The 120,950-nt window shown below is 44.1% G+C and overlaps 2 protein-coding genes across 7 annotated transcripts; one reads left to right on the forward strand and one right to left on the reverse strand.

Annotated features, from left to right (window-relative positions):
* Positions 1–39,440: 39,440 nt before the first annotated feature.
* PHAF1 (phagosome assembly factor 1) lies at positions 39,441–89,962 on the forward strand. Of its 6 annotated transcripts, none has more exons than XM_044987126.1 (17): positions 39,441–39,479; positions 41,044–41,175; positions 47,318–47,400; positions 52,197–52,280; positions 58,816–58,859; positions 61,692–61,771; positions 67,528–67,622; positions 71,547–71,644; positions 74,142–74,254; positions 77,919–78,052; positions 79,620–79,703; positions 80,481–80,563; positions 81,877–81,920; positions 83,869–83,912; positions 85,449–85,507; positions 87,274–87,346; positions 87,874–89,962. In XM_044987126.1, exons 2-17 carry the CDS (start codon positions 41,112–41,114, stop codon positions 87,961–87,963), a joined length of 1,272 nt encoding a protein of 423 aa, XP_044843061.1. In that variant the 5' UTR covers positions 39,441–39,479; positions 41,044–41,111; the 3' UTR covers positions 87,964–89,962. The 6 variants fall into 6 exon arrangements, 5 of the variants coding, with proteins under 5 accessions (XP_044843061.1, XP_044843066.1, XP_044843060.1 ...); XM_044987131.1 differs by having other exon boundaries at positions 39,463–39,479; positions 41,090–41,175; XM_044987125.1 differs by lacking the exon at positions 39,441–39,479 and adding an exon at positions 39,761–40,222.
* A 10,521-nt stretch (positions 89,963–100,483) lies between these two features.
* On the reverse strand, positions 100,484–119,378 carry B3GNT9 (UDP-GlcNAc:betaGal beta-1,3-N-acetylglucosaminyltransferase 9). The gene is made up of 2 exons (XM_044986951.1): positions 118,904–119,378; positions 100,484–103,900 (listed from the first exon to the last, which is right to left on the reverse strand). The coding sequence occupies exon 2, from the start codon at positions 103,830–103,832 to the stop codon at positions 102,555–102,557; it is 1,278 nt and encodes a 425-aa protein (XP_044842886.1). The 5' UTR covers positions 103,833–103,900; positions 118,904–119,378; the 3' UTR covers positions 100,484–102,554.
* Positions 119,379–120,950: the final 1,572 nt, after the last annotated feature.

Consider the following 120,950-nt stretch of genomic DNA (forward strand, 5'->3'; position numbering starts at 1 on the left):
GCAAATAACATTTAATAAGCAATTTCCCCCCTTAATTCAACCTTAAGGTTTAGATTCTTAAAGTCACCTGTGTAACTTGGGCAGTCAGGTTCCAGTGGAAATGAATGGGTATTACCTAGCCAAATCTCTACAGCGCCTTTGGAGAAACTGCCCATCTGATAGGGCCACTGGGAGAAAAAGGGCCCTATCCCTTGTGCAGTCATTCGCACCTCCAGCACGTCGAGGTAAACCAGAGCGGCAGCATTTTGCAGAGGAGTGAATGGCTGCACAAAGGATAAAGCCGTGGAGACTCAATCCCAGGATCTCTCAGCAGATCTCAACACATACATGACCTGATTGTGAGTCTACAGCAACGGAAGTCAAAGGTCAGATTCTGGTTCTCCTGGGTGGGTGTGGGAGAAGGGAAGGCACCGTGACCCTTCTCTCCTGGTGCTGTTGCACAGTGGGCCTCTAGAATCCCCTTCCCCCTACTTACACTCCCTGAGCACAGGGGGAGGATGGTGGGGTCCTGCCACCCCACTTCTGCACTGGCTGGCAGATCAGGACTGGAGGTGCAGGGAAGGGGGTATGCTCTGTTATGGAGTGTGATAGACTCAGGCCAGTTGGGTACAGCAGAATAGCAGAAGGCAGATATACTGGTCACTGGATTAACAGTTTTCTGTTCTCTGACTGACCAGAGCAGGGGCTGTGCCAGGCTAATGAGAACACCTGACTCTAATTAACCTGTAAAGAGTCAGGTGAGGCCATTCAGTTAATATGACCACCTGACTCTAATTAAGGCCCTGCTGATACTATACAAAGGGCTCACTCCAGTCAGGCAGGGGAGTCAGGGAGCCAGAGGAGAGGAAGTGCAGCTGAAGGGCTGGTTACTGAAGACACCCTCAAACCATCGTTAAAGGAGCCCTAAGGTAAGGGTGAAGAAGGGAGAAGCAGGAGAGCTGTGGGGAAGTGGCCCAGGGAAATGTAGCAACTCTGGCAGTGAAAGGTTGGCTGCCAACCACTGCTACCATTAGGGTCCGTGGGCTGGAACCCGGAGTAGAAGGCGGGCCCGGGTTCCCCCCAACCCACCACTACAGGAACAGCTCCTGGAAGGGGAAGTCAGGTCCCTGCCAGGACAGGAGGCTGAACAGAGACTGTGGGAGTTCTCTCACCAACCTCCTTGCAGCCTATGATGAAAAGGGCTCGGTAGACTGTAACCCTGGCCCTAGAGAGAGAAGGGCTCCGTGGAGGGTCACAGTGAGCCACTGAGGCAGCATAAACCGCCTAGAAGCGCAGGACCCATGGGAGCAAGGTCAGAGCTCTGCCACGGGAGCGTAGTGGTGGCTACTCCTACATGTGCTCACCCAGAGGTGTTCTGCCTGCATGTGGTCTCTACCATGCCTCCAGCCCCAGCACTGGAGCAGCATCCCCTCCCCACACACTCCTCCAGCAGCAGTGGCTTGAGAAGCCACACTCTGGCGCTGCGTTTGCCACTGTGCTCTTGGCTGGCTCTCCTTCAGTCAGTCCAGTCCCTCTTGAGCTGTAAATGGTTGAGCCCGAGTGGCTGAGGCTGTTTGTTGCTAGATGAGCTCATTGGTTGTGATGTCACGTCCTTTGCTTGGCCTCTCATTCAGAAAGTTTCATTCCCTGCCACATAACTCCATAAATTACTGTAGGGGCGAGGTTCTCAGGGGAGGCCTGAGAAAAGCACAGCGAGGAAGGAGGGTTTTACAGAGCAGTGTTTGCTGACGAAGGCTACGCAGATACCCCTGTTTGCATGTGACTGGCTGACTTCTTAATGGGCCACTATCCACCTACAAATCACACTTCCTCCCACAAGGAGCATTCCAGATGACTGTAAATGGAAGAGATTTGCTGGGAAGAGTATTCTCTTTTTTTCCCCCAATGTGTTTCATGCCTTTGAGAGCATGTTAGTCAGTTACATTGTTTCCCCCATATAATTAGTCAGTTTCCCTTGTTGTTTGTGCTGTTTTAGTCATTTATTTATTTTTATTTTTGCAGACACGCATAGGTGCTGGAACTCGGGCGGGGGAGGGGAGTGCTGCCGCACCCCCTGGCTTGACGTGGTTTCCATCATATGCAGGGTTTACAGTTTGATTCAATGGCACTAGGCACCTGTGGAACCTGTGTCCACTAGGGCATGCCAGCCCTTAGAGCCCCCTGCTGAGCTCATGGGGCACTGCAGGCACTCACTGCCTCGGTTTCCCTTCTCTCCGGGCTCTCCACAGAACTCCACACAGGCCAAACGGATGTAAGACAAAAATTTCCCCTGCTGGGGTTCTACTTTATTAAATCCAAAATAATCTTGAACTACAGTCTCTTCCCAGGCCTGCACAGTCCTCCTCCCGGGGCCTGCGGTTCTCAATCCTGGGGCCATCTCTCCTGTGCGTCTCTCTTCGTGAGCACCCCATGTAACTGAGCCCTGATGGCCTTTTATCAGGCCCAGGTACTTGTTATCCGACTAACTGCCTAGATGGGCTTCTTAAATCATCTCAGGTAGCCTGGGCCCAGATTCCCCTTAAAGGGGCCAGCAATCCCGTGACACATGGAAAAGAGTCACATGATTGTAAAACTGTCCGGAGGAGTCTGGGGCTGGTGCAGAACCTGAAACCACCTACAATGCCTTTATATAATCGTCTAGATTTCACATGGGTGGTGTCATTTTAACCCCGCCGGAAACTCATCAGTGCCCATGATGCTGTCATCAGGGAACTGGCGAATTTTCTAGGTTACCTCGGGGGCACTGCAGCTGGATGGGGACTTCCCTTTTCCCCAAGCCAGACCCCACTCTTTACCCCCACCTGCATTAGAGCTCCCAGAGTTGCTTCCCTCAGTAGCACTGGAGTGATAACAATGGTGGGAGGTTTTTTTTTGCTAAAATCCCCTAGTTAGACCAGGCCTTAGATTCCAGGAGTAGACAAATATTATGTTGACTTACATTGATAATGTTTCATCTTTTCCATGCAGGACAATGAGAGACCTTGTTCTGTTATATTTTCCTGGCGGAGTCTGTGACCAAATGCACCACTTTAGTCACACCGTGCGACGCTGGCAGGCCAGACGCCTGCTCTTGCACAGGCTGCAGGCATTAGCTAAGACCTGACAAACTCATAGCTGTATGTTAGTTTTGCTCAAAATAGGTTTGGTCTTATAAGAATGTATTTCGCATTTAGACTCTGTGAAATGCTTGTAAATTGCTGCATGCATTTATCACATTTGTGATGTCGGTATTCCAGGCTATAAGAAAATATGCAAGTTTTGCTTTATAACTTTGAAAATATTTGCTCTGAACTTGAGAACCCAGGTGTGGGAACCGGCCTCGCCAGCCATCCAGGAGGAGCGGTGGGCCATTATAAGACAAAAAGCTTTGTTAACTGCCCCATCCATCCATGGAATGGTACTTGCAAAAGGCCTCGTCTCATCACTTTGAATGCTGGAAGAGGGAAATAAAAACAGTTGATGTGAAGATTTTCCATCTCTTCGCTGTTTGAACTCTCTCAGGGCCAGAGACACTAAACTGAAGCCAGAGATCCATAGGGGGTCCCTCCTGGGTCGCCCTGAAAGACGCTTTGAATTGACAGATCGCTACAACTCCGTCGCTCTTCGGATTTAGACTGTAACTCGTTCGTGCATATGTTTGCTTGCGTTAACCTGTCAATAACTGGCTCATTTCTCTTTCCTAGTCAATAAACCTTTAGATATTTTATTACAGGATTGGCTACAGATGTTGTCTTTAGTATGCGATCTCGGGTACCCGTTGATTGGGGGTAAGCGCCTGGTCTCTTGGGACTGGAAGCAATCTGAATATTGTGTGATTTTTGGTGTAAGTGACCATTTATCACAAAGTTTGTCTGGGCATTATTGACTAGAGAGGCCAAGGGGACGGTCTGTGACTCCATGGTAAGACTGGTACCGTGATCCAGGAGTTCATATCTGTTACTGGTTTAGTGACATCTAATTATAGAACATACCACCAGTTTGAGGTGTCTGCCCTGTTTTTGACAGTCTGCCCTGATGTAGGCACTCACAGTCATGAGCCACTCCTGACGGGGTGACACACCCTGCACGCTGTTGTAATAATCTTTGTGCAAAATATGCCTTGTAAGGTATCATTTGAAAAACTAACAACTCACTGGTCAAAAATATCATAGTGAAATGTGTGTAGCAACCTTATGATCAAAGGTATAAAAAAAAACCCTGTATGATGTTAAAGGCACATGTTCAAACTCACGTTGCCCTAATTAGGTCAAGCAGGCCTGTCTTAAGCAAAGGGATGGGTGTTTGCCTCAATTTGCATATAAGCTGTAAACAGAGCCCTTAGACAGCAAGAGGGAAAAGAAAGGATGATTTAGTTGGGTTTGGTCCTGCTTTGAGCCAGGGGGTTGGACTTAATGACCTCCTGAGGTCCCTTCCAACCCCGATATTCTATGAAAGAAAAAGAAAAGCTGCATTTCAGCATGAACAGGTGAAAAGAATTAACATGGCTTCCTCCTTCCACCAGACTCCATGTCTCCTTGCTCTCAGCTGGAAAGAACTGTAACGAGGAGGTCTCAGGAAAATACTTTTCAGAGGGTGACTGAACTATAAAAGTGAGGGGTACCCCCACCCTGGTATCTCTCCTGATCCATCTCTCTTGCGCCAAAGAAGACAAAAGAATCCAGCTTTTTTACTTTGGGAGGGATCCTGACTTGCAGATTGGTCAGTAATGCTGTTGGGAGCACGTGGTAAGAACCTTACCTTGAACCAAGCCTCATTTGTAAAGTTTTAGTCTAAGGAAGTGTTTTATTTTTATTTCTCTTATAACCATTTCTAACTTGAATGCCTATGCTTGCACTCGCTTAAAATCCCAGCTTATTGTGTTAAATAAACTTGTTTTATTTTTAATCAAAATTAATCCAGTGTTGTGGTTAAACTGAGCTGCGTGGTAACTGTTTAAAAGAGTTGTTGTATGTTGTTCTCTTACAAGGACAATAGAACTAAAACATTCAGAGTGTCCAGAAGAAGGCTGGACAATGCAGAACACACATTTGGGTGGGGGGGGAGGAATTCGGGACTGGGAGTGTTGGGATCACCCTGCAAATAGTAACCACGGCTGCTGAAAGCCAGTGTGTAGCTGGGTGTTTGCTCACAGAGCTGCTGGACCAGGGCTGTGGCTATAACACAGACGCTCTGGGTGTGATCTGCATGCTGACAGGCTGTTTGTGAGTGGCCCATCGGGGAGCTACAGCAGAAAGCACTGTCAGGCACCCCAGGTTGCAGGGCACGGGTGACACAGACCCTCGCTGGCCTAGATTGCACCCTGGAATGTCACAGAGTTAAAGATGCACATGCCGGATTTGGAGTTCCCCCGCGTTTCCCTCATTTTCATGCTGGAATGTCTCTGCAGGAAACTCACTATAGAGGAAATTGACCCTCGTGCAGAGGACCAGCATAAAGTCTATGCACCTGGTGAATCTCACTTAAATTTTCAGAATAAGGGGACCTGACTGGGACTTGCAGTAATCAGTGCCTATGCCTTGTACTCTGACCCTCTGCATTGGAGTGAATTTGTGCATCGACCTGCTGATAAGGGAAAACACCTCAGTAGCTACAGAAGAGAGTAAAGAGCTGCGTGTTGGTTTGCTAGAAGGAACATTTCACTATATCAATAACAAATCTCTCAGTGGGTTTGTACTGAGTAATCCAGAAAGCTGAATTAGTTTCACAGTGTGTCAGACCCGCTGTCTGGGTGTGAGCCGTTCCAAGGTCTAGTCTATTTAAGGCAGCTAGAAGTGGAGATCGAGTTTTGTACCCTCACTTCCCCTTTAACGTGCACCGAGCGGATCGTATCTGAGCCCACAGGCCGTATGTATTATTTCTAAAGTAAACTTTCTTTAAAATAAAGAGAAACTTTACATCTGTTTCTAATGAAACCTACAAATTTAGATCTAACTCTGCATGACTCATAGCTTTAAGTATATCTAGAGGGGCCAAGTTCTGTGAAATGGATATAATTGTAATGGCCGTGAGTGGAAAAGCATTACAGAGGAAATCAGCATAGCAGCAAGCATTTTAGAGGAACTGCTGTTTTGTGGTTAAAAGCCACGCCCACCGCTATTTTATTACTTTTATGATTTTACTTCTTAGAAATTTTTCTTCTTCGATTCCAGTCCTCGTGTTTGGCCCCCAGCCACAACGTCCAAGCTTCCGCCCAGGGTGAGATGGTGGAGCTAAAGAGTTTCATAGGCAGATGTTGACGCTACTGCTCCAGAGCAGTCGGATTCTGTTCTCCTGAGCCCGTTGCCGGGCGGGAGGATGGATTCCATTTCAGTCGGAAACAGATTGACAGGGCAGTTGCTGAGCAGAACCGCTCATGTTCCTCTGCTGCCTTTTTGATTCCTCTTCGGCGCTCAATTTAATCGTCCTTTAATACGATCACAGATTTCTGTTTCTAAGGGCAAAAGACGTAAAAATGTCTCTGAATGAGACTTAGAAGCCTCTTGTCTGCCCTTCTGACGGGTATTAAGTGCCCTGTGGCTCTGTACTTCTAGTGGAGAGCAGAAGGTTGGGCTTGTGCTGTGGGCACTGGGCTTGGGCTCCTGAGATTGGGATTCAGTTCCAAACGGCGGGAGCCTGCCCAAGGCGCTGAGCAGAATGGGGATAATGAGCCTTCTTTTGCCTGTCTGGGCTACTTAAAATGTAAGCACGGGGCGTCTCTTACTGTGTATCTGGAGAGTACCTGCACATTGGAGCCCTGCTCTGAGCTGGGGGCCTGTGGGGGGTGGTATAAAGCGAATGATAGTATTATATGGCAGTAAGCATGGTATAAAAACCTCGCTGGGTGGACGAGTAGCTCAGTAAAGAAACGGCCACCTAGGGCATCGCCTCCATGTTCTGCCCTGGCCAGGGTTGGTCAAGTTCAGAGCATATTTGGGGAAATTCTACAGCCCGGGATTATTTGCAATTGAATCATTTAATTGTCTGGCTAACGCTGCCCCCCACCCCCGGCCAACACGTTTGCCCCCTTATTCCTCCTCCTCTGAGCTGACGTTCGTACCTACAATGCATGTGGCCTGCTGCAGATGATTAAATGCCTTGGCCTTGTTAGCGGGCTTTGGGAATGTTGCTTGTTGAAAACCTAGCATTATTGACATGCATGTTGCTGATTTACATTTGCTCCCGGCTGTTTTGACGTTGCTGGAGCCATCGGCCTGTGGGAACGTCTGAAGTCTTTTTATTGTCATTTTCAGTTCCATGGAATGCAGATGTTCACTTGCTTTGGAAGCGCTTCTAAATCTGACCCGTGTAAAAGGCTTTCTTAGGAGGAGATGGGAGAGGGGAACCCAGCTGTCAAGCAAGCTTCCTATTTAAACAAATAGGAAGCTCCCTTGGGGATCTTTGGCTTTATTTCATTAAATCTCCTGAGGCCAGGTTCTGATCTAAGTGATCAGGGGCGGCTCTAGGCATTTTGCCGCCCCCAGCACGGCAGGCAGGCTGCCTTCGGCGGCTTGCCTGCGGAGGGTCCGAAGCCGCGGGACCGAAAGCGACCGGCAGAGCGCCCCCCGCGACTTGCCGCCCCAAGCACGCGCTTGGAGTGCTGGGGCCTGGAGCCGCCCCTGTAAGTGATAAACCAGAGGCAACTCCGCTGGGTTGTTCTAGATGTGCGTAAGTGCAGGATCTAGCCCCATGGGGGGTTAAAAAGGCCCATCATCTTGCTAGCCTGGGACTCAGCACACTTGTCATGAGGTTCTGTCTGAATTTATTTATTTCCTGTTGTGCCCATAATGGAATGGGCCCTTTCCTGGTAGAAAAGAAGCCATGAAACCTACCTGGAAGAGTTCCTGCTGCAGTTGACTGGAACTCAGGCTCACCCTCGCTCTTGGTGCTGTTCCTCGTGTTTGGGGGACCAGCTCCCCCCCACTCGCTTCTCTCCCAGCCTCTCTGACGCATAACAGTCTAGTCTCCAGCTTGTCTCACTCATGTTCAGCGCCAGGCAAGGGCCAGGCATGTACTCAGCTGCTTAGGTGCCACTCTCAATTAAACGAGTCTTAATCCAGTGACGTTAATAACGTCGCTGTGGATTTACACTCTTGTCTCCAAGGCCCTGATTCAGCAAAGCGCTTGAGCGTGGGCTCAAGTCTGTCCATATTCAACAAAGAAATCAAGCTTGTGCTTTCCTTCCCTGATGCTTAAGCGCATACTTTGGTGCTTTCTTGAGTTGGAGCCTGAGAGTTGAATTTAGCCCAAGATCTTTTCCATCTGTGCTTGGAGCAGTCCAAACGTCACCTCAACCCAGTGATTGAATTTTCAGTATGAAGGGCCTGACCCTGCAAAAGCAGAGTGCCTTCGACACCAGTTGAAGTCAGTGGGCGCTGCGGGTACTCTGTACCACCCAGGATTGGGCCACCAGGGTGGTTCTCTCAGGCATGCTATTCGTGGGAAGTGTGGGCTCAGATCTGGAGTATTACGAGCGGTAAAACAGCAGTGAGCCTCTGTGAATTGTAGGGGAGTTGTTCATCACTTCCTCTTCTTCACCCTTTTTGGAGCCAATGGCCATATTTAACATAGACCAGCCACCTGAAGGCTCAGGACAAGCTGGAAACTGCTGGAGTCCTGAGGATCAATTTATTGGTTGGGTAACAGGCCTTTTGACACAAAGCTAGGACGGCTGCAGATTAGCGGGGCGGTTTAACGTACTCAGGCCCAAGATTGCCGGGATTGTGGGATTGAAAGAATGAATTTGTCCTGAATCAGACTTGATTCCTTCCCCAGCAAAGCAGCGTTACTTGTAGGATGTGACTGAACATAGGTCTCAGCAGCCACAGCTTAGAGGTGTTGTCATGGGTAACACAGATCCAAAATGACACACCTCCCAGGAGAAGAAACCATGGATGAGTAAGGGGGGAGCTAGTCCTTTAATGTCCATTGCACTGTATGGAATCCCACTTTTGAGAATCTGCAGGCCCAGTGTCAATAACTACCAGTGGGAGAGCACTTGTGTGGGAGCAGATGAGGCTGTGGGGCAAAAGGAAATATGGAGCTATAACAGAACGCTCAGAAGCCATCAAGGGCTAGTGCACAGAGCACTGGACTGGGAGTCAGTGGGCCTGGGCTCTAGCCCTGTTTAAGGCCAGGCATGCAGAGGATTCTTCTCCCCCATCCCTACAGAGAAGGTCAGCATACGGGCTATGGCTGCTTGGCAACATGTGGCCTTTGGGTCCCTAGTGTTTTTCCGTCCATATCTTCCCAGCTGCCCCTGTTGTAAGGAGGATCTGCTCCCTTGTCCTCATGCGCACTGACAGCCACGCCCCCCGGCAGGTTCTACACGGTTTTACTCTTTGAAAAAGCTAATGTGGGTGCAGGAAAGGGGCTATTCAAATTCTGGATGGCAGGGAGCGAGATCACAGAGAGCAGGAAATATTCATCAGAAGAGGCAGCGCTGGTCTACATCAGATAACGTCAAAGAGATCCTTCCCACATGCACATGAGCACCAGTGTGCATACGCATAGACACACCATCCATGCAGAGCCACCCAGGCATACCCAAATTCTGTGCAACCCTCCCCCCATGCATATCCAAACACAAACATTGCATCCCCCGTCCTCCCTCCCACACACACCTCTGGACCCACCTGAGTGCACGCGCACACCACATCCTAAAGCTTTACAAGGTCTCTCCCATTTTCTCTTATGTGACAACTGGCCCCAGCTGAGTTCTGGCTCCAGCTCGGTGAAGTGTGGCTTTCTCATTAGGAAAGGAGCAAAGGCTCTTTCATTACAAAACCAAAAAGCAACCACTTTCTTTTGAAAAATTAAAACCTCAGTAAGTGGCAGAGTTGTCAAGGCAAATTGCTGGGTAGCAGCTAGTTACCCCCCACCCCCAACCTCCCAGGGATGCTCCCTCAGCAAATTCTGCCCACGTTAAGCTTGGCTGAGAATGGAGACTGTTCCTGGCAGATTGAAAACATCCAAGTGGTCTTCACCCTCAGCTCACAGGGAGGGAAGGGAGAAGCAGAGCTAGTCAAAAATGCAGCCATGGTGGCTCCTCTAGGAGTAACAGAGCTTCTTGGGCCAGCCAACATCAGCCTCAGCTCCTTCCAAGCAACACTTTCCCCACTGAAGCAGAGATGTGACTGCCCTTAAATTCATTGCCTCCAGTATAAGTGATATGGCTACAAAAGCGCCATCACTCTAGTGGCAGCGAGGTTCAGCCCACTGTACCAGCCCTTAGGAGACCTGGGCTCGACTCCAGCTGCACCACTGGCCTGGTGTATGACTAAGGCCAGGTCACGTTACCTTGCTGTGCCTCTGTTCCCGCTCGTGTCTATTAAATTGTAAGCTCCTTAGGGGCAGGGGCTGCATCCTGAATCTGGCACAAAGGGCCCCTTTGTCTCAGCTGAGGCCATAAAGGGCTCCTGTAGTGCAAAGAATAATAGTAAGTAAAGATCTGCTCTTCAGTCTGGTTCTAACCAAGGCCTGAATAATGCATGAGGCTGTTTCATGGCGTAATCCAAGCTCTGCCACCGGCTGCTGCACATTTCCAAAGTCCCACCTGGACACTTATTTATCAGGGGGCTTGTCTCATTGCTCCATGTAGGGTTGCTGACTTTCTAATCGCACAAACCCACTCCTTTCCCGAGGCCCTGCCAACCCCACTCCATCTCCCCTCCTTCCATCACTTGCTACCCCCCACCCTCACTCACTTTCACTGGGCTGGGGCAGGGGGTTCAGGTGCACAAGGGGGCAAGGGCTCCGGGCTGGGGCTGGGGCTGAGGGATTTGGGGTGCAGGAGGGGGCTCAGCACTGGGACCGAGGGGTTTGGAGTGCAGGAGGGAGTGTTGTGTGCCGGCTCCAGGAGTGAGGGAGGGGGCTCCGACCTGGGGCAGGGGGTTGGGGTGCAGGGCGCAGGCTCTGGAAGGGGGCTGGGGTGCAGGAGGGGGCTCTGGGCAGGGGCTGGGCTGCAGCAGGGGGCTCCAGACAGGGGGTTGGGGTGTGGGGTGCAGGTTCTGGGAGGAGGCTGGGGAGCAGGAAGGGGCTCAGGGCTGGGGCAGGGGGTTGGGGTGCAGAAGGGGGTTTGGGGTGTGGGCTCTGGGAGGGAGTTTGGGTTCGGGAGGGGGCTCAGGGCTGGAGCAAGGGGTTGAGGGGGCAGGAGCGGGTGAGGGCTCTGGCCGGGCAGCGCTTACCTCCAGCGGCTCCCGGAAGTGGCTGGCGGAGGAGCCAGGGGGCTCTGCGTGCTGCCCATGCCCACAGCCGCCACCCCCACAGCTCTCATTGGCTGTGTTTCCCAGCCAATTGGAGCAGCAGAGCTGGCGCTTGGGGCGTGGGCAGCATGCAGTGCTCCTGTGGCTACCCCTCCCCCTAAGAGCCAGATATGGCAGCTGCTTCAGGGGGCTGCACAGAACCAGGGCAGGCAGGGTGCCTGCCTTAGCCCTGCTGTGCTGCTCACCGGAGCTGCCAGGGTCCCTTTTCGACTGGGCATCCTGGTAAAAAAAACCAGACGCCTGGCAACCCTATCTCCAAACATTGCGTCACATGAATCCCCTTTTCCCATTGCTACATCTTAGTCTGAGGAATAACTTGTGTTGGTGTTCAGCAGGTGGTGCTCTTCCCTCAGAGTCAGCACTGAACTGATGTTCTCTCCTCGGCTGTCTCTCCAGTGATGAGTATTTATAGAGCAGCCTTGGCCTCGAGCGCATGGCACGTGACCAGCATATAAAGTGGCAGGACCTTCCTGAGCAAGGAAGAACAAGCTGCAAAAACCTCAGTCCTGCCAGCTCAAAGAGCCCCTGGCACTTTTTTGTAAGTGAGACTCTCTGCTTACATTTTTAAAGAAGGTAAGTTTCTACCCCTCACGGTTGTGGACAAAAGCTTGCAAATGTGACTTGTGTGTAACCTAAAGGCTCAGGAATGAGAAGGCAACGAAAAAAAATCCACAAATCCCTGCAATTAACAATCCCAACTCAAAATGTGTTTGGATGGCAAACGCTTAGCAGTGCTGAACGGAGATCATCCCAGATCGACCATCCTGCTCTAGAGAGACCAGGTGGGTTGTCTCTAATATCCTGGGACCAACTTGGCTACAACAACACTGCATACTTCCTGCTCCCGTCAGCTTGCCTGGATGCAGTAACATCACCTCCTAGTGTTCAAAAATCATGAATCAGGCTCAAAAAATCATGATATTTTGTTTAGTAACACATTTCGGAGTCTTTTCCTTTGGCTTCTAGTTTCTGAGGCTTTAGGTTACACACAGGTCATCTTTGCAAGTGTTTGTCCACATTTACAGAAGAAGGTTGAGGGGGGATATGATCGCTCTCTATAAATATATCAGAGGGATAAATACCAGCGAGGGAGAGGAATTATTTAAGCTCAGTATCAATGTGGACACAAGAACAAATGGTCATCAGGAAGTTTAGGCTTTGGCTACACTTGCATTTCAAAGCGCTGCCGCGGCAGCGCTTTGAAGCACTAAGTGTAATCAAAGCGCCAGCGCTGGGAGAAAACTCTCCCAGCGCTGTCCGTACTCCACTTCCCTGTGGGGAATAACGGACAGCGCTGGGAGCGCGGCTCCCAGCGCTGGGGCTTTGACTACACTGGCGCTTTGTAGCGCCGCAATTTGCAGCGCTGCAGAGGGTGTGTTTTCACACCCTGCTGCAGCGCTGCAAATTTGTAAGTGTAGCCAAGCCCTTAGACTTGAAATTAGACGAAGGTTTCTAACCATTAGAGGAGTGAAGTTCTGGAACAGCCTTCCAAGGGGAGTAGTGGGGGCAAAAGACATATCTGGCTTCAAGACTAAGCTTGATAAGTTTATGGAGGGGATGGTATGATGGGATAGCCTAATTTTGGCAATTAATTTATCTTTGACTATTAGCGGTAAATATGCCCAATGGCCTGTGATGGGATGTTAGATGAGATCTGAGTTACTACAGAGAATTCTTTCCTGGATGCTGGCTGGTGAGTCTTGTCCACATGCTCAGGGTTTAGCTGATCACCATATTTGGGGTCGGGAAGGAATTTTCCTCCAGGGCAGATTGGCAGAAGCCCTGGGGGTTTCACCTTCCTCTGCAGCGTGGGGCACGGGTCAATTGCTGGAGGATTCTCTGCACCTGGAAGTCTTTAAACCACGATTTGAGGACTTCAATAGCTCAGACAAAGGTTAGGGGTTTGTTACAGGAGTGGGTGGGCAAGATTCTGTGGCCTGCATTGTGCAGGAGGTCAAACTGGACGATCATACTGGTCTCTTCTGACCTTAAAGTCTATGATTCTATGAATTACGACTGCTAGAAGCTGAGGTTCTCACATAATTACCTGAGTACAGGAACTGGGGCTTTAAGGGGAAAAAACCCACCAAATATCAGGAGCCTCCCACCAAAATGACAAGTGTTGGCAACGCTGTGGCTGGAGGCAGAGGGAGGAAGGGGAAAATGGAGCATGCTTCCTGTTAAGTTGGTGACATCCCTCTTCCAAAACAAGCCTAATCTGACAGCACTACCAAATAAAAGCCTGGGGCAGATCCTCACCCAGTGTGTATTGGTATAGCGCCATTCGAATCAGTGGAGCTCCGTCAATTTCTGCCAGCTGACGATCTGACCCATGATTTTCTCTCCAGGCATTGGGACAAAGTAACTAGCATGCGCCTTGTGTGTGAGAAAGAGGCCCACTAGCAAGAGGCTGCTGTGACCGTGCTGCAGCCAGTGCACAGTGTATCAAGTTCAAGAATTAATCAGGTTTTGCCGCAAGGTGGCTCCCGACATTTAAAGTCTTTCCCCGTTTTCTTCCATCTGGGGTTTTCACGGAGACCCTGGAGAGCAACAAGTTCCTTTGGGTATTGAGTCTCCCTCCCCTCGGTGTGTTTCTGCAGTTGGGGGCATGAAGGTCCCGGTTTTCCCACTAGCTCTAAACGTGGGACCTTGTAAAACCTTTGCAGGGGAATCAAATATGGAAGAGGGCCAGGTTCTCAGCTGCTGTAAACCGTCACTGCTCCATTGCAGCCAGTAGGAGGCGCTGTTCAGTACGTTCAGAAAATCAGGCCTCTGAGAGGTGTCCAAAATGACTAATTGGTTTTGGAGATCTTGGTCTAAGCTCCCAGGGCAGGAAGTTCCCTGCCCCGTGTGTGTCATTCCCAGTGGGGGTGAATGCTATCCAATCAGAATGCTCCCAGCACTTGCACTGGGGTAGCATTTTATACCTACCTCGCGCGAGAGGGGACATCACGACACGTTGGCCTAGATGCTGAGTCACACCTGAGCTGCACTTGGCACAGTAGGGTAGGGGAGAGGCAGTTTCACACCCCCTGAACGTGGGCCATTAGCCATCAGGCCAGTCTAGGGTGTGAAACAGACGAGCCCGCAAGGATCTAAACAAGAATTCTAAAGATGTGGTGGTGTGTTTTTTTTAAAGCCCCATGATCCGATTTTCCTCTTGCGTGCGCCTTGCCCAGTCATTTACACCAGTGCAAAGTGGGAGCATGCTGCTGCCATTCTCCAGCCCCTCTGCGTAGCTAGAAAGGATGAGAGAAGGTGGAGAAGCAGGAAAGAATCTGGCCCCGAGACTACTTCTGAAAGTCTGAACCTCACTTATTTAAGGAGTGAGAGCAATGGGCTAAAGACAGACATTACCATAATCCAACTGAGCTCAGCTGCCCAGTTCCAGTGTCTCTCCCCCTGATATTACCCAGCTGTTTGAGGAACGAGGAAAGAAAATTCTCATTTTCTAAGATAAAAAAATCCTAAATTGAAACTACTGAGTTTGCCTCCATCTGGGATAGTGGCCGGAGCTTCTAATCTCATTCAGCTGAACTCAGTTTTGGTGCCAGAAGAGAAACCAATTTCACTGGGGAGAATGGGAAAATATGTAACTGAACCAAAGCTGAAACTGCAGGAGGATCTGAGACAGCAAATCCTTTGATGTGGAAAGAGTTTATGGAGTGAGACTTTTCATACAATGCAACTGAAGACAAGCACATACTCAGCGCTATCTCTAAAGCATATTGCAGGGTTAACCAACCCGTCCTCAACAGCCCAGGGAGCTATTGCTGGTAAGTGACACGATTAGCAGATGCGGATAGTTTAGGTGACGTGTCATAAGGTGAATTAGTGTCAGAGACGGGCTCGGACTCCAGAATTCCTGGCGCCCAGTCACACATTCAAACCACTCCCCACCTCAGTGTGATCTAGGAAATGTCCGCTGATTAGAGTGCTTGCACCTCAGACAGCATTTACATCACTTCCATAGCTCTAGGCATCTGTGAAAAGCAGGACCCAAGGAACCACGTGGACGACATCAGGAACAGAAGTAATCCAGTCACATCTCCCACTGACAACTCCATCATAGCTGTGAGGAATCCGAAGAGCCACTGGAGGTCCACATAGCCCCGGCGTTCAGCACTTGGCTCCTCCAAGAAGCAATTCTCCAGGAGCGCGTGGGCAGCCAGTGGAACAGCTGTGAGCTTGCTTAAATCACCAGCTGGAAAAGATATTGCTTTGTTAATAGGCATTTTGGTTGGTGACAGCCAGAGGAAGCCAAAGGCAAGCACGGCAGGCTTGGCATTGAGTGCTGGAGCAGAACCAGAGCTGAACCAGGACTTCCTCCGTCTATTGGTCTGGATGGTGTGAGGCAGAACTCGGTGAGTCTGACAGCAGATGCAGACGTGAGTTGTCATCAGCAGGCGTCCCTCTGGTCGTAGTTTTTCCCTGCAGTAACTAATTTTCCAATCACCCCCAGCTGTGCCTTAACTGGTGCAAATGATTGGGGAGGGACTCACTCTCCCTTTCTCATGCTCCCCTACTCCTCTCTAGGTATGTGTCCTCCTGATGGGTCCTCATCTTGCCAGGGGGCTGAGGAGCTCTCTGCCATGCCAAGGCTCGCTCTGAGGAGTCCCAGCATGGGAGCTCCTTGTGCACCAAACTCCATAGTTTCAGCTGCAGGACATGATGTAGGGCAGCTGCTGGGGCTGCAGCTGGTGCCTGTCGGTCACTCAGTGAGAGATTTCAGTTCCTCTGACTGCCACCATTAGAAGAACTGGGCTGGGCCACCTATTGAATGCAACATGGCTGGAGTTCCCAGATGAAGCCAGTGGCAAAACAAAGAATTGGGACACCTGTCCAGCTGTGCAAGGTGAGTCACGACTGGGGGGGTCATATCTCACAGACAGCCTGACCAACCTCAGCCTTTACAGCAAGATTTAAGGCTATGAATCTGGATGCTAGAACTGCTATCGGTGTCCCCAAACCAATGCCTTTGACACACCTGCAGAGTTCTCAAAAGAGCCCAGCATGCTGGGGGATATGTGGGATGCTGAGTTCTTGAAAACATGGTCCATACAGGGCCTGACTGAGGGCCGAGTTCTTGAAAACCTGGTGGCCAAGATCTTTTGAGCGCCTGGCCTCATGTGAGTAGCCACAAATGCTCTGAGAGGCACTGTTTGTACAGCGCCTAGCACAATGGCATCCTGGGCTCTGGCAATACTAAGGAATAAAAATAATAACCGAGATCTCTGAGCTATGGGCAGCAATGAGAAGTTCCTCACTAATACTTCTTCCAAGAGAAACTGCTGCTACTGGAAGGTAACTTGCAGCATGTTGCCTCATTAGTAATAACCGGGTGGGTGGTTTTTTCTCTTCTACCAACTCTTCTCTCTTTTCCGACAGGCCTTTGTTGGAATGGAATGGGAGATAAGAGCTCGGGGAGCCTTGTTGTATACCGTGGTGCTGGCCTCCTCTGCTGTATGGAATGGGAAGGCTCAGGGAGGCAGAGTGGTTTGGTGTGGGAGGTGGTGGTTTGGGGAGATGGGTTTCGACAGGCTACTCGCTGTCTCGTGTTTGTGTATATGGTAAACACTGGCCCAGGTGCCTGGAGTTGTTCGGGGCAGGTGCTTTATATACTGGCTGAGGCGAGCACACAGGCAGGAGCCCAGCTGCTTCCCTGAATGACTCTCCTAAACCCGATGTTCTGGGCATGCCCCTTCGTTGGCCCACGGCAATTTTTATTTCAATCCATCTAGACTCTAATGTCCAAGGTACATTTCTGTTGATAGTGGGCTAACCTGTAATCCCAAATCTACCTCCTCCCTTCCCCCGGTGCCCCAGAAAATGCCCCTCCCGCCCCACAAGACAAAGCACTGAACATCTCCGTTCACCCACTCATCTTCATCCAGAATCTAGCCGCCCTGAAGCTACGACTGGATTTTGTGCAGGGCTTAGAGACAAAAGTGCTGGGTGGCTTAGCTGCGTCCGTCTCTCGAAACACGGCACGGACAGATGAGCAGCGCCAGCACTGACGTTTCCTAATGTGGGGCCAGAAAACTGAATGGCAGCGACTGCGGCCAAAACCATGGAGGGAACCTTTATTGTGTTACGTGGGGCCAGACGTGCAGCCCTGACTGAACAGCTCAGTCGCTGAACAGGCGCCCTTGTGTTACAGCAGTTTTACTGCTGGAAGCAGCAGCAGCCTCCTTTCCTTATGTGCCCCTTTAGTTACTGTTGAAATAACAGCCCAGCGCGGTGGGTCACATCTGGGCCCATGTTATGGCCCCTCTGTGGTGTTCTGGTGGCACAAAGAGACCAGGAGCCTGCCTTAAACAGACAGCTGATGTGTGTGGGAATTCCCAGCCGGCATGGCGAGCCCACCTACCTTCCTCCTCCTGGTGACCAGGGCATGAGCCGAGCATGCTGCACTAGCAGTCCTCAGCCTTTAACTTACACTGGGGAGTGGGGTACATAAGAACGGCCAGACTAGCTCAGACCAAAGGTCCATCCAGCCCAGTATCCTGTCCACCGACAGTGGCCAACGCCAGGTGCCCTAGAGGGAGTGAACCTAACAGGTTAATGATCAAGTGATCTCTCTCCCGCCGTCCATCACCACCCTCTGACAAACAGAGGCTAGGGACACCATTCCTTACCCATCCTGGCTAATAGCCATTAATGGACTTAACCTCCATGAATTTATCTAGTTCTCTTTTAAACCCTGTTATAGTCCTAGCCTTCACAACCTCCTCAGGCAAGGAGTTCCACAGGTTGACTGTGTGCTGCGTGAAGAAGAATTTCCTTTAATTTGTTTTAAACCTGCTGCCCATTAATTTCATGTGTGGCCCCTAGTTCATGTATTATGGGAACAAGTAAATAACTTTTCTTTATTCACCACTCATGATTTTCTATACCTCTATCATATCCCGCTTAGTCTCCTCTTTTCCAAGCTGAAAAGTCCTCGCCTCTTTAATCTCTCCTCATATGGGACCCATTCCAAACCCCTAATCATTTTAGTTGCCCTTCTCTGAACCTTTTCTAAGGGTACGTCTACACTACGGGATTATTCCGAATTTACATAAACCGGTTTAACAAAACAGATTGTATAAAGTCGAGTGTGCGCGGCCACACTAAACACATTAAATCGGTGGTGTGCGTCCACGGTCCGAGGCTAGCATCGATTTCTGGAGCATTGCACTGTGGGTAGCTACTCCATAGCTATTCCATAGTTCCCGCAGCCTCCCCCGCCCCTTTGAATTTCCGGGTTGAGATCCCAGTGCCTGATGCGGCAAAAATCATTGTCACGGGTGGTTCTGGGTAAATGTCGTCAGTCACTCCTTCCGCTGGGAAAGCAACGGCAGACAAGCATTTCATGCCTTTTTTCCCTGGATTGCCCTGGAAGATGAGCTGTATTCTATTCTATTCACAGGGGGTGCTCCTGCAACAACCCCACCTGTTGATTCCGTTCTTCCCTCAGCCTTCCTGGGCTACCGTAGCATTGTCCCCCCACTTGTGTGATGAAGTAATAAAGAATGCAGGAATAAGACACAGTGACTTGTTAGTGAGATATGAGTGGAAGGCAGCCTCCAGCTGCTATGATAGTCCAGACAGGACAGTAAGGAGTGTGTAGGAGAGGAGCACAGCATCCCTCTGCTAGTTCAGGGGCAATTGAATCTTTTCTTTACACATGAAGGGTGGGGGCTGATGGAGCTCAGCCCCCTGTTGCTATGATGACGATGGTTATCAGCCATACTGTACCATCTACCAGGAAAAATTAGGACCAGGCGCCCTTCATTGACCTAACAGATGCTAGTCAGCATGGTTACCAATCCTTTTGCACTGCCCCATGTGCCAATAGGCTGATGATGAGGACGGATACCAGTCGTATTGTACCATCAGCCATCCGTAGCGTGGGGGGAGCAAGGATGTTGGTGTTGAGTGCTGCACCATCGCGTCTATCTGCAGCATTCAGTAAAGATAGGGTGACATGTAAAAGAGTCAAGAGAGGATTGTTTTCCCTTTCACTTCTGGGGGTTGGTGTGGGGGGGGGGTGCGTAAATTGCCTAGCTATGCCCTGACCCACCGCGGGCACTGTTTTTGACCCTAGAAGCATTTGGAGCTCAGCCAAGAATGCAAATGCTTTTCAGAGACTGCAGGAACTGTGGGATAGCTTGAGTCCTCCAGTCCATGAGCGTCCATTTGATTCTTTGGCTTTCCGTTACGCTTGTCACGCAGCAGTGCGCTGAGTCCCTGCTATGGCGTCTGTCTGGAGATATTTAAAAAATGATTTTGAATTTCGTCTTCTGTAACGGAGCGCTGATAGAACAGATTTGCCTGCCCTTACAGCGATCACGTCCGCATCGTCCATGCGGGAGCTCTTTCTTTATTTTGATTTTTAACTGCATCACCACCCGTGCTGATCGGAGCTCCACGCTGGGCAAACAGGAAATATTCAAAAGTTCGCGGGGCTTTTCCTGTCTACCTGGCCACTGCATCCGAGTTCAGATTGCTGTCCAGAGCGGTCAGTGGTGCACTGTGGGATACCGCCCGGAGGCCAATACCGTCGATCTGCGGCCACACTAACCCCAATCCGATATGGTAATACCGATATTAGCGCTACTCCTCTCGTTAGGGAGGAGTACAGAAACTGGTTTAAAGAGCCCTTTATACCGATATAAAGGGCCTCTTAGTGTGGACGGGTGTGGCGTTAAATCGGTTTTACGCTCCTAAAACCGGTTTAAACGCGTAGTGTAGACCAGGCTTAACACCATCTTTTTTGAGATGAGCCCACCACAGCTGTATTCAAGTCACCCCCTCCTGCACTCTGGTCCTACACTGAATGGAGGAGCTGGGCCAGACCCAAGGAGCAGGCTGGTATTTTTAAAGCACTGTTTGCTTTAGCCATCCATGCACCCCCTAAGTTCTACAATTCTGACTTTACTCCAGGTTATGCAGGGAGGAGGTGGCCAATGGGAGCACTGCTTTTATCTTTAAAACTCAAGCGGGTGGCTGCAAGTGCATAGAAGCGGTGTCCTCTTGTTTGGCTGGCAGTCGGTTCCCACACTGCAAGCCACCTACCTCCATCCATCTGCCTGGCTTGCAGAATGAGGTCTGGGGAGTGCAGAGGCAGCAAATGTTGGCATGAGACTGGCTTGTCCGCGTGCTCCAGTTTGGACCCACAAACAGCCAACTGGCAAGAAGCTAGTCTAAAATTGGACTCGGCTGGCGTTTGGCAGCTGGCTGGCAGAGCATGACCTTTCTTCTGCACAGGCAGGTGACCTAAGGCCGCTCAGGTCTAAGATTTATACAAATCCAGGCTACATCCTGAATGAATTGTGGACCAACCCAAGGCAGCTTTGTGTGTGTGAAGCTGAAGGAAGGTTCAGTGAATGGGCAATACTCTGGATGAGAGTCGCCCAGTACTGAGACAGCTTCTGCAGTGGGGGGAGAGTGACTGGGAAGGGACCCATGGAGAGACCAGCCCCAAAGGAACCCAGACGTAGCGGTGAATATCTTTTGCCAAAGACGGCACTATAGCAGTGATGATGAAGACGCCCTCGGTAAGACTGTCCCCAGTGGCTGCTTTTACCACTTGAGTCAAATCTCTGCCATGACCCTCGTTCCCAGTCAAGCAGCAGGTCTTGGGCATCTCTCGTCACTTCCTAAGCTTCTCCCGTGGCAGTGTGCGCTACGTCTACAGGTGCAGAGCCACTGAAAGCAATCAGCCAGGGAGCCAACCACGGCTTACTCAGCATCAGCGTGTGAAGCCCGGGATGGAAGGGTGGCTTATTTGCTGCTGAGATTCCAGAGGGAGGTAGGGACTATTCAGTGAGAGGAATATCACTCTCAACAATATGATGGGCGGAGCAGCAGCACAATTCACCGAGTCCCTTGCAGAGTAGCGAAGCATGTGACAACAGCCAAGCAGCGCTCTCCGTTCACCAGCTCTGGCACAAGGGCCCTTCTTCCTAGCGGCAGAAGGCTGTTTCCACGCTTGTCTCCAGTCACCTTCTCTTTCGTGTACGTAACCACTCTCAAGACCAGCCTTGACTCCAGGGCTGCCCGGGGGGGGGGGGGGGGAAGTGGGGCAATTTGCCCTGGGCCCTGCAGGGGCCCCCACGAGAATATAGTTTTCTATAGTATTGTAACTTTTTCTTATGGAAGGGGCCCCCGAAATTGCTTTGCCTCAGGCCCCCTGAATCCTCTGGGCGGCCCTGCTTGACTCACTGCTTAACATCCATTGCAGAACTCTTCAAGGGAGAGCAATGGAAGCCACAGCTCCTTAGGCTAGAGGAACAGAAGAACTTGAGTGAAATGTGGGTGCTATTCTGTCCAAGCAATGCCTGCCTGCCTGCCTGGCTCCCTGTCGTTCGGTTGCAGAAACAGCAGTGCTCTAATTACAGATGTCTCATCTGTTGATTTCCGTGTATTGTTGAAATACAAAGGGCAGGAAGACAGGTTCTGTTCTACATCCCTTGCTAAGGGGTGCATGCCATCTTGGTGAGTCATCTCCCATTACTAACACCTGGCTTGGAGGCAGATGGCTGAGTTCCTTGTACTCGGTTGTGTCCTAATCTTACACCAGGGTGATGGGATGGATCACTTGATGATTCCCTGTTCTGTTCATTCCCTCTGGGGCACCTGGCATTGGCCACTGTCGGCAGACAGGATACTGGGCTAGATGGACCTTTGGTCTCACCCAGTATGGCCGTTCTTATGTTCTAGAATCAGAATCACCATTATGTTAACAACATACATGCTGTCAGAGGCTCTTGTCTGAAAGAGACCTCGCTCTTTACGACAGAGGTTAGACTCTATGTTAATCTTCATGCCTGGATGGACATCAAGTTGACACTCCTAATCTCATAATAGGGGCACACTTCAAAATCTATTAGAACGCTGCCCAGAAATCATCTGGCCATCTGGCAGCAGCTGAGTGGGGTTGTCCCTTCTCTATTGTAATTCAACAACTCCCAATGTCAGAACGTCCTGTGGAGCGGGGCCCACAATGAAAGCTTTGTCTCAGGAGAGCGGGGATGTGCAGGCATCCCAGGAATGTGGAATAGGAATCACCTCAATGTGGACTAGGGGAAGTGAGAGCCACAGCATGCAAACACGTTGTGCAAGGCCAAGCTATACCACCTGCCAGAGCCAGATGCCAGGCGAGGGGTGGTCCTATTGATGTCGGAGCAAGAAACCAGTTCTGATGCCTCTTTCCTTAACAGGGGAGAGAATGGCATAGGTTACCTGGGAAGTGTGAGTGGTGAATTATACTAAACTGCAGCTGATGGCTGTAAACTACACTCCTGGTAGAGCACAAACCAGCAGAAAGAGACTCTGTCCCTGTTTATATTTAACTTTTTTAGAACAGCTGGGGTGAGGAAAGAACCTTGTTCACTGAAAAGTCACCCCTTCCCCTTACCCATGTGAAAAGAACCAAGGGAAGGTCACTGACACAGGTCTTTCTCCTTTACTATTAGCAAATGAATTGACTGCAAAAGATACAGTGCTCTCTGGCTGCTCCGTGCCGTGTGCACCTCGTTTATATGTGCCGACTCCACTGCATGGGAGAGACGCTTAGGAGCCTGAGAAATCAAATAAAAAACCCTTTGAAAAGCCATGGAGGAGGCAATGGCACCTGCTGTCTAGGGCCAGATTTTCAAAAGGGTTCAGTGCTAGAGAGGGCTGAAAATTTTCTGTCCAAAAAATTTTTAACTGGAAAATGGGGTTTTAAGTTAATTGAAGTTTTCCCCTCTCCTCCCCCCCACCACCAAAAATCCATTCTTGGCAACATTCTTCAGTAACCAAAACCCAAATGTTCTTGGGTTGGGGAGGGAAAATGAAAATCGTCAGAACTTCAAAAATAATTAAGTATTTTCATCAAAATCTTTCCCAAGGAAATTTTTTTCCCATCTGACTTGACAGCTTTAATCGTGACAGACACTTTTCTTCTGAGGGGCCCGGCTCCTCTTTGGGCACCAGAATACGGCCAGATGTGTCCACAGAGCTGTGCACAGTGGGTGCTGATGTCTGGCCGCAGATGTCACAATGGGAGCTGCTTGACGCTGAGCATTCCTGAAAATGTGACCATTTGATTTGGTGCTGAATGGAAGCTGAGCTCTTTCGGAAATTCAGCCTAGCCCCACGATGCCCAACACATGTTCAGTGCTTCACAAACATGGTCCCTGCCCCAAAGACCTGGCACGCCACAGGACGAGCGGACATCACGTGAGAACACAAAGCTGAAGAGGAAGGTAGGTGATGTGAGCGCCATGTGCGTGACTGTGACTTTAGCTGAATGTTCAGGGTATCGTGAAAACCTGTTCAGTTAAGAAACCGGTGTTGATTGGTGATTCTGTGGGTAGATGGGGTGTGAAGAGAGTGGTGTGAAGGGGATGAGGACATGAGGTAGAGGACATGAGGCAGGGAATATGGTGGACACAGCCTGACACCCAACCTCTCTCCCAGCCTCAGTGCAGCATGCCAAAACGGCCTGCTCGCCCTCGTGCTCTGCTCTGTGTGAGACACGCCAGAACCTCTTGCTCGTGCGTAGGAGTGACACACTGAGGTCCAGAAACAAAGTAAAATCCATTTCCGCCCCCCCCCAGCAACCTGCCAGATGCCAGCAAGCTGCGTTGCCATAGTGTCTGCATCGATACGCTGCTTTCTGATGGTTCTGGTGGGCCACCCCCAGTTGCGGCTGCCCCTTGGGCACTGGGCAGCTGGCACTGCCCAATCTCCACACTGCACGCTGACTGCTCGCCGTTTACCCCTCCCCTTGAGTTACTGCTCTTTGCAGAAGCATGCTGGACTGGCTGGCCCAGCAGAGCCGCAGAGGTGGTTACCCTCTTCTTCCTCTGCAAGAAATGGTCCCCCATCCTCCAGTCCCACTTGTGAGTAACGTGCCCCCAAAATCAGGCTGACTCCTGGGAGCAGCGTCCCAAATGTTGCTGACACTCAGCGAGTTGGCTTTAGTCATGAAGGGGCAGTTGGTCAGGGAGTGGAATCTGCATGCATCTAGTTACAACACAGCCTGCTTACTTCACTTGGTTCCTGCTCAGAGGAGAGGCTGCTTTCCTAGCTATATGCTGTGAACTCTCTGGGGCAGGGAGCTCATCGTTTATCTGCCTGTATATAACTAGGCAGGCTTCCGGCTTTGCAGAAATAGAAAAGAGACGCTATGTCCGCACTGATTCACAACACCCTACTGGTCTAGCCAGAGTTACTAATGCACTGCGAAGTGGAGGCTCGAGGGACCTGGATGGGAATCACTACAGTGCAATCAGCAGCTTCTGCACTCCAGGGACACTGCCGCTTCTTAACGGTGCATTGTGCCGCACTGGGCAGCAGTCAGGAATCTATTTTCAGCAGGTAGCATTCGGTATTGCCAACCCATGTGTTTAAAAATCAGGACTCGGGTCTTCCAAAATCATGCTGTTGCTCTGACAACTCCAGTTTGGGAGTGTCACGTAGGGGTGGATGTTAGGGCTGTGATTTCTAAAACTCATTAACAAGGTATTTAATTAGCACTATGCAAAAGCAGAGAGACTTGTGCGTATGCCTTATGACACAGTGTAAGGGATCTATGGAACAGCTAGGCCTTGGGTGATTAATAACCAATGATTCCTTCTCGGCCTCAAAAAGAGTTAGAAAAACCATCCACCTCTTTTTATCCCAGAATAGGATCCACCTATAAAGACAATAAGAAAATGGTCCACATCATGTGAGATACAGTGTCTAAGGACCCACAAATCAGCCAAGGTTGGCCGTTCCTCTCCCCAAGAATAGAACCTAAAATGGCTAACTGAGAGTATTTCCTTTTGGACCAGTCTAGTCAAAGAGAAGTAACCATATTCCACAAAATGCCTTAAAGATAAGTGCACCCTCAGGAAGTGTGATAAATATAGACTCAGGGCTGGTCTACACTATGGGGGGAAATCAATCTAAGATACGCAACTTCAGCTACGTGAATAACGTAGCTGATTCACGTAGCTGAAGTCGAAGTATCTTAGATCGAATTACCTACCGTCCTCACGGCGCGGGATCAACGTCCGCGGCTCCCCATGTCGACTCCGCTACCGCCGTTCGGGTTGGTGGAGTTCCGGAGTCAACAGGAGCTCATTCAGGGATCGATATATCGCATCTAGATGAGACGCGATATATCGATCCCCGAGAAATCGATTGCTACCCGCCGATACGGCGGGTAGTGAAGACGTAGCCTCATAGACTTTAAGGTCAGAAGGGACCATTATGATCATCTAGGTTCTAAAGAATTGGGAATTGTTGATCATAAGGGAATGTAATAAGAAATCTTGGTAATTTGGTTTGTTCTTTGATATAACTACTGAGCTTCATCTCCAGTTTGTGATAATTGCTTGCAAGACTATATGGTCTGTGTAGTACACAATTGGCTTTGTCTACATTTGAGTGGTGAACAGTTGAATGTGGTTCTGGATGAATTAATAAACTGTTAGTTGGTTAAAAATAAACCAGTGTCCTGATTTGAAAAATACTGTCAAGTTCAAAGTTGACCTGAAAAGAATTCAATGTTAAATGAGTAAGCTAATTCTCCCTGGACTCCATAAAAAGAGGTTATCCTATTGGATTCTATTATATTGGCACGCTTTGTTTGATTTCAGCTTTAAAAATGAACTGGCACCCTGGAAGATTCATACCCTGGCACCTTTTCACACTTACAGCTGTCTATAATTATAGAATCACACACTTTTTTTTTTCAACAGGACCCCTGGCTGAGTCAGTGCGCAGGGTGCCAAATTTGGGATGGGTACCAAATTCGGGATGCCGAAAGCAATTATAAATAAGGAGTGAAATACAGATACGAAAGCAAAAACCTAAAGGGAGGGGGGACAAATGAAAAGTGCAGTGATCATCCACAGGGAATTGATAAAAGTGAGTGACCTTCTCCCCCCACAATGGCCATTGTACTCGCTCAGTGTAATGATGGTTACTTAATAAGTAACTGGGAATTAGAATCAAGCTTCTTACAAGAACCTTCTTCCTACAAACAGTTAACACCAGCCAGACATATACGGCATTCGTTCAGATGTAAGGTCAAGTCTATCAATGTGATTACAAAATGGCCCTCTCTCTCTTTAGGATTTTTCCTACTGTGGACTCAAAGCAGCACCCCGCAGCGCTTTCTGGAATCAACAGCCCATCCCTTAGACAAGGAGAACAACGTGTGTTTCTTGTCCAGGCTTTCAGCAGCATGTGCACAGAAACACCACTGCAGAGGCATATGTGGACCTGCTAGAAAAGTGTCGCTGCACGAGATGGCATAGCATGCCGCTGGGAGACAGCGGAGCTACTCAGACATGAAAAGGTCTTAGCGGCTGGGCTGTACAGCTCGGGATGATACTCACACATTCTGCAACTCCACATCAAGGGTGTGTTTGCTGGAGCCATCCTCTGCAGGGAACCTCATCGCAGTCAGACTAATTCACGGATTTCTATTCTTTTGCTACCAAAGCTGCGCAGTTGACTCAAGAAGTCATAACCAGTCCATTTCCAATCAGAGGTTAGATGCTTTAAGTGCTTGCTGTTTCTTGTTTGGAAGAAGCTAGTGTCAGCCCACTGAGCCTGTTCCAGTGGAATCTCACAGAGTCGGCTGAGAAGAGGAATAAACTAGGAGAAAGAATACTCATGGTCTGGTAAACCACAAACATTTCTGCCCTGGAACATCTGTGGTGTGTCTAAACTAACAGGAATGTAAAAGCTAGTTAACTGGCAATCACCACCACCAACCCTTAAAGTAAACTCCACTTGGGTTCTTGAAAAATAAGGCACCCAAAATCACTAATCACTTGGCCTGGATGGTCACATGGACCTATGTAACTTAGACATCTGATGTGTAACTCTGTAATTACTTGTATGAGTTAACTCAACAGGTATTGCCAGCCTGTGTTCTGATTCGCTTGAGTACCATACCACAGCTCAGAATGAATTATCACAGACAATCAACTCCTATTATTAGGAAGGGAGGTGCTAATATTTCTTTTGATCCAATAAACACCTTCCACAGGGGTGACAGGAAAAAAAAGTAGCATCTTAGTCACTTCTGTCACTCTTCTAGTTTTCAATAAAAAAGTGAGACATGAATAATAAGTGGAACAATGTTCAGCAGACTTCAAGGAAAGGCTCATTTCCCAGTGGCTCACTCCAGACTGTGTATATTCAGAGCTACTCTGCTTTGACAGCTCTGCAACCTAAGGGCAGGCATTTTAAAATACACTTATTAGAACAAAGCCATTTTCTCAGCCTATGATGTCCAGTTCTGGCATTTAGTGTTGATCTGCTGTGCCTCTTATTTTGCTAACTGACTCCTGCTTTCTCACCCAGGTGGCTGTAACATCACTGACAAATGGGGAAGCAAACGAAACCCTCTTTTGGGGATCTTTCAAATTATAAAGAGTCCACCTGGTTTGAAAAAGTACTTAAGGGGCAGCTTTGGTCAGCAAAGGGACTGCGTAAAAACATCACTGCCTCTGAGTACACAGGCAGCATTATTGATGTTTATCTCATTGCTGGCAGGCAGCACACATACCATGAAAAACTGGGTCGGCACCAGTGATCTTATTAGACTCAGCGAGAGCGGGGTGCAGTGGGGAATGAGTCTAGGGGTAATGGTGTCCTCACAAAATCTCCTCATTCTCCTTCCTGATCCACAGCTAATACCTGTGCATCACTTCCTGAAGTGGAACCAACTGGGAAAGCTGTTCACAGCTATAACTGCTAATTTGATGGGGTCACAGTTGGAGGAGAAGATGGCCTCTTATGGCTTGAAGATCATTTCACTAGGGACCCAACGGGAGTTGGCCTCAGTGAACCCACCCCCTGTTAGAACCTCTCAGGAGGGACTTAATACTGAGATGGATTCCATTAATATGGCCTCTGAAACTCTGATTAAAGAAATGTTTTCCTAGGAGGAAATGAGAACTACTAGAGAACCATGGAGAATCTAAGGATGGTCAGACCCTTCCCCCACCCCCAGTGCCCTCTTCCCACACACAGAGGTAGAGGTCTTTGCATCTGGGATACTTCCCCGACTGTAGTGATAAATCCACACACAAGATGTAAAACCTGTGTGTGGGCTAAAGACAGGTGAGTCTATGGGCCCAGCAAGCCAGGTCTCAAACAGTAAAACTGGACGTCAGTACACTTTCAGAAAATACCGTGGGTCACACCCAGCCATGCCCAGGAAGATATTTGGCCCAGGATTCATAACAGTATGCATACAGTACCAAACCTGCTTCATTGCACCATCTTGTGGAACCTACAGGTATCTAACAGGAGGTGGACTAGAAGAGACATGGGGGCAGACAGGGCGTAGGGGATCTGATTTCCTCCATCATGTTGTTTATATATTGCTAAATATAAACACCTCTCTGAAACCTGGGTCTTCTGCTTCCACAAGAAAACGACAGGCCTAGTGCTTATCCCAGATGACCACTCAAACCCAAAAGCCAGGAAAAGGTGCTTTTAGGTACAACCATTCTATTCAAGAGCACATGCATATTCTGTTGGAGCATGATGATATTTACATAATTTGCTGGCACTGTAAGGCATGTTTTGCCATTTCGGAGTTTGTAACCATCCCATACAGTAGACTAAGTGGGAACAGTGTAGAACATTGCTCCAATATCCTGAACATAAGAACAATGCTACTTAAATTCTGTAAACAAGTGTATGCCCAAGGAGTATAAACAGATTTGAAGTGGGATGTTCTCTTTCTAATCACCATGGAATATGGTGAGCATCAACTCAGATTGGAGACAGAACCAGATTACTGGATACACAGTTGGATTATAAAGCACCTGTTAGTCCACTGAGACAGACTAGATTGATTGTGGGGAGATTATCTGTCTGCTCAGAATACAACAACAAGCTCGTCAGATGTGATTTATAGACCCTTTGTGGCAATAAAGCAGGTTGAAAAATGTAGCAGAAGCATCAGAAATGTGTGTCTTACAAACAAGCAATAAGACTTCCATGTATTGGCATGTAGTCTCTTTCATCGTTAACCCACGGCAAAACTAGGGATGGGATTTTTCAAAAGCGCTCAGCATTGGTCTCACGCTGCAGCCACTGAAATCAACAGTAAAACTCTCGTTGTCTTCAGTGCCAGTGGAGTTAGACCAACATTGAGCACTTTTGAAAATCCCACCCTGCGTGGACAGACACGTTCTTTTGTATCCAGCAGACAGATGCCCCAGAATAAAGTTATCTGCGGACACAAGAGCAATCAAGACCCTGATCCTACTGCCATCGTACTCCAATGGGAGTTCAGCCTGAATAAGGAATGCGGGATTAGACCCTAAAATAAACATGGAAAACTTTATTTGCAAAAGGAGCACAAGCTGCCAACCCAGGGAAACGCTGTGCCAAAGCCTCAGGAGACAGACTGTGAAATGTTTGAGAAGCTTCCCCAGAGGAAAATGTTCCCATCAGGTCCTTTTAAAAAATACTGGGTGGAGTCCTTTTAGCGTGCTACAGCAATGTGTCTCCCTCACCCACCCACTTGTGCTCCTGGCACATCAGAGGGAGATCAGTAAAGAGACCGCAAAAACAAACTCAACACTGAAGTAGAACAAGAATTCATTTCACAGCCAGTAAATCCCTGAGTGGGTGGTCTCACTCGGTGTGGTGACCACAGACCATGGATCTTAAATGGTCTTGCTCTCCCTTCTCCACCTCTTCTCTTTGCCAAGCGGCTGCTCTTAGAGACTTGTCTGTATTGGGTTCTCAGTCCTCAGGCTCTGGTGCCTGCTCTGTCTCTTAACATGTAATTCAGGAGACTGGAAGAAATTACGGTTGCTGCATTCTACAGAGGCTCTGTCTCAATACATGCCAATTATGAACTCAGTTCGGATAATGTTGCTAGCACCATCTGTTCCCAGAGAGGGGAAAGCAGCTTCATGACCTGCTCCCTAATCTCTGCGTGTCTGGTGTAAATCAGAGCCGAATGTGGCCAGAACGCTGCGGATGCTCTGACCGTTATAACGAAGAAAAATAACATGCTAAGGAAGAGCAAATTATCAGTGTCTGAAAGTGTGTGTTCTCTAGGGATTATATTTGTAAAATAAATGGGAGAAAGAGTGCTGTCAGCTAAATCCACATGTTATGTATACCCCCAGAACTAGAAAGCCAAATTCATTGCTGGATTAAGATAGAGCACCTCTACTGAAGGTTTTATTTTATTTTTTAATGAATAATATCCTCTGAAATCTCATCCTGTGTGACATAGCATCAGGGGCAGTAAATTACTGGTTCAATGGCAAGCATCTAAAATGGTGAAAAGACCAAATACATTATTCTGTTGCTGTATGGGACTGATACCTGCATATTAATGCTGACTTCGGGAAGCTACAGGGTGCAGGGGTCTAGAAAGCACAATTTAACTCCTTAGTCACTACACACATGAAAACACCAAAAGGGCACATTACCCCATCTAAGGCTAGCACTAATTCACACCCACAGCATATTTGGCGAATGCCACTCGTGCTCTCTAACCCATCAACACCAATAAGTATGTACAGCCTTGCTGGCTGGCATTGGCACCAAAGAGAAATTCTATTAAACCATTCCAAAAACCTCTCAGTAACAGACCACTGCAAGCAACAAATTCAACTTTCAATTAACTAAAGTTATCTGTAGATCAGCATTGTGGTATGCCTGGCAGTAACAGCCTTGAGTGGGTTACTATGCACCGTAGTTTGCCTTGGAAGAAAAGAGGGACATCATTGGTGCAGCCTCTGCTTTCTCAAATCACATTGCTTAAGTGATGACCCTGGTTTAATACTCTTCTCTTCCTGAGTCATTCGTCATCTCTTTTCAATAACTCCGCCTGCATTTGCTCAGTTTTTGCTTCATTCTTTCCTCTAAGACTTTGTTCCACAGCCTTCTGTTTGCACTGAATTTTTCCCAGATGAATTGTCAGTAGATTTCCCTGTTTACTCTATTTGCTTCCTGACAACATTTATTTAAGGCACAAGTGTTATATTCTACATGTTGGGATGGGGTGTAAAACCCCACACTGGAGAGGGAGGGGTTAAGAAGCTGCTCTGAGCCCAGGTAGCTCCGCCCTGCCACACCTGCAACTTGCCCAGCCTCTGGAGAGGAGCTTAAAAGGGAGCAGGTTGTAGCTTACTTGTGGACTGCCTGAGGAGCACTGTGGGAAGTCTATCTGCCAGAGCGCCTGACTATTGATGGTCTATCTGACCTGCTGAGGGAAAAGGACTCTGGACTTTTGCAAGATCAGAGACCTAGTCCTTGATTTGTTTTGTTTACACATCCTTGTTTTTCCCTCTTGCATGAGGAGGCTGGTAGGCAGTGATCCAGGGAGGCAGCCACATAGCACTCGAGGGTTCAGGACTCAGCTGCTTACCTCTGGATCCTGGATTGGAACCTGATGGACAGGGTGGGCCTGGATTCTTGTGCCCAGCCTCTGTTGGGGCTAGAAACAAAGAGCCTATCCCTGATACTAGTGACCAAGGACTAGGAAGACCTCCTATCCTGGGGAGTCCTGGCGCTGCGATTTTAGCTAGGCGAGTCCTGGAGCCCCTTTCTGGACAGTGGGACTAGTCTTGGTTGGACTCCTCATGTACCGTGGAAGGGGTGGACACACGTTGTGGCCCAACCATAGGTGGTGCCTGTGAGGAGCAGACCCCTTCACAAACCTGTATACAAGTATCTTAATGCAGTTGCACCACAGGGTGAATGCGATATCTTGGAATACTGCAATGGAAATGCACAGTAATATTGTATCGGGGGTAGCCGTGTTAGTCTGTATCCAGACCTTGGGAGGCAGGCCAGTCCTTGTTTACAGACAGCCCCCCCACATACACACACACCTGAAGCAAATACTCACCAGCAACTACACACCACACCACAGAAACACTAACCCAGGAACCAGTCCCTGTAACAAACCTCATTGCCTACTCTGTCCCCATATCTACTCTAGCGACACCATCAGAGGACCCAACCACATCAACACACCATCAAGGCCTCATTCACCTGCACATCCACTTATGTGATATATGCGATCATGTGCCAGCAATGCCCCTCTGCCATGTACATTGGCCAAACCGGACAGTCTCTACGCAAAAGAATAAATGGACACAAATCGGACATCAGGAATCATAACATTCGAAAACCAGTAGGAGAACACTTCAATCTCCCTGGACATTCTATAACAGATTTAAAAGTAGCCATACTTGAACAAAAAAACTTCAGAAACAGACTTCAAAGAGAAACTGCAGAATTAAAATTCATTTGCAAATTTAACACCATTAATTTGGGCTTGAATAAGGACTGGGAGTGGCTGGCTCACTACAAAAGCAGTTTTGCCTCTCCTGGCATTGACACCTCCTCATCTATTATTGGGAGTGAACCACATCCACCCTGATCGAATTGGCCCTGTCAACACTGGTTCTCCACTTGTGAGGTAACTCCCTCCTCTTCATGTGTCATTATATAATGCCTGCATCTGTAACTTTCACTCCATGCATTTGAAGAAGTGGGTTTTTAACCCATGAAAGCTTATGCCCAAATAAATCTGTTTGTGTTTAAAGTGCCACCAGACTCCTTATAGTGAAGCTGTTAAAAGTCTTGGCCTGGCCCGGCATCACAAAATAATGAAATGGCTTAGCAAATAGCATGCCCAGCTGACATGACAAGCAGGAAGTAATTGTAACATCAGCTGGCAGTTATGCAAATATACCCGATCTAATTATCCTCCCGGTATTGTATGTAGTCTAATGGTGAGATGATATCTAAATATATATATATATATATACTCTCTAAAATTTTACCCCATCACTGTCAAAAGAGGCCTGTAACCTCAGTCTTATTAGACTCATCACTGCTCCTAAATTCCCAGATCATGTCAGTGACCTGTTTTTTATCTTCTGCTAGCAAAGTAATGACACCTTCTTGTCTCAGATGTGGCGCTCGGATGCCTTTGATATTTCTACACTTGAGAATTGTAATAGTCTCCAAATGGGATCAAGTGTGATGTGCTGAGGCTATCCTGTCGTACCGGTGCTGTATTTGCGACACTGCATTTGGTTTGTTTTAGTTCTGAATCTTGGGGTTGTAATAATTTGTGTTAATTTTCCTTTGTTTTATTCCGGCTAGATGTGGGAGTGGTAATGTGTGGGGGAGTATTCAGGGACTACCAAAGACAAAGGGTAAAATAGACATAGTCTAGTGGCTGGGCACTACCTCAATATACATACTGAAAGGACAGATACAGGATCTGTGCCTCAGCCCCAAGGGGTTCCACTCTTCCTTAACGGAAAGTCATGTGGCCCCAGTGCCTCTGAGACTGAGCTCTAGGCTTCAGCATTCCTGTTTCACAGCGTGAGCTCCACCCAGTGAGTCCAACTGAGAGAGACTCCTGGTCAGAGACTTTTTGCTCTCTTCAGAGATCAGTGAACCTCAGCAAATATTTGCAGTGGTACCAGGCAGCCTAAGGTTTATAGTTATGGAACACAGCACCCGGAAGTCCTTATGTTAGCATAGAGAAGCAAAGGTGAAGACATAGTGGATACTGGACAAGCCAGAGCTCCCTTGAGCCTGCTGCTGAAAGAAACATCTTGGTTTCCTCTCTGTCTTTGTCCCTTTGTCTGTCAGTCCCAGGTGAGCTTTCTGGGTTTGTCTATGCTGCAATAAAAGACTCAGGGCACAGCCATGGCTGGCCCGGGTCAGCTGTCTCCATCTCGTGGAGCTTGTGCTGTGGGGCTATGAAAATGTAGTGTAGACATTCTGGCTCAGGCTGGAGCCCAGGCTCTGAGACCCACGATGGGGGAGAGTCTGAGTCCAGGCTCCAGCCTGAGCCCAAACATCTACACTGCAATTTTTATAGCCCTGTAGCCTGAGCCCTGGAAGCCGGAGTCAGCTGACCTGGGCTCTGAGAATCACTACAGTGGGTATTTTATTGCAGTGTAGACCTACCCTGAGACTCTCCAAAGGCCAGCTCTTATCCTACCCTCTTGTCACCCCTTGGGCCATTGTCTTCCTCCTGCAGACCCATGCTGATTTCATATGTCCTACCTGATGGGGTGGTTCCCATTGTCTCTCTGGATCCTCCATTGATATGGGTCAGTTTCAGACAGACCTTTACAGACAGATTCATACCACCCGAGGCAGTTATATGACATGAACACCTCATGTCTCCTGCTCTGCCCCAAGGAACTTTTAAACCCTTTACACACTGCATAGCAATGCAAAGCACAGAGGGAAACTGAGGCATGCACAGGCATTTAAAAAAATACCAAAATTACCACATTTGTTACCACATGAACTCAAGCTATCATAAATATTCCACCCTGAAGGAAATTTCAAAATTTGGTTTTGTCCTGAACAGGAATGAAAAGTCGAAAACGCAGAATTCTTCATGTAAAGAAATATTTTGAAATATTTTGTTTTGACAATATCATGTTGACACTGATACAAAACATCAAAATGAAATATTTTCATAATGTCTCATAGACAATTTTGCTGAGATATATTCCTGTGAAACACTTTGATTTCAGTGAATCAGTGTTTTGTGACAGAAAAATGTTCAGTGGGAAAATTTTGCCCAGCACTAATAAATATATCTTGAAATGCCCAGTGAAAATGGTCTTACCAGAGAGAGCAAACAATCCCACCCTGTCATGCCAGGAAGGAAGTTGGATGTGAAGGAGTATAGCTAACAAGGCACAGTGGGAGGCAGGAGTTCTTCAGGCTCTATACCAGGGGTCGGCAACCTTTCAGAAGTGCTGTGCCGAGTCTTCATTTATTCACTCTAATTTAAGATTCCGCGTGCCAGTGATACATTTTCATGTTTTTAGAAGGTCTCTTTCTATAAGTCTATAATATATAACTAAACTATTGTTGTATGTAAAGTAAATGTTTTTAAAATGTTTAAGAAGCTTCATTTAAAATTAAATTAAAATGCAGAGCCCCCTGGACCAGTGGCCAGGACTCAGGCAGTGTGAGTGCCACTGAAAATCAGCTCGTATGCCGCCCTTGGCACGCGTGCCATAGGTTGCCTACCCTTGCTCTGTACTGAGAGAAGCAAAGGGATATGCCAACTTTATCTGCATTGCCAATAAAGAGTATCAGCCTGTATTCCTTTGGACTTCCATAGCAAGAGAGCTTTGCAGTGACAAAGGAAGTTGCCTCAGTCTCACCTGACCTGCCACGAGCAGCGGCAGGAGATGCAGACTCCACCAGGATAAAAATTATCAGTCTGAACTTTATATATTTGTCAACTATGGGCCTATTCTGACTTCCACTGATATCACTGGCAAGATTCTTTCCTAGTGTAGCTCCAGTAACTTTACAGAACACCTGTGGTTAATTTCTCTCACACGCTTTCTCTTGTACATTAAAGTGTGCATCTTTTTTTAATAATAAATAAAGTTTAACTGTGGTTTATTTTGGCACAATCCATCCAGCGAGATGTAAATCTTGCCTATGTCAAGAATTGGAAAGAGCAAGAGGTGTAGGCGTGTACGGATATACACTCATGCACCATTTGTCTTGCAGAGATTTTTATTTAAAGATATGAAGTTCTGAGAATTGTGTTTGTGTGTATCCAAAGAGCCAGGTGGGTTAGCTGGAACCAAAGAGGCAGGTGCAGTGCAGATGCTAGCATGAAGAAAAGACAGAGACCTTTTAATTCATGCCAGTTCTTGAACATAAACAATGTTTGTTTGCTATAGCCAAGTCTACACTCTCTGCTGGAGGTCTTTTTGTATAACATTTAGGCAAAGTTATTTTAATTTTCCATTCCACAATTGGTCACCATCTAATCTTTTTTCAGTAGATCTTTGCTTATGAATTACAGCATTATTATTTTATAGGCAATATCTGTTCCTTATTTGGTTGGTTCAGTAAGTCCCTTTCAAATGTTTTGATCCTTGTGTGGCCATTGGTGAAAGAGTGTCAAACTATTATATTTAATTTAATGATTTGTTGTCTAGACTATGGTTTCATCAGCAGAATCTGTTTTAGGAGTAACTTTGATACAGCGGTAGGAGGAAGAGGAATTTCATCATGCCTACTGTTCCTTAAAGGAATAAAAGAATGGAGCATTTGTGTTCTACAAACCCTTTAATGCAAAAGCTTCTCAAAGTGCTTTACAAAGTGATGAGGTTTTGGTGGTAGTGTAGAACTGTGGAAGCAAATGCCACAGCTATTATGGGCTCAATATTAATAACTTCCAGCCTTGGGTATTAATACATGTTTTATCAAGAAACTCTTGGCTAAGACACTGGGGTTATCACTTTACTCTATTTCAAAATATGTGATGAGCTCTTTAACTTCTTCTTAGCCCCAGGGAGTATGGTTTCATGTCTCATCTGAAGGACACCACCCGCCCCGATGCACTAAGCCCTGTTACGGCACTGAGTAATACCACTATCTACAAGGGGTAGATTTTCAAAGAAATGCGCATAGATAGAATACGTGCCAGGACATCTTCCCCTACCCATTTCCCTCTCTCAAGAGGATAGTACTCAAAGCAATATAATGTATAAACTTACTGAACCTGAATTGCCCATTTAAATCTGTTTTGTTCCTCTAGCCCCTTGCCACCTTGTCTTCCTCTCCCCTTATGCATGCTGCCTGGTTCCTTTCTTTCCTCCTAACCGTGGACATGCGGCCTGGCTTCCTTCTCCCCTTAGACTTCTTCTCCCACTAGCAACTCCTACCCTGCGGACTACACTGTCCCTGGGAGTCTCGTGTTTCCCCTCCTCCTCCTGTATTAATAACCCCTAGCTCTACCCACTTCCAACTGCTTTTTTCTTGCAGCGATGAACCTGATATGTGTAGTATTGCTAGAAACAAGGAAAAGTCAGTATCACATGATCTGCCAGCTAGGTGGACATCCCACAAAAGCTCCATGGACCACTGGTAGTCAGCTGATCACAATTGAAATGTCAGCTGCTTTTAACACTGTTTAGCAAAGTTCTGATTTTAGACTAAAACTCTGAAAGGTAAATTCTTGGAACAGCCCAAGGATTTAATTCATACAATATCTACACTTTATTTCAAAGGAGCCAGTTAGGTTTTTTTTAAACTGCTGCTATTTAGCACCTGCTAGGAAAAAATCTGGAGCTCAGCTCCTCCCACTTTAAGTACTGCTGGAAGAATTAAAATAAAAACCTTTCTCCAAAAGCATGTCTTTACTACCCTATACGCATGTCAAAGAACATTTTAAAGGTCCTGCCTCAGGGCATCTGAAATTCTGGTCAACGTGAGGTCAGCAAGCACAACATTCTTCCAGGGTATTTTTTCCTGAGAAGCTGTATAAAAATTAAGTTCTTGAAATGGTGAGATGCATGTTACTTTATGGAACGGTTTATGATGTCACAAAATCATGCAAATTAAGAGATGGACAAGACCTACAGTATTAGGTTAATTAGTCCATCTCCCTGTTAGTGCAGGATTAGTCCCTGGAGTCCATTTGATTTTTATAAATACATTCTATAGCGCAGATACAGACGTAGACGAGGCCATAGAACTGTTTTGTTTTCACCTTGCACCGACTGAGAGGATAGAATGAAACCTTGTTTATTTGGTTTTGGTCCTTCTAGATTTTGCTGTTTCAGAAAGAGCTTGTGAAGGTTGGAGATCAATCTGCTAGTGAGGTTTGACCCCTGAAGTACAGAGAATAGTATCATGATACTCTCCTTTCCATAGGGCATCTATCAGCACACAGCCTGCAACCCTTCTCCATTGCCTCGGTCTAGGATGACCAGATGGCCCGATTTTATAGGGATAGTCCCAATTTTTGGGTCTTTTTCTTATATAGGCTCCTCTTACCCCCCATCCCCTGTCCTGATTTTTCACATTTGCCCTCTGGTCACCCTAAAGGCTATTTGTGCATGTTAAAGAGAATTGATAATGAGGGTCCTCAGAAGATATCCATCCTCCCTCCTCCAATTTAGGAGGAATTTGGGACACTAGGATTCTTCTCAACCAGCTACATCAAAATACAACTGAACTTTCCCTGCCTATGCTAGGATTTTACAATTTGTTGGCTCTCTCATCATAAAAAATACCCTTTTCCTAAACCCAGTCATAGTTGCATAGGGTTTAACTAAATGCATAACCTTAAGCCAATCTAGCGTTCATCCACCTTAGGGAAAAAAGGTGTGTTCTTACCTCATATTAGCTAACACAAGATAACTAACACAACTTGGACTGGAGCTTGGGCTCTGAACTCCCCCAAGCTTCGGAGAACAAGTTACAACATCTACTCACCACTATCTTTAGCACACTAACCTTAGGCTGGGAGGCTCATTCCTGGACGCACTGTAGCGATCCCCTAAGGAACAGTAACATTAGAACAGGCCTGGCTAAAGATGATCCCATAAGCAACTCTAATTATTAAATCTTCTGCTTCCCTGAAGCTGGATCATTGCTTGCTGGGGCTCACTGCCTCCACCCCCCTCTTCTGTTAAAATAAAGGGCAGCCTCAGCAAGCTGCTCTGTTTGGAAGAACAACTGGGGTGCCAAAATCACAAGTCTCCTGCTATTTTTTTGTTTTTTCTTAAAGTCCCAGCTGCTGCACAGCAGAAAGCGCAGGAGACTCTCAGCATTTTAAAATGATGTATGTTTCTAGCCCTTCTGGATGGCGAAGAAAGCTTGAAAATGTGACCCGAGTGCACCCCAAAGTCCCAGAAACCAGAAGGCAAACAGATAAATTGCCTGATTTTTAAACCAATCTTAGGATTTTGGGGGGCAGAACCCTGATTTTTGAACACTGTGGAGCTGACAATGCTAACATGAGATGCTGTCCCCAATCCCCTACCATAGACATCCTTGGTCCAACCATCCCCCTAGAGGGGACATGGTTTCCCCCTCCCACCCGCTGGGCTTGGAGGGGGTCAGGCCCCCTTTCTCTGTTATCCCCACAACACCTTGTTTCCCCTTGTCCCTGCCTCTTTTGCCCCACCTGCCTCCCCTGATCCCAGCCTTGCCGTCCCCTTCCCCTGGTTTTGGGGCCCCGCCCCTAGGCTAGGTGAGTTGGCCAAGGCTGCAGGGCGCGTCTGTGGCACAGTCGGGACTCGAACCCAGCACTCCCCAGCTCCAGGAGAGGGGGTCTAACCCCGGCCTCGCGCCTCTCGCACGCGCGCGCACGCCCGCGGCCCCGCCCGCGTCATCCCCAGCCCCGGCCCCGCCCACCGGGGCGGTCTCGCCTGACGGCCGTTGCAAAGGACTTTTTCAGCAGCCGCAAGTGAGGTGAGTCGCGGGGGGAGGAGGTGTTAATGCCCCGGCGGCGGCGCCCGTCACCCCCGCGCACACAGCTGGGGGGGGCCCGGCCCCCCTTTTCCCGGAGCGGGATGAGCGCGGCGGCCGGGAGCTGCTCCTCGCTGCGGGCGGGGGGCGCAGGCCCTGCGGGAGTGAGGGGCCCCTGAGCCGCTGCCCCGGGGGAGGGGGGCGCTTGGCCCCGGTGTGAGGCGAGAGGGGGTGGGGGAGGCTGGCGTGGAGTGGGGGGGGTCTCGGGGGGGGTGACTGGGGGTCTGGCCGACGTTTCTGTGACGGTAGCGCCAAAGGCCATAAGCCGGCTGGGCAGGCGCCAGACATGTAGTAAAGACAGTCCCAGCCCCAAAGCGCTGACCGTGTGGAAAGGTGGGGGGGTCACGGCCCTGTTTTCGGGGGGCCCCATGAAGAACTGCGGGAAGACCGTTCTCCAATGGCAAGGGCCCATCAGGGGAGTGGAGGGTGCCAGGAAGGACTCTGGGGATGGGGCACACAGAAGGATCAGCAGGGTAGCCTTAAAACTGGGGTCTCGCATCTGTGGGAGCCCCGTGGTTCGGCTACGATTCAGGGACCCAACTTGGATTTCTTCTCATCCTTGCAGCAAAACCAGAAGGAATGAGACAGCCCAGCTTTTCCCATCTGTTTTCCAGCAGCTTTTATCTGTGAATTTCTTATGAACGTCATTGTAGTATCTGTTATTTAATAGCTATATAGTGTCATAGGTATGTGAGGCACTCTAGTGAAATAAAAATACTACCCATACAGTTCTACCACCCTTAGATTGAAAGCTTTTGGGATGTCCACACTACAGCGCCACTGTGCCTCTGAATAGCTGCAGCGTCGATGCTTCCTGCGTCTACACTGAAATGTAGCTCCCACTGATATAACTCGCCCAGTACCCTGACTTAATAACTCCACTTCCTTGGGAGGCGTAATGATTAAGTCGATGTAGTTAGGTTGATACAGCATCTTTGTAGACACTGTGTTGCTTACATCAAGTGTTGCTGCCTTTCAGAAACCATCCCAAAATGCCCAACACTGGCAGTTAAATTGGTGCAAGTGCTCTGGGTGAAGACATGTGCCACTGATGAGCATAGTGTGGATGTATAAAACGGATTCAATTACTGCAGTGGCTCTATGTTGATGTAACCTAGGTCAACTTAATTTTTTAGTGTAGACTTGCTCTGAGAGGCAATAACTAGATAGACAGAATAGGTCCATCAACCTAGCTGTGTCTACATGGGAGGTTAGGTTGACCTAACTGTGTTGCTGGGGGCACAATTTTTCATAGCCCTGAGTGATGTAGCTAAGTCAACCTAAGTTATAGGTGTAGACCAGGCCTTAGCTAGACTTGCATGGGGTCAGGTGACAACAAACAAGGGAGGGAATGGAATAAAATCCCAAAGAGGAGACAAAGCCCGACATGAGCAGTGATTTCTCCATCAGAGTTTGGAGGAGGGAGGGGAATAATTGCATGTTGTTTTGGGTGGTTCCCTGAGAGTCAGATGAGGATTGTAAATTAGGTGATTTTGTCATGCTCCAGCACAGGTCCAGCTGCAGTAACGTTGTGATCTGCTGTGTGACTACAGGGCCGATACTCTGGCAGAGCCAATGCTAGATCTGGAAGTGGTTCCCGAGCGATCTCTTGGGAATGAACAATGGGAATTCACCTTGGGTAAGTCCTGTGCTTGGCACTTGCCTCGTCATCACATTTTTCCATGCTGTGTTAATAAGAAGTAACGACGGCCAGAGGTTTCCGTAATGCTTCTAGCATTATTCTGAATTACTGAAAATGAAATTCCTCAAGACTTTTTTTTTTGGGGTCTCTTTTGTTTTTGGCAGTTATTTTAAAAAGGCAAAGTAATGCTAACTTTTATATAATACTGAGAATATTAATGTACATATGTAAGAATACTTCATGGTTGTTTTTAAGGATGCTCTTAGACTGACTCATGTTTTATTTATCATCTGCATGTCCTTCTATTCATACTTCCTCCAAAGCCTCTTGTTGCTGTTTTGGACCAGTCATTTTGAGTAACACCCAGAGGAGATGACCTAGATGTACTGATCATAGTCTGGGTAATATCAATCAAGTGACATCAGCCTGCTCAAAAACTTACTAATACTTTGAGACTTTATAGAGTCGTTTTTGTACAAGGATCGCTAAACACTTTACAAATACTATTTAAATGTCACAACATCCTCATTGCGGTAACTGAATTGTCGCATTTCCATTTTACCAATGAGGAAACAGAGTTTAAATAACTTGCCCAAGGTCACGTAATAAACCTTTCTCCTTCCAGTGGTTCTGTACAGTCTTCCGTAGACCACATTTCTTTGGTAGATTCCTCTTCCCTTCCCCCCCCGCAGTGTATCAGAGAGAACCCTTACAACCAATCCAAAGTTAGTTGATGGTGTTCAGAACTAATTCGAGGCACTTAAGTGTAGCAGTAGATTTTTATATGTTGTGGGTCCTCCTACAAATGATTGACTCTTCAAACCTATATTTTAGTAATAAGCGATCAGCATTTAAACATTACTATAGTTTTTCCTAATTGTAAGCAGTTATGAGGTTATTCTACAATTGTGTCTGTGTGTTAGGAGTTTCTGCACCATACTGCTTTGCCTATAATATCCCAACGTTGCTATTGATGGTTCTGAACCACTGGGGTAACAATGGTGGGAGTACTGGTATAGAGAGAGCTGCAGATAGGAGCCAGCATTTTCGGCACCATTTTTAATCTAAGCAATGCAGAAGCTGTTGTTTCAGACATGAACTGATAAGCGGAAAAGGTTTTGGTTTCGGGTCTATATTAGGCAATTGTCTTTTTGGTAAGCAGCTCTTAAATGAGTATGTTATGATTATGGTAGCAGCAGTGCAGTTAAGCCTGTTCAAAGCCACACTTGCCTCTCAATACACTGTCTTTCTGAATTGTTCTTGAAAGCTGATATTTTCCATGCTTGTTCTCAGTTCAAAGAGTGAAGTTCTTTTTTATAAAGTTTCATAAAATTCTGCTTGACCATTTGAAGTCACTAGTATATGGGGTGAGGGGAAGAAAAGATGTAGACTATATATATATTTTGCTCTTCTAAGTCAAAAGCTAATTCATTTTGGCTCTGATCCTGCAAAGACTTATGCATATGTTTAATTTTATGAGTTGTGAATAGACCTGCATTGCATAAAATGTGTGTAATTCTTTGCAGGATGTGAGCCTTGAAAAGCTCAAAGATTTGGTGTATACTTAGCTTTCAGTTTGCAAGGCTTGAATTCCTAAATCTGAAAACTAGCAGCTTGTGCAATATTTCACTGTTTACTATTTTTATTGTACAACTAATTTGATTAACGCAATATTGGTTTATCCAAATAATCACTGAAATAAATGGAGGAGTATTTATGCATTTACACACACAGTTCAGGATGGTTACAGTGGTTTCCAACCTTTTTACGCCCAAGATCACTTCTTGAATTTAAGGGCAACCCAGGATCTACCCCATCCCTTCCCCGAGGCCCTGTCCTGCTCACTTTCCCCAACCCTCACTCACTTTCACCAGGCTGGGATAGGGGTTGGAGTTCGGGATGGGGTGTGGGCTCTGGGCTGGGGCTGAGGGGTTCCCAGTGTGAGAGGGGGCTCTGGGCTGAGCCTGGGGCAGGCAGTTGGGGTGTAGAAGAGGGTGCAAGCTCTGGGAGGGAGTTTGGGTGCAGGAGGGCACTCCGGGCTGGGGCAGGTGCTTGGGGTGCAGGAGTGGGTGAGTATGGGATGCTAGCTCTGGGAGGGGGCTCAGGGTCGGTGTGCAGTCTGTCACTGGGCAGCACGTACCTTGGGTGACTCCTGGTCAGTGACGCAGCGAGACTAAGGCAGGCTCCCTGGCTACACCAGCCCCATGCCACTCCCGGAAGGGGCCAATGCCCCCCAGCGGCCCTTGGGGATGTTTGAGGGGCACGTGGCTCTGCATGCTGCCCCTGCCTGCAAGCACCACCCCCATAGCTCTCATTGGCCAGAGCTCCCCATTCCCGTCCAATGGGAGCTGTGGGGGTGGTGCTTGCAGGCAGTAGAAGCGTGTGGAGAGAGACCCCTGCCACCCTGTCCCTGGGTCTGCGCTCACCGCTTCCAGGAGTGGCGTGGGGCCAGGGCAGGCAAGGAGACTGCCTTAGCGGCTGCCCTGCTGTGCCACTGGAGATCGCAACCGACTGGGAGATCCTCTAGGGTTGATCGCGGTCAACTGGTTGGTGACCACTGATGTATTGTATACCTGATAATACAGAAATAAACTTGTGCATTTATTTCAGTGTGCAATGATTTGACTCTTATCACAAAGTAAATACATGGCTGTCATCTTCAGATTAGTTATGTGCTACGTATTCTGACTAAGACGCCCCTTGTTGGAGTTCAGACATCAGTGCTCTTGCTATACTAATAACATGTTGGTATAGCTAGCTCCTTGCTGGTTCAGCCCTGCATAAGTTAACTGATCTTTTTGTGTTTGTATTATCTGAAGTTCAATAAAAGCTACTTCAAAATAGTTATCAGACTGCACAGGTTTATTGTGGTGTGTGGGCACTCATTGTTTTTCTTTCCTTTATAAAAACAAACAAGCAGAAGAAAATAAAATGCCTTTCAACCTCCCTCACCAAAAAATGCAAACAAACCTGCTAATGCCACCTTAAAGTTGAGATGACATAGACACGCACACGCAAGAGGAAATTCATCGGTACAGTGCCTAATGTAAACATAGCTCTGCCATATGAGTGTGTAATACATAATTAGTGTGGCCAGGTAGATTAGAGTAGGGGACTGACTGGCAGTCAAGACACTTAAGCTCTGTCTACTTTAGGGATATCGTGTCAAATTTCCTACTGTTGCTAAAAATTGTTTCAGTTCCACCAGTTGTAGCAATGTTGGGACCCCTGCTGTAAATGGATTGCTGACTGCTCCTGATATTTTGAGCACCACGTTGTCTATACCTGTTCTGGACAAAATTAGATTACGGGGTTCTTGAAATGCTGATGACTTGGGCTCTGAACATTAAACCACTAGTGGAGATGATTAGTGTGAGACCTCAACACAATTTTCCTGGTGTACACAAGACCTTGGATTCTGTTCCTGGGTGTACTGCATATAATAAATATCATATTGTGATCAGCTTTCTATTTGATATACTTAAAATAATTCACTTACATTTCTCTTGCTTCTTTCCCTTCTTAGTTTCACTCATATATTTTTCTATCAGTCATGGTGCATCTTTTCCTGCACTCACCTCAGTGTCTGTTTTCTCTTGTTGTCATCTTTGCTTTCCCTCCCCGCGCCTCACCTCCCCACACACACAGAGATGGGGCCAGATGCTTAATAGCCAGAGGGGGCCCACTATCCATGGGCAATGTGTTGTGAGAAGTCAGCCTTGCTGTCCCAGCTGCTGGAATAGGAAAGGCTGCTGGGATATTGGGGTGCTGACACTGGACTGTCTACTGGCTTGTAGGTGTTTCGGGGGTGGAGGTATTTGGTTAATCTGGCCCTCCCTTGGCTTTCTTGTCTGCTGCAAGAGAGGGGAAGGTACTCTGTCTATTCCCCACCTTTGTTTAGGTCCTCCTACAAACTATTCCTGGTGTACATACCACTACTGCTGCTTGTAGCTTTGCCATGATCCAGTGGATGTTGATACAGTATTAACATTGAAATGTACAAAACAATATATCGCTTCCTCACCCCACTCTTACTCACCTCCTTTGCTCCTGTTTGCTCTTAATGAGGATTTAGAAGTTCTTCCCACTCTACCCCCCATATAACTTACTAATTTTTTGTGCATTAAGTGTTGGAAGAGCTTATTTGTTCCCTGCAAGGACTGATTATGCGGCTTCTTTAGCACACCCAGCCTCTGATGATCATAGGAGAGAGCATGAGGTTTGGAGTTCAATCTGAGTATCCCACACAGCAGCTGAGAGCATTGCCACTGTGGGTCAGCTTGTCTGTTCTTATTTAAAATAATTTAAAAGTGAGATAGAGAAAGAAATACTATCTCCTGGGAGTACAGTCTGCCATTTATGAAGAAATTTGTTCTTCTCACTGATGTGTACTCCAGGGAACAACTTTGCAGCAAAATTTATATCCAGTATTTATGTTTGATCAGTCATCTTCAAATTTACCTATTCTGGAAAATCTTGCACCCATAATTCTCCATCAGTGAAAGCAGCAGTGGGGAGAGGACTGAGACAAAGGGTTTGACAACACAGTGGTAAAAATGTCTGCATCACATCTCTGCTACAGCTTCCACTATTGCTATGGTGGAACTGTCCTGGCAACAAATTACAGTAGAACCTCAGAGTTACGAACTCCAGAGTTACAAACTGACCAGTCAGCTGCACACCTCATTTGGAACTGCAAGTACGCAATCAGGAGCAGCAGAGACAAAAAAAAGGGGGAGGAGGGAATGCATTAAAGTACTGTGTTAAATATAAACTACTAAAAAAAATAAAGGGAAAGCTTTTAAAAAAAAAAAAAGGTTTGACTATGTAAGGAAACCGTTTCTGTGCTTGTTTCGTTTAAATTAAGATGATTAAAAACACCATTTTTCTTCTGCATAGTGGAGTTTCAAAGCTCTATTAAATTACTGTTCAGTTGTAAACTTTTGAAAGAACAGCCATAATGTTTTGTTCAGAGTTGCAAACATTTCGGAGTTATGAACAACCTCCATTCCCGAGGTATTCATAATTCTGAGGTTCTACTGTAGATATAGTTTTTCTAATATAGATATATCTAATGTAGATATAGTTTTTCTAATATAGACAAGGTCTCATCTCTTGTTTTAGGGGTTGATGTTACATAGCTGATTCTATACCAAGAATAGTGCCTTACTTAAATTTAAGGTGTAATTTATATCCGTCAATTAAAAATTTTACATTTAGAGTATAAGATATAATCTGACCAAAATAACATATACCATGGTATGTTTTCTGGAATGGGGACACTTTGCTTTATTTAAAATTAAAAAATTAGAAATAAGAAAATAATTTAGAAAGAGGCAAGAAGCTAAAATAATTAGCAAATCAGAACTATAAAAGCTAAATTGACATGTAGCAATCAACTACATTTCTGTATGAGTTTATAAGCTTTTTTTAGCTGCCGAATTGTGATGTTGGAACCAGAAATATATGTACAACTTCTTTACACATGATCACATGTCATTAAAAGATACAACAAAAGTTTTGATCACTTTGCTGAAGAGGAGCTGACACTACACTATTCTCTATGTAGTATTGGCTATGTAACATCAAACGTGAAAACAAGAGATTATCTACTTTAAAGTCTATAATGAGCTTTGTTAGAAACTGAATTGCAGCAGGATCTTGCCGTTAAACCACATACTTACCTTAGCTTGCATACCTTACTTGATTCTGCAAAAAGAGTTTATTTTAGAAATAATGGTGTGTAATGGGCTTTTGATCAGGCCCTTAGACACATTATTGGAGAATTAAATCCACCAATAAAGGTGATTCAAATAGAAAACTGCTGTATACATGTAAGAAAAACGTGGACTCTTTCTGCATAAACTTTGGCTTGTTATTTTGCCTTTGTTGGAGATAATCAGTCTGTATTTTTTGAGTAGAAGAACTTTATTGTTTGGTGGATAAGCACAGACCTTTTTGTTCCAGAAACACTGCTGAGGTCACAAGTGAAGTAGGCTTTTGTTATTGTTTGCAAATCCTTATGTTGCAACTTACTACTTTTAGGTGATGAGCCAATTTTACCTCACCTTTAACCTATTGGCCAAATTTATTATCTGTGTGGACAAATTCGAGAAATATGACTTGTGTTTATTTACAGGAATGCCATTGGCTCAAGCAGTAGCAATTCTTCAGAAACACTGTCGTATTATCAAAAACGTCCAGGTTCTGTACAGTGAGCAGGTGAGTAGAGAATGACCAGGCCAGGTTGTTAAAGTAATAATTTTGTGATAACTAAGCAATAAGATATGAAGGTGTGTCAATGTTGTGTAATGCTACATGCTGTGTATAGTTCAGCCACATGTTGTGGCCGTTGTCTAATATCACTCATCTTGAAGTGTGTGACTTTTAAAAGTGGCTAGTTAAATATTATTGTGTGTGTTTTTTGAATAACTCTGAGGAGGATAATCAAAATATTTTATCAGCTGCTAGGATTAGTTGTTATGGCATGATATTGCTATAGCTTGGAATTTTCAGGCACCAATAATTCATTCTTTGGTGAATGCTACTTTTTTATGTTGACATGTTTTAGTAGGATGGGGAGCTCTGGAAAATAGTGTGGTGAGAAAGGGGAGTTTATTGCTAAGGTTGCCAAACTGAGTAGTGCTGACTCTCTTGATGTAAAAGGATTTAAACAAGTAACGGCTGTTTTGAAACTGAGTTTAGTTTTTATAGTATAGGAAAGGACTTCTGCAGCTCTGCTCTTTAAATAGCTGGGCAGTGATCTTCCAATCTTTTCGCATTGTTTCTGTCAAGTGTTGTAATATTTTGTAATGGTGAAATGCTTCTCACTTTCTCAAGTCCTGTCTGATGCAGTGATGATGAGCCCATTGGAAATGCTACTCCTGCTCTTCTGTGCATCAGCAGTTCTGCTTGCAAAAGCAGATGCAGTAATTGAAAACACCTAGATGTCTTAATCATGCTTTTGCATGATTTAAACATTATCCAGTGTTACATTAGTTCCTGTGCTTTTGATGTCCCTCCTGCATTGCAGGCTGTAGTGTACTGGAGGCAAAATCTATTAACTAGGTGTAATAAAATACATTTTTGAACTTCTCTAGTTTTTGGGGGAGTAAGAGGAAGGGAGGTGGGGATACCGAATACTGTGAAAATATACATGAGTTGCCTGTTCTCAGCTACAATAAGCTTGTATTGTGTCCTGTTATTTTTAGGAAGCGGTAGATTAGAAGATTTTTTCACATTGTCCTTAACTAAATCTATTACAATTTGAATTTGTATCAACAATCTAAAGACTGAGCAAGAGATCCTCTGACATAGGAGTACAAAAATAATCAAGGGAGAATCCTGACTCTTTGGTTTACTGCCAGATACATATCTCATTAATTAAATGAGTTTTATCCTTTTTTTCTTTCCAGGTAATATAGATTTATGGCTTTCATAATGGCTACATATTTACTTTGCAAATTAGAAATGTAGCCCATTACAAATAATACACTAGACCATCTGTCTGACAATGGTTAGTAACAGCATTAGTTTGTGTCCCACATTTTCTCAACCCCTGTCAGTACAGTGCACTGCAGAATATCTTCTGGATTTATTTAGAAGAATAATGTAATCCTTGTTTCATTCTATGATGTGGTGTAATAGAAGGGTTAATATCCCAGCGCTAGAAAGCATAGCATACTATTCGTTGAGCTTTGTGCTTTTAGAAAGATCATGCTGAGACTGACCAGAGATCTTTCCTCAAAGACCTTCGTTCATCTTCACTCCTCAAATGATCATAAATATAGAAATGTCTTTATGGGATCATGTTTCCTGAGGAAAAATGTTTGATAGGTACAGTACCAAAAATAAAAGTATTTTGAGCATTGGGAGTGGTTCTAAACACGTGTTTAGATTATAACCATTCCATGCTAAGCATTTATATTAATTAAGCCCCAGCCCTGCATGTGGGCCCAACCTTGTTCTGGGGCAGATCCTCATTGATTTCAGTGGGGCTTCATGTGTGCAGGGATCTGCTGGTGTGGTCACTTGGTTTCAGGGCCTTAACGAAGTGTCTCTTATGTTGTCTGGTCAAAAAGAGTTATGTTCAGATACCCGAATTTAAACATTGAGAATAACTCCTCTTCCCCATGATGTTTTTTAAAACATGTTTAAACAATAGAACATAACAGCTTAAAATATTTGAGCATCTAGACTACTATCCTGAAACTCCAAGAGTGTGTGTTAATTCTTTACAAATGTATCTAAAAAGACTTCTCAAATTCAGCCAGCTCTGTTCATATTAAGGGTCTGATCTTAACAAACATGGGAAGCCTGAAATGCAGCAGGAAAGCTTTATGAACTTGTCTCTAACTGTAAATTGAGGGAAAAGCTTAATTCTGGGGTTTTATTGCTGGTGAATTTTGATCTATGGATATTTAATACCTTTATTTCTAAACTGTCAATGGGAGCTGGGCACCTAACTCCCATTTGTGCCTTTATAAATCTCCCCCTCCATCTTATACCGTCAGAATATAGTAATACCTTCCATTTCCCATAGACTTACGTGGAGTGGTATTGTATAGAAATCCCCTCCTTTTGGGAAGGGTTAATCCCAACCACCTCCTGGGATTTTTTGTCATATTTGAAGTTTCACTTTGAATACTAAAAATCCCATTAATTTAACTTGTCCCCCCCCAATTTTTCTTTCTTTCTGGCCATAAAATCTGTCATAAGGGAAGATGACCTGCAGACTGTGGTAATTACCAAGCCTTCTCTCAGATCTTTGTTTTCCCTCGTTAATAATGTTTTCAACTTTCACACTAAGCCTGAATTAAATTTATAAACATCCTGCCTAGAACCTTAGAACTCAATTTGCTTAATCTCCTGGATAATGAGCTACTAAAATCAGTGGAATGCAGAGCCCATCACGTACATTCGGAAAAGTTATGTAGTATGTCTTCGGCATAACACAATGGATGTTCTTAACTATGTGTGTAAGCGCTCTGAATTAATTTTCTAAGACATCAGAAAAGCTCTAATACTAGCACTGATAGTCTTTTCTCTTGATATGACATGCTTAAGTACCTCCTAATTCTAGACAACATTGCATATTTGCATGTTTACTTTCTCCCAGCTACCTTATTGCTTGGGTAGAACTTAACTGGTTTTCTGTAAGGATGGATGAGATACTTAGTATAGAGTGGTTATAATCTAAACACGAATGTGTTTAGCACCATTCCCAATGCTCAGAATATCTTTATCTTTGGTACTGTACCTATCAAACATTTTTCCTCAGGAAATATGATACTATAAAGACATTTCTATATTTATGATTATTTGAGGAGTGAAGAGCAAGAATGCTTGCTGTTGGAGTTTCTGATGGCATTCCTGAGTCTCTCTCTCTCCCCCTCCCGTGATAAAGTATTTTCCATTTCCCCTTCTCATAGTTAAAGGGGCATTGTCAGTTGATTAAAGGCCCCAAAATGTACTCTCCATAAAGGAAAACAAATCCTATGCGGCATTTCTGGAGAGAGTACTTTTGTATATTGTTATAGTAGCAGCTAAAACAAATCATAGGGAAAACATACAGTACATACAATATTTCAAACCACCTTTGGTCTAACTACAAAACAATCATGGAATAAACCGCATTTATTTTGCACCTTTGACTTCCTTTTATTTAAAAAGTGGATTAGACAGGAGCCTGGATTAAATAGGCAAAGGGATTTAAAATCACATTGTTCTGAGGTCCAGGATTCGGTCTATTCAATTGTGGACCTATGGCAGTTTTCAGATTAGTTTACAAGATATCAATCAGGGATAGCAATGAAAGTATGCCACTGAAAAACTTCAGGGATAAAGCATCTATCCTTGGTTGTTCATGAGAAACCTGGCTTTAAAACTATGAAATTCTGATGTATAGTACACCTTATTTATATTTTACAAAAACAGTTCTAATTTCTCTCACCTGGAGGCCTGTACAGTTGATTTACTTTAATTATTGAATCTGACTAAAAATCATAAATACGCTGTGACTATAGCTCTCCCTTCTGCTGCCATGACTGTCTGTTCATGTTAGGTCAACTTCTCCCATTTGAGTTCCTCCAGAGAGGTAGGATTCACAGCAAGACTTACGGTGCTGGGCATTATCTTAGGTTGTGAATTCTAGTGTTGTTGGCTGCCTTTGCCTACCTACCAACCTTCTCCCCCTGCAGGGAAAAGTTGGAAAGGTGGCTTTCATTGTGTGTGTGTGTGTGTGTGTGTGTGTGTGTGCGTGCGCGCGCATGCATGTGCGGGAATGGGGGGTATGTGGTCAGACTGGCTGTGCTACAGGCAATTTATTGAGTATGCCTGGACTATGTTGGCAGTAGATAACTGCTATCACAGTATACCACTGAAAATTGAGACAGCCTTAGAGTCTGATCCAAAACTCATTGAACCCAGTCAAATATCTGTTCACGTCACTGGGCTTTTATTTAGGCTCCTAGTTATTATGACTCACAGTAACTAAGGAAATGTAAATTTGCAGCAGTAGTGTCTGAAATATTCCATTTAGAGCCTTACCCAGACTGGTTATGATATTCTTTGATATTTGACGTGCATACCACTTTCTTAAGTATAATATGTAAAATCATTGCTGAGGAGAGGCTCTTCAGTCTTCATAAGATGGGCCCACCAGTGCTGAGTGCAACAAACTCTCCTACATGACGTGTTCCAATTTTTCACTCTAAGCCCAAAATGTCAGTTTCAATTGCCCTTTTTCCATCTGTAAAAGCAGCAAGAAAGCTATATTCCTACTTGGTTGTGAGTTCATGCAAGGTGTGAACTTATCAACAACACTTCTGTTTCGTTAAATAGGAAAACTGAAGGGGGTTGGCTACATGTACTTTGGTTTAGGCGTATACATAGAACAAAACAATTGGTTGCCATGCCAATTGAATTGACCATTTGGGGAAAATATTTTTCTTTGCTTTTTATATATGTGGCAACAATCAGCTTTCCATCTAAATGATTCTACTGTTTTTGTTTTACAGTCTCCTCTTAGCCATGACCTCATCCTTAACCTGACTCAGGACGGAATCAAACTGCTGTTTGATGCTTTCAATCAGAGACTTAAGGTACCAAAAAAGTAACTAAAATAGATTCTAACTTAGTCTTACAATTACTTAAGTTAACACATCCTTTTATTTTTTTTACATAGTGTTTATATGCCAACTTTAACACACTCTTGCAGTACAAGACTATCGCTGTGTTTCAATGGTCAAACTGTTTGTAAATACAGAATATCTTAATATTTTGAAATATATTGGGCATTTTCAAGAGTGATCCAAATGTGACCTCTCTTCCCTACTTTGTTCCAAATTGGGTCATATGCTAAAAATGGCTGAGATCAGATCCTGCATTTTTGCAGTCGGGGTGGATTTGTGGTGGTGGTGGGTTTTTTCCATTTGCCCGTTTATTCTTTGCTTCCATTTTATCCATATAAACACTTTTTTTTATCCCCTAATTCTTGCTTTCAGCTGAACTAAATTCATGGTATACTCATGTAGCCACTAGTGCACCTGAAGTCATGTGGCATCTCAGAAGACCAAATTCAAATAAACAGATACTCCTCCATGGAGTTTAGCTTACACTGAATTGGCATTTGTACCAAAGACTGAGATCATCATTCTGACAGTGCTCCCAGCAGTATCTGTTAAGTGATGCTGTGCTCAAAGAGGTGCATCTCCCACGAATGCTTTGCAGTTTCATCACATTTACTAGAAGACAGGCTGGTTACATCTACCGTACTCATAGAATTTAGGAGAAACAGAGAAAATGCTGCTATTGAGGTGACATGGTTCAGCCAAGCAAATGGACAAGTACAGGTGTGCGACTGTAGAGATGTGATTAGGTTATTACAAAATAAAAAGGCTTTCTCAATTAAAACACCGTAGCTGTGTATTTGTTGTGGGGTACTGAGCCTTTCACTGAGTCACCAGTTCAAGTTCTAGTCCAAATTCTGACCAACAATAAGTGTTGGCCGTTCAGTAGTCTTTCTGAAACAACTTTGTGACACCCTACCACATCCTGTTTCTAGTGGACAGGGTGTGGACAGAAAACCCCTACCCATTTGGCACAAATTGACATGCTACTTGGCATCACCTGTACAAAAGAGAAGTACTGTGTGAACACGATTAATGATCTACAGTGTCAACTCTGACAGTGGTTCCTCCAGGAGAGGGTGCCTCACATCCCCCTTCCAGCCACGATTAAGGGTGATGTATGGCGGGGGTTCTCAACCTTTTTCTTTCTAAGGACCCCCCAACATGCTATAAAAACTCCATGGCCCACCTGTGCCGCAATAACTGTTTTTCTCCATATAAAAGCCAGGGCGGCGATAGGGAGTAGCAAGCTTGGGGCACCACGCCACAGGGGCCCCCATGAAGCTACATTGCTCAGGCTTCAGCTTCAACCCCGGGTGGCGGGGCTCAGGGACCTGGACTTCAGCCCCATGCCCTGGGCCCCAGCAAGTCTAATGCTGGCCCTGCTTGGAGGCCCCCCTGAAACCTGCCCGGGGCCCCCGGACCCCTGGTTGAGAACTGCTGCTCTATGGAACCTTGTTTTTTCTACCCATGGCTGTACCTGCTCTGTCTGTAGAGAACTGTGCTCTCCCAGCTTTCAATTTAGACTTCCCATGAGCACAAAAATCTCTGTAAAGCCACTACAGAGGGCTATGGGGAGGAAGTTAATCAACTGAAATACAAGATATTCTAATGGACTAAATAGTTGTGAATTGCACTTAATTTGGATTGTTATTTTTAACTGAATTTAAGATTTCTTTATAGTTCAGTACCATTATGCATTCATATATTTTATAATTGTTAGATGTATACCTCAAATGTTAAAAATAAGTTAATATGTGCATTTTTCAGACTAATTTTCCATTAAAAGTCAACGGAAATGAAATGAGATGTGGTCAGATATTTTTCCTCCTTCAGAATGGGCCGGATTATAGTTTATAATTGAATTGTGGAGGCTTCTGTTTATGAAATCCTTCCTGTATTAATGGGACCTTGCTGTCTTTAAAACAGAAGTCTCATTGATATTCAAACAGCGGAAGTGACGTTAGGGTTATTAACAGGATGTTTTAAAGCTGGTTTTCAGAAGGAGCTGCATTTTCCCAGTGTGGGCTGTTGCTTGACCGTAGAAACTCTTTTCAGTAGCATAATTTCTTTAAAGAAACTGAGCTTGATAAGACTGAAATAATCACTTCAATTATACATCGCATTTCCTGCCATTTATCTGAGCCTCTGAATCTCATTTTTAATGAATAAAGCAGCTCCTTCTCTCCCGCCACCCCCAAATCTCTCACTTCAGTTTTTGAGAGGGTGGGCTCAATGTCATTTGGATACCAATAGCACATATTCAGGAGTTTCCCTTCTATTCTTCCTCACTCTTATGTGTTTAAATTCTCCTCCTACAGCCCGTTTGTTTAAAATTAGCAGGGTTAAACAAACTGATCTGGTTTAGTGGTCCAGCAAAAATGCATTTTGGTCTCTAATCTTAGATGGTCAACAGTTCTGTTGTAAATTGTGCAAACTGTACAATTGTAAAAGGATATAAGTATTTTGTGAAATTTAACTGATATTTATAAAGTTACTTGGGACATATTCTGTGTGCGCACACATTTATTTCAGATCACTTCTTAGTGGAGTGATCAGACTTGTTTTAAGAAGAATTTGTTTTAGGTGGGGATTATTAAAGCCTGCTGTAAAGATGGCATAATTCATTTTAGTTTCTCCATGGTTTAGAACCCAAAGTTCAGCAGTGAAACTGACAAAAATCATGTCTCTTCACTCTGCTGTTACTTGAATAGTATGTAGCTATTAGAGCTGGTCATGCGGAAGATGACAATAAATAAAGGCTTCTAGAAGGTAGAATGGCAGAGTTAGGAGGCTGAGGGAATAGTGGCAATATCCATGACATGCTTTTTGTACCTGTGTGGGTAGGAAGAGACCTCTCTGTACCTTCCAGCAGCCAAAGGGATGCAGGGATCTTTAAGTCTATTGCATGTATTACCCAGAGGCTGCAATGAAGCATGGTGCCCTGGACCAACTTTTAGGGATAGCACTCTAATATGAGTCCAAGTACCGTCCTCCTCTCACCACCCCCCACTCCCATTCAGCTAGGAAAGGAGCTAGACTTCCACTATGCTGTCGTTTCCTGTTGCCTTGCAAATTCTACAAGCCCTGTAAAGTATTAAATATTCAACCTGTAAATGCTCTAAAATTCTTTTAATGTTAGATTATAGTAAATTGTTTAAACTACTGATCTTTCTCAAATTCAAGCCAAACGCTTCTTGATTATGCAGAGATTGATCAATAATTGGGTTTGAATGCTGCTGATTACACATTTGCTTTTATGGGCAGTGGAATAAATACCATGGTTGTTTTGTCAATAGTAGCTAAGCTAGTTTTTAAAAAGTCCTGCCTTAGCCTTATGGCTTATTGCAGTATTTCTTCAGTGGGTGTGTCTGCAATGACTATGAGTTTATGTAAATGCACTGGGTATTGCTGGACTGCATAATTATCTATAAATGTTCCAAAATAGAGCTTGTTTCTTTCTCTTACCTGCAGTTAATAATTGTGTGCTAGACATGAATAGATTTTGAGTTTGAAGAATGGGATGATGATTTGATCAGGCTTGGAAGAATTGGATTTTTACTGGTAAATGTGAATTTCACAGTACACATACAAACCAGTTAAAAATATTTCCATCAGTGATAACTGAAATTTACAGAGGCATAGTAGAAATATTGCTTGAGATCTTATTGGAGTTTGATTTTTAAAAATATTTACTTAGTATATTTTGACATGTGATGTTGACAACTTGTGTTTTAATGGTTATAAAACTTTAACTTGTTGATTCTCAGTGTCTGTCATGCAATAATTGTTTGACTTCTCCCATAATGGGAAAACTTAAATCAATAAAAAAGAGAAAAAGCTTAAAAGCCATAATTTTGCCCAACTTTGAAAATTTAAATTTATAAAAGTAAAAAGTGATTAAAATAAACATCAGTGTCATCCATTGCGATAATAAAAAAAAAATTGAATTATGTCAAGCCTACTTATGATGAATTGGCACTTTTTTGACTGCTGTCAATGACTCTTGCTGACCTGGAGCTCATTTACTGAACACACAGTTCCTTTAGCTGACTGTGCTCTTTCTGTGTTCTTTGATTCATCCTTTATTATATTCCTGGATTGTGAATTGTTTTAGCCAGGCAGCAGCTTTTGATTCCAGCACTCATAAAAAGCTTATGAGTTTTTTCCATTCTTGGGTTAGGCTAGATATTTTTTGCCTCACTTCCAGAGATGTCCATGTGCAAAATAAGAGCATGTGGAGGACTTAAGAAAATGGAATTTGGAAAAAAAAATAATAAAAAATAGGACCAGTACTGACTCACAATGACGCCATTTAAATGATCTTCATTCTTACTGGGGCATCTGTTAGATCGTAGCAGGCAATCTAGAAGAGTTGAACCAAATTTTAATAATACAAAGTGTCCAGGATTTTAAGAAGCAGAACTAGGACAACTATATTTATATATAAACTTGCTTTAATGGACAGGAGAGAAATACTTGTTCATTGGGTTTTTTGTTTGTTTTTTGAAGTTGAGTTTACCAAATAAAAATGTGTTTCCTATTCAGCTTCTTAGTTGAATAAAGTGTATGGGCTTTTTCCTATATACTTGTCATTTTGCTTGGGGAAACTTTCATTTTCTTATGAGTCAACAGTATACCATTAAACATGAAGTACTTATTGTACAGGATGATGTGTGTAGTTTTAAATGTACATTATAATATTTTATACAGGGATATTCGCCAAACAAATTACTAAAACAAGACTTCCTTCTTGGTTGGTGGCATTCATATGAATTTAAAACCATGTGTGTTCAGTTAATATGCAGCATAGTAGAGTTTTTAAAAGTCTCTCCAAAATTCTCAGTACTACTTATGATGGGAGATTCCCCTTTATCCTCCATGACCCTGTGTCCACAGCAGCATTTCCTCCAGCCACAGAGGGAGGGCTTCTGTTAAAGCTTCATGAAGGATTATCCAAGGCAGCACAAGGCTCCCTGTTTTTCCCACAGCAGTTAGACACCATCCTCTCTCTTTCTCTCTGCAGCTACTGGCACAGGAAGAAAGGTATCTAAATTTAGGAGAAAGCCTGCGGGAATGGAGGGGGCCCAAATTTAATCCTTTTTTATTCCCTGATAATCTGCTTTAGGCCCAATCTAGCATCAGGAGCCATTAGTGCAGATTCCTATTCCCCAAGGAGACTCATCAAGATCAACAGGAATCCATCTAGGTGCAAGAGTCTGCAAAAATGTATGCAGGATCAGGCCCTCTTAGTGGAGGTTCTGAGGAGATCTTCTCTAAATTAAACAAAAACAATAGATGTACATAAAACAAAAATATTAAGAGTTATTATGCCTCTGGTCTGCTGTTATCCTTTTTTATGAATGGCTATTTTAAGTGTCTGTTACAGCACCTAAAGCCTTTGGCTAGGCGTCTTGTGTGTTTACATTGAAAATTAAAACTTTTATGGCTGCCACAAATCACTTTGCTGAGTGAAAAAATGAGAGAAGTTTGAATATAGTGAAAGCTGTACAAGGAACCACCATTTTTAGGTAGTCTGAGGAGTCCAACCTAAAGAATCTTCAAATGTATTGATGGCACATCTGTTGCACTTCCATTAGGAGACCACCTGCATTTGGTAACCATTTACTGTCACTTCCTTCAGAGATTGCTTAAAAGAAGTTGCTCTGTAGATACTACTTTAGCCCCCAATCTGCCAAAACGATCCATTCATACAGATCCCCACTGAAGTCAGCAGGTTCCATGCAGGCGCAAGGATCCACTTTTGCAGAGTCAGTTACAGGATTGGGGGTTTTTTGGTGCTAAACTCTGAAAATTGATGCTCACTAATCTATCTTGATTTGTTTGCTGTGTTGTTATAACTATCTTGGTCCCAGAATATTAGAGACATGAGATGGGTGAGGTAATACCTTTTATTGGACCAACTTGAGGACCTGAAGAAGAGCTCTGTGTAGCTCGAAAGCTTCTCTCTTTCACCAACAGAAGTTGGCCCCCCCAAAAAATATTACCTCACCCATCTTGTGTCTCTAATCCAGTGGTGGGCAACTTACGACCCGCGGGCCACACGCGGCCTGTCAGGACAATCCACCGGCGGACTGTGAGACAGTTTGTTTACATTGCCCATCCACAGGCACGGCCGCCTGCAGTTCACTGTTCCTGGCCAATGGGAGCTGCGGGAAGCGTTGGCCTGCACGTCCCTGCAGCCCGCGCCGCTTCTTGCAGCTCCCATTGGCCGGAAACGGCTCACCGCGGCCACTGGGAGCTGCGGGTGGCCGTGCCTGTGGACGGTCAATGTAAACAAACTGTCTCGTGGTCCGCCAGCAGATTACCCTGACAAGCAGCAGGTTGCCCACCACTGCTCTAATCTGTCTTGATTCAGTTAAAACCAAACAGATTTCCACTAGAGAAGGTGAACTTGCAATAATAATTTGGGTCAGTAGTCTGCCCTAAATATCCTATTTCAAACTCTGTGAAACTGCAGTAATTTTTTCTATTTTCTGTCTTTCAGGTGATTGAAGTTTATGACTTGACTAAAGTGAAGTTAAAATATTGGTAAGTGATTTAAGATTATCTTGTACCACTGGGTCACACATGATATATTAGTTGCCATCTCTTTTTCACTCCAGTCATAATTATTACTGGACTGCACTGAATTTTTGTCTCATTAATTTCTCTTCAGGAAAACAGTTGTATATTTTTTCATCAGAAGTTAATTAATTAAATTATTCAGAAGTAAAAATTATAGGTGATATTCTCATAATATATCAAATTAAAGAACACGTTCTCAACAGAAATGAGTTCTGGGTACATTTTGAACAGGAGTCCAAGTATTTAAGGTTGGTAGGCATGATGCATGTTGGATCAGTATTTTTGTGGTGCCAATAGGATTGGTTTGGGTCAGTTATACTGTATTTTGTTGCTTATGCTTATTATAATTATTCTGTTTAGCTGGGGAAGAGCTTTCAATTATTTATATGCTATTCTAACAGTGCAGATAACATTCCTAAGCATATTCCCTGTGTACATTACCAATCCCCTGTTTCTTCTAAGGTTTTTAGACTTCTGTTCTCAACTTATCATATTATTAAACACGTATATGTAGCACGAAAGGTGGGCATGGACCTTTACAAATAAAGTTTCAGACTCTCCCTCAAGGACCCTTAAAATCTAGGGGCAGATATGACATCAGGCAAGGGAGAGAAAAGAAGGCTTACACAGTACAGTTGAGGTTTCATGTTCCACACAGACATGCATTATGAGAGTTATTTGGAGATGTATTAGGTGGATGTAGAAGTCTAGGTGGTATATAGTGCTTGTGTTAGTGACTGGCAGCGACTCCCATTTTTCTGGGAATCTGGCTTTTTTTCTTGTTGCCACCAATTTTTCATCTTGTGTGTTCCATTCACTGATTATTTTGCAAGTGTAAATCTGGTGGTAGGGAATGTTAATTAGGTAAAATAAACTGAACAGCATCCCACTGCCACATACAGTATGTGGTATGATTTCTAGTTTTTTTTAGAAAGCCTGTATCCCATAATTATCAAAGGTTAGTTATCATAATAAAAAATGATCCTTGTGAAATATTTTAGTGGACATACTATTGAAATGGTTTATGCAAGCCAAAGGCAGAATTTCTTTGATAAAATCAAAAGTACATCTTTTTCTTATTCTCAAAAGCCCACCTTATGAGTATGGAAATGTCATTGTCTATATTTTTCCTCTGAGTTGTTTCTTGAGCTCCAGGGCTGAACCTGAAACAGAACTTATCGGGACGCTGCGTACACAGAATTATTGTAGAAATACCCGCAGATGTTTGCAATAGTTCAATTTAACTGAAAGATCTTTTTTTGAAAAGAGATCAGTGCTCGCTCTCCCATGTGGCTGTCCCTTAAAACCTCTTTGTTGTAGAAAATGGCTGTAATACCCTTCTTTCCAAATTTCTTGTAGAAATCATGGAATTATAGGGTTAGAAGGGACCGCAAGGGAAATTTAGTCTAACCCCCAAGCAGTGGTATCAAATGATGAAAGCAGGGTCAAATTCTTCTCAACAAAGCAAAACTCAAAATAGCTGCAACTCGTGGATTTGAGAAACTTTCATATTATGTGTATGAAGATAGAGTCTGATTTTATAAATCCTGTATTATCTTTTTATAGACGTCTAAGGGCCAAACCCTGTTTCCTTACTCCTGATACTCATTCAGAGTAACTCCACTGACATCAGTAGAGTTATGAAGGAGTAACAAAGAATAGAATTTGGCTTTAAGAATGATTTCCCTTCTGTTACAAAAAATTCATATAGTTTTTTGGCTGAGCTTGTGAGGCCAAAAACTCAGCTTGATGGCATTTCTCTGTTTAGATGGAACACTAACTTTTGAACATAGCCTCCAATCAATTCCAGTTACAGTGACTCTTTAAGAGAACCCCTCATCTTAGATCTGTCCATCCTCCCAGGTGGTATACAAATGTTGACATCCTGAAAAAGAGAGAAAAAGAGAATGTGAATGGTGGACACTGACATGGGGGAAGGGTACAAAGTAATACTGCCTGGGGGAAAATGGGGACACACACAGCCCCTGGCATGAGGGAGAGGATAGAGGGTTGCAGGGAACCTCCTAAAATAGAAGGAAATGGGAGGGTGGCTCAAGGGAGCCCCTGGTGTGTGCAGTTAGCTTGGCTGACAGAAGCAACAAAGTGAGTGACCCCAAAGTATACTGTATATAATCATTCATAAGCCGAATGTTTTTGGTAAAAAAGTGACGCATCAAAGAGCGGGGTCGGCTTATAAATGGGTCTACACCAAAATTTGATGATTTTAAACTCTATGGAATCATTTAATTGAAATCTAATACATTGTCATTTTGTTTACCTGGAGCATCTGCAGGCATGGAGCCCCTCAGCTCCCTGTGGCCGCGATTCTTGCCACTTCCCACACCTCCCATTGGCTGGGAACGGCAAACCGCGGACACTGGGAGCTGAGGGTCTCCATGCCTGCAGACTCTCCAAGTAAACAAAACGTCCCGGCCTGCCAGTAGCTTACCCTGATGGGCCAGGAGCCAAAGTTTTCCAACCCCTGAAATAGGGTCGGCTTATGAAAGGGTCATACAGATTTTGCTATTTTTACCTAACCATCTTGGGGGGTCAGCTTGTAAACGAACAAGCTAATGAACGAGTATATATGGGATTTAATTCTCCTTACCTTGTTAAAACATGAGGTGTTTTCTCTGGTATTGGATTGCTATGTGAGATAAATGTAACATAATTTTCCCTTGAAAAATGAGTTTTCTGAGCATTCTTTTTTTTGTAGTTAAATGATTTTAACTAATGAACCCCAACTAATAGCCCGCTCCTTAATGATGATTCAGTGGCTTTCATTTTCTTTTTCAGTGGTGTCCATTTTAACTCTCAGGCAATTGCTCCAACCATAGAACAGATTGATCAATCGTTTGGAGCAACACATCCAGGAGGTAGGCTATGGTATTTCTCAGATCATCACAAGTAGACTTCACTTACTGGCTTCATCCAAATTAATTCATCTCTTGGTTAACATTAAGAATGACACACTGTTCTAAAGAATATGCCGTGTTTTCATATGAGATGCTGATAAAGCCTTCTGATCTCAATTGAAATGAATTATGTTGTTTTTCAGAGAGTTGTCACATTCTTATACTTTACAAGATATTCCCATTATATTTAAATTTTAAGGTGGCCTACTTAGTTAACTAAAATAATGTGAAATATATGTGGCCTGATAATAGTATGTTCACGTAGCATTAGTGGGCTCACTTGAACCCACAATAACAAGGAACTTCTAAGGTTTTTTCCTTTATTCTTGTCTAGTTTAGGTGGAGAGAATATTTTCTCGGGCCAGGTCTACACAAACGCTTACTGTGCAGCAAGTTGGGGTGTAAAGCTCTAGCATGCCATGCACTAACTGTCCGTGTCCATCCTGCTGATGCGCACTACAAGCTTCAAGCAACAGTATGTCACTGTTCCCTGGGGAAATTTATCGTGCATCAGCAAGTCCACGCAGGCAGTGTGCTGGAGTGCTGTAGATATATATACCTGAGCTTGCCACTCAGTAAGTGTTTGCATAGTGATGTCCTAAGTCACAGTGGCTGGTTAACTGGACTATGTTTGGATAAATACAGAAAAGTGGATGGGGAGTGAGATGCCCCCCAGGCCCAGGGTAAGAACACCGGACTGCTTCAGTAGTTCCTTGTGGGCACTCTCCAGTCTGGAGATTGGAACAGCAGCCAGACCTTCTCAGCACCTGCACAGGTGTCACTGGATCCATGTAAACAGACCACATTGTCATGTGATGTGGTCAGCAGGATCCGCAGCACTCCCAGCATGAATCTCACTGACTTCAAGGTGTGGCATTCTAATTTATTAACACAAACACATAAGAACATAAGAATGGCCCTACTGGGTCAGACCAAAGGTCCATCTAGCCCAGTATCCTGTCTTCCGACAGTGGCCAGTGCCAGGTGCCCCAGAGGGAATGAACAGAACAGTAATTATCAAGTGATCCATTCTCTGTCACTCATTCCCACACAATCAGTGTACAGAAGAAATGAGAGAAATAAAGTACAGACAAATTTCCCAGACAAATTCCCCAAATGGGCCCAATACCCCCTTCAAAACTTCTATCTCATAAGGTTGCCTGTTTGTATTCTTGATAGTTTGTTCTCCATAGGCACTTGCTCCTTTCTTGATCATTTACCCAACCTTCTACTGTATAGAATCACGGAAGAAAAGGGAAATCCAACAAAACAGAAGTACATTACCCAGTGTTTTTGATAGGTGATGAAAAGAAACAATGATTCCTGCAACTCCCAGGGCAAAGGGTAACTAGAGTTGAATGACCTGTTGGGGGAGAAGCCTTGGACAATCAAAACCGAGTGCAGCCATAACAGTGAAGTAATTCCTCCCGTAACTGGGGCTTGGGGCTTATGTCAGAATAGGCAAAATACCATTTGGGCATCCTTTCTCATGTCTCTTTTGGCCTTATGCTCAATCCAGTTGCCACGCTTCAGGCTGGTTCTCCATCGGCTAGTACCAAGACACACTGTGGTGTGTAAGGATGTATATCCCCATCTCTTGCAGTGTTACCGCTCTGTCGGCAGCTTCTTGGACAACCTATTGCAGGGATTAAGGGGTGTGGAAGGCTCTGCAGGGTCTGTATTGAATTATATTCCTTTAACCATGTAATGGTGCCAGGGATATAATTGGATAGAGACCCTGCAGTAATTGGATACCAAATTGGAGTAAGTGAAGGCTGGAAGTTGTAGCCTTTACGCTGTGAATGTCCATGGTTTTCTGTATATAAATCAAGCTGTAACACTGCGAAGGCCCTGAGACTCTAGAATGGATGTATACAAACAAACGGTACGTCTACACTACGGGATTATTCTGAATTTACATAAACCGGTTTAGCAAAACAGATTGTATAAAATCGAGTGTGCGCGGCCACACTAAACACATTAAATCGGTGGTGTGCGTCCACGGTCCGAGGCTAGCGTCGATTTCTGGAGCATTGCACTGTGGGTAGCTATTCCGTAGCTATCCCATAGTTCCCGCAGCCTCCCCCGCCCCTTGGAATTTCCGGGTTGAGATCCCAGTGCCTGATGGGGCAAAAATCATTGTCGCGGGTGGTTCTGGGTAAATGTCGTCAGTCACTCCTTCCGCTGGGAAAGCAACGGCAGACAAGCATTTTGTGCCTTTTTTCCCTGGATTGCCCTGGCAGATGCCATAGCATGGCAATCATGGAGCCTGTTTTGCCTTTTGTGACTGTCACCGTATGTGTACTAGATGCCGCTCACAGAGGCGATTCAGCAGCGCTACACAGCAGCATGCTTTTGCTTTTGCATGACAGCAGAGATGGTTACCAGCCATATTGCACCATCTACCATACCATAAATTGGTAATAAGATGATCGTGGCTACCAGTCCTTTTGCACTGCACCATTTGCTGCTGTCATAAGTGCCCCTGGCTGAGATCAGCCAGGGGCGCAAAAGCCAAAATTGGGAATGACTCCGAGTCAATCCCTCCTTTTTGGTATCTAAAAATAGAATCAGTCCTGCCTAGAATATGGGCAAGTGTACTAGAGAACCACTGTATATCATAACCAGAGAGCACAGCTGCTCTGTGTCAGATCCTGCAGAAATTATGAGCTGTATGCTATTCACAGGGGGTGCTCCTGCAACAAACCCACCTGTTCATTCTGTTCTTCCCCCAGCCTTCCTGGGCTACCATAGCATTGTCCCCCCACTTGTGTGATGACACAGTGACTTGTTAGTGAGAAATGAGTGGAAGGCAGCCTCCAGCTGCTATGATAGTCCAGACAGGACATTAAGCAGTGTGGAGGAGAGGAGCCCAGCATCCCACTGCTAGTCCAGGGGCAACTGAATCTTTTCTTTACACATGAAGGGTGGGGGCTGATGGAGCTCAGCCCCCTGTTGCTATGATGAAGACGGTTACCAGCCATATTGCACCATCTACCAGGAAAAATTAGGGGCAGGCACCCTTGATCGACCTAACTGATGCTAGTCGGCATGGTTACCAGTCCTTTTGCATTGCCCCATGTGCCAATAGGCTGATGATGACAATGGATACCAGTCTTATTGCACCATCAGCCACCCATGGCAGGGGGGGAGCAAGGATGTTGGTGTTGAGTGCTGCAGCATCGTGTCTATCTGCAGCATTCAGTAAAGATAGGGTGACATGTAAAAGAGTCAAGAGAGGATTGTTTTCCCTTTCACTTCTGGGGGTGGGGGGATGCGTAAATTGCCGAGCTATGCCCTGACCCACCGCAGACACTGTGTTTGACCCTAGAAGCATTTGGAGCTCAGCCAAGAATGCAAATACTTTTCGGAGACTGCAAGAACTGTGGGATAGCTTGAGTCCTCCAGGCCATGAGCGTCCATTTGATTCTTTGGCTTTCCGTTACGCTTGTCACGCAGCAGTGAGCTGAGTCCCTGCTATGGCGTCTGTCTGGAGATTTTTTAAAAATGATTTTGAATTTCGTCTTCTGTAACGGAGCGCTGATAGAACAGATTTGCCTGCCCTTACAGCAATCACATCCGCATGGTCCATGCTGGAGCTCTTTCTTTATTTTGATTTTTAACTGCCTCGCCACACGTGCTGATCGGAGCTCCACGCTGGGCAAACAGGAAATATTCAAAAGTTCGCGGGACTTTTCCTATCTACCTGGCCACTGCATCCGAGTTCAGATTGCTTTCCAGAGCAGTCAGTGGTGCACTGTGGGATACCACCCGGAGGCCAATACCGTCGATCTGCGGCCACACTAACCCTAATCTGATATGGTAATACCGATACTAGCGCTACTCCTCTCGTTAGGGAGGAGTACAGAAACCGGTTTAAAGAGCCCTTTATATCGATATAAAGGGCCTCTTAGTGTGGACGGGTGTGGCGTTAAATCGGTTTTACGCTCCTTAAACCGGTTTAAACGCGTAGTGTAGACCAGGCCAAACACACACACCCCTGGTTCAAAGTAGTGAATTTAATGACCATCTGGGCCCAGTGCAAAATGTCTGTTTGATAGGGGTTTTGTAGAGGGCCACGGTCATGCTTCCTATAATGAAGAAGGGATGGGAAGGAGGGTGTTGAGGTGGGGGGGGGGGGGATTGCTGATTGACTGGCTGAGTTCCTGTTGAATGAACTACTTTAATGCTATTGAGATTTATTTTTATTGTTAATGTGTTAGGGTTCTTAGAGCATTACCTTCTTCTCCACTCCCCGTTTGAGACACTTCACTTATTTTACTGTGATGCAGAGTTCCCTCTAAATTGTCTTTGGCCTGAGCGGGCTACAAACACCACTGCACAATATTTTTGTCCTTGGGCAAATGGATGCTTTTTAGGGAGCAGGTCCTGAGGCTGGGTGAGGTGGCTGGTGTGGTGTCAGCCAGAGGAGTAGGCAACTGGAAACGTGGAATGTGCTGTATACAGTTGTAGCAACGCAGCAGCAAGTTAGTTCAGTGTAAGAAGACTTGAAAAAAAAAATATGGGGCACACCATAGCCAGCCACCACCTCCTCCTTCAGACCCTGCTCCCCTGGCTGGCACCTGTATCCCTATCCCTGCCACCCTCCAGACCCTATTCTCCGGCTGAAACCATACCTGACAATGCACACCCCAGGGCCAATTCCTGTTCACCAGTGCCATGAGCAGCCCTAGAACAATGAGGAAGATCCAGTCCCCACCCACTTTAGAGATCAAGACCTTCTGGCTTTGCATGGTATAGACTGTCGGGAGAGCACGTGAGCCTGAGCACCAGTGGGGGGGAGCACAGGGAGGGGCAGAGCCTGCGGGGCCATGGGTAGGAAGGGCGCGTCCTCTCTGCTCAGCCCCATGGAACGAAAGGGATCCTGGAGGCAGAATCAACCCCACCACCAGGGCTGCCAGTATATATGATGGGGGGTATTTAGAGCGTTTGAGAGAGAGGAGGGAGGATACCCAAGGAGAGTCACTTTGGGTAATTTAGGGAGGATTCTCAGGGAGCTGTGTGTGTGTGTGTGAGGGGCCACCAAGGGGGAATGTGGTAGGAGGAGCCGTAAGGACAATTCCTGGGGCATTGGTCTTCCCTGGAATGTGTATGATGGGGGCAGGTTCTGGTGGGCAGGGTCCCTGGGAAAGATAAGAGGGGATACAACTCCTGCTCCTGAGGTCCCTGGAGCTCCTGAAGGCAGCAGGCCCAGATGGACATGAAGTTGTTCTGTGACGGGGAACTTGCCCTCTTGCAAGGTAGGGGAAGAAGCAAGTGACATGCTGCCTCTCACTGGCACATACCCTGTAACCATAGGAACCTTCCTCCTCTCATGATAGGGAACAAAATCTCCCATGAAGCCTCTTCCTTGCCATGGCCTGGCATTTACATGGTCTGGAGTCAACCCTCTTGCCATCGTGTTTGCTGTAGGGAGTGTGGCTGGGTGCCTGTCACCTGACCTGGGGCCTGAGCAGGAAGATTTGTGACATAGGTATATTCAAGGTTGTTCCGTGTGCACGTGGTTTACAGGGAACGTTGCTGCGATGTGAGACCTTAAAATTCCATATCATGTCATGATATTTTATTCTTCTCGGATATTTTGCTGAGTCAGGAGCATGCAGAAACAGCAGACTGAAGTGATACAAAGTGCTGCTAGATCTGAACTAGAGAAATTACTGTGTGTTTCTATAATTCCATTTTCTTTCTTTTTCCAGTGTACAACTCAGCTGAACAACTCTTTCACCTCAATTTCAGAGGACTGTCTTTTTCTTTTCAATTGGACTCATGGGCTGAAACTCCAAAGTACGAGGTCAGGAATCATTCTTAGTTAATAGATACTCTGCTTGTTTGTTTTTTGTCTTTGTAACCATTGCAAAATATCATCTATAGTCTGCCTTGCCTGCAAGCAAAACAAAACCTTCATCTGGATGAAATTTAAATCTTAAATTGTGCTCTGACCCATTTTCTTACCTTCAGCGTAATCATTTCAAAGCCAAAGATCATGCCTGGCTTTTAGCAGAAGGGTGTGGATGGAGGATTTGCTTCTAAAACTAATAGGGAATAGCATTTTCATTATTGTGCAGAATCTCTAAAGTTTGCTTCTCAAATGTGAACACCCAATTAATATCTAAAATATTTCAGTTAATCTCAAATGATCTATAAATTGTTTGACTTCCTCCAAAGTGATTGTGCAGCTAATTAGAACAGAGTGCATAAAATACACTTGCTAGATAGGAGAGTCTGGAAATCAAAATTACGTGTGTTATGCTATGTAGGTTTCCTTATTCACTAAATGTTTTGATGGGTTACTAAATGCTTAAGTGGGCCTAATCCTATATCCATTGAAGCTGGTGGCAGATATAATACTGACTTCACTGGAAGCAAGCTCAGACCTACTGTGGTAATGCTAATGGAGGCATATGTATAACTCACTTCTGTGTTAATGAAAATACCCTCTGTTGTGTGATCCATTCTCACCACCTAAGGCAATGCATATTGTACAGTGTTGGATTCCGTGACAAGAACTGGAAAAGCGGGGGCATAGGTTAGCCAATATAGTGGCATATGTTCTCATTATATCAGCAAATTCCTAGATCAGTAAGCTAGCTATGTGTAGAGAGAGCATTTAGAGTAGGGGTCTCAAACTCCCAGCCCCCATGGGTCTCTCCCTGGGCCCCACCTGCCACCCCCGGGCACTCCTCCCCAGGGGCACCGACAGCACAGCGGAGCTGAGCGGCGTCTGCCTGCTCGCTCCAGTAGCTGCCGGCCCCTCCTTGAAACCCTGCGGAGGGGCTGTGCCTCCGTGCGCTGCCCCCGCTCCGAGCACCCCCGCAGCCAATAAGAATCTGCAGGGGCAGTGCCTGGGGGCAGCAGCGCACGGAGGCCCCCCAGCCCACCCCGCCTTGGAGCCCCAGTTAAGTGCCGCACCCCTGAGCCCCTCCCAGAGCCTGCACCCCCACCCTCACCCCACATACTCCCTCCATCCCCCAAACTCCCTCCCAGAGCTTGCACCCCCTTCCCACGCACCCCCTCCTGCCCACAAACGTCCTCCCAGAGCCTCACCCCCTCTCTACACCCCCAGCCCCCAAACTCCCTCCCAGAGCCTGCACCCCTCCTCCCTCCCAGAGCCTGCAACCCCACCCCCTCCTCCTGCACCCCTGCCCCAGCCCAGAGCCTGCATGCAGCACCCAAACTCCATCCCAAAGCCTGCACCCCAGACCCCCTCCCCGACCCAAACTCCTCCCAGAACCCAACCTCTCAGCCCTTCTGCACCCAAACTCCCTCCCAGAGCCAGCACCCCAATCCCCTACCCCAGACCTTCTCCCCCACCCAAACGCCCTCCCAGAACCTTAGGCAGGTGGGGGCAGAGTTGGGGGGGGGCGGAGTTTTGGGGGGCAGGTTCTGGTTGGCATGAGTGACATTATTGGCCCGCTGGGAGGATTTGAGGACTGGCACTAGCCCTAAGGTAAATTGAGTTTGAGACCCCTGATTTAGAGGTTAAGGGCATTGCCAAGAAGCTTAATGACTTTTGCATGAGTCTTCAACAAGTAAGAGAATTGGGAGATACCGACCCAAAAGGTATTCTTTGCAGATCATTAAGATAGTGTCAGCAAATAAAGTGTCCAAAAAAAAAGCACTGGAACAAATTGAGAAACTAAATTGCAATAGCCCACCAGGATCGGATGGTATTCGCCCAAGAGTTCGGTAAGAATGAGCTGTCTGAACTGCTTAATGAAAGATTTTATTTTTATCAGGTATTATATCAGGAGACTGGCGAATAGCCAATGTTGTGTCTATATTTTTTTTTAAAAAGAGCTGTTAGGAAATATCTTAACCATTGCAGACCTATGCATCTTATTTCAGTACCAACTTTGGCTGACTAACTGGAAAAATAATTAAGGGTAGTTACAAAACACCTAATAAGAGCATGTCTTGACTGGGAAAATTGTGCCTCTCAACACTATTAGAGTTCTTTAACAGGAGTCTCCAAAATAGAAGCTAGAATTGGTTGTTACTTTCAAAGCCTTTCACAGAGTTACTCACGAGAGGCTATTATGGTTCCTAAATTTTTGTTATAAGAGGTAAAGTTCTTCCATAGATTATAAATTGTTGTAGAGGTAGAAAACAAAAATGATCAGCATGGAAGGAGATCAGCAATGGAGTTCCCCCATCGAAACATCCTGGAAAAGTGGTTGAACAGTGAAGTAGTGAAATCTGCACTTGACAGTTGTTTGTTTGCAGATGAGGAAGGATTGTGTGGAAATCCAGAAAGACCTCACAGAGCAATGAATGTCATGTCTGTTGCAAAGTCCTACTACATATTGTAAAGAACACTTTGAACTTTTGATGCACGTTGGGTAAAAAACACCTGTAAACTTCCTTGTGGGAAAACACAATGAAAACTTCAGCTCAGTGTAGTCAAAAAGCAAAACAAGAAGTTTGTTTGTATTTAGAAATGGCTAGAGACTGAACATATTAAAATGACATTGACAGTCATTTTCCTTAAATACTATTAATTTGGTTTCCCCTTGTCTTAGACTTCCAGATTGTTAGGACTAATTAGGTTAGAAAGGAGACAGTGTGTGAAATGATAGAGGTATAGTGAAAGGTCAGTTATTCCTGTTACGCTTCCTGTTTTTTCTTACAAAATATTTTTTCATATTAAAAAATGTTGACGTGTTTAGTTTAGGTGAGGTTCTATTGAAGTAAACCAGTTAAAGTAGGAGACTCTTTTGCATAGTTATTTTTTCAGTGTGTGTTGTTTCTGTGTCTGTATGTTATGCCAGGGAACAACATGGCACGACAAATTATTTTCCTTTCCAAAGCTAGTAGTGTGTGTTTGAATAGTGTTGCAGAGACAATCTTGTATGTATCCAACGAAGTGGGTATTCACCCACGAAAGCTCATGCTCCAATACATCTGTTAGTCTATAAGGTGCCACGGAATCTTTGCTAATCTTGTATAGGTGAGCTGTATGTTCAATATGCATACCTATAAACAGACTCACCTAGGACAGTATCAGATTTCCTTCTTGCGCACCACTCTTCTTTAATAACAAGATTTTAAAATCATTGTAAAAATTATCCATACATAAATAACGTTGAATTGTGTTGGAGGGGTTGGATAAGAAAAGAATACTGAAAAGAACCAGGTAAGTCAAAGTATTTTCTCTGACAAAGGCATTCTCCAAACCAGCAGAGGTACAAGCATTAATTCTTAAATTTTTGGGAAACAATTAACAGGTTTCAGAAAGCAAGCATGAATAATACGACAAAAGATTGATAAGATTTAAAAAAAAAAAAAGAGGGTCACCCACATGTACAATTTTCCAGTACCATAAATACTGTAGCATACCAGAACTAATGCTTTCAGAGCCAGTAAACTTTTTCAAACACTAGTCCTGAACTAGAGTGTCTTGGGTATATGCGTGGCTTATGTTAGGAAACTGAAAAATTACAGCCATCTTGCAGAGGGTAGGTAAAATAATTGAGCGTTTCCACCCCACCATGAGCATCAACGAACAATGCAGTGCAAGCAAGTATTTTCCAGTGGCTTTTTTTCCTGCAGTTGTAGTGTACAGACATTCAGGTTAACAATAACTAGAGATGTACAGTCTGTGTTAACAAATACAGTTGTCTGGTGCAATATTTTGAATGGAAATGTGTGTTTTTAGAGCAATGTATATGTTTGTCATACAATATATAATAGTCAGAATGTTTTTATATATCCACAGCCTAACTTTGCTCATGGCCTAGCTTCTCTGCAAATTCCCCATGGTGCAACTGTGAAACGTATGTACATCTACAATGGAAACAGCCTGCAGGATACGAAGTATGTATAGCTGAATTGTCAAAGGTGGTTAACCAATATCTAAAATGTTTTTTTCTCCTTCACGTGTATTTATTTGTTTAGACTTATATGAATGCCAAATGTATAAAAAATGCAGTGTCTAGTTCCATTTGTTCCTTTCTTTGGATGGTGCCAAATACATCATTTTGTGGTAATGCTCCTTCAAATATTTCTAGATGTTGTGCACAGAGCCATACTGTCCTATGAAACAAGGCTAAATTCTGATCTGATTTACACTGGTGTGAATCTGGTGTAAATCCATTTGGATTAGTTGCACTTATCTAAGGCTATGTGTACAGCATGCTGCAGTGCAGACTACTGGGATGTGAACTGCAGAGTGCATGCAAGTGTTGGACTTACTGCCCCATGTGGATGCTGCTGACATGAACGAAAACGTATCTAGTTCACGTTAACTTAGTCCTCTTTCAAACAGGAGTATGTAACGTGAACTAGGTACCTTTTTAGTTCACGCCAGCAGCGTCCATATGGGGCAGTTTAGAGCTAAGCAATTCCCACTGCTCTGCAATTCACACCCTCCATAGTCCTCACTTCGGTGCAGTGTAGACAACCCCTAAATCAACTAAGATCAAAATTAAGCTCAGAGGATAGGTGGGGTAGTATGGAAGAAGCAAGTGAGACTGAAGGAAACTCTTCTCCAGGAGTGAGGTTACATGCTCCAAGAGTGAGGATAGGAGCTGTATTTGGAAAAGCCACTGTACTTACACAGTTTGCATGTACACTAATGCCCTTTATTTAGCTAAGTCAATCTGACTGGGGCAAGGAACAATATTTTTACTATTTGTTTGTAGTGTCAGTGGGGCCTCATATGTCTGAGTGTCAATGGGGCCGCAATTTCTGATTAGGGCCCTTAAGCTTTACTGCAATACAAATAAGAAAATACCAGTCTCCGTGCTCATTTAGCATATGAATAATGTGTCATTTCCTTATTTCCTTCCCACTGATCCTCAAGGGATTTGTGTGTCTGACTCCCGTGAGTATGAATGGGAGTTACTTATATAAATCCCTTATCAACAGGAGAATGAATCCTTGTGTCTTTTTTCCCTATCTGAATGAACTGTTACATTCATATATGACATGGCATTTCATTGTTCCATATTAAGCAATACTGTACTGTTATCATTACTTCAAGGTTCAGTATGTCTGAAAGTATTTTTCTTCCTGGGGATTTCTTAGACAAGATGGGAAACAAAGAGATTTCTGTAAATTTTTGCTTTCTCCTCATACATATACATACCAACACAGATAACGCCATTTGTTTTGCTAAAGAAAGTATTGTTATTAATGCCAGGGGAAGACTAACACACTTGTGGATTAATGAGCAAAAGAAGGGGATACATTATAATGGACCTTGTTCATATGGACATTGTAGTCTAATTAGAATCAAGTGCTTTGGAAAAGGTTTCCTGCACCCATCTGTGGCATGGTGGGTTTTAATATATGTGTGCATGTATAAAAGCCTCAGCTCACAGGCAAGTCATGTATTCACCCAGGCACAGAAAAATTCACATTATTGGAAAAAAATAACTTTAAGGGAAGTACACATACTCTCTTAAAAGTATATTGCCTTTCTGTAAATTCCTTACCTGCTACTGTTGAGTTAATTTGGTGATTATATCTGAAAGAGATTTCAAAAGGAAAATTGGCAAGTGAACTGAGGAACAGATGGTGCAGCTTAAACTCCCTCAAAAAATGTTAATTGTCTTGAGTTCATGCTGATGATGCCCCTTTAAAATAATTCAGATACCTTGACATTTAGAAATAGTGACACATGACAGCATGAATCAATTAAAATCTAGGGACTAGGAGACACGTGTTTTATGATCTTAAAATAGACTTTAGATGCTAACTCACATCAACAAACTACTGCAGAAATCAATACACTCGGCCATCTGTATTCAGGAATGATCCAGGACTGGACTAACGGGAATACTAGAGCTGAAGAGTGAGAGGTGCTGGCAGTGTGATGTGTGGAAGCCTCCCCATTGCACACAGATGTTGTTTAGTTCTAGCGGCAGCTGTGAGTTAAGCATGTATAAGCACAATATGGCCCTTATTTTCTCAAGAAATACATTTGAAACCAAAAACTGTCTGAAACAATATGTTCTGGTATAATATGAGATATATAATTGTAAAGTCCAAGGACTGGATGCAGCTGCTGTAATTTCTAGATCCTTTTGAATTGGTTTTTAATTAGTAAAGGACCCAATCTTTCATGTTGCATTTTTATTTATTGTGCTGCTTAACAAGGCTCTAGACAATGTGAGCTTTTTTAAAGTTGAATGTCTCAAAAGTTACTTCAGCCCTTTCATTCCAGGTGAGTTAGGCTCTCTCATGTCAACAGTAATATGTTTTGCTTCAGTGTATTGTACTAGCTTCTGTCATTGGAGAGTTAGCAGAAAATTTTAAGCTTAAGCATTTCCAGTGTTTGTTTTTGTTATATCGGATCTAACTCTTCCAGGGCTCCCCTCATGCCCCTCAGCTGTTTCCTTGGTAACGTGTATGCAGAGAACGTTGATGTTCTGAGAGATGGAACTGGACCCTCAGGTTTACGGCTCCGCTTACTCACTGCAGGTATTACTGAGAATAGATGTTGTGTTGCCCTCACTTTTAGTCAGGAAAGGAGGGGCAAATTTGAATGAAATATGCGTTAGCTAGCTTATTGTATTTTCATAGGTGGGTTTCAAAATATTTTGCACATCTTATTTTAAACCCTCTATGAAATAGTGTCTTACTGTTGCTGCATATCCACACCCATGGAGAAATCACAGATGGCTGTGGAAACTTCTTTCAATTCCAAGTTCATGGAGTTTCTTGCTGGCAGTGGAATTTGTTTTATTCTGTGTATATTCCCAGAAAAATAAACAGATGCTGTCTGTCATAGGAAAACCCTGTCAAAGCCAAAGAAACCTCAGGTAGGTCTGTGCCCTGTACGTTGTAACACCAGAACTACACAATGCCACTGTCATTCTGAATTCAATGGAGGTGGCATTACAAGTGACATGAGTTGATTAGGTATTTACCCCGTGTTCTCTTGATGGCTGGACTTACAGAATAAGAAGAAAGGTTTATTGCCTGCTAAGAGATGCCAGTAGGTGATTATTCCTTTAAAGGGCTTTAAAATATTATCAAAAACATGTTCAGTTTATTTCAAATTCTTCTTTCAAGTAGCAGGGTTTATTTTCTCAATGTTATGACTTTTTCAGACATGGTCATGTTGAGAGAACTCTCATATATTCCTAGTACACATAAGGTAAAAAATGGGGGGAGGGAAAGCTTTTAAAAAATGAGGAGTAAGAAACAATGAATAAAAATGTAGCAGATTTGTTAAAGTTACTTTGCTTCTGTCTTTACAGAGGAAGATAATGGAGAGCTGCCTAGGACAGGGATCATATATCCTGGTGTAGTAGGGAAGGAGTTAGCTATATTATCCAGATAATATAAATGGTTTTGAAAAATTGGATACTTTTAAGGTAGAGTGTCATGTCTAGATAACATACATACCTGAGATTTAAAGGAAATGATGTTAGCAACAAATAAAATCTTCATTCAAATGGTATATTAGCTGTCAGACTTCTAGAACTTGATAAAGGACAAACTTGCCATGTGTCATTCTTTCCTAGCTGAACTGAGTTCCTTCAGTTAATTCATTCCCCACCCCTTCTAGAATTAGTTCCTGTGCTGGCTTGATTGGGTTTCCTTCTCTTTATAATACTTATGAGATATCCCAGACCAGGAGGCAGCACTAGCTGGCCTCCTCTTGGCTCTCAGGAAAACTTTCTCCATTATGGTGAGAGCGCTGTCTGGTAAGAAAAACTGAATTCTCCATGAATTGAAAAAACCACTTCTGGAAATCATAAATAAAAATACTAATTAGCCTCTCAGCATTACATTTAAAATTTTTCTCTTAGAGGCAAGGCATGTTTATCCTTGACTTATATCATTGCCCAACCATTAGCTAGACATAGTGGGTATGTCAGAATGGGCAAAGTGTGTGTGTGTGTGAGTGAGAGAGAGAGAGTTGTGTTAACACATTTGAAAAGCCCTGTTAGGTTGCATCCTCGTACTTCTGAAGCCATGTTAGCTGGCCATGTTGTATCTTAGGCTCCCCATGAGGCCTGTGAAGACATAGTCAAATAGGCAAATACTACTGTTATGGCCTCTATTTTGTGGTTCAGCACCCTTTCACGCCATGATTGCCTTAGTTAAGTGATTGTTGGCAGTGAAAGGCTAGAACTGTAGAGAACTTCTGGTCATGGGATTCAGGTTGGCGCCATTGGCGACATAGTGCAATTAAACTTGCCTTGTGAATTGCCTGTTTGTACCTATCCAGCAACCAGATGAGCTAAAACTTTAATTCCTGTATATTGCACTTTAGTGTCATCTAATATATAAAGAAATTAATTTCCTGATTTGTTAATCTGATTTTTGTTTGGGGGAGGTTGTTAGTTTGCTTTGGATTTAAGCTACTTTGGTTGAAAATACCTTGAGTTGTAAGGCCTATGCAGCAAAGTAGAGCAATGGAACATTATATATACAGTCACTCGTTTCATAATTTCAAACAATGTTTCAACCATGCATCTGTGTAGCTGTGATTCAGTGCACTTATTTAAATAAGCATTGTGTATATATGAATTTACTTACTGTGTAGCTAATAAAAACTAGAAACTCTCAGGTGAGAATTATCAGAGGGGTAGCCGTGTTAGTCTGGTTCTGTAGAAGCAGCAAAGAATCCTGTGGCACCTTATAGACTAACAGACGTTTTGCAGCATGAGCTTTCGTGGGTGAATACCCACTTCTTCAGTTGCATCTGAAGAAGTGGGTATTCACCCACGAAAGCTCATGCTGCAAAACGTCTGTTAGTCTATAAGGTGCCACAGGATTCTTTGCTGCTTCAGGTGAGAATGTAATATACCGTATATACTCGTTCATAAGCCGATTTTTTTTTTTTTAGTAAAAAGGGGAAGCACCAGAGAAGGGGGTCGGCTTATGAATGGGTATAGAGAGGGAGAGGTGAGACACAGCCCCCTCACCCCCCAACAGAGGGGGCAAAGAGAGGCAGCACAGCCAGCAGAGCCAGAAGGGAAAAGTCGGGCCAGAGTCTCTCCGCTTTTGGCCACGCTGCTCTCCCCCCAGCCTCCGAAGCAGCTGCAGCTCCGGGACTGGCAGGCTGCAGTCCTGCCTCTTGGCCCCGCCCCCCAGAGCAGGCTGTGGCCGTGCCACCTGGTCTGGCCTGCCGGAGCAGGTTGCGGCCATGCTGCCCAGCCTGCCAGAGCAGAGCAGCTCCAACCAGGCCAGAGACATCCTCCCTAGATAAAGTGGGAAGGGATGGGATGGGGAGAGTGGGGGGGTCCTGGGCTAGGGGTGGGGTCGTGTGGGGGGTGGTCACAGGAGTTACGCCCCGACCCCCATCTTTTCTGCCCCAAAAAATTCCCCCATCAGTTGCTGTCCCAGCTCGTCAGGGTAAGCAGCTGGTGCGCTGAGACACTTTGTTTACTTAGGTTTACTTCCGTGCCTGCAGATGCTCGAGGTAAACAAACCCTCTCAGCCCGCCAGCGGCTTATCCTCATGGCCCAGGAGCCAAAGTTTGCTGACCACTGAATTATAGGGTCGGCTTATGAACGGGTCATAAAGAATTTCCATTTTTACTTATCCATTTGGGGGTGGGGGTGGCTTATAAACGAACCGGCTTATGATCGAGTATATACGGTATATTTATTTGGCCTAAAACAGTACTGAATTCTATTGCATGGGCCTTACTTTTTGGCTGGTCAGATTACACACTATTTTATAACCTTTAAAACCATACAACTCCCAATGTGCTTCCAGTACTGCAATTAAACTTCTTACGGACATAGCTAACTGCTGGCACTTGTACTTGATACGAATTGATCAAATTTGAGACTGACAGTGCAAATAAGTAAATTGCATTTTGTAAAATGAAAAGAGATAGGAGAAGAGTTCTTAATCTACTTCTCAGGGAATAGCACTCAGTGAATTTAGCCATTAAGATATGGGTCTATGACAGTTAACCACATTACCTAGATGAGACCTTTTTGTGTGTAAACTGCCATCAGATTTAAGAACTGAATTCAGTACAGCAAAAATGTCTTACAGGAACTTCTTTGTATTCCATCCCCTTAACTAACTAGGTGCTGGGATTTGTGATTGTTCATTCTTTGTGTAGTTTTGTGATCGAGGAGTTATGAACATTAGGCTGTTGTTCCTCATTCTTCAGGCTGTGGCCCAGGTGTATTAGCTGATGCCAAGATGCGGGTTTTTGAACGCTGTGTGTACTTTGGTGATTCATGCCAAGATGTTCTGAGCACTTTGGGGTCTCCGCACAAAGTCTTTTACAAGTCAGAAGACAAGGTAGGAAAAGTTTCAAAGTAGCAGCTGTGTTAGTCTGTATCCGCAAAAAGAACAGGAGTACTTGTGGCACCTTAGGGCTAGTCTACACTTACCGTCCGGGTCGACGCGGTGAGTTCGACTTCTCGGAGTTCGAACTATCGCGTCTGATGTAGACGCGATAGTTTGAACTCCAGAAGCGCCGCGGTCGACTCCGGTACTCCACCACTGCAAACGGCGGTGGTGGAGTCGACGGGGGAGCCGCGGACTTCGACCCCGCCGCGTCTGGATGGATGAGTAGTTCGAATTAGGGTACTTCGAATTCAGCTATGCTATTCACGTAGCTGAATTTGTGTACCCTAATTCGAACCCCCTTTTTAGTGTAGACCAGGCCTTAGAGACTAACAAAAAAGGCATTCCTAATTCTAGGCCCATGTCTGTATTCAGGATTGCTGCAGTTTAAAGTTGCTGTGGGGTTTTTTAACTGATTTTAAACTGGTGAAAAATGCAGGCTGGACACTCTCTTAATCTGATTTAAACCTGGTTTATATTGGTTTAATTTAATTTAGTAAGGAATCTATTTAAATTGATGTATAAACCTTATTTAAATCAAACTACAGGTGCCTACACTGTCTTGCACTGGAATAACTTAATCTGTTTAAAAACCAATGTAAACTGGTGCAACTTTGAATATGGACAAGTCCTAACAACTGTATGCTGGTTTCTGGGTAATTTCTTCTTTTAATGAAAAGTAAAGGTAACTTTTAGGTAAAATATGTGTATGTTCTTTATGTTTATAATATGAAAAAACACACTCACTATTTATGTATATAATACACACACACATGCCTCATGTCAGATCCAACTATTGCCAGCAGCTGATGATCCTGCAGTAAGCATGAGGCTTTACATTTTTAAACTAATTATTATTTTTATTTATTTAAAGCTATCTCCACAGCAGTTTTCACTATTAAACTCTTTGTGGATTCCTCTTGCCTCATCCTTTATTTCACTGAAAGGTATAGATAGACGCATATGAACCTTTTTCAGTATTAGGCAATAGAATACATTTTTCACAGATACCTGGAGGATTTTGATATCTACTCTTCTCACTTTACTGCCAGGAGGAGTCATTTTCAGTGGTCTTTGCCCATCTCTCACTTCTGGGTGCAGGGATATATGGTGTGTTAACATGATGAGAACAGAGTGTTTAAAGGTGGATTCCTTTAATTTTGAGTAATCTTTTTATTTGCTATTTATATAATGCCAGTAGTATAATCTTATTTCTGTGCTAGGCAATCCGAGCACCTCCTGTTGAAGACATTAGGGGCTGACTTCTGATAAAATTCCCTTATCTCCTAATTGAAATGGAACCCCTCGGTAGTGTGGGTTGTACATAGCCCAGATTGTAAAGACACCTCACAGTATTAAAATACTTTTGCACAAAGATAATTTAGAATTTGAATCTGAGGGAAAATATGTGGACGCTAGTGTGAAACCAGAACTTGGAAAATTGTTTTTAAAGTAAACGTATTGATAATATCTTAGCTATGGTAAGCACTGATAAATCTATATGTGGGTTTCTTTGCAGATGAAAATTCATTCGCCCTCCCCCCATAAGCAGGTTCCATCAAAGTGCAATGACTACTTTTTTAATTACTTCACGCTTGGAGTGGTAAGTTGAAGACTTCCATAAATAAGCCATTTTAAATTTGAATCAGCCATCCAATGTACTATTTAGAATGACTGAGTATCTCAAGTTAGTGTTTGATACAAGTACTAACATTGTGCAAAACTCTCGGTGGCTGCCTCAAGCATCTTTGAATATGAAAAATGGGATTACAAATGCTCAAATTAAGTCAGACTTGAACAATATTTTACCATTTTCCCACAATCCATGGAGTGGTTCTTGAGTGTTTGTCTGGCATCCTCCCCAACACTCTTATCACATATTACCCCTAATGTGTAGGAACTGAGGCCCTTGTTGCTGAAATCTAGCCTTCTCTACCCCCACCAGATACTATTTCACCATTCCCATGCCTGACTTTGATTTTTTTATATTGCTGTGGCATTTATAACAAATTTTCCTCCCATGTTCATCTTCATTTTAGCATCTCAAGTAATTTGTATCATAAGCATGTTGGCTTTCCATCTTGCATCAATGTAAAGTGAACTGTAATAGGCTGATAATAAACTTGCTCAGAGAAACTGCTAACATTTGCAGTTACAGCATCAAACTAGCCATATAGTTATAGTTGCATATGCACTTGCTGGAAGAAATACAGATTTGAATTTATACATAAAAATGTCACTCTTATATTGTAAAGGCTTTTTTTGTCTGTTTATTTTTACTTTTAATATATAGTTAGACCCTCCATACTGCATATTGAGGGAAAACTACATTCCCCCACCAAACTGTTTTGCTCATGTCTATCTCCTTTGTCTTCTACAGGATATTCTTTTTGATGCAAATACTCACAAAGTGAAGAAATTTGTCCTGCATACAAATTATCCTGGTCATTACAACTTTAACATGTGAGTATAGAGAAGTAGTCTGTGAAAATGCAAAATTGGCGAGTAGTAAATCCTGTGTCAACCTTCTATAGTTCCTGTAGTTTCTGTTGAGCAGCTTCGATTCATCTAGTGGGAACTTGGAAGGATTTCAGGCCACCATTGTTAGGACACTTTTTAGCTCTGGTTTTTAACTCTTGTGCATTAATAAGTATACATTAGAAAGAGACTTATGAGGGGAGAGCAAGCACTACTTCAAAGTCACATTCCATGTAATGTTTAATAAGAAAACATCACAACATAGATAGAGAATACAGTACATACATTTTTAGAGAGGATAGTCATGAGCGTTAGCAAATTTTTAAACTTAACTCCAAATAGCTTAGTTATTAGTTCACTCATTATAAGCAATGCTTGTACAAGGTGGACTTTGTATATTTGACAAGTAGAAACAAAACAGCATTTGGGAAGTTTTAGCTGTTAAAACTATTAAAAACAAATACACTGGAGTGTGGTGGATGTTGCAATAGTCTGTAGAGAGCCTGGTGATAGTTCAGTGCCTGTTCACAAGAGGACAGAGAACAGTGAGGTCACATAATCTAACCAATAACATGGTATTCTCCTGTAAGTATTCCCAGTATTTGTTTTCCTTCTTTGAAGAGCTGGTGATGCCTTCTGGCAAGCGTTGTTTAGAAAAGGGTATGTTTTATTTGTAACTTTTTTCTAGAATTTTTCATTCCCTGTCTCTGTATGACAAAAGAGAATGATTTGCAAATACTGTTTCTTAAAACTTCCCACTGTTTATTCACCATCTGATGATATAAGCCTCTGACATATTTTCCACGTCAGTCTATGATTTCATAGGCTTCATCTACCCTAGGAAGGGTTTCTGGTATAGTGATACCAGCAAACCCTCTTGGGGACATGCAGTTTATATCAACAGAGTTATTTTTCCAGTGTAGCTTATACTAGCTCGCTGAATGAAATAAGCTGTAGTAGCAAAAGGATTTTTTTGCAATTATAACTGTGGCTAGGACTTTTGCTGATATAGCTATTTCAGTTAGTGGTGTGGGTTTTTTCCTACAGTTCTAATCTCTGTAGCTATCTTGACTACAGTAGTGAAAACTTCAAGTTCATGCCCGCAGCATCCACGTGGGAGTGTTACCGTGCAGCACTGTGGTGCGCACTGCTATTGGCACACCGTGTCCGAACTGTGGGGCAGTGGGGATGTGCCCTTAGTTACAGTAAACTGCCCACTAAAGAATTCTACGTCAATTTGTGCTACCTAGTTTGTTGATTCCTGTGTTTTGTAACAAATTACAATTTCCATGTTCTAGATACCATCGTTGTGAATTCAAGATTCCACTAGCCGTTAAGCGAGGTCAGTAATCCATCCTCCTGCTCCATGGGTTTGTAAAAGAAAATACAAAAGGCAAAAGAGTGGACCAGTTTTCACTTCAAATATAGTCTCAAACAGAAGATAATACAAGTGCTGACGATAGTAGGAAAGAGATCTTTTGAACAGTTTTCTAGTATGTGTAGTAAGGAAAATATTTAAACATTTTAGTTCTCTGGCCACTCCAGCTTCATTCTTAGGCGAACTTTCTTTAGCCTGATCAGGCCTACAGGTGTGTGGCTGTAACATAGCATTGCTAGTTTCCTGGAGGAGTGCTGCTGCATCTTCGTCAGCATGAATTATGTTGTTCATTAAGGCCCAAAAGTTGTAGGGCAATGTGAATCTGATCTGATCCTTCCAATCTACCTTTGTTGTTGAATTTTTAAACTGTTATCTTGATAGTCACTCATAAAACTCCTTTCCCTTCACCACCCACAAGGTCTGTTTATTATATTTAATGTAATTTGAATTATTCATAAGAATAACTATGCCCCTACAGTATGTGGCATATGTCTCTATGTAACTATCATCTGGGAATCTCCAGGCTCAGGAAGAGTTTAGGACTTTGCCTCCTAAGTCTCTTGTTGCACACAGGCCCTTATTCAGCAAGGTACTAAAAAATGTGCCAACTTTTAAGCATGTGATTAATCTCTTTAAAGTACGGGGATACTCGTATGCTTAAAGAATCATAAATTTTAAGGCCAAAAGGGTCTTTTATGATAGTCTAGTTTAACCTCCTGCATAACATAGCTAGGCATGTGTGTAAGTACCTTGTTGAACTGGGGCTTTAATATCCTAGAAGAGATATAGGATGCTTGCCAGAGATCCCTTTGTCATCGTACCCATTGAGAACATTGATTGTCTCCCTTGAAAGTACTCACCTGCATCAGTGCTTTGATGGAAGTCACATCAGCGAGAATCTGAGTTGGGATAAAAATAAGGGCAAGGAAGGGGGATAGGGTGTACACTCGTGTGTGTTTAAATGAAAGTCAAATTGATGATGTACCTGAGAGTACCAGCACTTACTTTCCTTCATTTCCTATTTAAATACGTTTTCCTAAGGCTCTTGTGCAGTATTTCACACTCCCATTTCTGAGTACTTGTATTCAGTCCAACTTGTTTTGTGCCTCTATTATGGAGATATTTGATTTCTTTTATTCACCCTTTTCTTTCCCCAACACACACCCACCACACTGAAACTTTGATAGTATGAAGCCCATTGAAGAGTCTGTAAAACCCTTCCATGGGCTAGCAATGTGCAGTGCAATTCTGTCACTGACCGTTCATTGGTACAGTGGGCATATTACTTAAACACTGAACCCAGCTGTATTAGGAACCGCTTGCTCGGTGGTGAGTGGCAATATAAATGAGTCTTTGGTCTGATTAAAGAACACTTCATGGTTTCCCCCCAGAGAAGACATTTTCCATTTTAAAAAGTCCAGAAATGAAAGGAAATACATGCATAGGCTGGAAAAATGGCCAGCAGGCAATTTGGAGTGCCTGGTTTGTTGGGACTGCAAACCATATGTGATGCTGTTCCTCCATTCTGTCTTTTTTCATTCTTTTGATAAACAAGGAATTAAAATTCCCAAGATTCTTGCTTTTTCTGCTCTTCAGAGAGCGGAATTCTTGTACACTTCAGTTCTACCAGCTCATATAAATGGAGCCAGTGTGGAAAGTCATTTAATCTTTAAAGGTTACTTTTTAAAATATTGAATGGGCAAATCTGTCTCTCCAGTGTTATGGTTTAATCTGGTGGATTTATGTTTAATCAGTGGGATTTTTTTGTTTTGTGTTGTTTTTGACCACTTTGTGTGATGTTTTCAAGTTCCCTGATCTCTGAAATCATTTTTCAAACTCTCTTTGAAATGTATCCAATATGAAAGTACCAAATGTAATTTCCAGAAGAGCATTTTTTGTTTACCTTCCTCAGATAGTGCAGATTCACAGACTGAAACATGCACAACGTACAGCAAGGTGAGTCTTCATAAAAACAACCAGAACAATTGCCAGTATAAATTGCTTGGCTACTGAGTGTGCGGAACTCTTACTATGTGTTGCAGAAATAATAGCAATATAGAAAGATTTTTTTTAAATAAGGGAGTTCAAATTACTCTCCTCCCACCAAAATTTAATTTTAATTTTTTTATGGATTTGGATTTTTTTCAGTGAAATTGTTGTAGTTCAAACTTTTTATTCTTAACACGGTCAGAAATATAGTGCAGTCAAACCTTGGGCTTTGTCTTCCAGTAAATTGTTATGTTTCCAATTTTAAGGCAGCTAAGAGTTAGAAAGATTAGAGATACCTTTGAAATGTAATATTAATGGTGGAAATCAGGAGTTTAGCTAGAAATAATTTTACATGGCTGGATTTGACAATAACTGTTAACAGATTAAATATCTTTAGAGTAGTGACAAGATAACTGCACTCTTAGGAATTTCATTTACCCAGGTACTTGTTTCAGGGTGCACCTTTGAAATTTTTTTTGGCACTTGCTTTGGGGGTTGTCTGCACTTTGTAATGAACTTTTGACAGTGGTTTCTATTGCATAAAGAATGACCCATCATTCAAACCTTCTTAAAACAGTGTAAAAAAAAAAATCCACCAGATAACAGTAAATCAATCTTTTTGGTTAAATACATCATGTATTTTACCAAGCAGCGTAAGAGAAACATTGAGTAAAAATGCTTCCACTACACATATAGAGATGCATTTGACATCCAGGTGGGCATAAATGCCACTCAGTTGGCGTCTGGAGTGAGGGCTGTTCAACAACACCACACACTTCTACCCTGGAGCACTTTTGGTTCCTGCCAGCCTAGGGAATGAGACTGGGCCTGTGAGGTGAACCCAAGTGTTACGGTAATTGGAGTATCTAAATGCCGGTGCAGAGCATTGACTGCTTTACTGAAGGCAGGAGGCCTGTATCCTCCTTTGCTTTCTGATTGAATTATTTGATATACTTCAGTGCTTCACTGCATTGTTACATCCCTTCAATATAAAGCAATAGCTTCATAAGCTGTCATACCACAGGAGTGGATAGTACTGGGAATTCTCAATCAAATAAACACTGCACCTGTCTTGCATGCTGAACTTGATCTCAGCAAAGTTCCAAGAGAGTGCGCCTTCCTTTGGGAAATTTCAGATGCCTTATTCTTTGAAATATCTCCTTAAAATGATGGACACAGTGCTTTGTGTTTCTGCCATCAAGCCTACAGAGGTTACAATAGTATTTCATTATTATTATTTTATTCAATTAAAGTCCACTTTCCACCTAAAATGGAAACTAGTTTTAAACTCGGAGCAGTCTCCTAGCTGCAGGTTCTGCTGAGTAAAGCTGGCTCCAATCACAAAACACTCTCTAAACATAACCTTCATAGTTCATGGCACTCTGTGCTGCCTTGTGGTTTGCACCAACACTACAATTAAAATGTGCATGACCCTCCTCCTTTGTATAAAGAAAAGCTTTCATGTGACTCTCTTATTCTAACACCCTTTTAATATGATTACAGTGGGATAGTATTCAGGATCTTCTGGGACATCCTGTGGAAAAGCCAGTGGTACTTCATAGGTAAAGATGCTGTGTGTGTTGTTATCCTGTATGGTTGGCAGGAAGTGAGCTGCTGACAGATGATTACCACAAGGATAGATCTGGTAGTAATTATCATCAGGATTTATGCCACCTCTTTGCTGCTGAAGCATCAGTTCTGCTGCCTCTAGCTAGGAAAGCTCACTACCATTTGGGGAAATCAAGAATCTGTAATATGTAACAATGGAACTCCAGCAATTCTTTTAAATGCCAAAATCCATCCTCTGTTGCACAGTGGAGCGTATATATAGAACATAGTGGGTGTGTGTACATTAACAAATAACACACTTTATTTTTGTATGGTGGGTGTGCCCAAATAACTTTAATCAAGAGCAGCAGCCTATTCTGGAGGGCAGTGTGTAAACATATGGCATGACACAGTCTGTGCTCCCCAGAGCTTGCAGTCTAGCATAAATGCACATGTTCAATTGTAAATCGACATAAATCTACACAATAGTGTCAGGTTAAGTAGTTCTTATCCAGTTCTGGAATATCAGTAATTTTACACGATTTTGAGTCTGTGAAAGTGCATAGAAGTATTCATTTGACCATATCTCTTTGTAATCCAGCATATTCACTAATATAAGCATTTTAGTAGGCAGAATAATTTAGATTTCACTTTTTATTGAAAAAATTGGGGCTGTCTTTTTAAATTAAGGAACCTATTCTCTTTGTGGACACTTTCCCCTATTACATTTAATTAATTCAGATACAATCAAGTCTTTCCAGTGTAAAATGAGTAGTTGAGAGATTGGATGGCTCAGAGAATTAGTGATGACATATGGACCCTTTCATCATAGGTCACTGGTTCAAATCAATATAAGATGTATTACCATCTGATGATGTGACATTTGCTATGTCACATTCAGTTAAAGAAATTCACCAATTGCAGAGGAAGCCAGAACTTACTAATAGAATATATCTGGAAGAAAATTATACCCAGAAATCAGTCCTAGCTATGCTGAAACTACAGTATAAACAAGTCTTTAAAATTTATATTTTCCAGGTGTTTTAAGGATCTGACCTAAAGTCCATTGCAGTCAATGGGAGTCTTTCCTTTGACTTCAGAGGGGCTTTCGATTGGGCCCATATTGACTAACTGCTGCAATTCTCCTAAAAACAAAACAGCGTTTAGTTCTTGTATAACTTAAATGTTTATGAAGCATACGTGAAAGTCAAGAAATGCATTTTTTTTAAAGGTAACTAAATTTAATTAGGCATGTCATTTCAGACATAAATAACTACTTTGCCAGAGATTCAGTATTTTAAAATGACTAGATTAATATACATGGTGCAGAAGATACCTTTAAAAATAGGCTTCCTAGTAATTTTTACTTGAAAAAGGCATGGGGGAGAGATGCACACGTGTGCATGCACAAAAAGGTCTAGTTAAAAATGTCCTCTTTTTCTTGAGCTCCTTCTTCTTTGTTACTTGGTTTATATTCAGTTTTTCCTTTCTAGCCTTGGTTGAATAGGAGCGGTCTCCTGCAGTCACTAATAACTGCTTATTTTGTCCCACTAGGTCCTCCTAGATCCCCCCCATACTTCAGCACCACTCTGAGGAGTGACCCGTTTGAAATCCAAAAGCAGCATAGCATCATAGCACAGATAAATGTAATCCCTCCCAATTTAAATAATCTTGGCATAAGAGAAATGTGACAAACTTGCCACATAATCACAGGTGGCTATTATTTCACATTAAGAAATTCCAACCTCTTATGCACCCATTTTTTTCCTTCTTTTTTAAGGTCGTCATCTCCAAACAATACTAACCCATTTGGATCAACGTTTTGTTTTGGACTGCAACGAATGATCTTTGAGGTTAGGAAAAAAACTTTCAGATTCATTTGGGTGGGAGAAGATGGTGTGGAGTTTGCTTCTGGATTTTAATGCAGCTTTTTATCTTTCCTATATACCTGTGAGCCAGCGTTTGAGAGCGGCTGTAATATCAGGGAACATGGCACAAGTGGGACATTTACCAACCCTCTCCCCAGGATTAATCCATCTCTTGTGTTTAAGGCTGGTGCATCTGCCTTGTCATCCATGACTCATGCTATTGGGAGACGTGCTTAGTTATCACTAAATGCTTTTGGGTGGTGGTGAGTGCCTGTGTTAAACAGCAAGTGTGACTCTAAATGACGCCTGGAAATTTAGTAGTAATTTTTTAGAAGTGGCAAAGATCTTTAAGTGTTTTAATTCCATCTATCAGTTGCTTTTTTTTTTTTTTTTTTAATATCTCTACATTCAAGCATATAAATACTGTAACTGTCACTGGCAACTTTCTGAGTTCCCTTTGGCCTATGGGATTTTTTTTTTTATTTCTCTTTTTTTCTGCCCTCCTTTTGCAGGTGATGCAGAATAATCACATAGCATCTGTTACTTTGTATGGCCCAGCAAGGCCCAGCAGCCAGTTGAGAACGTCGGACCTTCCTCAATGAAGCATTACCTTCAAAATCAGCTAATCTAAATGCTACAAAACTAGTACAGCGTGCCTTGATTTACTGCCACTTATATGGAAAGCATGGTATGATTTTTTTTCAAAATAAAATTCCTCCCGTCCATGCGTGGTGCGGAGGGAAAATTCTCTCAACCCTTCATCATAAGGCATGGAACTAGTGATGGAGGAAAGCAGCTAGATGCCTGTGTTGTCATTTTACTCCTCTCGGTTGGCCGTCTCCTGCACAGTACAGACCCGAAGAGACTGTCTGTCCTTCCTGAGCTGGCAGAAGGAGCATTAATGACTGCAAGAATTAGAAGCACAAACTTTCTGAGCCTTGGAGCATCTGGAAACAGGTATTGATATTAGTCTGTGTTTGTGTTACTGTATTGATGTGGTGGTCCTATTTTAAGAAACCAAGTATATATACATACATTATATATATATACACACACACACAAATATAAACACATCGATATTTCTGTGGCTTAGGACATGGTACCAAGTGTGACAAGGGTGTATATATGTCCATGATTTCAGGCACCACATCTTTGTGTAACTTCAGAACAAGCAAGTAGCATGTGCATAATACTTGGTTGTGTAACATTTGCACTACATACACTTTAATTACTTGATAAACATTATCTTCACTGAGGAGCATCTGTGTACGGGGTGTGATGGTTATTTAATGTACGCTGCGCATTAAGCTTATTTATGTGGTGGATTGATGAATAGTCCACCTTCCTGCACTAATATTTACTTGACATGCTGAAGCAATTGTTTTTCTGCCATGCCTCGTTTACTAACTTTTTTCATATGCCGTTTCCAAAAAAAAAAAAAATCTGGAAGAGATTATTCCTGTGACTGAAAGAGGTTTTTCTTTGACAGCATTTTTCTTCGTACTTAAAAATTAAAAAAAAAAAATCCATCCCATAAAAGAAAATGCAGTTGCCTCATCTACAAATGTATTGGAATATGTTTGTTCCAAACCCCTAGCTCCTCCCTATTTCCTGTATAAAAGGAGAAAGGAAAGAGAATTTGTAGTGAGTATGTAGATTATTGAAAGAAAAATTCCCCAACTCCTCCAGCACCAAGAAACCTCTTCCCATGTCTGCTAAACTATAACTTTTATTTAATGCCAAAGTTTTAGCCAAAGACATCCTCAATCTAGTTTCACCATCTCTGTATATATAATCTAACTGCACACCCCACCCCCCAGGAAACAGGATATAGGCTTTTCTCTAGTCAGGAAATGCTGCTCACTGCATTTTATCTCAAGTGGATGCTTTGAGTTTGTAATTCTCTTACAGTCTTATTGGGGAAAATAGTGTGTGTTCTTTGAAATATTAACCCTTTTTAAAAATGGAAAAGAGAAATGTATAATTTTGTCCCATTTTTAATATTTTGATGTAGCAACTTGTGATACATAGACAACAATTTTGTGAGATTTACAATGTGTGTACAGATTTTGTAAATATGACATTTTTGTAATTTTAACGCCATGTACAGTGTAATCCTGTATAGTTTATCAATGAATGGGAGCTAGGAAATAGAATGTTAACTAGTGTTTTGGATCCTGGACCAGTAGCAGGGATAAATGTGATTTGGTTTGTGAGAGTGTGAGAGTTTGTGCGTATGATATTCTTTGCCATTTAGTCTTCCTGTATACTGTGACATTCTAGAGTGTTTTACTAAAACAAAAAAGCCCCACTGAGGATCTATCTAAGGAAAAAGTTACTGTTTACCTTCGTTATTCTTAGGTGTTACTCCTGTTGAATTCCTGTTCAATCTGTGCTGTTTCCTGTGATCATTGCTTGCTGAGAAAATTCTACACCTCCGTCTATTTCTTTGTTTCCTCTCAAATTTTCATTTTGGTTTACATAGCCCTTCTGTAAATTAAACAGAATCCATAATGAGCATGTACACTGAAAGACAAATAAAATGCGACTCTCAGTTACTGTTTTGTGTTGCATACAGTTGCTGGGTGTTTTTGTAATAAAGTGGTGAATGCTTCTGCTTTATTTCATATCATTTACTTATTATATGCAGGATAATTTTACCAGGGAGTTGGAAATAAAGACTCCAGGGTTCTGCTCCAATCTCTAGCACTGGCTTGTGTAAACTTGGACAAGTCGCTATCTGTGCTTTAGTTTACCCTTATGAAAATGTGTTAATTTTAGAATTTAGCTACCTCACAGAGTTTTGAAATGTAAGTATTTCTAGAGCACTTCAAGATATTGAAGGGGGGAGGGATAGCTCAATGGTTTGAGCATTGGCCTGTTAAACCCAGGGTTGTGAGTTCAATCCTTGAGGGGACCACTTAGGGATTTGGGGCAAAAATGTGTCTGGGGATTTGTCCTGCTTTGAGCAGGGATTTGGACTAGATGACCTTCTGAGGTCCCTTCCAACTCTGATTCTATGATATTAGAATAAAAGGTGCTGTATAAATTCATACATGTTTCTAAATATAAAGCTAAAATATGATTGCTAATTATTAGTTAATTTTCTTAAATCTCTTTTGAAAATTGACCTGCATGAGACTCCAGATTAGAAGCTCTGTCCTGGTGTTAGCAAAATTCTCACCGTCTTATAGAGAAATACAGACTTTTGCTTTTCCATGGCTCATCCTTCTGAAAGGGATGGAGGCATCCTTCTGCCAACCTGACATGTCTCAGGAGATGTGCTGCCTGCCTGGAGACCACGTCCCAGATGTTACAGAAAGTTTGCTGAGGCTCATCTGTTGCTCTAACCACTACCCCATGCTGCTCATCCACATGAGCAGATATTGCCTAGTTTGACCCCAAGCAGATCAGCAGTGACTGCTGAGCTCTGGGAGCAAGAGGGACGGGAGGACACAGGCTGTGTTCTCATCCATCCTCCTGATTGAGTGTAAGGATCCATGCGGGGACACGCACATCCTGGATATGAATGTGTGGCTGCACAGATGATGTCAATGGCAGGACGTCGGCTTCCTTGACCATGGGATGCTGTTCCGAGAAGGTTTGCTGGGAAGAGATGGAGTCCACCTGACTAAAAAGGGGAAAAACCTCTTTGCTCACCAACTTGCCAGCCTAGTGAGGAGGGTTTTAAACTAGATTAAAAGGGGGCAGGTGACAGCAGACCACAGGTAAGCATAAAAAAAGACCTTAACAGAAGGCTAGATGTTTGGGGGAGGGAGCACAGGAAACTACCTTATGGTTGTGACACTGCACCCCATATTCATCATAGTTGTAGGATTATGATATAATTATACATCTGGTACAAGATGTGTCTTGTGAGGTATGATTGGAAAAGTTATGATTTGCTGAATGTAATTATCCTATTTGTGTGCATGTATCATTTTTGTATCTAAAGTTATGAATATTTACTATGTATCTGTATTTCAATGTGGTTACACCTGGATGACACCCACCAGTCGAAGTGTTTCCAGTCTAGACAGCTGGTTGTGATGTCCTGTTCAGGGTAATGGGCCATTAGGGGAAACAATAGGCCTTAGGAGAAGCATATCACCCACCTGGTGAGCCTTCCTGTAAATGTTTCAGCCAGCCTGTGAGGAATGCTATGACTCAGCAGGGCATGCTAGGGCATATGACCAGACCACATGACACTAAACTCTATTTTGGTACCTGTATTTTTCCACAAGCTGGACTGGAAACTGAGTTTGGAACAAAGGGTTCCCACCATATGGAAAAGCTATGTAAGGTGGGGTGTGACATTATCTCTTGGCTTCACTTCCCACACGAGAACTCCTGGAACCTGAGGAACTGAACTGAACTGTGGGAAATGCTGGACCCAGGCTAAAGGTATTTCTAGCCTGTGTATGGAAACTTGGTGGACTGCTTGTGTCATCAATCAGGATTTGAATAAGCAATTTCTCACCCTATCTAATATTTTAGGCTGAGTTTGCGGTTTTGTTTATTTGCTAGGTGTAATCTGCTTTGATCTGTTTGTTATCATTTATAATAATTTAAAATCTATCTGTAGTTAATAAACTTGTTTTATGCTTTCTCTAAACCAGTGTGCCTTTAAGAGAAGTAAGTATCTGGGGAAAATCTCAGCTCTGTGAGCAAAGGCTGTTGCGTATCCTTCCCACATGGAGGGAAAGGCGAACTTTAATATTGAGCTTACATTGTACAGATCCCTGGGCACTGTAAGACAGTATAATTCTGGATTTATACTCAGGGAGCCGGGAAATTGGCTGCCTGTCTTTGAGTGGCTTAGTTAAAGCACTTGGGAAACTCAGTTGGGTGTGTGACGCCACCTGTTGTCGTGTTGGGTGATACAGCCAACTTTTCCCAGCCCTGTTATCTCCAACAAAGCAGTGTGAGCAGGGCCAGCCCAGCTGGGTGGTTAGAGGGACGTAGAGGTTCCCATGGCTCCCAAACTGCACCCCAGGGGTGACAATCCCCATCACAATGGTTATAAGCCACAACAGGGAAATCAGTGGGAGAAACTGCTCAATGTGTTACATGTCTATACGCAAATGCTAGGAATATGAGGAATAAACAGAAAATAGAAATATTAGTACATAAGCTACATTTTTACTTAATTGGCATCACACAGAGTGGATGGGATAAATCTCATGACTGGAATATTGGTATAGAGGTGTATAGCTTGTTTAGGAAGCACAGGAAGAAGGTGTTATGTTATACATGAATATATACACTTGGTCTGAGGCCCAGAAGGAAGTGGGAGGCAGAGCAGATAGAGAGTCTCTGATAAAGATAAAAGGGCTTAAAAAAGGGGGCGGGGGAGAGAGGGTAATATGGCAGGAGTCTATTATAGACCACCAAATCAGGAAAGGGAGGTTGATGAAATATTGCTAGAAAAAATAACAGAAATACCCAAAATACACAACGTAGTAGTAATGGGGGACTTTAACTGCCAGGCATCTGTTGGAAACAATAGCGCAAACACAGAACTTCCAATAAGTTCTTGGGGACAACTTTTTGTTTCAGAAGATGGAGGAAGTAACCGGGGGGACAGCCATTTTAGACTTGATTCTGACCAACAGGGAGGAATCAGTAGCAAATCTGAAGGTGGAAGGCAATTTGGGCGAAAGTGATCTTGAAATGACAGATTTCATGATTCTAAGGAAAGGAAGGAGTGAGAGCAGCAGAATAGGGACAATGGACTTCCAAAAAGCAGACTTTAACAGACTCCGAGAACTGGTAGGTTAGGTTCCATGGGAAGAAAATCTAAGGGAAATAGGAGTTCAGGGCAGCTGGCAGTTTCTCAAGGAGGCAATATTAAAGGCACAACTGAAAACAATCCTGAAGAAAATAGGAAGAGTAGTAAGAGGCCAGTATGGGTTCATCGGGAGTGCTTTTAATGACCTGATCTGCAGGTGGAGGGATCTGCTATAGAGAAGCTCACACCCAATAGTTAAAATGAGTGGGGATGGGGACAGCAACTTGTCTTTCTTGGCTTTATCAGACGCCTGCCGCTGATCAGCTGAGTTGAGGATGTTTGAGTGGATGGGGAGAGAGGGGCCTTAAAAATGGTGTGAGGGAGGCCAGAAATGAAGCAGGTTTCTTTCTTTGTAGTAGCTGTTTATAACCCTTTTCTCTGTAATATCTGTTTCTTTATTTGCTGCTGTTTGTCTTGGGCCAAAACATGCTTGTCCCTAAGGGAAGTGCATTAGGGGAGATGGCATGGCATCTTGTCATAATTTATCTTCTGGTGTGCCAGGTATATGGGGATTGGAGCATCTGGCAGTTCTGAATCACCTAGATGGCTCACCCCTGAGCGCTGGATAGCAGCTGGATGGCTGTGCTGCAGAAAACAGCTACATCTTAAATGTGTGTCAAAGTCCATCTCGTGCTATGCTCTCCCTGGTGCCTCTGGAGCCATTTATGCCTTTACACAAGCCTGGCACTCTCTGGCCCCCACAGCACATTACCGCTTAAGAGGTATAAATTAGCCCCTTATTTTATTTAGTTGTGTATATTTTCTGTTTGGCAAAATAATGTGAAAAACAATCTTATTTCTCTAATCAACCAGTTCCCAAGTGCAGCCCTCTCCAGCATGTGTTGCTGCCTTGTTTCATGAGTAGCCCTTTTGCCTGATGTGTGTGTTGCAACTCCTACAGTGCTGACCTTTTCCCAATTCCCCCTCTCTTTATAAAGCTGATCCTCCTGTCCTCCTCCTCCTCAGATATGGGACCGAATCCTACTCTCCTTCCTTCTGCAAGCAGCCCATTGACTTCACGAGACTACTCACACGACTAAGACAAGCAGGGTTCATAGATCTGGGTGCTCTGTTTCCAGCAATGTGCTTCCCATCAGGAAAATCCAACTTTCTGTTACCAAGAACCATTTTACTTTTAGTTCTAAACAGATTTCATGCTGCAATGGCATATAAGCAGTGTGTTCTAACTGATAAATGCACTAATGATTGCTCCCATTTCAGAATTGCATAAATCTTTCCTACAGCTCGGCATCATGGTCAGATGGTGATTCATCATTAGCAGAGCCTGGTTCAAAGGACAAAGATTCCAGCTGGCATTTTCAGAGAGAGCCTGTGCATGTTGGCTCCCAACTCCTATTGGAATTCAATGGAATTTGGGCACCTAACTCATTTAGGCTCCTTTGCAAATCCAAGCCTGCCTTCCTTCTCAAGGTTTTACGCTTGCCTGAGCAGTCCACGAACTGTGCGCAAGCATAAGCTTGCACATCTGAAGTCTTGCCTTTGGATCTGCCCGAGACTGCTCTTTAATCTAAAGTTTTTTTGCTGTAGAATATGAAGACTGGCTCCAAGACACTATTTAACGTAGCAAAAGCACTTACAGATTGATGACATTTTACAGCTCTTTACTGGAGGAATTTTTTGCTAATCTTTTATTGAAAAAGCTGTTCTTTGTAACACCGTTTAGTGCTTGAAATTGAGGGTTATCACTTTTCATAAGCACCAGTATTGCATCTTATGCACTGAGACTAATACTCTATTTGTTTATTGTGGTGTGATCACATAGGCTTTTCAACTAAGTCAGAGCAAAATATCATGGTTCTGTGTGGTGGAAGCACAAATATTGAGGTAATTGCAATAAATTACAATACAACTCCATTCCAAGTCATTCCCTTGGTGCAAACTACATTCCAAGATGCTTCAGAGTTAAATGTAATCACCTAAAATAAGGAAGAGGGGAAAGGAAAGGAGAAAAGTTGGCTTCAGTGTTGAAACAGACAAAGAGCGGATGAGAGAGAGGGACTTCGATCAATCCCAAGTCACAACTGATTCACGTGATGAAATGTACACCTGTAAAAATGGCCTGCAGGAAACCTATGCATTATTTCAAATACTCTGGTGTGACTTAAGAGGTGCATCATTCTCTGCTATGGCTACACTTGTAGCTGTACAGTGCTGCTGCGGGAGCGCTCCCGCGGCAGCGCTTTGAAGTGCGAGTGTGGTCGCGGCACCAGCGCTGGGGCAGAGCTCTCCCAGCGCTGCACGTACTCCACCTCCCCGTGGGGATTAGCTTACAGCACCGGGAGCCGCGCTCCCAGTGCTGGGGCACTGTTTACACTGGTGCTTTACAGCGCTGTAACTTGCTGCGCTCAGGAGGGTGTTTTTTCACACCCCTGAGCAAGAAATGTAAAGCTGCTTCCCAGCTGTTAACCTAGTTCCACATCCCCAATTGACACTAATCCAGGGGTAGGCAACCTTTCAGAAGTGGTGTGCCGAGTCTTCATTTAGTCACTAATTTAAGGTTTCGCATTCTAGTGATGCATTTTAACATTTTTAGAAGGTCTCTTTCTATAAGTCTATAATATATAACTAAACTATTGTGGTATATAAAGTAAATAATGTTTTTAAAATGTTTAAGAAGCTTCATTTAAAATTAAAATGCAGAGCCCCCCGGACCAGTGGCCAGGATCCAGGCAGTGTGAGTGCCACTGAAAATCAGCTCATGTGCCGCATTCAGCATTCGTGCCATAGGTTGCCTACCCCTGCACTAATCTATCCTTTATTCAGCAGCAAACTATTTCTCTTGATGGGTCACAGCCATTTCCTCCCAGCTCATGGACTGCACTATTTTAAAGGCAGGGTGGCATTTCCCTTACAGACCTACCCCTGTTTGAAAGTGGGGTTAAAACATTAAACCTCTGCTTTTGGGTCAAAACGTGTGCCCTAAATTTAATTCTTCTTTTCCCCCCAGTTCTACATCCGTGTATATATGCATGCTCAGTTTAACCATTTTAAAGCACTATGTATGATTACAGTCTTGGAATCTACTGTAAGGGTTCTAAAGGTTCCAATCTAGATTGGAATTTCTTGAATGGATCAGTATGGTCAGTCTCATTCCACGATTAACGCACTTCACAGAGAATTTTCCATGTTTTTGTTTGTTTGCTTTTTAAAGGCATCCCAAATGTTATGGGTAAGGCTACAATTAAGTCATGGAATCTGTGACTTCCCTTGACCTCCGTGACATTTTCTGCCCCGGGGCTGGAGCTCCCAGCCCCCGCCTTGTTGGGGGACCCCACAGCTGCCAAGCGGTGGCGGTGGGGGACCCGGGAGCCCCAGCAGCAGTGGGTGCTGAACTCACCTACCCCTTTTGTCAGGGATATTTTTAGTGAAAGTCAGGAACAGGTCACGGGCTTCCGTGAATTTTTGTTTATTGCCTGTGACCTGTCCATGACTTTTACTAAAAATATCCGTGACACAAACTTAGCCTTAATTATGGGTGAGGTTCAGGGTAGACACCAGCTTATCGAAGTGGAGCTCGATACTGCTGAACGGTTGGTTTCCCTGCTTCTGAGTTACCGTGAGAAAGCCAAGTCCTGAGGTTATGTCTCCACTTCAAGCTGAGGGTGTCATTCCCAGCACTAGCTGGGTTGGAGCTAGTGTGCTAAAAATATAACGTAGCTGGTGTGGCAGAAGGGGCTTGCTGCTCTGAGTGTATACTTAGCATCTTGGGTGGTACGTCCTCTGGGTGGCTAGACCCTCCTATTGCTCGTCCCATCACAGCTACACTGGTTTTCCTATGCCAACTGGATCAGAGCTAACATAAGTACATCTACTTGAGCTGGGACTCGCACCCCACCTCAGTGTAGACGTCTAACACCTTTGCTGATGTAACTAAACAGCTTTCACTACACCAGTGCGAACTCCTGACATAGACACTATACCAGGTTAGCTTAATTCAATAAATTACCAAATTAAACAGGTTTAAGTGCATTTTTTAAATCGGTTTAAGGGTTCTAGAATGGGAGTTTGTACAGATGTAATAAAATCAGTTTAGGCTGGTGGAACAAGCCCACCCCAGGCCAACCCTTGCTTGCTTTAACCCACTCCCACTTCTGTCTGTGTCGGGACTGGAGCCCCATTGTGCTAGGCACAAGGCTACTTATGCCCCATACCCAGCAGGGTTTTTCCCCCTTCTCTCATATGAGAGTTTCTGAGGCTACTGGTAGTCTCCCTCCCAGCCCCACTTCCACTGTCCTTTCCTACGTCACTCCCTTGTCTCCTTAGCAGTTCTTGCTGTGGCCACTCTAAGCCACTTCTACCCTACTGTCCTTTGGGATCTTACTGCCACCAGGTCCATGCTGCCCTCCTGTCTCCAAGAGGGGTTGTGGGAGTGGCTCACCTGGACACTGGCAGGCTCCCTAGGGTCTGGACATCCCCCCAGGACGTGCATCAACTTGGTTCTTCCATTGGCCTGGTGGTTGACCTCACCAAAGGGGGACAGGAAGGAGCTGTTAGACAGTCCATGAGCCTAGTGGGGGGTGAGTTGAAGGGACAGTGTTAGGCAGTATAGAACCAAAGGAGACGCTATGAGTGAGTGGTGTTCTTCAAAGGATTCTGGTGAAAGCAGTTCCTGTTTGTATTTCCCCAGTTCCCTTCACTGTTTGCTGCCTAAACCCAGCAGCACTTTGCTTTTGCCTGAGACTGACTCATATTTGCATTGCATTCAGCTTGCACAATGGACATAAACAGCAGAAGTAGTGAAAAGCAAGTTAGATTTTACAAGTCCTGCCGTTTTTATCGTTTAATGTTGTGTTAGTAACATACCGAAGGAAGCTTGCTGGGCTGGTTTTCAAAACCTGAAGCAGATGCCAGTTGAGGTGCTCAGCTCCTCTGAAAATTGGGCCACAGGGGTTTTAGGTTTACATGATTTTTTTTAACCCTGATTGTCCTTTTCATACTCTCCAGAGGCTGCTCTGTTCTATCTGCTTGAGACAGCCCAGCAGTTAGAAAATAGGCAATAGATGCCAAGCAGAGCACAACACCAGCTCGCTTCAGAAACTTCTCTGGCTTTCTTTTGTATGACAGCTAAGCAACCATCAACCCGGCCCAGTGCTAGATCTTGGCATGCGCCTCCACATCCCGTTTACAACCCTGGAGACAGGCAGACTTGGAGGTGCTGAACGTGGAGTCCAACCCCACTCCACTCACTAAACAACCCAGCCTGGATACTTACATCTGGTGTGAAAACGGTTGGTCTGTGTGGATCCCTGAGACTCAATAAAACCCTTTGTACTATATTAACTTCAGATGTTTGCCTTGGTCTCACGGAAGTCAGCTTGCATCTCTTGCTACTGTTAGAACCTCCCTCTCGCCGTATTCTTCATTCCTTGCCAAGCGTCAGGCCCGGCTTCAAATGTGCGGGGAAAGGCTTTGTTAGTGCATTCAGTCCGTTTTCAGAGACCCAAGTGGCTTTTAGTAAAACAAAGCCATGTTGCAAGTCTAATTTTGGATGGTGTTTTGGAGACGTTTGTTGTCTTTCACCATGTGTGTGTTTTTTAATTTCCTCTTTGCAGTTCGTTTTGCTTGGAGAGGGAAAGTGGAAGGGTCAGTTTCTGATTCTTGTGCACATAACGCACCTTGTGGGGAAGGGGGTTAGGCCTCCAGCACTTCAGGAGAACACCAGAAAGAAACTGGCTTCATGGGAAAGGTATGGTTAAAATGTTCAAACTTGTGTGCCTAACAGTAAGCTCCTTACATCAGTATTTAGGCACCTAAAGAAAATGGCCTTTCAGAGATGTTCAGCAGCTTCCGAACTCCCCTTAGTTTCTGTGGGAGTTGTGGATGCTCAGTCAGCAATTCTGGAAACTGAGCCAAATTAAAACACCTAAATATGGATTTTAGGTAGGTTCACTAGCTTAAAAACTTTGGGGCATGCGCAGATAGACACATAAAATTCAATAGGTTTTTGTAAACTCCTCCCTCCCACATTCCTCTTCTAAACTTTAGAATCTCAGCTGCCTGGCAAAGTGTCGTACACTCTACTATTGATGTGTGCACCTTCAAACTAACAGATTCTCTTTACTTACCAGAGCTAAGTTCTTCCAAGTAAAAATTGGTTTCCTTTCCTGAAGCTGCTTCCATCAGTGCATTATCCTTACGCGTGGACCTAGGGCCTCACATTCAGAAAAACTGGCCCCCAGATTCCTTAGTAGCGGTTCTCAACCTGAGGTCCTTACACTGCCATGAGCCCTTCCAGGTAGCCTGCAGGGCAAAATATTGACCGAGACAAATCATGGGGTCTGGGATCTCAGTCTGTTATGAAAGGCTCATCAGCCTGATAAAAGTAGGAGAGTTACAGCCTCAGTGGGGGTTAATAGATGTGTTTTATACTGGATGAGTGGATCTATTTTTTTCATGTGGGAATTGGTGATAATTACACAGGCAAGGCAATTTTTATTTTGGTATAAATTTGTATCTTGATGCTGACATTTTACAAGCATATGGACTGCTTTAAACTTAGTCTGAATGGGGAACCCAGAAAGCTTTGACAATAAAAAGGACTTTCTGGCCCTGCTATAGATAACGGCCCTGGTGTTTAAGTGAAGAAATGAGACATTCCAAAGACTGGGAAAATGGAGGCCAGGAGAATGTGCCAGTTCTACCCCTGCCAGCCCTCAGGGCATGTGTGCAGCTGCTGAATGCGAGCCTTTCTCTGTCCCAGGCAGCTCTGCCAGTCTTCTAGCGGCGTTTCCCGCTCCTTTTCAGCTAGGGCCAAAACAAGACCCCTTCCGTCAAGGCTGCGCCCTAGCTCCTTCCTCTGCAAAACCCTCCTTATAATTCTGCCTCCATCATATTAGGGGGCAGGGTTTACATTGAATCCAATGGATTCTGTGCCACTACATTACAAGTGAGCTGCAGCTATGGAAACCGTGTATGAGAGGAAGGAGCCACTCCTGTACCCCAGCTTGAAGGAAACGACTGCTGGACCCTGACTAGTTATGTGGTAAGAAATCATGAGGTAAGCTAATCACAATTTTCTTTTGTAAGCGTGAAAAACTGCCATTGGAAAAAATTTGCTGTGGTATCCAAGACCACTAACAACGTCATCAGGTTCTTTCTCTGTTCAGAAATTAGTTTTACTAAACCACACACTCCATATTCATCTTGATAAGTGGACATGCACATTCATAGATTCATAGATTGTAGGGCTGGTATACTGTCTTAATTGCAATAGAAATAATTGCCCAACTAGCAAACTGATCACCACATAAAGCTTTTCTGTACGGTTCATAAATACATGCGTATGGCATGTTTACCAACCTCGTGTGATGGTTTCCAGCCAAGACTGGGACTGATTTCCAGTCTCTGCAGAACTACCGTATATTTCATCAATGTTTTTTGTGTGAACACTTTTTATACAGAAGGTATTTATTCCCAGAATTGCCAACATATCACAGAAACAGAAGGATCATAATATCATCCACAGTTGACAATTCTCCTGAAAGTACATAAGGTCCCTTTCTAATCAAGAGATAACACATCACTGCACTTCCATCGATAAGTGCTACAGCGCACCAATAGAGGTTAACGGACTCCCTCCCCTCCAGCTGTGCTGCAGAGTGAAAGTTAGAATCGAGACCATGGTAGAGCAAATGGAAAAACAAAAAAAGCTGGTACTGTGCACTATCCTGCAGCTGTGAAAGGGACCTATGGGATAGGCCCCCAAATCAGGAAAACCAGCGCTCTGCAGGGCAGCCCTTGCACATCGCCTTAAAGTCAATGGGATTTGAGCACGTTCTTAAATTCTCTCCTCAGTAAGGATGGATTTAAGTATATGCCTAAGGCTTAGGCTCAGATTGTGAAAGGTATTTAGGGGCCTCACTCCCATTGATTTCAAAGAGTTAGGTGCCTAAATTAACAATCATAGTCTCGACTTTTGAGTTGTGCGTCGGGGCCTATAACTTCCTGGATCAAAAGGCCTTTCCTAATCCTCTTTAAGAGATTCACTTCCTACTTGTGCTGGCCAGTGAGTTACCTGTGATCAGAAAATAAAATGCTTTAAGTGCTAAAATGCTGTCCAGGCTGTGTTGAATCAAGCAATCCAGTGATCCTCTCCAAAAGTTTAAATGCTTATTCAAAAACTTTGAATGATCAATTCAATGTCACCTAATGGCAGAAAGTTGTTTGTTTTTTGTTTGCTTGTGTTTTGCTGCAATGTCCCAAAGAGCTTTTATTTCAAAGCCTGTGTGTCTGAAGGATATTCCCCCCCCCCCAGTGTCTAAAAAGGCCCAGCTACTTCTCATATTTGACTGCATTCAATACATAAAAGGCCTAAATCTCTATAAACTAGTCCCGTATGTCAGTAATTTCTTCTGGATCAAAGAGCACAGTGAAAGACACATGGGGCAGAAGTATGCATTTGCCATTGCTCTGCTCGCCAGCAGAGGTCTGAAATGGGGGATCTGGAGCATCAAGGTGAGAAGATGATCAGCTGTTGTCAGATGATTTTCAGCTTCCGTTGACTGTAAATCAATTTACAACATCAATAGTTGAAAGCTGCCATGAGCCCGCCCAACTTGTATCCTGACGCAGCATCAGTTTAGCAGGAGTTTGATTGACATGTTGCTATGAATGAGACATCAGTACATAGGGAGGGGCAACAATGAAACTTCTTATCCTCACCTTCAAAGCCCTTCACAGCTCTGACCCTTCCTACTTACCTGCAGGTCTCCGATCATGTTGCCCCCTCACCCATTCTCTGGTCTGCCAGCAAAGCCCGCTTCCAATTTTGTCTCTTCTCCTTCTCCCATTCTGCACAGAGCCCCCTCCCTGAATTAATCCATGATGCCACTGCCCTCTTCGCCTTCACGACCCACCTCTGTTGCATCACCTCCCAGGAGCCAGCTGATGGTGGTTTGGTTTGTGCATCAGTGGGGGAGAGCTGATTTTCTTTATTTTAGCTACTGCACAATTCGGTGGTTCTTGCTGGCTCTCAGTAATCCCAGACCTATGTAGCAATGATCTTTTTTTATCTTCACGATCCTTGTCCTCATCTCCCCGCCACCCCCACCATGTCACATTCACTTATCATGTTAAGTCTCAAATTAGATTATAAGTTCTTTGGGGCTGTCTTTTATTGTATGTTTGTATAGCAGAATAGTCCTAGCTGGGGGTCTTTAAGCTCTACTGCGATACTAATAAATAATAATAAATTAAATCTAGTTTTGTGAATTACTTGGAATCAGGTTAAGGGGAAAAATCCTACTGCATATAGTGTGTGCAGACGTGAAATTCTGGCAAACATCTGCAACAGGGTGGCCTTGTCTCCGAATAGTTTACGCAAGATGCGCTAAATCAACGTGTTGGGTTGCAACCCCCCAAGGTTCTTCTGAGCTTGGTTCATCACCTGCTTCTGCCATGCTTAGCCTGCTTTATTAGAAGGCTGCTGACCGTCATTGCTTCAGGTTTTTTCCTCTTCCATTGGAAAGGCTTCTTCACCCGCTTCTTCTGGGTGCAGGAAAGCCATGGGCTGTGAAGCAGATTCCACATTAGCCAGATTTCGGCTACTTTTAGACTGTGGACTACCATGAGATCTTTGTAAAAGCAGGGGTCAAACGTCTGCAGGTGTGGGGCAGCTGAGGGTTTCACGATGCCAAACGTCTTGAATCCTTCATGCAAAACAGGTTTGAGATTGATTCTCTGCAAGCACATACCCAAAAAGACATCATCAATGGGGAAGAGCTCCACCTCTTTGCAAGCCTGGAAGAGCTTTTTCATGGTGCTGCTGGACAATAAGAAGCCCCCTCCCCCTGCATAGAGTGGGTAGGTGCCTAACCCGTACATCGTTTCTGGGATGTAGTATTTACTCTTCTGCACCCGGATTGGGTGAGCATTGTAGATGATGTCCCCAACAAAGAGGTCTTCTGCAGGGTCATGTCTCTCGAGGAAGTCAATGATGTTCTCCACATTGACAAAAACATCAGCATCCCCTTTAAAAATGAACTTCACACTGGAACAAAACTTGTCAGCCCAGTTCAGGAAGTGGATCTCTTTCAGGGTCAGATTGAAGAAAGTATCCAGAAAGTCCCAGAGTAAAATGTCCTGGTACATCAGACTCTCCTGATGGACAAGAATCTCCCATGTTGCAAGTGCCGTCTTATTCTTTGGTATTCCCAGGAGGAACACTCTTTGAACCTGCACCCCGTTCACCAAACCCTCCCTGCCCCAGGTCTTACGGACGATCTCGCGTCTGTCAAAGTCCTCAACCACCGATTTGATGGCTATGAGCAGGAAGGGACCTTCGGGTGTTCTCAGGCATTTCTTGGGCTGGTTAATGAGAAGATCAAAGTTCCGATTGTCCTTGTTTAGAAGGTAGCGCTGGAAGTCGAAGGCAGAATGAGCCAGCGGTGGGGAAGTGGTAGTTTGAGCCTCTTTACTTGCCACCTCTGCATCTTTAGCGATAGAAATGATTCTGGGTCGGCCAAATGTCACCTCCGCTTGAGGATGCCACTTGGGGGCTTCGGGGCCTGGGAAGATCCTCTGCGTTGGCGAAGGTTTCTTGTGCGTTTGCTCCTTGTTTCCTGTTGGGGAAGTACGCTCCAACTGGGAATAGAGTAAAGAGCAAAGCACTACCACCAGGAAAAGGGTGCAGATTGCATCCCCTTTGAGCTGAACTCTCATTGTCTCCGCACTTCTTGTAAGGAGTGTTAAAAGCTGTGCCTGGTGAGCTGCTCAAAACCCACGTCCATCTGCAAATAAACACATCGTACATCAGTGCAGAGCACTTAACATCTTCAAAGCACTCTGGTAAAAATTAATTTAATAACCACAAGACACCCAGGAGGGAGGTATTAATGTTCTTGTTTTACCAGTGGCAATGCTGAGACCCATTAAGTGCTTTACCAAGAGCTAGACAGCAAACCAGTAACTGAGCTAGGAGTTGAACTCAGGAGGGCCTGACTTCCAGGCATTTGCTCTGACGTCTAGACCATGTTGCTGTTCAAGTTACCTACGGGAAACCCAACTTTTCTGCTGATACATGATTGATTCGTGCCCCTCCAAAACCACAAAAGATCCCGCCATTGTGTCCCAAAAGAACATTGAGCCAAAACTATGATCAAAACCATTCTTCTTGTCTCATATCAATAAAACCCTTGATAATATTAAGTGGCTTCTTTAGTTCTTAAGTCCCCTCCATGTTATTCAAAAGCAAAGACACAAATCTGGCAGCTGAAGGCAGCTTGAGGGCTTCAGCCCTGGATGATGGGGCTCAGATTTTGGCTTCGGCCCCAGCCCCAGCAAGTCTAACGCCAGCCCTGGCAGCCTCATTAAAACGGAGTTGTGACCCACTCTGGGGTCCCGACACACAGTCTGACAACCTCTGTTCTATTCAGCTAGATTAGTAACTAAACTGCAAGAAGAAAAATAAGAGTTACAAGGATGCAGAAAGCAATATCTAAATATAGTCCAGGGAAAGAACTGGTCACGTGTCTATAGCTGGAACAGACACAGATCCTTTTTCACCACAGTACACGTAGCCACATTGTTTCCCACAGTGGCTAAATAACTAAGTGGAACAGAAGCAAATTGACAACGAGAGTTGTTCCAACTTATCCTTAGTAGCAACTGGTTCCCTTTCTCCCCAGAGAAGGGTGTATCTATTTATTTAAGCCCTACACACCCAGGGGGAAATGGTGATCAGAATCTGAGAACTATCTACACCAGTGGGATTTTTTAAAAGATCATTATGATTGATACACACTTTCTCACTCACACACACACAATATTAAAGTGATATCTGATTACAAATCCTATAGTTGCCATAATTTACATTCATAGATTTTTTTTAAGGCCAGAAGGTACCATTATGAATGATCATCTAGTCTGACCTTCTGCTTAACCAAAACTTATGCCTGCGGGATCCCTCTAGAAACACACCCGCTCAATGATGATTCCCCATTTAACATTATATTTCGAGACCTCTCAGTTAACCAGTTCTTAGTCGGTTTAGTGTTTGCCATGTTAATTTTGTCTCATTCTAGTTCCTTAATCAGAATGTTGTGCATACCAAGTCATATGTCTTACAGAAGTCTATTACATCAACATTATTATCTTTTATCAACCAAACTTGTAAGCTGATCAAAAATAAATGTCAATTTCGTATGACAAGATTTATTTTCCATACACCCAAGTTGATTGGCATTAATTATATTACCATCTTTTCATCCTTTAACTAATCAAATCCTGGATCAGCCATTCCATTATTTTGTCCAGGATTGATGTCAGGCTGACAAGTCATCCCATCTACTCTTTTTTTAAATATTGTCACAAAATTAGCTTTTTTCCAGTCCTCTGGAAGTGTTCAAAAGTGTTCCAGAGTTATTAAAAATCAACATTAATGGTCCATAGTGCTCCTTAGCCTGCTCTCTTAAAACTCTTTGATGCAAGTTATCCAAACCTACTCATTTAAAAATATAGTACTTGTGGCACCTTAGAGACTAACAAATGTATTTAAGCATAAATAAATAAATATGCTGAAATAAATTTTTTAGTCTCTAAGGTGCCACAAGTTCTCCTGTTCTTTTTTGTGGATACAGACTAACACGGCTGCTACTTTGAAACCTGTCATTTAAAAATGTCACTTTAGGAGCTGGTGTTTAAAATCCTCCTTAGTTACAGCTGGAATTGAGATTATTTGATCATCATTATCATCATCCTATATATATACATCCTCCTGGCTTTTTCCCAAATACAGACCAGAAACTCTTATTGACCACGTCTGTCTTATCTGTTTTGTGGTTGATTAGTCTACCATTTCCATCTAGTAATGGACAAATACTATTGTTATGGTTCCTTTTGTTCCTGATATACTTAAAAACTCCATAGCTTTGCTGGCCATAGAGGTCGCCTTGTGCCCTTTTGCTTCCCTTATCAATTTTCTATGGATTCCAGCTTCCATTTATATTCACTGCTATCAGCATCCTCTTTTTTATTGTCATACATTTGTTTTTTTAATTGCTGATTTAACTTTCCCTCCTAGTCAGGCTGTTTCTTGGTTTGTTTTTAAACAAGTATAGCCTTCTTGGTTGGGGCTTTTTGGAAATTTAGTAAAATGTTCTGATGCTGTTCCCAGTTATTGTTCATATTTTTCTATTTAAATTTTTTCTGCCAGCTAATTTGACTCAAGTGTTTTCAGCGTTGTAAAACTGGCCCTTTTGGAACCCCAATATATATTACAGGTTGGGACTTTATTCTGTTTGCACATAAGAAATGTAATCAAGTCATGATCGCATGCACCTAGTTCTATGATCAATTTCTCTGTCATGAGGAGGTCCAATATAGAGCATTAAGGAAATAGTCATCTATAATGTTTAGAAATTCGAAGGATGTCTTAGTACTGGCAACATGAGACTTCCAGCATATGTCATTCAGTTTGAATTTCACTCAGTAATTCTTGCATCAAGCCCCAGTTTTCTCACAGGCCCTCCAAGGAGTGGATGGGGCTGTTCTTAAGTGGTTCTGTTCCCTTCCTGTCAAGGAGATCTCAGGGGGATTTGGAGGAAGTTACTTTTTTTCCCCAAGGGAGATGTCATGTGCCACTGGTTCTACCATATCACCCCTCTCATTCAAAGAGGGGCCATTAGCCTTCAGCGAGATGGCATGAGCTCTGGTGCCTGCAATATGCTGAAGACAACCCAGGTCTTCATCTACATCTCTTCTGACCCAGCGGGAGCCAGTCAAGCACTTTGTCTGGAGATCACACACAGCGTGCATGAGAATTATCCGGCTGAGGCTCAAACCAAATACATCTGAGGTGGTATTGGTGGGTAGGAGGTGTGGGAGAGATGATATTTGTCCCTTGACAGGATGTGCACCTGCATTTGGTCAATCAATACACAATCCGGGGTTGGGGAAGATCTCCAGCTACTGTGCGTAGAACAGGTGGTATTTGCAGTGGCCAGGATGGGTTTGGGGTTTTTTCATCCATGTCTGGCTTTGAAGTTACGCCCTTTTCTGTTGTGTGTAGACCTCCCGGCCCTCATCCATGCCTTTATCACCTTGCAACTAGACATCTGCAAAGTGCTCTGTGTGGGGCGAAACCTGAAATACAATTGGAAACCTGAAATACAATTGGGCTGGTGCGGAAAGCCACAGCCCATTTGTCACCCTGTCACTGGTGATCTCACTGTCAATGTGTTACTCTAGTGCTCTGAGGTCTGCACTGGCTGCCTCTGGGTTTCCAGGGACAGTTTAAGGTGCCGGTGCTGACTTCTAAGCCTCGAAGGCCCAGATTTTTGAAGGTGCTTAGGCATTGCTACCTATTTTAAAAAGGATTTAGGCCCCAAAGTGCCTAAACCCCATTGATAGCCAATGGGATTTAAGCTCCAAAACTACTGACTTTAGCATGAGTTAAAGCTGTTCAGTGCCTTTCAGGATTGGTCCCTCTATGAGAAATCCAAGATATATTGGCAAGTGATTATGTATCTCAGATCAAGTTAAAAGCCGGCAGTGTTTTTCATAAAATCCCGTCTCCTGCCCCATTTGAGAGAGGACTTTTTTTCTTTTGTGTAAATGTCTGATCTTACATCAGCATTCAGATTCCAGATGATAATTAAGGACTTGGATAAAAAGCTGGCTCTTTACTGCATTTAATTTTATCAACTAGGACTTGGAATAAAATGTGTGTGTCATGAAGCTAGAAATTTCCATGACTTACAGATTTATCCTGCCAAAACTGTGGAGTCTGGCAATAGAATCCTTGTGAAGGAGCCAAAAAAAAAATCCTGGATTGTTACATGCATGGGCTGATGGCCCAATCCTTCTTCTGTGTTTTCATTTATTGAAGGAAAGGACTCTGAGATACAGCAATATAATGCTCAAATAAAACAGGTTAATGCTGAATATAAACTTCTAATTTAAAAGGAATTGCTAGCCCTGATCCTATATCAAATTAGATGGACCTTTGGGTTAATATTGGATATTTTTACAGCACTCACCCTGGCCTTGGCTATTAGCCAGGAGTCAGCTCTGTTTGAATTTGTCAGTGTGGGAAAAGCTCCCTAGGTCCTGTTACGGAACTTGGCCAACAAGATGTTGATGAGTCCTGCAGATCCCTTTATATTTCTGGAGTATTCATCACCACTCAGCATCAGGAAAAACTAGGGTGATCTCAAAGCAAGCAGAAAAACTCTACCCCTTGGTGCACAGGCCTGCAGCAAGAGAGTGGCTGTGGGGTAACAGACTTAACAGTGCAATGTGCTGCCATGTTGGAAGAGCAGGTTTTGCTATCCGGGTGCAGCATCTCACTCCTGGGACTAGCCGAAGCTGGTAGGTTCAAGCTATGACAGTAGGGATGGTTTTGTATCACTCAGGCTGCCCTGCCAACAAAACCAGACCCCTCCAGTTCTCTGTGGCTAGCTGGAAAAGCTAGAGAAGCCTGAGGGTCCATTGCCAAGTTCTGCCCAGTCAGATTTCTTGCAACCCCTCCTCCCCACAGTGAATGTGAAATCTTGAAATAGATGGTTGGGGGTCCCACCAGACAGGCTGTTGGACCTACAGCACCCCTACCACTGCTGTGAAAAAGGCAGGGCAAGGGATACCTCCTTGCCCGCCCTCTTGCTGCCCCTCGGGTGGCATTGGAAGAGAATCAGCAGATCTGGTGTAGGATTTCTCGATGGCATCTCGGGGCATTTGTTTAAATGGTGTGGGGTTGGCTGTATTTCCTGCAACCAGGGAAGTGCGTTGCCTATCAGGGGTGAAATCTTAGCGCCCCCTGAAATCAATGACAAAACTTTCATTGACTTCCATGAGGCCCAGATTTCACCCTGGGAGCGCAAACTCAAGGCATAACCCTGAGGTTGGATGGTTTACGACAACTGCTGGGGAGAGTTGCTTTTCTCGCCAGAGCCAGTAACAAGGCCAGCAGCTTGTTGGCAAAAGGCAGAGATGGCAATGGAGACCTAGGCCTCTGGAGTTGAGGGAGAGGACTGTACAGGTGATCTCAGAAGCTCTGCCATTCCTTAGGTCAAAGGATGCAAAAAGCCACAGGATTCCAGAGATGAACCAGTAGCTGGGAGGGGTGACAGAGCATCGAGCTTCCCCTGAGACGCAAGGGGGCTGGGTGAGTTACATGGCCTCTGCTTGAATAGCAGTGAAATCAGTCTCCAGGACCTCTAGCCAGCTTTGCTAGCCCGAGAGACAGATGGGTAGGGTCTATAGAACACAACAGTCAACCCCAGTGCAAAGAGAGAACAGGAAAACCATCTAAGTGTTTGCATCAGGGGCATTTTAAAGAGCTGAGAATGGAGAGGGACGTGCATGAAGAATGATGAAGATAGAAGAAATTGAAATAATAGAATCACAGAGATGTGGGTCTGGAAGGGACCTTGAGAAGTCAAGTCCAGCCCCTGTGCAGAGGCAGGACCAAGTAAACCTAGATCAGTGGTTCTCAACCAGGAGTACGCAGAGCTCTTCCAAGGGATACGTCAACTCAGCTAGATATTTGCCTAGTTTTACAACAGGCTACATAAAAAGCACCAGCAAAGTCAGTACAAACTAAAATTTCATTCAGACAATGGCTTGTTTATACGGCTCTATATACTATACACCGAAGTGTAAGTACAATATTTATATCCCAATCGATTTATGTTATAATTATATGGTAAAAATGAGAGAGAGAAGCAATTTTTCAGTAATAGTGTGGCTGTGACATTTCTGTATTTTTATTCTGACTTTTTAAGCAAGTAGTTTTGAAGTGAGGTGTAATTTGGGGGTATGCAAGACAAATCAGACTCCTGAAAGGTGGAGAGCCAATGACAGACCATCCCTGACATGTGTTTGTCCAACCTGTTCTTAAAAAGATCAATGATTCCACCTCCCTTGGAAGCCTATTCCTGAGCTTAACTATCCTTAGAGTTGGAAAGTTTTTCCTAATATCAAACATAAATCTCCCTTGCTGCAGATTAAGCCCATTACTTCTTGTCCTACCTTCAGCGGGCATGGAGAACAATTGATCAGAGTCCTCTTTATAACAGTCCTTAACATATCTGAAGACTTATCAGGTCCCCCTTCAGTCATCCTTTTCTCAAGACTAAACATGCCCATTTGTTAACCCTTTCCTCATAGGTCAGGTTTTCTAAACCTTTTTATCATTTCTGCTGGTCTCTGCTGGACTCTCCAAAATATCCACATCTTTTCCAAAGTCTGGCACTCAGAAAGGACACAGCACTCCAGCTGAGACCTCACCAGTGCTGAATACAGCAGGACAATTACCTCCCAAGTCTTACATACAACACTGCTACGAATGCACCCTGGAATGATATTACCGGTAGCTTCTTTCGCAACTGCATTACGTTGTTGACTAGTATTCAATATGTGCTCCACTGTCATCCCCAAATCCTTTTCAGCAGTACTACCACCTGGCCAGCTATTCCCTAAGTTGTAGTGGCGCATTTGATTTTTCCTTCCTAAGTGAAGTACTTTGCATTTATCTTTATTTAATTTCACCTGGTTTAATTCAGACCAATTCTCCACTATATCAAGGTGGTTTTGAATTCTAATCCTGTTCACCAAAGTGTCTGCAACCTCTACCAGCTTGGTGGTGTTTGCAAATTTTATAAGCAAACTCTCCACTCCATTACCCAAGTCATTAAAGAAAACACTGACTAGTACCCAACCCAGGTCTGGCCCCTGCAAGACCCCACTAGATACATCCCTCCAACTGGACAGCGAACCATTGATATCCACTCTCTGAGTATGGCCTTTCAACCAGTTGTGCACCCACATTCTAGTGAATTAAGCTAGACCATATTTCTTTGCTTCTTTGCTTATGAGAACATCATCTGAGACTGTGTCAAAAGACTTACTAAAATAAAGATCTATCAGATCTACTGCTTCCTCCTTATCCACTAGGCCAGTAACCCTGTCAACGAAGGAAATTAGGTTGGCTTGGCATGATTTGTTCTTGACAAGTCCATGCTGGCTATTCCTTATCACTCTATTATCCTCTAGCTGCTTACAAGCTAATTGTTTAATAATTTTTTCCAGTATCTTTCCAGGTATTGAAATTAGGTTGACTGGTCTATAATTCCCAGGGTCCTCTTTGTTCCCTATTTTAAAGACAGGTGCTGTGTTTGCCCTTCTCCTGTCCTCTGGGGACCTCACCCATCCTCCATTATTTCTTGAAGATAATTACGAATGATTTGGAGATGGCTTCAGCCAGTTCTTTAATTACCCTCGGATGAATGTCACCAGGCCCTGCAACTTGAATACATCTAATTTATCTAAATGTTCCTTAAGCTGTTCTTTTCCTTATAGAGGAGGCTTCTCTTTTAACCCTCAGTACCCCCTACTGAGCCTATCCTAGTCTCCTCTGAGTCTCCAAAGCCTCTGGTCGTGGTGGGAGTGCTGTACTCAATAGCTCCCTGGATCTACAGCAGAGCTTTGCAGTGCCACTGATGGTCAGCTTCTTTCTCCCCCTACTTGGGATAGAGGAAGGTGCTGCAGGTCAAATGGAGGCACTGGGCCCCATAGTCACAAAGACACGAATACTGTGGAGAGAGCTAGAACTTGCACTGCAGGCCCAGAATAAGCACCTGGAATGCCACACCAGACGTACTGCAACCGCAGGGAGTTTGTAGGCATGGGTTAGTACGATACCGGCCGGCTTGGTGCCCTGCTATGAAGCTGCTGCCTAGGAAGTCAGAGCTGTTTGTAGAGGTTTCTTTGGCAGGTGATTTGTATGAATTACCTAGTTGATTCAGCTGTGTTCCCAACTACACAGAGGCTACTGTCACCCACCCTTCACTGCTAGGCCCTCCAACAAGGAAAGGAATATGCTACCCTGATGCACATTGTATAGATCTGCACAGGGGCAGATTAACCCTGGGCTTCCAGCAGGCCGGAAAGTGTGCTGCTAAGCACAATGATGTGCAGCCTGGCTTTAGGAAGGGACCACTGCTGCTTTGGTGGGTCCTAGGCACTGGTGAGTCTTAATTTCCTTCTAACATTTCTAAGCAAAGCATGCATTGTTTTACAGCACATTCAACTGTGAGAGACTCAGGCTGCATTGTTTGTTGTAGCATTACACTAAAACCAGCCAGAAACGCATCCACTGGTCAGTCTCGTTCCCCTAAAGCAGCAAAGCAAAAAGCAGAACGCATGAGAGTCTGTCCCTCCACCACAGAGGGGTGGAAGAAAGTAACCCTCCTTCTCAAAGACCGGAAATACCAGGAGGAGGAATTACTTCAAGCGTGTTAATAAACCGCCCTGTCCAGATCCAGATGTGTAGCGGAGTTGTTCTCTGCTGTGACTTTGTGCACTGGATGCGTGGGTTCTAGTCCTGGCTCTCCCACAGATCTGCTGGGTGACCCTGAGCGAGTCGTGTGCCCTCTCGGTGTTTCACTTTCCCCCGCCTGCAAAATGGGGATAACGAGAATTATCTGCCTGGTAAAGCAGGCTGAGAATTAAAGTGCTGATTATTGTTTTGTTCCCCACTTTGTGTTTGCTTTAAAAGGGACCTTCCAGCTGTTAAAAGGATTACACGTGTCTCTCGTCTCAGTGCAGCAACCTGTGAGCTCTTTTGGAACTTCTGCTAAACCGCTGTTCTGTAACTCTCTAGCAAGTCTCGTTCCGTTCACTGACACTCCCTAGGCTTCTTTCAAAGGTAAACGAGGAGAGAAAAGAGGAAGCTGAATCTTTTTCCAGGGACAGAATGCCTCCTTTCACAATGCAGAGCAGGATCCTGGCCCATTCGACACTGGAACCAACTCGCCCACCACTCAAAGTGAAGATCTGGAAAAGTCTCCACGGTAAGCTTTCTGGGCAATACCTGTACTCCAGTCATGACTACTATTCCACCATGTTTCTGTTATCCCTATAATATCTGGTTATGTTGGGCCCAAATCTGTTTAAAACAAACAAAATCTTCCTACAAATAAGGATCAGAGACCAATGTAGATTTTTATTGTGAACTGGAAGCCAGAGATTTTTTTAAAGCAAAGAATCAGGTTTTTTTAAATTTATTTCCAGGAAGATTCTGTCTAGCCAGCCCAAGGGTCAGAGAGCTTGGTTCTGTGCCCTGCTAACCTGTGCGTGAGCAGACTGTGATCAGACTCAGCATCCTAGGACTAGGTTCCAGAAAGCGTCTAGCTCTTTTCAAGTGGGTGGCGTGACATGGGGGAAGGGTGGCAGGATGCTGCATCCGAGAGAGACATGATAAGCTTGTCTCCAGTTGTGCTGCATTCTCTGCTGGAAGGGAAAGAGGAGAGTGGTTGTGCTAATGTGTTGGCACAAGCATGTGTCAAAGCAGTGACTGCTCTGTCCCCATGCGCCCTGTAACAGTGGCTTCTCCTTTGCTCTACACCACCTGGCCAGGATTCAGTCTCTCAGCCCCATACCTTCCTGAGTGCAGAGCCTGTTTACTCAGACTGGGAGCAATCTCGCCTGATGTGACTCTTGGACAGGTTTCAAGTCATGCTTTATTTGCAGAGTATGAGAGATTTGGGGGGGGGGGGGGTTGGAAAAGTTCCATGCAGGAGCCAGTCTCGTTGATTTTAAAACAGCAGGTTATTCAATTCTCCTTCCACCAACATCACATCCTCCCTTCCCTCCTCTCCCTTCACTCAGAATAACTAAATAGATAAAAGCCTTGCCAGAAATAAGAACAAGCCATGGAACTATGCAACATTTCCCAGAACAGGCTGGATGGAGCCTCGCTCCGGAGCCAGAGATTCGAAGGCCAGAAGGGACCATTGTGATGATTTAGTCTGACTCCTGTAGAACACAGGCCATAGAACTGCCCCAGAATAATTCCTAGAGCAGAGCTTTTAGGGAAACCTCCCATCTTGATTTCAAAGTTGTCATGGAGAATCCACCATGACCCTTGGTAAATGGCTCCAATGGTTAATTACTCTCACCGTTAAAAATTTACACCTTATTTCCAGTCTGAATTTTCCTAGCTTCAGCTTCCAGCCATGAGGATCAAGCCATACCTTTATTGGCTCGATTGAAGAGCCCATTATTTAATTATTAGTTCCTCATCTAGGTATTCATGGATGTAATCAAATCACCCCTTCACCTTGTCTTTGTTAAGCTAAATAGCTTGAACTCCTTGAGTCTCACTATAAAGCATGTTTTCTAATCTGTTAATCTTTCTCATGGGTTTCCTCTGAACCCTCTCCAATTTATCAATATCCTTCTTGAATTGTGGACCCCAGAACTGGATACAGTATTCCAGCAGTGGTTGTACCAGTGCCAGATATAGAAGTGAAATAACCTTTCTACTCCTACTTGAGATTCTCTGGTTTATGCCTCCTGGGATCACATTAGTTCTTTTGGCCATAGCATCACACTTGGCAGCTCATGTTCAGCTGAGTAGCCGCCAAGACCCCCAAATCTTTTTCTGAGTCTCTGCTTCCCAGGACAGAGCCCCTCATTCTGTTTCCAAATGTATGTTTACATTTAGCCATATGAAGATGCATATTGTTTGCGCCCAGTTTACCAAGCGATCTAGACTGCTCGAATCAGTGACCTTTCCTCTTCGTTATTTACCACCCCTCCCCCAATTTTGTGCAATCTGCAAACTTTATCAGTAATGATTTTGTTTTCTTTCAGGTCATTGATAAAGGTGTGAAATAGCATAGAGCCAAGACCTGTCCCTGTGGGACTTCACTGGAAACCCTCCCGCTCAATGATGATTCCCTGGTTTGCCTGTTGACACCTCTGAGTTAACCAGATTCCCCTCCCACACTGTCAGACCACCTCATCAGCCCTGTCACAGGCCTTTATAGTTCCCACCCAACCTCGGTTTCCCCATCAACCATTGCTTCAATTCTTACCAGCAATGCCCCACAGGTGGCGCTGTTCTTCACAAGTCTTTGTACCTCCATACCACCACACCCAAACATCCCCTCAGAGAAAAGCTTTGGGCTCCTTAGTCCTATTAGGACAGATAAGAACCCAGGAGGGTATTCCCTTGTAACCTAGTAGACAGACTTTTCATGCCATGGATGAACATAGCCATCCTTTCCCCTCCCCTTGCATTTCCAGTCTGAGGAAAGCACCGTGGCTTGGTTGAGGGAGCAACCTGAGAAGAAAAGAGGGGGAAAAAAACACTGGTGGGGTTGACACTGAGTGAGTTCAGAACAGAAGAATGAGAGAGAAACCATTCCCTCAAAAACGCCTTCCTCAACTATGTATCAGTCACCTTCCGGGGAGCAGATCAGTATAACTATGTCCTGTACCTTGATCCCACTCTCTGATTAGACTTAAGCCTTGTCTACTCAGAGGCCACGTCTACACTACCCGCTGGATCGGCAGGTAGTAATCGATCTATCAGGGATCAATGTATCACATCTCGTCTAGATGCAATAAATCGATCCCCGAATCGACATCCGTACTCCAGCTCAGCAAGAGGAATAAGCGGAGTCGACGGGGGAGCTGCAGCAGTCGACTCGCTGCCCTGAGGATGGACAGGTAAGTCGAACTAAGATACTTCAACTTCAGCTACGCGAATAGCATAGCTGAAGTTGCGTATCTTAACTCAATTTCCCCCCCGCCCCCAATGTAGACCAGCCCAGACAGTCGCACTGATTAAATTAGTTCTCACCCAGTAGAGACCCATGTGTGGACACACCTGTTAGGGAGCTGGTTTGGTTTATGTTAAATAGATTCCTACTGGATTCCTAATTGACTTAAGCTAAACTGCAATAAGCCTGGTTTACACTGAGATAAGAGAGTCTGTAAATAGTCTGGTTCACACTGGTTTCACTACATTGTTTTTAAATCACACATTAGTTCCATTACTGTAGTTTTGTCATCTGGATGAGGCCCATGTTAATTAATTCTGACATGAGTAGCTGAAACGTCTTTGGCAGGAGCAGACTTTAACTATATAATGCCTGTACACTTTTTTTCAAAAGAAAATCGGTTCCATTTCTGGCCTTGACTCTCACATGCCTAGTCCCAGTATTTATTGGGTTTCTTCAGGCAAAGTCACAAACCTCATCAAAGTTTATAATACAAATGGCTGTGGTGCCATGAGGACTTCTCTACGGGCATGAAAGGGCGCCTCGGGAGGAGGTCTCATTTGAAGTTATACCGTTACAAAGCAAAGCGTTGTGGTTTGGTCTCGGCTGAGTTAGGAACGAGGTGCTTTGTAATACAGCCCGTTGGGAAGCCAGGCAAATGTTGTACGAAGCCCTGGCAAAGGAAGCCACAAAAACAACCAGCAAACTAACTTATTAAAAAACCAGCCTCATGAAGGTCCCTAGAAGTTTATAAATCCATAAACAAACTTTGAAAATGTGCTTTGTGTAGCTGAACATCTTTAAGCAGTTTTTCCAGTAAGCCTGGTGCCTGATCCAAAGCCCCTGGAACTCAGCGGACAGTCTCCCATTTACTTTAGTGGGCTCTGATCAGCTCCTAGCACGGTGGTCCATGAACAGATCTCCTAGGTGCTACCGCAGTACAAATAACGAATACTACTATAGTACTAACCGTGGGCACCGCTATGGCAGATAGTACTGGCATTGTGCTGTTACTATTAAACCCCACGCGTGAGCAGGCCGGACGTTTTAAGCCTTCGGCCATGAAAGGAGATGTGGTTTGTCCAGGGGGACCCTTCTGCAGAGCTCTGGACCTTTAACATGTACAGCTGTCATTACTGATATTTACTGTTGGTATTGCTGTGACACCTAGAGACCATGAGGCTAGGCACTGTATATACGCAGAACAAAGAGAATGGTGCCTGCCCCAAAGACCTTACAAAACCCCCGTGTGAGCCGCCTCTCACGCTAGCACACTTAACTGACATAGTCAAGATTATTGCAGGACAGGATGCTACAATTCTCATTAATTTGTCCATTGGCACTAATCCTGTGAAGTGCAATTAATCCCATTAGTTTTCAAGCCGGTTTCTTCCTTTTTCTGGTGGGTCAGATTTCATCACAGAGCCTCTCATTTCACCGATCAGTTTTATTAGCCATTCCTTTTCAATGCCACCGATACACACGTTAGATTTTGAGAAAAGCTCTAAAACGGTTTTGGAGGCTAGCTGGGTACGTTTCGGAGGCAGAGCTATCTGGCTATCGGTTTGTAGTTTCCACATGCTGTATTCAATCAGCTTATCAAATGCAAAACCTGGAAAGCAGTTGCTACCTCCAGAGAAGTTTTCTGATTGCAAAATATTGTAAAATAAACCCAAAATGAAATGGGGAAACAAACCCAAGTTGCAGCTGTTGGGCCCAGCCCTGGATCTGCATTTGCTGAGTGCCCATGACTCCCACTGAAGCTACCACGATTCAGGGTGCTCACAAGGGATTGGGCTCACACAGATTGGCCTTGCATGAGTGAGGGTTACAGGATCGGGTGCTATTTCTGTCTCTCTGACGTGAATTCACAGGCCTTGGTCTGTAGGGGCTATTACAGTATTGCACCACGCCCTGAGCAGCAGGTGCTGCCAGCCTGCCCCACCGCATGGGAAGGCTGAGGAGAGATTGTGCCTCTGAGGAGGCAGCGAAAGGTACCCCCTGGGTTTTTGTGTCTGAGACGGTTTCCTTTTCCTTTGGCGGAGGGTCACCCCTTAGGCCGACCCTCAGGGACCAAGGGAGCACAGAAGGGGGAAGGCAAGCCCCTGAGTGGGGCTGATTACCCCAGGCTCACCATCGCCAGGGGCGGAAATGCTAAGTCTGGTGAAATGAAGGAGGTGCCTTGCCACACAGCTGAATATGGAATTAGGAGCCTGCCTTTAGCTTCCTGTTTTTGAAAACTTTGAGCCACATGCCCCCTAAGCTCCAGAATAATGCTACAGTCTTTATAGGATAGTGAACATACGTGTAGGGATTTTCTTGATACTCAAAATAAGGGACAAAATCTGATAAACCTCTGTTTCTCCCCCAACAATCTGCGTCACTTGCTTTCTTTCCTTCTCCCTGTTCCTCCGATCCCCCGTGAAATGATAAATCTGGCTGCTTCTGATGATCTGCCATTGGTGAACAGCAATTAAATTCATTTAAAGTTCTCGCATTAGCATCTTCCATAACGATCTACAATGCTATTACAGTTTGTGCTGCAAATATTGCAATGTCTCTAAATATATATATAATAGTACTTTACTCTGGAAGTATACCCCATCAATTTGAATGGGATGCTCATGAAGTAAAATACAGTGTGAGTAAGAGTATCACAGTCTGAGAAAAAAGCTGTTTAAATGGTCCTATGTGACGTTCTGTTAAATTCTAATGAACTAATATATATATAATGATACACAGTTTGCAAAATTATGTGTACGTGGATTGAGCTCCACAGATTACACCACTGGAAACTCTGGTGAAGAGGACTGCATAAAAATTGTGAGTGCAACCCAAAAAAGAAGGTCCTGTAAGCATAACATGCCCATATTTTTACTCGATTACGTTCGGAATGCAACAACCCTTCTTGCAACTCTAAGACTCCCCATAAAGAAGACCTAATGTCTTGCATAAAAAACATCTAAAAAAATTGCAAAGAAGATGCTGTTGTGAAGTAAAGCACAAGCCCTATGCAAAGCTGGCCCGAGACTGTTCATTTTAACTGGCTCTGCTGCATATTAAATCACGGTAAAATGAGCTGCATAGTTTCTTTTCTAAACCACCGCGGGAACAAAAAACTGTAGGATTGACTAAAATCAAAGCTTGACTATAAGGGAGTCTCCAGTTCGCGTTGCCTTTAGTATAACATGTCCCCCTGATCAAACATAAATACTAGATACTTACATCCAATTTGATAGTGTAGATCCTGTGTCCCCTCAGCAACGTTTCATCAGTGGGTTGCCAAGTAGGCACATCTGGAGACAGTTAGTGGAGACATTCCTTAGCCTCTAACTGAAACTGAGGAAATCCTTGCCGAGCAAAGCAATGCTGAGTCTCCTGCATTTGGGGGCATTTTTGTTAGGGAAGCCAGCGAAGTTCCTGCATGCATGTATGTGTGCTAATGTGGCTTGTGACAACACTCTACGGCTCTTCTTTCCAAACACTTTCTTACTGTAGTGGTGAAAGGAGCAACTGCATTAGGGAAAGGAGCTCAGTTTTCCAAGTGCTGGTCATGTGATTTAGGCAGATGTCTCAGCACACAGGCTCTGGGAAGTTAGAGAGAGCTCTGAGTGCAGATGTTTGCTGGCACTGAACAGGGGTTGGCTGCTTGACTGTAAATACAGTGATAGATCACACAGCCTGTGTCAGGTCTGGAAGGCATTCCACATATATTTCTTAGAACAATAGTGTTAATGCCTCATATAAAAGAGGCAGAAAATGTAAATTGCTGGAGATTAAAACATGGTACCAGAGTAGTGATTTCTTATTACCACTTAATTCTTCCCTCTGTGCTCAAGTCAAACGAAGCACTTTACTGAACACCGGGTCTGGTCAAAAATCTGCAATTATTTACCATGAAAATTTTGAAGGCAACAAAGCCATGTTCAGGTTGTTCAACATTTTTCACAGACTTTTATTTTTTTGTCCAAATATTTTTGTATAGAATATCTAACTTAATTTTTTTTATTTTTTCACTTGAATCCAGTTGAATCTAAATGAAAATTTTATGTTTGGTTTTGGTTTCTCCAGTAGGAAAAAAAAATCTGGGGGACTAAATCGAATGAGGGACCAAAAAACATGTTTTTTTCCCTTTTGATTTGAATCAAATGGAATTAAAACAAAAACATGAATTTAGAATGGCATCTAAATTCAGGTAGTCACTGGCTTGCTGAAGAGCCATGGGCGAGTTACATTGCCTCCTTGTGCCTCAGTTTCCCCATCTGTAAAATGGGGGTAAGAATACTTCCTTCCTGTGTGGAGTGCGTTGAGATTTACTGATGAAAAGCGCTATAGACGAGCTAGGGAGTATGAGAAGTATTTATTAGTAGAATTACTTTTTCATTTTTGACAAAACGGAAAATTTTAAATAATACAATTTTTTTTCAAAAATGTTCATATTGTCCAAAAAAAGCATTTTTTTCTGGTAAAAAATAATTTTAACCAAAGCACTTTCACCAGCAATACTGACCACATGGGTGTGTAAGTGATAGATTATAAAGCTTTCTAATATGGACAGGTACAACTGAGCAACTTCAGCTAGTATTTAGTCCCTTGAAACAGAACAGCTTATTAACAAGTAATGTGACCAACGTGCCCCTCTCTCAGCCTTTAGCATTACTGGCCTTATTCTTTCCCCATGGAAATCAATGGAAAACTTCCCACTGATCCCAGTGGGAGCAGAACTGAGCTGTGAGCCAGGACAGGGCTGTGCCTAATTTTCATTTTGCCCCAGGGGATATAGACAGCCATGCTGGGAGTCTGCCCGGGGGTCTGATACCTGGCTGGATACTGCATTGCACTTCCAGCCTGAAGCCAGCCACTTGTGGAAGGAGGCTCTACCTCCCACACAGAGCAGCAGCTCCCTAGTTCTGCTGTTACTTTTACAAGGCTCCCTCTGGGCCCCAGCCACCCAGAGTGGACAGGGAAACATGCCATAGACTCACTGCTCCTCCCCTCCTGTGAGCTTTGGGGCCTCCCTGTCCCTTTGCTTCCTTCCGCAGGATGAAGATAAACAGGGAGCCTCCTAAGTCATACCTCTCCTCTGTGGGTAGCTGCTGCTGCTGTTTGGAGACCCGTGCAGTAGGAACTGGAAGGTAAGGAGAGGAACAGTGGCCAGGGTGGACCCCTCTCTCCTGACACTGCTACCTATTCATTGTTTCGATGTGTCTGTTTTCTTCAGCTGTCTCTTGTCACATGCTCTGAGGCAGAGACTGTCATATTTCTGTAATGT

This window comes from Mauremys mutica, chromosome 14, assembly GCF_020497125.1.
Source record: "Mauremys mutica isolate MM-2020 ecotype Southern chromosome 14, ASM2049712v1, whole genome shotgun sequence".
Taxonomy (NCBI): Eukaryota; Metazoa; Chordata; order Testudines; family Geoemydidae; genus Mauremys; species Mauremys mutica.

Excerpts from the sequence above, each read along its gene's own strand:
- B3GNT9 (XM_044986951.1), bottom strand. The coding sequence starts at position 103,832 with ATGAGAGTTCAGCTCAAAGGGGATGCAATCTGCACCCTTTTCCTGGTG.
- PHAF1 (XM_044987126.1), top strand. The coding sequence starts at position 41,112 with ATGCTAGATCTGGAAGTGGTTCCCGAGCGATCTCTTGGGAATGAACAA. Across the intron at positions 58,860-61,691 it reads AAAGTGAAGTTAAAATATTG|TGGTGTCCATTTTAACTCTC; the intron begins GTAAGTGATTTA and ends TTTCTTTTTCAG. Across the intron at positions 79,704-80,480 it reads ATTACTTCACGCTTGGAGTG|GATATTCTTTTTGATGCAAA; the intron begins GTAAGTTGAAGA and ends TGTCTTCTACAG.